At 33.7% G+C, this 144,179-nt stretch overlaps 3 protein-coding genes across 4 annotated transcripts in view; all 3 read right to left on the reverse strand.

Moving 5' to 3' along the window:
- Positions 1-3,580, reverse strand: part of LOC110099355 (zinc finger MYM-type protein 1-like) — a 7,462-nt gene extending 3,882 nt beyond the window's left edge. The window contains exons 1-2 of the mRNA XM_028697930.1: positions 3,514-3,580; positions 2,981-3,157 (exon numbers count right to left, since the gene is read on the reverse strand). Coding sequence (XP_028553763.1) covers positions 2,981-3,157; positions 3,514-3,580 — 244 coding nt within the window. The remainder of the gene's footprint in view (positions 1-2,980; positions 3,158-3,513) is intronic.
- Positions 3,581-45,113: 41,533 nt separating this feature from the next.
- Positions 45,114-66,224, reverse strand: LOC110099351 (putative axial regulator YABBY 2). 2 transcript variants are annotated; one of them, XM_020826470.2, is made up of 7 exons: positions 66,083-66,224; positions 65,614-65,738; positions 62,683-62,802; positions 61,274-61,379; positions 50,493-50,541; positions 50,302-50,377; positions 45,114-45,389 (listed from the first exon to the last, which is right to left on the reverse strand). In XM_020826470.2, the coding sequence occupies exons 2-7, from the start codon at positions 65,680-65,682 to the stop codon at positions 45,276-45,278; spliced, it is 534 nt and encodes a 177-aa protein (XP_020682129.1). In that variant the 5' UTR covers positions 65,683-65,738; positions 66,083-66,224; the 3' UTR covers positions 45,114-45,275. The 2 variants fall into 2 exon arrangements, with proteins under 2 accessions (XP_020682129.1, XP_028553776.1); XM_028697943.1 differs by having other exon boundaries at positions 65,614-65,720; positions 66,083-66,199.
- Positions 66,225-136,464: 70,240 nt separating this feature from the next.
- On the reverse strand, positions 136,465-144,109 carry LOC110099354 (ubiquitin carboxyl-terminal hydrolase 8). Its single transcript, XM_028697936.1, has 5 exons — positions 144,026-144,109; positions 143,765-143,911; positions 138,662-138,741; positions 138,246-138,519; positions 136,465-136,936 (listed from the first exon to the last, which is right to left on the reverse strand). The coding sequence occupies exons 1-5, from the start codon at positions 144,107-144,109 to the stop codon at positions 136,790-136,792; spliced, it is 732 nt and encodes a 243-aa protein (XP_028553769.1). The 3' UTR covers positions 136,465-136,789.
- Between the last annotated feature and the right edge of the window lie 70 nt (positions 144,110-144,179).

Consider the following 144,179-nt stretch of genomic DNA (forward strand, 5'->3'; position numbering starts at 1 on the left):
AATGAATATATCTATAACAGGAAACGAGTCGGGTCCGGGTTGAAAATTCTAACATGTTTATAAAAACAGTACTTAGGGTTCTGGTCGTGTCAAATAGTAGCATGTTAGAATCAAATTCGACCCAAACCCGACCCGCAACCCGATTTTGATACCCTCGTGTAAAAGAAATATAAATCGATGTATGTGAAGTTCTAAAAATTATGAAAATGTCTAAAAATTATGCATCAAATATTTTTAGAGTTATAAATGTTACTTTGTAAAATTATGGTTCTCATGATGCATGTCTTTTATTGAAGAAATTCTACAAAACATTCTTAGGCTTGTACACCATCAAAGAAGGTTCTGAGCATTCTTATTTAGATTTCAGAATTTTTAAAATCAATTTGTGTTAATATTATTATTCCAAGTGAGTTAGAAAAGCTTTATAATAATGTTAAAACAACTTTTATGTCTAATAGAAATATTATTTCACCCTCATTCTTTATGATCATAGTTCATCTACTCAGTCATTTAACAAAGGAAGTCAAATTAGATTATCCTATTAAATAAAGATAAATAAATCCATGTTAGAGGTAATATGTGATTTTTACCCTCTATAGCAGCACGCTCAAATTCATGGAAACTTATTAGGTCAGGACACTGGATGTAGAGATACGTCCGGTGTCCAATAAGATATTGACATGTGGAATGTATACGTGTCGCGGAATTTTAAATCAAGCATGTCAAAAGCGCAGGTAAAGTACAGGTAAAGCGCAGTCAAAGTACAGTTAAAACGCAATCAAAGCATAGTCAAAAAGTGCAGTCTGCATGACAAATTTTAATTGGATATATCCGGACATATTTTTAAGTCCGATGTCCAGATCTAATAATTTTCCCAAATTCATAGGAGGAGAATAAGTGCATTATCAGCCATCACATCATTTTGTTCATGAGCTAGCTCTAGGACCATATGCTGGCTTATGACTTATAAGTATTATTTTCTTCTTTTTTTAGAAATTTGTCTTACAATCTATTCCCTAGAAGTTCATTATAATAAATTACATTTTATTCAGATGAACAAAATGCATTTATAAAACATATGGGGCAGAGTGCATGCATTGATATATAAATAGAGTATGCCTCCAAGTACAGAGAAATTATCCTGTGTGGATGTCAGACGCAGCTCTATATTCAGAGACGAATTTGGTGCAGCCACGTCAGCGGTACCGAGCAGTACTGAGTCGCAGTACCAAACCAAGGGGTGACATGACGCATACTGATTGGTCTCTGGAAGACGTTCGGAGTCCACACAAAATATTTTTTCCCAAGTACCTAGGTGCATCTCAAAGTAAATGTCAAAGATGCCACCTAAAATATCTGTGTTCATTCTTTGGGATCATTTTGGGAGTTATTTCTAGACATTGTATTGGCACTTATTTGTTTCTTAGATCGGCAAAATAAGGGTATGAATTTTAATATTTATTTATTATTTATTAATAATCATTTAGTATGTTAAAATCGCAATCAAATTTTAAATTTCCTTGACATTTGTATCACTTTATTCCTTAATCTATTGGTGTTAAATGACGAAAATATATAAAAGGCTAATTTGAACTGAGCATTAAGAAAGTAGATCTATTGAGAAAATTATGAAGGCTGTCCTAGATAATATTGATGTGACATAACGATAGTGAGCCCACTAAAAAGACCAAGTTAGTACCTCTCTTGAATTTAATTCTTGGTTCTATAAAAAATAAAAGAATATTATAGTTAACTAAATACTAAATAAAAAAAAGTGGCGAGAAATACTATAAATGCAAATAAACAAATTTATCTTCATAAATTGACAGTGGCGGAGCCAGAAAATTTATTGAGGGGGGCCTAAATTATTTTATTAAAATCTCCCTCAACTTTTTTCATCCGGGCTTGGGACCGGCATTGGCAGTTTTAAAAATTTTGATTTAAAAGCAAACTACTAAACATAAAATGAAGTACACTTACAAGTTACAACTTATACCTTCTATTCTTCATATTTTGAAATAACTGAATAATAGTATCATTATCAATACAATCTAAAATTTCTTTTTCAATATAAGCGATTAAAGTATCGTTCATCCATTGATCTCCAATTCGATTGCGTAGCCGATTTTTTATGATTGCCATTGCAGAAAATGCTCTTTCAACTCATGCTGTTGCAACGGGTAGTACCAATGCCAACTTCAATAACCTAAAAATAAGAGGATATAGTATTTCCTTTCTGCTTTGAACCATTTTTTCAGCAAGACTTCCTATATCCTTTAATAGTGAAAATTGTACATCAAGCCGCATATCCATAATGTAAGTTTCTAGCTGATTATCAAGAATCATCAAATCAGAAGGAGTGAAATCACTTGGATATAAGTTTGCCATTTTAATCAACTTTTCTTTGTTGAATGCACAAAACAAATTTGATGGATTTAAACAAGCAATGCACACAAGTAATTCAGTATTAGCTTCTGTGAAACGATTATTCAACTTGATCCGATTGAAGATTCTCTAGATCTGTTACTGTGTTTTTTGATGATTCACCTTCAGCTCGAATTCTTTCTTTATTTTGTTCATCATCTTTAATTTCTGTACTCTCTATTGGTGTTGATACGGAGGATTTTGAGGACTTCTTAAAATATTTCTCCATAATTTTTGTACAAATCTAGATTTGTAAACTACATAAAACATAAAAAATATAATCTTATTATAAAAATAAAAACGAAGCACAAAACAAATCTAAATCAAATTCAGATTTTTTATTTAGGATTCCATGTTTTTTAAATTACCTATGACCACCAAACAAGTAAACAAATTCATATACTTTATTTTTTAAATCTTAAACAATACACTAAAACACTGACATCAATTTTCAGTAAATGAAATTATAAGTTTAGATATAAAAAAAAAACTTATAACCAAAATAAAAGGATAGAAAATAAAATAACAAAAAAAAAAAGTTAAGTTCCTTACCTACAGCCGGCCCGATCCAAGATGGAATAATGGAATGGAGAGCTCAGAGTAGCAGCCGCTGTGAGAGAAATGGGAAAGCGCGGACTCACCGGCACGGCGTATGCGAACGCGGACGCACCGACGGAAGGCAGACGGCGGACGGCGGGTACCTTGCACTGTGTACAGGTAAGGCCTGCATGCTCTGGTTTAGGGAATGCTAAAGATTTTGGTTCCGTGTCAAATTTTTTTTATTATTATTTTGAACCGTTGAAGGCAGCCTAATAGGCAATGAAATAATGTGTATTAAATGTCCAAATTTGCATCGCCAGTCCCCCCCAATCGCCAGATAGTAATAAAAAAAAAATTTCGGAGGGGATACGTGCCCCCGCAGGCCCCCTCCTCACTCCGCCGTTGACTGGCGGTGCAAATTTGGACATTTAATACACATTATTTCATTGCCTATTAGGCTGCCTTCAACGGTTCAAAATAATAATAAAAAAAGTTTGCCACGGAACCAAAATCTTTCGCATTCCCTAAACTAGAGCACGCAGGCCTTACCTGTGCACAATGCAAGGAACCCGCCGTCCGCCGTCCGCCTTCCGCCGGTGCGTCCGACGTTCTCCATACGCCAGTGTCGGTGAGTCCACGCTTTCCCATTTCTCTCACTGCGGCTGCTACTCTGAGCTCTCCATTCTATTATTCCATCTTGGATCGGGCCGGCTGCAGGTAAGGAACTTAACTTTTTTTTTTTGTTATTTTATTTTCTATCCTTTTATTTTGGTTATAAGTTTTTTTTTTTATATCTAAACTTATAATTTCATTTACTAAAAATTGATGTCAGTGTTTTAGTGTATTGTTTAAGATTTAAAAAATAAAGTATATGAATTTGTTTACTTGTTTGGTGGTCATAGGTAATTTAAAAAACATGGAATCCTAAATAAGAAATCTGAATTTGATTTAGATTTGTTTTGTGCTTCGTTTTTATTTTTATAATTAGATTATATTTTTTATGTTTTATGTAGTTTACAAATCTAGATTTGTACAAAGATTATGGAGAAATATTTTAAGAAGTCCTCAAAATCCTCCGTATCAACACCAATTGAGAGTACAGAAATTAAGGATGATGAACAAAATAAAAAAAGAATTCGAGCTGAAGGTTAATCATCAAAAAACACAGTAACAGATCTAGAGAATCTTCAATCGGATCCTGGAATACATATGCCTATTTCTGATTTCAGCTTTAACATGCGTGATCAAATTCGAAGATCATATTTACAAAAAGGGCCATGTCAGCCTCGCAATCATGACTTCCCTAAAAGTAAATTTGGGATGAAAGAACGACGTTTCAATCCGAGATGGTATGATAGATACTCTAGTTGGTTAAAGTATAATATTCTGAAGGATAAAGCATATTGTTTGTATTGTTATCTTTTTGGAGTAGAAGGAAGAGGAAAAGAAGAAGAGGATGCATTTCTGGTAGAATGGTTTCTCAAATTGGAAAAAACCTGATAGGTTTGATCTTATATTGGAGGACCTAATAATGCTCATAATAATGCACGGCAAATTGTGAGGATTTATATGAATACAAGATCAACATATAAACTTTGCCTTCCAGCTACAATCTGATCGAGCTACAAAAGCATATCGTGTCCGCTTGAATTCTTCTGTTGATTTGGCGTAAAATTCCTTTCTTCTACGACAAGTTTAGCATTTCGCGGGCATAATGAGGAGTTTTGATTCCAAAAACCAAGGAAATTTTCTTGAGTTATTGCAATTTTGCAGAACATAATGAAGATATAAGTAATGTTGTATTAAGAATGCGCTCCAGAGAATTTGAAATTAACTACACCTGATATTCAGAAAGATATTTGTAGAGCCATATCTATTGCAATTACAGACTACTAAAAGCAGAAGTTGGTGACAGTTTCTTCTCTATTCTCTTGATGAAGCTCGTTGATGTGTCAGGGAAAGAACAATGGCTGTCGTTAACGATATTGAATGAGAAAGGACTAATATTGAATGTTTTTTGGGTATTGACAGTTCCTCTGAACGTCAGCTTCGATGTCTCAAAAAGGAGTTGAACAAATCCTTTCAATTACAATTTGTCGCATTCTGAAATTCTTGGTCAAGGTTATGATGGTGCAAAGCACATTGAGTGAGGAATTTAATGGCCTAAAAGCACTTTTTCTGAATGATACTAACTCTGCATATTATTATCATTGCTTCTACACGCAGCTTCAGTTAGCGTTAGTGCAGTTGTGAAAAATCTTGTTCAGATTTGCACTATTATTACATAATTTCAAATTGTGATGAATATTGTGGGTGTCTCATGCAACGTCGTTAATCAACTAAGAGATAAACAACTCTATTGACATTAAGTGCATTACAAAAGGTGAGGTGTTCACTGGACGATGATTAAATAAGAAATATCTTTACGGCGTACTGTTGAAACCGATGGGGTTCTCATTATGAGTCACTAATCAGATTAATTACAATGTTCTCCTCAGTTGTTGATGTGCTTGAAATAGTTTTGGAGGATGGCATAAGTTCTAAAAAGAGAGGGGAAGCTTTTGCATTATTAGATTCAATACAATCTTTTGACTTTTATTTTTGTCTGCACTTAATGAAAGACATACTTGGAATCACTGCTGAACTCTCAGATGCTTTACAAAGGAAAGATCAGGACATCGTAAATGCTATGTCTTTAGTTCAAATATCAAAAATCAGATTACAAGATATGAGAGATAATAAGTGGGATGACTTCTTTAAAAAAGTGTCATTATTTTGTGTTGAACACAAAATTATCACTCCGAATCTAAATGATAAAAGGGTTGCCCGCGGACGATCACGACGTGGGCTTCAAGAAATGACAAATTTACATCATTACCCAGTTGATATATTCTACATAGTACTTGATATGCAACTACAAGAGTTGAATAATCGTTTCACAGAAGCTAATACTGAATTACTTTTGTGCATTGCTTGTTTAAATCCATCAAATTTGTTCTGTGCATTCAACAAAGAAAAGTTGATTAAAATGGCAAACTTATATCCAAGTGATTTCACTCCTTCTGATTTGATGATTCTTGATAATAAGCTAGAAACTTACATTATGGATATGCGGCTTGATGTACAATTTTCATTATTAAATGATATAGGAAGTCTTGCTGAAAAAATGGTTCAAAGCAGAAAGGAAATACTATATCCTCTTATTTTTAGGTTATTGAAGTTGGCATTGGTACTACCCGTTGCAACAGCAGGAGTTGAAAGAGCATTTTTTGCAATGGCAATCATAAAAAATTGGCTACGCAATCGAATTGGAGATTAATGGATGAATGATAATTTAATCGCTTATATTGAAAAAGAAATTTTAGATTATATTGATAATGATGCTATAATTCAGTTATTTCAAAATATGAAGAATAAAAGGTATAAGTTGTAACTTGTAAGTGTACTTCATTTTATGTTTACTAGTTTGCTTTTAAACCAAAAATTTTAAAACTGCCAATGCCGGTCCCAAGCCCGGATGAAAAAAAATTGAGGGAAGATTTTAATAAAATAATTTAGGCCCCCCCCCCCCTCTCAATAAATTTTCTGGCTCTGCCACTGTCTATATGTACATTAATCATCTTGCTCCTTCGAGCTATGGGAGTTTGTGTTAAATATACTTGGAAGATCAGCATGAAGATGAGAACATAATGATTTAAGAAGATAAAATGTTAAGGAAATTAATATATTCGTTAGAATTTCTGAAAATGCCATTTTTTCTTTTACATTATGTTACTTTAATTTATTCTTTAAACTAAAATGCTTGTATTTGTATCAATGTTGATATTTCAAATATTTTTTTTTTAAACTTCTGAACGAATTAACATAAATTTTTCTTGATGGAAAGTCTGAGAGTTTCCAAAGTTGAAAATGTTATATTGTTATCGAAACTAAAATTTTTGCTACTATAAACTAGATACTAAGTATCTATTTAATGAGTAACCTTAATCGAAAGTGCTCTCTTGTTATCTAGAGGGGTAATAACTATAGGAATTTTTATTAGATCCGGTGTCCTGACGTAGCTCTACATTCGGACTCCAGTAAAATGGTGTCACATGCTCTTACTCTTTACTGTGCGGCCCGACGATTGGACCCGGATCGGACCCGAGATTGTTATGTATTGGCTGATTTGTGCAGACCAGGGTATTGCTAGGTATTGCTCGATATTGTTCGGCAATAATGATAAATATTGTTCTATGAAGACCAATACCTAGCAATACCGAGCAAAACCCCAGTTTTGCTAGGTATTGCTCGGTATTGCTAGGTATTGCTCGATATTGCTCGATATTGGTCTTCATAGAGCAGTATTTATCATTATTGCCAAGCAATATCTAGCAATACCGAGCAATACCTAGCAATACCTAGCAATACGAGAACATAGTAATCCCGGGTTTCGGTCCAAATAGGGTCGTCGGGCCGCGCGGTAAAGTGTAAGAGCACATGGCGACATGTTATTGGTGTCCGAACATAGAGCTACGTCAGGATACAAGACCAAATAAAAATTTTAATTATAGGGGCTTGCATCTTTAGGAAACCAAAACTCGGATCTTAAAGTCCTCGCTAATAGGGTGAAATCTCTAGGTACTGTTCTATCTCTTTCTAATATGTCTTCCAAAAATTCCCCCAAAACTTTATCCATTAACTCTCCTCAAACTTTTGGAGCCCACAAATTTCTAGTGTCTCTGATGGAGATGGTTTCACTTTTCATCTTTGACTTGTCAAATGTTTGCATAGATGTAAAAAACCCATGGTGATTAAGGCGTGACACTTGGATTGTGTGTCTAGGAATTTCCTGCAAAAAGCTCCCAATGGAGAGAAAAGTAACCATTTATTATGATAATAAAGAAAAGAAGTAAATAAGCATCATATAGTGAACATTGACGTTTGACACTTGGACACTATGTCCAAGAATCCATCGTCGAGAGGTCCAGGCGAGAATGAAAGTAAGTTTGGAAACCAAAATCTCTAAAAAAAAATTATTCAGAAAAACAAGTGTGTAACAGAGGTGTATACTCCCAGAGATCTACCTCCAAAAAAGATTAATTTGGGGATTGAAGAGAATATTCATCCAACTTTCATCAGCACTCTCCTACTAGAAGATAAAATTAAAGAGATGAAAAAACTACTTTGTGAATTTAGGGAATGCTTCACCAAGATATATGCTAAAATGCTTAGTTTATCCCTTGATTATGGTAGTTCATAAATTAGTAATTAATCCAGACCCAACATCCACCAAATAAGCTCTAAAGTGAATGAGATTGGAGAATATGTTATTACAAAAATGAAAATGCTCATTAAAGCGGGCTTTATTCATGAAGAGATGTATATTGATTGGATAGCGAACATTATCCCCATGAAGAAAAACGATCATATTTGTATCTATATCAATTTTCGAGACCTTAATAGGGCATGTTCAAAAGATTACTTTCTACTTCCAGTGTTAGAACTATTCGTTAATAGCACGTCCAATTACAACATGCTATCTTTCATAGATGAATCATCGGACTATAATCAAATCAAGATGGTTCTTGAGGATAAGAAACATAAATCATTTCATACACCTATTAGTATATTCTACTACACAGTCATGCCCTTTGGCCTGAAGAATACTGGAGCTATATACCAAAGGGAAAAAGAAAGCATTTTTGATGATTTGATCCACCAGAAGGTGAAATGCTGTGTTGATGATCTCATTGTTTAAAGGATATATCATAAAGATCACCTTGATGATCTTATGATTGTGTTTAAAAGAATTAAGAAGTTTGATCTCAAAATGAAACCTCTCATATGTGATTTTAGAGCTTCCTATTGGAAATTTCATGGGTATGTTGTGTGCCATCGAGGAATTGAGATCGACCCCAATAAAATTAAAGTGATCATTCAAATGTCATCGCTAAAAATTATTTTCCATATTCATTCTTTATAAGGATAACTTGTGTTCATTTGGCATTTTAATTTAAACTTGCATGATAGTGTAGAGAGAGTTGCTATTTGCATGTTTCATATTCTTGCAACTTGTATTATTTCGATGATTCCAAATATTATTGTTTTTATATATCTCCTAACAATTTTTGGAAGTTTTATTTTTTTCTCTAGTGTGTACTAACATTTCAGGAAAATCAACTCCAAGCGATGAAGACTTCAAACCATTCATTTGTAAATCATATTTTTTTTACATGAAAGGGAGTAATTGTAAGTGAGTAAAAAAAATCACAACACACTCTTATGGAATTTTTGTGAATTGATCGTACGGGACGAACCATGTTCGTATGGGACGATCATGTCAATTAGCACCTCAGAAGAGCACTGATTCGAACGGGCGAGGAGAAAATTTTCTAAGTCCTAATCGTCCAACACGAATTTAATATTCGTCCCAGGACGAAACTCTCTGGATTCTCACTCGCAATGTTTGTTCAGACGAAAAATACGGTTCGTATCGGGACGAAACTCTCTGTATGAGTTCGTACCGTATGAAATTAATTTTTGTACCGGGACGAAACTCTCTGTATGAATTCTTACCATACGAAATTAGTTTTTGTACAGGGACGAAACTATCTGTATGAGATCGTACAGGACAAAATTTATTTTCGTCCCTGGACGAAACTCTCTGTTTACAATCGTCCCAGGATGAAACCTGTTCGTCCCAGGACGAACTGAACCGACTTAAGTTAGTTGGTTACGTCCTGAAGAATTTTTGGAAACCGACCTATGAAATAACTGTTTCGTACCGGACGAACATAGTTCGTACGGGACGATAAGCGTATACGAACACAGTTCGTACCAATTTATATTAGGTTCGTTTCCAGCACTTTAAGTAAAATCGTCCAGGACGATCCACGATCGTACGGGACGATCCACTGCGTACAGAATTGAAAACTTGCAGTTTTGGGCTGTTTTTCTTGTCTTTTGTATAAATAGTCCAAATTAGACTGCCACCCAATCTTTTTGCCATTTGATCTTCGTACCTATTGAAAGAAAAGTCAAGGATAGAGTGTGAGAGAGCATTCAAAGGAAGATTCCTACCACTGGAGCGTGAAGGCTTCACTTGTTGTTTAAAGGTAAGAATCTCTACTTGTGAATTGGGATTGCTTCACTCTTTTCTTCCTTCTTTCTAGATTTCTTGTGAGAAGATCTATCAAGGAGATCCGGTTCTCTGCCGACACTTGGAGAGTGTGAACAGTCGAAGGATTCTCTGCCCACACTTGAAGAGTGTGAACAGTAGAAGGGTTCTCTGCCCACACTAGGAGAGTGTGAAAGGACGAAGGGTTCTCTGCCCACACTAGGAGAGTGTGAAAGGAAGGACGGTTCTCTGCCAACACTGGGGATTGTGTAAAAGGATGACGGTTCTCTGCCGCACCGGGTAGTGGTGAAAAGAGTGTTTGTAAAGGCTTCTTCACCTTGCTGTGGGTGCAAAAGGAGAGTCACTATTGGTATTAGTGCAATACTCAGAGGGTGCCTCTAGGGAGTGGATGTAGGTCTAGTTTAGAATGAATCACTATAAATCTTGTGTTGTTTACTTTAATGCTTTTTATTTTTCGCATTTTACTTTTGTTTAATAAATTCTGTGTTTGAAAAATGTTTCTTAAATACAAATTTATTAAAAGTTAATTTCGTACTACTAAAATGTTAAAAAGAGGTTAAGTTTTAACTACCAATTCACCCCCCTTTTGTAGCCTTGGGACATTAACTTAGGTTTAACAACCTATTCACTAAGACTCAACAAGTGGTATCAAAGCTTTCGTTTCAAAATCATAAGTTTAAACTACTTTTTTGATTAACGTAGATGGCTAACATTTGGGAAACCGAAAAATCACTGAGGTTACTCTATTACTGACCTCCACTGTTTGAACAATATACCTTTGTGATTTTGGAAAACACGCATGTCTACTTTCTTACAGTCTTCTTGATTATCGTATGTGGATCCTTAGTCCAGGAAGGTTATACAAAACCAACTAGATTAGTTTGGAGTTAGGGTAGAAACACCTTTTGCAGATTGGACTATGAAGAACGTGACTTAGCTCAACTAAAATGCCAAATGTTTTAAATAGCTTCTTTTGTGCTTTAAAATCTGAAAGACTACATGCGGGTTTCCACTTGCAAAAGTGGAAAGGAATATGGGTAACTGACTTTAATATTAACTTATGAGGGGACAAAATAAGGTTAAACAATCAAGACTTAATATCTTGTTACATGATTATGAGTTGTTTCGCATGAAATCAATAATGAATTTTCTGAACATGTACACAAGATTCATACAAATTGTCACTATCTTTGCATGCATCTTGGTAGGGAATTAACTAATGCTGAATATGGTTAATAAGATTATTCGTTGTTTTACCTACTGCTTATGATGCTAAAATTACTGCAATTACAGAGTCTAAAAGATCTAAACTTTTATTCTAATTGATAATTCTTCTTGGTTCACTCATTGCTTACGAGCAAGGGGGTTAGTCAAAGAAAGATTGATGCAGGTGTAATGAAAAAGAAAGGAAGAATATAGCACTGAAAGTGGAGAGTCTGAGAGTGAACACTTAGAAGCACTGAGGATGAAGACGATTATTGCACTAATGATTAGCAATTCAGAACTTTCTGAAAGAGGAAGCAGAAGAGACGTCAGCAAATAAGGAACAGTAGGTAAGTTTAACAGAAATGTTAGGTTTCTAATGAAAGTAATTTGCTATGAATGTAGGAAATCAGGTCATATCAAGACGATGCCCAAAACTCAAAGCACTCCTAGCAAGGAGAAGGTAGAGGAGAAACCAATTATAAACAAGGGCAAGAAGAAGTTTCAAAGTAGCTTTTTGCGGCGGACTCAGCTTCAGATTCTCATGAGACTAAAAAGGAAGAAGAAGTCACTAATCTTTGCTTGATGGCAAGAGCGTAGTATCAATCATATCAAGAAGAGGATTGCTCTCACACAAGACCTTCGTGGGAGCATATGGTACCTTAGACAGTGGATGTTCAAAGCATATGATCTGGAGATAACTGCTCAATTCATAACGCTGGAACCAGAGTGGAGGCAAGGTTACACTTGGAACTGATAATACCACAAAAGAAAGTGGTTGGATCAGGTATGATTGGAATTTTTTGAAAAACTTTTTTATTGACAATGTGTTTATTTGTTGAAGGCTTAAACATATTTGTTAAGTATAAGTCAGCTATGTGATAAGGGCTATAGTGTGAAATTTTTACCTACTAGGCTGCATATTAATGCCTATAAGTGAAAGATGTTTTTAAATGAAAAAATGGGATAAACATGTTTACATGCTAGATTTATATTTGTATCATTCTCCTACTGCTTTTGTTTGAAAACTATTTTGATGATCATGACTTTGGCATAGGAGACTTTGTCATTCTAGCATGAAAAACCTTAAGAGAATTATCCAAAAGAACTTAGTGAGAGGTATCTTCCAAAACTAGACTTTATAAGGATCACCTTTGTGATGTCATGTCATTAGGAAACAGTGAAGTCCTCTTTTAAGTCCAATAAGGATCTTAGGACTGAGTTAAACAATTAAAATTTTTTTACACATGGATTTTTTTGAAACCAGTAGGAACTGTAAGTCTAGGAGGAAAGGTATATCGGATTTGTTATTGTGATGATTTCTCAAGATTCCCTTGGGTTAGATTTCTATTTCATAAGAGTGAATCATTTGAGGAATTTAGAAATTTTTTGACTTGGATTCAAAGGAAATTAGGGTGATGAAATAATTTATATACAAAGTGATCATGGAGGAGGAGAATTTGAAAATAAAAGATTTAAAAATTTTTTGTAAAGAAAAGGAATTGGCATAATTTTTCTGCACCTAAACCCCTCAATTAAAATGGGGTAGTCGAAAGGAAAAAATAAACATTAATAGAAGCCTGCTCGAGCAATGTTGGCAGAATACTCACTTCCTAGATATTTTTGGGCTGAGGCGATTAACCACGCATGTTATGTTTCTGATAGGGTGAATGTGAGATCGAATTTAAATAAAACATCTATGGTTGCTAAAAGGATAGAACTCCTAATTTGTCTCATTTGCATGTTTTTGGTTGCAGGTGTTCATTCATAATAATGGAAAATCTACCTTAGGAAAATTTGATCCGAAATCAGATAAAGGAATTTTTGTTGGATATTCAAGTGTTGAAAAAAATCTTATAGGGATTCACAAAAAGACTCTGGTCATTTTGAGAAACCAAACATGTTGTATTTTGATGATATCTGGAAATTTGGAAGAGTCAAATGTTGTTGAAGATGAGAATTGAGAAAACTCCAAAAAATTGAGATGAATAAATTGCGAAGAAAATTTAGGAATTAAAAAACCCTTGCCTAGAGATTAGATTTTCTAAAAAACCACCCAAGGGAATTGATTATAGGTGAACCTAGTGAGGGTGTTAGAACTAGGTGTGGATAAACAAAGAGATCAATCATATCAGCCTTTATTTCAACTATAGAAACCCACTAATATTGATCAAACACTTTCTGATGAATTTTGGATATTGGCCATGCAAGAAAGAGTTGAATCAATTTGTAAGAAATAAAGTTTGGGAATTAACTACAAGGCCAAAAGATCAAAAGTGTTGTTGGAACCAAGTGGGTGTTCAAAAATAAAATGAATGACTCAGGAGTAGTCATTAGAAATAAAGCCAGATTAGTTGCTAAGAAGTAATAATCAAATTGAGGAATTGATTTGAAGACTTTTGCCCCTGTAGCTAGACTTGAAGCAATTAGGGTTTTACTAGTCTTCCCTTTTTAAAAGGATTTAAATATTTCAAATGGATGTGAAAAGTGCCTTTTTAAATGGGGTAATTAAAGAAGATGTTTTTGTAGAACAACCTCCAGTTTTGAAAATTCAAAATACCCAAATCATGTTTTCAAGTTAAAAAAGGCATTATATGGATTGAAACAGGCTACCTAGGGCTTGGTATGAGAGGTTGAGCACATTCCTACCTTGAAAGATCTTTGAAAAAAGAAGTGTGGATATAACTCTCTTTAAAGAAATTTGGAAAGGATATACTCATTGTTAAAATTTATGTGATGATATCATTTTTGGGATCTTCAAATAAAAATCTTTGTGATGATTTTTCTAAAATAATGAGTAGTGAATTTGAAATGAGTCTAATGGGAGATTTAAATTACTTTTCTAGGTTTTAGCATTAAGCAACTTGAGGAAGATACATTTCTTAGTCAAACTAAATATGTTAAGGACATCCTCAAAAAATTTGAAATGGACAATGCTAAACCGTTTAGTATACCAATGAGTTCCTCAGTTCATTTGGATAAGGACCTTATAGGGAAAATCTGTTGATCAAAGAAATATATAGAGGGATTATTGGATCTTACTTTACTTGACTGCTAGCCGATCCAGATATTATGTTCAGTGTTTGCTCTATGTCTATTCTATACTTCAGTATCTTCTTGTGTTAGTGATTTCCTTTTATGTGTTATCTTTCATGTTTTAGTTGTGTATTATTGATATCATGAGTTTAAATTGTAATATTTTTATCGCGATATCAATATAAGTTTCAATGTTTTTGTTATTAAATTTTTAAGAAATATGTGTTATAGATTTTATGACATTCATTTTATTTTAATCTTAATATTGCTTTTTTTAACTTGTAAATTTAAATTAATTTCATTAGAAAATATGATTTTTCAAATTTAAGACATGCTTATAACTTGATATTCTTAAGATTTTTCAATTACATGTCTCTTATTTAGACTACATTATCTTGGTATTATTATTGCAATTTAGATGTTTTCTTATTTTGTATTTATTTCTTCAATTAATATTTATGCACTTAGAAAAATTAAAATTTTAGATTATTGATTTTGGAAAAGAATTCAAATACTCTTGAAAAATTGTACAAATGTACAAAAATTAAAAGAAGTGTGCAAAAAATTTGCAATAACAAAAAGAGGCACAAAATAAGCCAAATCAAAAGTGCACAAAAATTGCTGGTATAAAAGAAAAAGATGTGCAAAGCACACATGTGGTAATTACTTCTTTCCAAACATCTTTTAATCTCTTAATTCAAATTGATCTAATGTTCATCTTCATAATTTAATTAAAATTTGAAATATAAAATTTTTTATTCATCCTTAGTGCAATGATTCCTTTATCTTCATGTCTAAATTGGCACATTGCCCTTGAAAACACTCTTTTTACTTGTTAAGGTTATATAACTTCTTAAATTATATGAAATTTCATGTCTTTCTAATGTTTTTCAATTTTTATTTACATACATTATTTAATCACTTTCAAGATTAAAACATCAATGAATTTCATATTTCTGCTTATATTTCTAACATTCTTTTCTTCTTCACCTTTTGATGTTGTCAAAAGGGGGAAAATTGTTTGTTGATTTTTCGTAGTGTTTGATTTGTTTTCGTAGTGTTTGATTTTCGTATGTGTTGTATTTGTAGTATTTGATTGTTTTCATTGTAGTATTTGATTGTTTTCTTTATTTTATCTTTTGTGTTGTTTTGTGTTGTATAAATTTTTTTTTTTTGAAAAACAATTTTTTTTTTTTGAAAAACAATTTTTTTTTCAGTAATTCAAATGCCTCCTTATTTTCATAAGTTCATCAATTCAGGGGGAGTTTAGGAGATCTTAGAATTTGAAACCCTACAAACAATAATTATTTTGCCATCATCAAAAAGGGAGAGATTGTAGAGAGAGTTGCTATTTGTATGTTTCATATTCTTGCAACTTGTATTATTTTGATGATTTCAAATATTATTGTTTTTATATATCTCCTAACAATTTTTGAAAGTTTTATTTTTTTCCATAGTGTGTACTAACATTTCAGGAAAATCAACTCCAAGCGATGAAGACTTTAAACTATTCATTTGTAAATCATATTTTTTTACATGAAAGGGAGTAATTGTAATTGAGTAAAAAAATCACAACACACTCTTAGGGGACAATTTTTGTGAATTGATCGTACGGAACGAACCATGTTCGTACGGGACGATCATGTCAATTAGCCCCTCAGAAGAGCACTGATTCAAACGGGCGAGGAGAAAATTTTCTAAGTCCTAATCGTCTAGGACGAATTTAATATTCATCCCGGGATGAAATTCTCTGGATTCTCACTCGCAATGTTCGTCTAGACGAAAAATACGGTTCGTACCGGGACGAAACTCTCTGTAGGAGTCGTACCGTACGAAATTAATTTTTGTACCAGGACGAAACTATATGTATGAATTCATACCGTACGAAATGAATTTTTGTACCGGGACAAAGCTCTCTGTATGAGATCGTACAGGACGAAATTTATTTTTGTCCCTGGACAAAACTCTCTATTTACAATCGTCCCAGGACGAAACCTGTTCGTCCCAGGACGAACTGAATCGACTTAAGTCAGTTGGTTACGTCCTGAAGAATTTTTGGAAACCGACCTATGAAATAACTGTTTTGTACCGGACGAACATAGTTCGTACGTGATGATAAGCGTGTACGAACACAGTTCGTACCAATTTACATTAGGTACATTTCCAGCACTTTAAGTAAAATCGTCCAAGACGATCCACGATCGTTCGGGACGATCCACTGCGTACAGAATTGAAAACTTGCAGTTTTGGGCGGTTTTTCTTGTTATTTGTATAAATAGTCCAAATTAGACTGCCACCCAATCTTTTTTCCATTTGATCTTCGTGCCTACTGAAAGAAAATTCAAGGAGAGAGTGTGAGAGAGCATTTAAAGGAAGATTCCTACCACTGGAGCGTGAAGGCTTCACTTGTTGTTTAAAGGTAAGAATCTCTACTTGTGAATTGGGATTACTTCACTCTTTTCTTCCTTCTTTCTAGATTTATTGTGAGAAGATCTGTCAAGGAGATCCGGTTCTCTGCCGACACTTGGAGAGTGTGAATAGCCGAAGGGTTCTCTGCCCACAGTTGGAGAGTGTGAACAGCCGAAGGGTTCTCTGCCTATACTAGGAGAGTGTGAAAGGATGAAGCGTTCTCTGCCCACACTAGGAGAGTGTGAAAGGACGGACGGTTCTCTTCCAACACTGGGGATTGTGTATAAGGACGACGGTTCTCTGCCGCACCGGATAGTGGTGAAAAGAGTGTTTGTAAAGGCTTCTCCACCTTGCTGTGGTTGCAAAAGGAGTGACACTATTGGTATTAGTGCAATACTTAGAGGGTGCCTCTGGAGAGTGGATGTAGGTCTGGTTTAGACCGAACCACTATAAATCTTGTGTCGTTTACTTTACTTCTTTTTATTTACCGCATTTTTCTTATTTTAAAAATTTATTGTTGAAAAACATTTCTATAAAAAATTTCATTAAAAGTTTAATTTCGGTACTACTAAAATATAAAAAGAGGGTTAAGTTTTAAACTACCAATTCACCCCCCCTCTTGGTAGCCTTGGGACATTAACTTAGGTTTAATAACCTATTCACTAGACTCAATAGATAGATGCTAATTTGCAAGGCTGATGAAGAAGGATGTTCGCTTCTAATGAGATGATGAGTGTCAAGAAATGTTTGATTATATCAAAAAGTATATATTAAGCTTGTCTATTCTCACAACACCAATTTTGGAGAATCCTCTCATTATGTATACAACAACATTAGAAGAACCCCTCAAGGTGTTATTGGCACAACATAATGAAGAAGGCAAAGAGAATGCTCTCAACTATATTAGTAGAAGATTGATTAGAGAAAAGATGTGTTATTAATCTATTAAGAAGCATTATCTAGCTCTTATCTTTATAGCTCAAAAGCTCACTCTGATCTCAAAGATCAATCCACTAAATTTCTTAATGATAAGACTTTGGGCCCAAAAAAATTGAGCTTTAGGGCTCTTCCATTATATTTGGGGAGAATTTTAATGGACTAAATTTTGGGGAAAATTTTTAGAAGGCAGAATAGATAGAGATTAGACACACTATAGGAAAACTAATGATTTGCAATGGATTTGCAGTGAGCTTTGTGATAGAATAATTTTTAACAAAAGTGTGGCAAATATTTTTTGTCGCAGATTTTATGATGGAATTACAGCAGATTTGCAAGAAAAAATTAGTCACAAATTTGTATATATTTTTGATGAATTTTTTCACTACAAATATTTAATTTTCTTGTAGTGACATTACCCAAAGATCAAGGCTCTGAAAACCGGACCGGACAACAAACCAGAAGAAGGAGAGGTTCACGGTTCGACCGGTCTAACCGGGGTCGAACCGGATGACGTAATAAATAATAAATATTATTGAAATTAATAAATTAACATAATGGTAATGTTATCATTTAAAGTATAAGTCAAACAAATAAACTAAAAAAATATGATAATAAATAATTATCATTCACTTCAAAAATAATTAATCAAAAATCTATTTAAAAATAGATTTTATAGGCATTATATATGTTACGAACTCATACACACCTCAACCCTTTTCTTTAGTCCCACATCTCTTGGAAACACTTTCTTGTTATTATTTATATAACATTTTGAGTTTCCTTGAATGAAGACCTCACATGGAGTGGTGGGGCTATGTGAAGATTTGAGGGCAATTATTTGAATTAAGAAATGTGTTATAATTTAAATTAAATGTTTTAAATATATTTATATTTATTTAAAAAATATTTAAAATTTGTTGGATTTGAACCGGCCGATTCAAAAAAATTGAAGCCAGTTCACCGGTTCCCCGGTTGAACCTGCAGTCCTGACCGGTTCAGTCCGGTTCAATGCATAAGCAATTTTAAGAGTGAACCGAACCGATCTTGTGGCCGTTTCACGGTCGAACCTGTTGAACCTACCGGTCTAGTTCAATTTTTAAAGCATTGCCAAAGATTTCACCCTCTGTCTTTATGATATGAGCTATAGTTTCTTATAGGCACAAACCCCTATAATTAATTACCTATCTCGATAATAAGAGAGCACTTTAAATTAAGGTTTGTAATAAAGCAGATATGTAGTATCTAGTGTATAGTAGCAGCATATCTAAATATCTAAAATTAGAAATTTTATCATTTATCACTTAAAGCGAATAATATGAAAATGATGATGAACCCTATCAAAATCCCATGTTTTTGTCATCCTGGGTAATCATGGTCCATAGTCTGCTTAGTTAGAGGAGATAGTAGACCCAACCTAATCGAATAATTCTTATGAACAATCATGAGTTACTTTGTTCAAGGGTATCTTAAAGACATGGGGTGATTGTTTGTATAAGGGATGAATACAAGTCAACCTCAATTAACATAGGGCTTTGTTCCCTATTGATCATTCATTTTGATTCATTACTCAATACTAAATAGCCATTAAAACATATGAGCCTTTAACTATGACCATAATACAATTGAGTTATTCGACCAAACCATTAGGTTAGAGGGTCACGATCATATTACTAAACACATGGTGCCTATCTAGCCAAGCCATAGGTTCTTTGTGGAGCCATCTGGCCAAACCACTGATTAGAGCATCAATCATTACTATATCATGAGAGTCGTGTGGCAAAGATACTGGTTAAAGTGGAGCCATACTAGCCAAGCCACCGGTTAAAGGCCAAATGCACATAGTAGTTATATGTGTAGTTAAATCATAATGTGATATATATGTTATAATTCGAGATCTCGTACTTTTAATTTTGATGATAAAAAAGATTATTAATTAAATATTTATTTCTCATAAGATTTTCAATGTATATTTCAAGTACATCATACACCATTTAAGGTCATTCAGGGCTCAAATTTGATTGTTTATCTTATCAAACAAACATAAACGAGCTCTTATCGAGCCGAGCCACTAGCAGCTCAACGAACGCTCGGTTCATTTGTAGCCCTATATATAACTCATCTACCATTGTTTGACAATATATCTTTTGATTTTTGCAAAGTCTACATGTCTAGTTTTCTATAAGAAATTTATTTTTGCATGTCATATTTGATTCAAACTGGTTATTTTGTATCATCATGAATAGCTAATGGAGTAAAAACTGACATTTCTTTTACTTGATGGAGTATTGAGGATAGATATCTTATATAACTAAACTCTAAATGTTTAAACTATTTTTTATGTGCACTAAAATTTGAAGATTATATGCGAGTCTCTACATGACTACTGATAAAGAGATTTGTGATAGATTATACATCATGTATGAGGGTAGTAATGAAATGAAACAATATAAATTGAATATTTTACTGCATGATTATGAAGTCTTTCACATGAAACCTAATGAGACTACCCTAGACATATACACTAGGTTTTCCCATGTAGTAGCATCCCTGCATGCTCTAGGTAGAGAACTTTTAAACTCTGAGAAGTCAACAAAATTTTGTGATGTTTACTTAGTAATTATGATGCTAAGATTATTATTATATGTGAATCTAAAGACCTGAATGTTTATTCTATTGATAATTTGTTAGATTTGCTAATTGCTTATGAGTAATGTGTGAGTTAGAGATTGCTTGATGTAGGTGACAAGAAGAAGAATAGAGCAGTAGCATTAAAAGTCAATGACTCTGAAAGTGAGAGCTCTACAATTGAAGAAGATGACAATATAGCATTAATAACAAGGTAGTTCAAAAGCTTACTATAGAAGAAACAAAAGCTTCACTTTGAAAGGAGTAAAGGAAAAGGTTTTAAATCCAATAAACACTCATATAAAGTTATCTACTTTAAATGTAGGAAACCAATGCACTTGAGATCAGACAGCCCCAATATGAAAACTTACTTGGCCAAGGAGAAGGGTGAGGAAAGCATATCTTCAAAAAGTGGAAGCATATAACACAAAAATTGTTTGGACTCCACCTGAGAATCATTAGGATATAAAGCAGAGGAGGAGGTAACTAATTGGTGTCTAATAGATAATGATAGCTTGATCACTCTTATCAAGATTAGGTATGTGAACTCACCTATAATTTTTTTTTTCTATTTCTAAAACAATGCCTGAATCATTTAAGAATTAAACAATCTGCATGTTAATCTAAATTTGAAATGTTCTAATTTACAAAAAAGCATGATAGTCTTAGAATTAAGCATGTTTCTTTAGATAAAGAACATACTTCTTTACTTGATGGTTGTGATGCTCTAAAAAAGAAGCATCTTGAGTTAAATAAATTGCATAATTCCTTAAAATCTGAGCAAACTGAGTTAGAAGAATCATACAAATAATTAGAATACTATCATCTAAACTAGACCATAATGAGCATACATTTAAACTTGATGTTGATAGCTGTAGAAGTGCAAATGAATTTTTGAGAGAGAAAGTTTGGGCACTTCAAAATAATGAGCCACCACCTACACTAACAGAATGGTATAACCTCAAATCATAGCATGTATCACACATCCATAGAAGGAGGCAATACCATTCACATAGGTTAGTGAATCTATTTCTAGGTGTTAGGTGATATTGTTGTGGCATGTTAGGACACATAGCCTGCACTTGCACCATACACCGTAGAATGCATCTAGTGTGGAGGCCAAATTCAAGTGCATCACAACATAACATATATATCATTCATTCAAGTTAGCATAAGGAGGAGCCCAAACTCACTTGGGTTCTTAAATCTAACCCTTAATTGACATTTTAGGGGTGCTCATAAAAGGCCTAGTGAGAGCATGTGGTACTTGGACAGTAGATGCTCATGACACATGAATGAAGATATGAAGAAATTCATCATGTTGGAGGCTAGGGTAGGAGGCAAGATTACATTGGGAGATAACACCACCAGAAAAGTAGTGGGCTCAGGTATGATTGGCCATTTTGAAAAAAATATCATTGAGAATTTGTTATTTTAGTAGATGTTTTGAAACACAACCTACTTAATATTAGTCAATTATGTGATAAAGGATTTGATATCAAATTTTTTGCTAACAAAATATTTGATTAGTTTAAATGGTAAACTTATTTTAGAAAGAAAAATGATTAATAAAATTTAAATACTTGACTTAAACTATGTTGATTAACAAAACCTAAATGCTTTAAAAACTATTGTTGATGAATACTAGCTATGGCATATGTGACTATGTCATGCAAGCATGAACACACTTAGGAAGATCACCCAAAAAGACCTAGTTAAAGGCATACCTAAGTTAGATTTCTTTAAGGACTACCTTTGTCATGCTTGCCAACTAAAAAAATATGTCAAATCATCATTTCATTCCATTAAGGACATTACTATATCTAGGCCACTAGAAATCCTTTATATGGACTTATTTGTACCAGTTAGTACAACCATCCTAGGAGGAAAGACCTCTGGGTATGTGCTAATTGATGATTACTCTAATTTATGTGAGTTAGATTTTCATAAAAGAAAATAATTTAAGCAATTTAGGACATTCTCCAAAGGAATTTAGAAGAACTTAATATGTGAAATATCTACTATCCATAGAGACCATGGTATAGAATTTGAAAATTATATATTTGAATCATTTTTTAAGGTGTTAGGAATATAACATAATTTTTATGTCCCTAGAACTCCTCAGCATAATGAGGTAGTTTAAAGAAATAATAGAACATTAGTGGAAGATGTAGAGCCATGCTAGCTGAGTATTCACTCCCTATATATTTTTAGGTAGAAGTAGTGAACACAACTTCTTATATTCTAAGTAGGATAAAGGTTAGATCCAAACTTAAAAAGACATCCTATAAATTACTCAAAGGTAGGACACCCAATCTCTCTCACCTTCATGTCTTTGATGTAAGTGTTTCATTCTAACAAATGAAAAATATCCTCTAGAAAAATTAGACCCTAAATCTGATGAAGGTGTTTTCATAGGTTATTCTTGTGAAGGTAAAGCCTATAGAATTTTCAATAAGAATACCCTAGTGGTAGAAAAGACCACCAATATAGTATTTGATGAGTCAGATTGATCTGCTGAGCCTAGGTTAGAAGAAGAAGAAGAAGAGCTAGAAGTCACCCGAGGATAAAATCTATTGACCTAGAAAATAGAGTAGAGCCTCATGATCTATTACCTAAAGATTGAAACTATTCATTTAGTCATCATAGGGAAATCATCTTAAGATATCCATTTATAGGAGTTAAGACTAGATATGGACTTATGAAAGTGGTTAGTCATTCTAATTTTGTCTTTATTATAGAACCCAATAATATAGATGAAGCCATATCTAAAGAATTCTTGATCATAGTTATGTAAGCAGAATTGAATCAATTTGTTAAGAATAATGTTTAAGAATTGGTTAGTACACCAAAAGACTAGATTGTTGTAGGAAACAAGTGCATATTTAAGAATAAAATGAATGACACTAGAGTAGTAATGAGGAATAATGCCATGTAAGTAGCTAAGGGGTCAATTAGAGTGAAGGTAACATATAATTTTGAAGAAAACTTTTGCTAGTGAAGCTAGGTTAAAAGCCATTAGAGTTCTATTATCTTTTGCTTGCTTTAGAGGCTTCAAATTATATTAGATGGATTTTAAGAATGCCTTTCTGAATGTGCTTTTTAAGAAAAATGTTTATATAGAATAACCCCTTGGATTTGAAAATATAACTTTTCCTAATCATATTTATAAATTAAAAAGACATTACATGAATTGAAGCAAGCACCTAGAATTTGGTATGAGAGGCTTAGCACATTTCTCCTTGATAGATTCTTCATTAAGAGTAGTGTAGATACAGTCTTATTTCTAAAGAAAATAGGAAATGAATTACTCATTCTTCAAATTTATGTTGATGATATTCTTTTTGGATTAACATTAAAAAAAATTTTGATGAAATTTTAAAATAATGAGTGAGGAATTTGAGATGAATATAATGGGAGAGCTTACTTACTTTCTTGTATTTAGTGTGAAATAAATAGATGATAGAACTTTTCTTATTTAAAGTAAATATATCAATGATATTATAAGGAAATATGAGATAAAGAATGCAAAGGCAATAAATACACACACGAGCTCCACCATTCAATTAGGTAAGAATTCAAATGAAAAATTAAATGATCAGAAGAAGAATAGAGCGATAATACGATCACTTCTATATTTGAGTGCTAGTAGACCTGATATAATATTTAGTGTATATCTCTATGTTAGATTTCAAGCTGTTCTTAAGGAATCCATATGATTGCAATTAAGAGAATTCTTAGATACGTTCTAGGAAACCAAAATGTAAGTATATGGTATCATATACATAACTCTTCCTTTTGAAATCATTTTATATTTAATCTCTAACTTTGCATGATGTAGGGTAGATAGAAAAAATACCTCAGGAACCTATCAATTCATAGGGTAATCATTAGTGTCTTGGTCTAATAGGAAGCAAAATTTAGTAGCCTTATCCACCATAGAGGTAGAATATATAGTTGTAGGAAGCTATATTGCTCAAGTCTTATGGCTGAAGTAATAGATCTTGGATTATTTATTGGCACCATTCTTATCATGTGTGACAACATTAGTGCCATTTACATCTTTAAATTCTAAATTCAATACTCCCGAACTAAGCATATAGATATTATGTAGCATTTCATTAGAGATCAGGTAGCCAAGGGAGATATAGAATTACATCATATAGCTACTAAAGTTCAATTAGCAAAGATTTTCAAAAAACCCTTAAACTATGACACCTTTAGCACCTTGAAGACTAGACTAGGTGTTATTGATATTCATACTTGATTTAGAGTGAAAGTAAGATCATTAATTATTTATAATCATTTACATTTTGTGTGTACTTAAATACTTGTTATATTTTATAATTTATGTTCATATGCTGTTTATTTTTACTTTGTTCATTTTCATTTATTTTTAGTATGTAATTATTCCCAGTCATCACACATCACCCACCTTTAAAAAGAAATAGAAAATTAAAAATTTGTTCACATCGTACTATAGGATCCACTATTCATACTGTATAATCCACATGTTGATAGCCATTGAATAAATTCAAATTGATCGATATGATAATAATTGCACTATCATACTATGTAAACATCTATTCATATAGGATGATCCACTAGTGAAAAAGTCATCCAGATGACTCCTCAGAATGACTGCTTTTTCAAATATCATCCAGTACATTCATGATCGTATTGTATGATTTGAACACCATTTTTTGTTAATCATCCAGATGATTTAAATTTGCGTGATCATGTTGTATAATCTATATCATAAAATACAATATGCTAAAACCTTTATAAATTAGAAGGGATTCTAAGGTTTCACTCATACAGTCCTTCTATTCCTTCTTTCGTTTAGACTTATTCTTCATTCTTCAATGCCTAGAGGAAAGTGCTCTAGGGCTATAATAGATAGTTCTTCTAGATGTCTAATAAACACTCAATTTTACAAAGCAACCAATGAAGATGCTTACCACTAATACAAGGCTGCCAAGATAACACCATCCAAATTCATCAATCAAGATGTCCTTAATTTTTAGGTCATCAATCTATTTATTGGCACTACACTCAACTTAATTCTCACCTTAGAATTTCCCTTCAATGCCGAACTACTTTTGAATTCTTCGCTAGTCTGAGAGTCAATGGTGAAGGGACATCCCTTCAATCTTTTATTTGTAGGAGACCTATAGAAATCATTTGTGAGATTTTGACTAATTCCTATATTTCTCCACTACTTGTCTCAAAGCACACTCCATAGATTTTCTTCCTGAAAATTAAGTTGGTCATCTCTATTCATATAGTAGAGGCAGTTAAAAAACTAGACTCATCTAGTCTGATACAAACAGTCATTCAGACAAACTGTTTAAATTTTGCAAACATATCATACAGTATGATTGTGAGGTCAACTAGTATGATTTGTTTAATTTCTATGTATTTGTACAAGATTTTTTGTAGGATGATTAAAGATTATCTCTGTCAATCATCTTTATCCTGTTCTCATCACACAGTACAGTCAGTTAATTTCAAGTTGCTCGTCTAGTATGATGTTAACATTGTACATTGGGATTAGTTCAAAAATCATAAATTCGTTTGGTACGATATATGGGATGCCCAAATTTCATTTTTTCAATCGTACAGTACGATCTAGATCATACAGTATAATTATCCATCTATAATTAAATCATGATTTGATTAACTAACTATGAGGGATAATTTAAATAAAATTTGAAAATATCATAAGTATGATTAATTCAAAAATTATTTTTTGAATTGCATACTTAATTTATTTGGTGTTTAGTTCAAAACAAATCGTACATTATGATAAGTATCATACAGTTTGATTAGTTTATGAAAAGTAATGATTCAATTATTTGTTAAAGATCATTTTCCACATAACCAATCATACACTACGATTGTAAGCCAAACAGCATTATTATTCCCAAAAAAAAGTTTATCTTAGATTTTTCTCATTCCCACTATGTGTGTGTATATGGTCAGCAAATGAAAAAACTCTTATATGACCATGCTCAAGAAATAAAAATTATAAGAATGTTAAAATTACAGACTATTTAACCTGACATCTTATTCTACCCAAGCTTGAGTCTTTAGTGGTCTTGAGTGCTGTATGTTTTTTCTTGAACCATTAGTAAGCACATACAAAAAATAATATCTAATATTCATGCTAAGAGAAATAAAAACTCATTGAATAATATTTGTTATCAACAAAATCACAAGTTAGGGATCCTAGATTACAACAGTGGAAGCACAGACAGTGTTGTAGCATTGTCAATGCTAAATTCTCTATTTTTAATATTATGGTGCCATAATTTCTTACTCCTTGGCATTATTTTTGTACTTCGAGTACCACACCGCTCTAATGTCTTAAAGTCATGGCATTAAAATTTTAACATCCAAGGGACACATTTTATTAGTGAAGAGATGTGACTGTTCAATAAATAACTTATTCACATCAATAAGTGCTACGGTGATGCAAAAGCTTCAGTGCTGAGGCACTAGTTTACTTTAGGGGTGTTGTAGTGCCATTATTTTCAAGTTCCATAGCACTAGTTGCCATTTTTATATTTTTTTCATAAATAGATATTGTGTTATGTTCGTAAGGGAGTTCTATCTGCCACCAGTTACACTACCACTTCTAATGGCGGATATAATTCCACCAGAAATTCCGTCGATATACCAAGGATCTCCTGTAGTGGTACATGTGTGGATTATATTAAAAGAAAATTTATAAAATACATAATTAAGAAAAAATCCATAAGAAGAACACAACTATTAGAGATTATACACACTACTATATATGGACCTTTTGATACTTTATCTTTTCATAAAGAAAACTATTTTATTACCTTTATTAATGATTTTTCTTACAATGGTTTTTTCTACTTGTTGCATGAAAAATCCAAACCAGTAAATGCCATAAAGGTATTTATTAATGAGCTTGAAAGATAATTAAATAAAAAAAATGAAAATTATTAGATCTGATAGAGGTAGTGAATATTATGAAAGATATAATGAATATAGATAATTACTTGTTCCATTTGTTAAATTTTTAGAAAAACATGGTATATATGCTCAATATATAATGTCAGGCACACCATAAAAAAATGGTGTTGTAGAAAGGTGCAATTGTACTTTGATAGATATGGTTAAAAGTATGTTATGTTATTCTTCTTTACCCCTATCATTGTGGATGTATGCATTAAAAACTACTATGTATTTATTAAACAAAATTCCTAGTAAGAAAGTTTACGAAAATCCTTTTGAACTATGGATAGGAAGTAAACCTAGTTTAAGGAACCTACATGTTTGGGGTTGCCCAACATATTTAGATTAAAGAATAATCAATTGATTTTTCATTAGTTATCTAGAAAAATTTAAAGGGTATAAATTTTATTATCTTAAGCATAATATGAAAATTATTGAAACTAAAAATGCTAAATTTATTAAAAATGGTGATAATAGTGGACGTTCAAAATCATGAAATATAAAAATTCAAGAAGTTGGGGTAAAAATTAGTTTACTAATAACTTCTTATAAAATTGTTCTTGCTATAATTATTGAATAATTTGATAATATGCAAGAACAACAAATGAATGAATAGTCTTATCATATTGAAACTATTACTAATGAACCTATTATTGATGAACCCTGAGAAATACCATTAAGCCGTTCTCAAAGAAAAATAAAATATGCTCTTTCAGATGATTATGTTTTTTATTTATAAGAGTCTGAATATAAATTAGGAATTAATAATGATCCAGTTTCATTTTCACATGTCATAGAAAGTTTTAATTTTGAAAAATGGTTAGTTTCTATGAAAGAAGAGTTAAAATCAATGGATCATAATAAAGTCTAGGATCTTATTGAATTACCTGAATGTTCTAAAAATTTTTGATGTAAATGGGTCATTAAGATTAAACATGACTCTAATGGTAATAAAGAACGATATAAAGTCAAACTTGTTGCTAAAGGTTGTACTCATAACTATGATATTGACTATAAAGAGATATTTTCTCCTACTTCTAAAAAGGCTCATTCAAAATAATTATGGCATTATTGGGTCAATATGATTTAGAGTTATATCAAATGGATTTGAAAACTATCTTTCTAAATGAAGATTTATATGAAAAAGTTTATATGGATCAATGTGAATATTTTCTAACTAATAGAAAGGAACACATGATGAGTAAACTTAAAAAAATAATATACGGACTTAAACAAGCCTCTCGATACTGGTATCTTAAGTTTAATGATATGGTTACTAACTTTGGATTTATGAAAAATACTATTGATCGATGTATATATCTAAAGATCACAAGGATCAAGTTTATATTTTTTATTCTATATGTTAATAATATCTTGCTTTCCATTAATGATCTTAGTTTATTTATGAAACTAAGAAATTTTTCTCTATTAATTTTGAAATGAAAGAAATGGGTGTGGCATCCTATCTGATAGGAATTGAAATATTTCTTAATAAATTACAAGGATTGTCTCAGAAAACATATATAAATAAAATTTTAAGAGAGATTTAATATGGAAAAGTGTTCTGCAAGTAGAGTTCCAATTCAAAAAGAAGATAAATTGAGCCTTTCACAATGCCCAAATAATGAATTGGAACATAAACAACTGGAATGATTCCTTATGCATCTATTATTGGGAGCCTGACGTATGCTTAGACTTGTATTATGCTAGATGTCAATTTTGTTGTGAGAATGTTAGATAGATATCAAAGTAATTCAGGAATTAATTATTGGAAGGATGCAAATAATGAGTTGTTATATTTGCAAGGAATAAAAGAACATATTCTTATTTATGAAAAATCTAATCATTTTGAGGTGATTAGATATTTAGATTCAGATTTTACTGGATGTTTGGATAGTAGAAAATTCACATTTGGCCATTTGTTCCTATTAGCTGGATGAGCTAACTCATGAAAAAGTGGAAACTAGACTATCATTACTACATTCACTATGAAAGATAAATTTGTAGCATATTTCGAAGCCAAAATTCAAGGATTATGGCTGAGAAATTTTATTTCAGGACTTGGAGTTGTCGACAATGTTGCCAAGCCATTTTTTTTCTAAAAATGATAAGTATTCAAAGGGTGCTAAACATATGGAATTGAAATACTTTGTTGTTAAAAAAGAAGTTCAAAAATAAAGAGTGTTAATTGAGCACATTAGCACCAATCTTATGATTGTGGATCGATTACCTAAAGGGTTGGCTCCCAAGACATTTAAAGAACATATTAAGAGGAAGGGTGTTATTGGAAAACATTATTGATTTTATATTATGTTTATGATATTATATATTTAGCTTTTCTGAGCTCTTTAATGTGCTATTTATGAAACATATTTTTATCCTGTTATATTGATATGCATATACATGAAATAATTATTTTAATGATAGCAGAATTGTCTTTAATAAAGACATTAATGTTAGACCATTATGAGTTTCTCTCATTATAGATTATTTTATTTGTAAAATTAATATTGTGATGCATGGAAGAAAATATGTAGCATTAATAATGTATAAATAACTATCATGATCCTTATTAGTTTTTACAGAATAATGAATTATAATTCGTCCAAATTAAAAAAAGTTTGATATGTAATGCTCTTTATGTTTATATTTATAAATGTATAAATTGAATAATATCAAATGAACCAAGTGGGAGAATGTAAGAATTAATTAAAATAAAGTAATATATAATGTGGCTCATATTAATGATTATTCAATTAATCATTTGATAATTAATCCTATTGGTATAGGGTTTTGATCAATCAATTTATAGATTGTTTGATCAAGTGGAGCATCTTTTTTAAGCATCTCTTTGTGAATGTAACCATGGGTCCTCTTCCTACCTCTTAAATGTTGTTATTATCTCTCCATATGAATAGTTAACATAAGATAAAAGAAAGTGAGGTAAAGGAAGAGAACACCTAGTTTCTCAAATTCAAAGAAATCCATAGAAATATCTACGTTGAATCAATGTATGCTGATATATTTTAAATACAAATTTGTGAAAATCATATTGTTTAAGCTTTTGGGATTAAATGTTTATACAATTATGTTGTTTATATGATAAAGAAAAATATTTTCAATGAATCTGAAAATTTCTTACATTCATCAGCTCCATATACTCGGCAAGCAATGTTTAAAAATTATTAATAAAAACATATTTTGATTATCTCAATAGAAGCTCTCAAGCAACACACTCTCAAGTTCTTGTCTGCAAGCTTTCTATAAGGAGGCCATGGCCTCTCGTGTTCCTCTTTGGGAGAATTTTGAATGATAACTTTAATGGTATTGAATACTCAAACATGTTATAATAAAGGGAAGAAAGATGTAACATAACATTAAAACATTAAAAAAATCAACCATACATTGCAACCAACGTATTAATTCTCCACAACAAAGGACGTCAATTCCTAGCATTATATATTCTCAATTATTTTATGTCTTTTTAATTCTCCTTCTCGGTTCATTCACAATTATAAGTATAATTGTTGGGACTTGGATGATAGTTACTGATAATTATAAACACAACTTATGTTATTCCCTTCTTTGCATACATAAATTTCTCTAAGAGTTTATTGTTTTCCAAACATTTGTCCTTTTTTTCTTAGCATATATAATTTCTTAGGTCATGTACGTTAGGTATATGTACTAGTTATAGATACGCAGTTCTTCTTGATATGTTGATTGAGAGCTTTAGCTACTAACAAAGAGGTTTTGGATTTAAAAGTTGTGTATGTGATGTGTGTGTGTGTTTTCCTTAATTGGCCTAAATGTCCAAAAAATGTTGAGTATAGGTCATAGGATCGAACCACTTTAGATGTTGATTGATATATATTATTTTTAATATATTTATAATATATTTACCTCATCGTGGAATATTTCAGGTGTAATTTTTTCAACTCTAATATTCAAGTTATTAACACTGGATGTCTAAGTTGAAAGAAATTAAGATTAAGTTGTTGATATCGAACAATGCAATGAAATTGTAGCAACAAGTGAAGATTGAACAACAAGTGATAGCTGAAGTCAAAAAGCTGATCGAAGCCGAATTCATCCGAGAATAGAAATATCCTTCTTGGTTAGCCAGCGTGGTTCTTGTCAAAACGAAGAACGGTGGCCAGCAAATACAATTTAGACTAAAAGTGGTAGTATCCTCCAATAAATGTAGATACCGGTATAGGGACAATGTCAAACCCTGGATTCTTCTTCTCTATAAGTATCATGTACTCTTATAGCCCGTTGTAATCAAGCAACTTCTGGGACTAATGCCATCAATTACAAGCAGCTGACCCTCAGCGGGGACAAGCATCAATTTCCAAGCTTTTGAGTATAGAATACTAATTGTGTGTATATCCTTCTGTTAACTACCAGGTGGCTAGTAGGAGCAATGTAGAAGGGCTTTGGTTATATAATAAACTGATTGAAGTAAGTATCTTATTTAGTCAGGAATTCCTTGTTGGAATTTTATGATGCCGGATATCCTAGCTGGTACTTAATTACTTATATGGGCCTCTGGGTAGGCTTGGGAGGACGAGGAGAAGCAACAAGGGCCGAGGGTGGCCCCTAAAGAGGTACAGATAATCTCTAATATGTTGCAAGTGAAAGCCGTCCTTTCATAAAGGCTTTCCATTAGCCCCTACGCATATCAAATAAGAATCAGTTCCAGTTGTCCTATCCATTCCTACGGTAGAAGTCAACCCTGGCATAGACTCAACCACTATATATATTTATGACTATTAGAAGAAGAGGTAGCTATACACTAGGGCTTATACCTATCACTGGTAGGCCTTGACTTTGAGATTTAGAAAGAGTCTGGATTCATCTGTACTTCTATTTGGCTTATAGCTTTCCTTCTGGCGTACCAGGGAGGAAAAGAGTTTATGGAATACTTTCTTTGTGCTTATTGAATTAATCCTATTGAAAGCTTTTGGTTGCATCTGCCCTGGGTGGGTTCCTCTTTGCCTTCACGAATTGGTTCTATCGATCAAACACCTAGGGGCTTAGAGGGCAATTGTCTTTATGTTGTAATCAATTATGTTTATCAATGATTTGTAATACTACCCCTCGGTACCCACTTAGCTGGGCATAGGCCCTCAGGACTGATTTGGTAATTGTGAAGCACTTTGTACAATTGCTGTTCTATGTATGAGAACAGGGTACCCTCCCCCCCTTGTGGTTGATGTATTCCATTGGAAATGCCAAATGGATACTATGCAGCACTATTTACTGGTCTAGGATAGGTTATGAATGTGGAAGGATGGATTATCTGGGGATCTGCCTGTATTACTAATAAATAGATTTACCTTCTGATTCCAAAGATTGTACTGTTGAATTCCCCCCTATATATCTGAGGGGTGTTGGTCTGCTTGTAATTACAATGAAAAATTTCATTAATAAAGTGTATGCCTCTCTCTGAGTCAATTGCTCCCCAGGGGATTCTTGGTTTATTTGTCTTTAGTCATCCCTACTTCCAATTTAGCCCCCTGGGGCCTTACCTGTGGTTGTATATCTGATTATATTTCAATTGTTATACAAACCTCTTTATGTACTTTATATTCCTAGGGTTGGCGTCCGCTTTGGGTTTATGGGGTCTAGTGTTCTTTACATCCCAGCAATGACTGCTTTAATAGATGAATGCCTAATTGTATTCCTAATTGTGTGTCAAACGATGTTTGGATGTGGGGTTTTATACAGGTATAGCCATATGATATCTTATGGAGTATATCTTTGCTGGGCCTCCTCTTCATCGAATTGACTAATCTTCTAACCGATTCTTTAGATATTGGGTTTAAAGTAAAATTTCAAGTCAAGGTATAAACCTCAAGTAGAGGAATTGCCAGTAGTAATCAGTGGAAGGAAGAAAAAGTTTCTATTTATTATCTGGCTTTGATTTAGAAAATGGTATTGCTTATTATTGTAATTGCTTATTATACTTTGCCTTGAATCTCTAGACTTCTTCCTGTTGCTTCTACTTGTATTCTTCTATCCATTTTCTCCCAAAGGAATCCTCCATTGTTCAAAGGTGGAAGGCAGAGCTTCTCTTCCTAGGTATCCATACTCCAAACTTGGTAGACGAGGAACGTAGCTTCCGTAGCCCTGTAGTATTGCCCCCCCTCTAGTAGTGGGTCCGATCAAGTATAATTAGCGGGTAGACCCAACCCCAGATTTATTCCTCCCCTTGGCCCAAGCCAATTTAACTAGGAGTATATCATCTGTGTAGGTGTCAATACTTTTGTATTATATACTTATCACTCAATATCCAGGTAGTATCTATGTACTGCTACATACCCTATACTGTGCTGGTTAATAACTATTACCTAAGGTACATCCCAACTTTACAAATGAAGTATAAACCGGTAACCCCTACACAAACTCCCCACTAATGCCTAAATTCAATTGCAAATTTTGTGTTTATTGAATTCCCCGATGTAGCCTTGGGGAATTGGCCCATGTTAGTTTTTGTGTTTCACTCTATGTTCCAACTGGCCCACCGGGAAGGCTCTTATAAATTCTCATCTACTGTTCTTTCAAATGATGTCCAGCCTTAGATTCTGCTCTCCATGTACTACCTGGAGCCTAGGAGCATCCCTGTAGAGGGGGGGGATCGGGAAAGCTCAATAGGCTTATTTAATCATTAACCTGGCCGATAATAGCAGATCAATCCAGATATTAGTACCAACTAGATAACCTCTATTTAAGAATTAATCCTCAGCCCAATTGTACATTCTAACAGATTACAAAAGACAAACTAACAGATTGAATACCCTTGTACTGGCACTAACTGCCCTCTCTACCTTGGCTTATAAACAGATGCCTAATCCTACTGGTAATTTCCACCATACTCACCTCTGAGACCAGTAACTTATACTAGTACGAAATTCATTTTAATATCCAGGTTTTCACTCCTTATCTCGGCTAAGTTGATTGCTGACTTCTCTGGATTGTGGTGGGGTATAAATTATTGCCTATTTCCTATAATGAATTATGAAGGCTAGTAGAAGGGACATTGTCTAACTTAGATATAATTATAAAAACAGTTTATCTAGAAGGTATGAGATAAGCCTAACCCATTGAAGGCAACATCGAGAGACCCTGCTAGAAGTTAGTAATAGCTTGGGTAGACTATTCTTTGTGTAGTTCTCACTTGCCCCAAGATTATCCCATAAAGATACATTGTAATTGAAAGAGGTTAACACACAGCCCCTCTTTAGGTACTCCATTGGTAGGCTTTGACTAATAGAACTAATTACGTATTTCCTCGACCTAACTACCGAGATCTCTGGTATTTTCGTAAGCTAGTCAAAGATGTTCTAATTCTTGACATTTGTAATACTCTCTCAGGCTAAAGTAATCCCTCTATGCACTTTCAAACTAAGTGTACGAACCTTGACAACCTAACAAGGTGATAATGGCAATGTCCCAATTATTGGAGTAATTGTTACTATTCGCCAAAGGAATTATCAGGGTAAGTCCCTCTGGGAAGTTATAGTCTATTCTATAGGATTCAATTGATGAGCTTACCTTTCCCGGAGAACACTTAGCTCAGGTGGCCCTAGAGATACTTTGGGTTTGATACTAGCCCGCCAATTGGAGGTAGGTCTGGCAACAATTTTCACCTGCTAGTAGCTACTTGTAGTATTGGCATTGTCCTCGTCGGCAAGGCCCCCAATCCAATGGATTGGGCCAATGGCCACTCGGAGATTGGATTGGTGGAGGCCTGGGACCTTTTGTATAGTTTGTGTAAACCACCTCCCCCGAGGGATTCCAGGATGGCTTTGTTGAATTCACTCAAGATTACAATTTATGGTAGGGTAGCCTTGTGTGTGGCTAATACTCCTTAGATCCCCCTCCTCAGTAATTGCCGATCGGAGATCCTGTCCTAAGGCCATTTCCAGGAACAACAAAAGACACCTAGATTATACCCCATAAGCTGTGTACCAGGGTACCAGTGAGAAGAACCCTAGCCCACCTACAGGTGTTTTCGTGCCAAAGAGGCCCTAGGACAGGTAGAGTAAGTGAAAGATTTCTACCTAGAGCTACCAGACTTTCGGAATACCGCCTAGGCGCAAACTAATTATGAATTAGAGAAGTCCTAACATTTTACGTAAAAGCTTGTGTAGGAGTAGCCATAAAAGGTAATTCGTAATACTAATGAAACAGTTCTTTTTAAGAAACAAGTAACTCAAGAATTAGACCACTAATTCTTTTCATTGGGCTCCTATCCTTATTAAGTCTCCGAGCATCTAGCCCTTGTGCGAGGACTCGAAGTATCCCGCTTTATCGGCACTGATTATCAATATAATGCTTACTTTCTATACCTAGAGGTGCTATACCTACTCATCTAGTGCCCTGGGTTGCCATGTCAATTCTAAAGTACTAAAGGGGCCAATCCACTAGAATTTGTTCTAGGTAATAGCCACAAGTTAACCATGAATCGCAATATCGATCAGCTTTCGCCTTGTCTATGGCCGCTGCAGAGGATCTGGACGTTCAAGGACATACAATTGTGGCATTGGCTTCTCTTATCCTTCTTAATTGGTCCATAACTAATTCTATATCTATGGGGTGAGAACATACTTTGGGTAGTACTTCTACTCTCAATTTGTAATTGCGGGATTGTTCATAGAGGCACTAGATACCTACATGTCAATGAGGGCCCGAATCGTCCTGTATACCCCTGGGTAAGCTCCAAAGAGCGGGCGCCCAAACAGGGCTTTTAATAATTTTGATTTAGTGGCCACACCTATTGGGCAGCTTACAATGCCTTGGCCAGGGGAAACCTCTTCCTAACTCTTAGCCAATCTTTATTGCAACCTAATCTTCCCCTAGGAACCTCCCAGAGGACGGCCCGGTGGAATCAATTAGATTCAAGGATCCATAAAAGCTTCAAAGCAATTCGGCCCCGGGGTAGGCCTCATTCAAGTACAAATTAAGAACAAAGAGAAGGACAAATATCGGAGCTATACTAGTGAAATGCCTTCCGGTGGGTGTACTAATTGCGGTACAACTTCATGTGCCAGCTCTGGATGGAGTATAAGATGCCCTTGCACCTGCCCGGGGTGAGTCCCTCGGGGATGTACTAACATTTACAAGTTCTAATGGTCAATTACTTCTAATGAATTAGTCTTAGCAGGAGGATGTTTATTTCTATGTATTAACTTGGGGTATGCCTTGAGGTATTAGAATGTGGCAAATAGTATTTAGATCCGCCTTAGGATATTTATAATTGTGGTCAGCTGTATTAGTGTTATATTGGTGGATACAGGAATACATTGGTTGTCTACCCGATATTACAAATTAAGTATGTAGCCAGTGGTTAGCCCCTAACTGTAAATGGAGCCCTTGTAATAGATATGATAAGTCCAGAGGCTTTATACCTGTATATCTAGCTAATCTAGGTGGGATTAGCCACGTGCTGTCCTGCTAAGTGTGTATCCAAAGGGCACTGACCTAGGTTATATGCCAAAGGCTAGTAATTTGTATACTGAAGACTGATATGGCCTAAAGTAGCTTACTGTAGAGAGGCATCCCTCATGATTATGATAGGCCCACAATTCAAGAGAAGCCCATCGACAAATAGTTACATTGAAACCTCACAGGGGCAGATATCCTAAGAAGACTGGAAAGATTTGATAAAAGCCAGTACAGGAAGAAACACCATGCCGGGTCTATATAGGGTGTCTCAGGATTTGCCTAGTAAGAGTAATATCCAGATCTTGTCAGTCCTCTATAGATAACCTGGGGCCAATACTTGTATTAGCTGAACTTCAATTAGGTATCCTAAGGACTCTAAGTACTTAACGATAACCATAGGTACTGGATGATCCTTTATCGCCAATGGCTAGCTGCCTTCCCAATAGAACATTAGATAGAGAAGTTACAATAGAGTAAAGTCATTTGTAGAGTATTGCCCCTTGAGGCAATTGCATGGGTGTAATGATTGCCTTGGGTCCTGTAATTAACTTTAGATAAATCTGTAGTACGCCCTGTTACAAAGTGTATTTAAGAATGTTGTGTACTAAAGTAATAGATTAGTCGTGTTATAGTAGGGGATAGATGTTATAAGCAGTTATAAAGCAATAGACAAGATCCTAGGGAATGAACCTTGATAAATTGTATATACACCTAGCCCTCTTGTACTGGGATGCAAGGGTTGAAACCTGTAGTACAAATTGTTGTGGCTGTCCTAGCCAACTGTTATACGTATGCTGGATACTGTGAAGCAATGCCTATCCTTGGGCTGCTTGATTGTATTACATGAAGTAGCTTTAAGTTGCTGGGTTAGAGTAATGCTGTACTTGCTCTGTGTCCCACCTTCTATATAATCCGGTGATTAGAAAGTCATAGGAGTATTAGAATCTATCCTTAGTAATGGTTTCTGTTGGTTCCAAGCCCACTGGAACACATCGTAGACAAGGGCGCCCGGATCGATGGATCCTATCCACAAGAGTATTGATTAGAGTCCTTTGAATGGACTGATTTAGCAAGAGTCCACTTGGCTGTAAGCGATAGTAACTGTGAGGTCAACAGCCAGTAGTGAAGCTCTTTTAGAGTAAGAAAGGAATTGTTAGGGAACCATAGGTTCCCCGGTAAGAGAACCTGCTCTACGGAGCTCCCCGCCAAGAATCTAGCGAGGACATCTAGCCACCAGGGTGGGCTGCAATGGAAGAGTGTACCATAGGTACTTGTACTTCACGGAATAAATAGCTTTGGGAATGATCTTCTACCTAGTAAGTAATAGTAAGGGTTCTAGTGTGGCTAGTAGATTGTCCTCCCATATTGAGTTTATAGATAAAGTACAAGTGTTACCTATGGGTCTTTTAGGTTGTGATTAGTAAAAGCCTTACGGTATGTGCCATAGTATCAACAAAACCTCCCTAAATAGGGATTCAACAAAGTAATAATTGGATACCCAAGTAATAATCCCTGGCTTAAGAGAGTGAAAACAATGATGGGCCCGTTCTGGTCCCCCCGGGTCCGGGCTAGAAGAATCTGCAAGCCCCATGGTAGGAATCAAGTAATGCCCTCCAAGGGTACAGGAGTTAATGACTTAGATCAGTTCTAGGCTGGATCCCCGATCCAATGGATAAAGAATTCCTAGGCCCCCTTCTAGTGGGTGCCTGCCCGTGGGAGATAAATTCCTGATGTAGGAATACTAAGAAGCTACCTGGGCCAAATAAGCAAGAAAGTACCTACATTATAACTAGGGCCAAATGAGTAAGGAATCCCCGGGATACCAATCTAGGAGTTACAACCAACTCTAGGATGAGGAACCTAAGTAGGGATACGCAATAGAACCTACTAGGAATAGGATGGATATAATGTATTAGCAATAAATCCCTGGTCTATTTAAGTAATAATAAGTAACCGCAGCATTTACTTTAAGTTTGTAATCTCTAATTTATCTTTGAAGTATCCATATTGGTTCCCAATCCATCACGTAGGCTTATGCGAAGTATCTTTTATGTCTATTAGAAATTCCAGTTGTATCTGGACCGTCCTTATGTAAACTATTACTCCAAAGAGTTCTATACAGAACCTGCAAACTACATCTGGTGTATTTAGATCTATTAGTTAGAATAAACACTAGGGGAGCTTCTACAACTTATAGGATAAATTTTAAGTACCCCCCCACTAGTATGTCCTTGCTGGGCAAGCTAGCTTAGGATATAGTCTCCCTATACCATTAGTCCAGGTACTTATGAACTATACATCCTTCTATGAAGATGCGGCTATCTATGACATATTGTCAATCACTACCCTGTGACACCAAGGTATCAGTTCCTAAAGTCTCCATATCTTGAAAAGATCCAGTGGTCTGTTGTAATTACCCGTTTAGAAAGCTCCTTAGAGCTAGTCCAAGCCCATTATGGGTGCTTGTATTCTATACTTCTGGCTGAAGTCTGCGTTAGCCGAGCTAACTTCGTAGAGTACCAACGGTATATTGGTACACTCTACCATTTGCCACTATTACAACTGTGGCTCTCAAATTATTCCTCTGGTGGAATGAGGGACGCCCGGTAAACCATTACATCTTTTTAGCCCCGGTGGAACCCGGCCAGTTCAGGCAGCCCTCACTCAAGGTACCTATGGCTTCAAATAACGACTCCGTAGAGTTCTACTGTGGTCTTCCAATAGAAAAGATCTGTATTGACTTCTAAGTACCTCCTAAAGGGATTCTAAGTCATTGTAGCTCTGATGGTTGCCTGCCCAGGGGAAGTCCCTCGGGGTAGTCTTGACCCTTTGCATGTACCAGGTGCACTGAGGGATTATAGATGGGCAGAGGAATCTTTATATTGCCTAGGGGTGGATAGTATCTTACTATACTGAATCTGGGAGTAGATTGGCCGATGCCTGATCCTACATGGTACTGTAATGTGATGTAGCTCTAGCCTAAACTTATGGAAAGTCTGCATTGAGGAGATCCAAGGGTGATACCTTACCGGCAGGGTGGCAGGGACAGGGGCCGTAATTAGATTACAAGTAAGGAATAATACTACTTTGTTATAGGCTAGACTGTCATGCCTTTTGTAGATAACCTTTTACCATTGAAATAGCTGAATGTAGAGAGTATGTATGATTATGATAAGATAGGAATATAGGTTTCAATTTAAGGCTGTTTATCTAAAGTTGAAATACCGTATCACCCAAATGGTTAGCTTTACGAATCAACGGACCTTTATCAGTAGCAATTGGTTAGTAATAACTTCAGAGGTGCCCTGGGGGGGGACTTTGATAATTGAAGGCTTCTGTAGATAAGTATAGGAATGTTCTGCACTAATACTAAAGAAGATTAACTAAAGGATATCCATAACTGGCCCGAGGGAGGTAAATATGCAATATAGTATAGTCAGTGGAGGTACTGGAAAGGGTATTTATAAAGCCTAGTCCTCTGGACTTATAGGGACCAGGTTATTTGTAAGATGGCTTGAATGGATCCTCTAGAGATGGAGACTGGCAACTATTATCCTTTAGTAAGTATTATCCTTAGAAGCTATTTGGCTGAGAATTCCATAGCTATTATTAATAGGTCTTTCCCCCTAGGGGCCCGTAAACCCTATAGGGTTTTTTTTAGCAAAGGTCTAAGGAGAGTATTGAATGTTATCTTTCCTGGCCCTTCTCCAGAGGTTATAAATAGAATAGGGGTAATACAGAATGTTCAGGATCTTTTTCAAAGTTTACCGGCTCATTTATTGATAGGCTGGGTCTAGTTCCTTTATGGTATGAGTCTAAGTTTCAAATTACTAGATTGTAGTCTGATTACAGTAGCTTGCTATCAGGTAGTATTGGCTATCCGGCAATTTTTGATATTCTGAATGGCTCTTCTATTAGGCTTGCTCAGATTTGCACTCAATTATGTTCCTAGACTTCTTAGAACCCTAATATCCTAGGGCTTTTCACCAATCTTCTAAAATGGAACCGGCCCACCAGGATATACCCATTACTTATCTGACTTGGATTTCTTAGCCTTGATATCATGAGTTGTACACTTCAATCGAAATGTACTTCAGCCTTGATTGATAATGATTGATTATAAAGGGCCTAAATAGGGTAATTCCATAATTTGGTGTCCAGGATTAGCCATTGCCTAGGATAAGATAATAGTATTAGGCATAGGGTAAGCCACTAGAACCAATGAGGATTAGCTTGTAAGAATTTACCATGATTAGTACCGTGATGTCTAGCCGTACTCTTATCAAACGACTTAACTAGCGCACTTCTGCGAGCTACCAAGAGGTATGCAGGGATAAGATAGTGGAAGTATTTGTTATAAGGCAGATTACTTTATTAGAGACCTATAAATCCTTGATACCTCTAATCCCCCCCATGTATAGTATAAAGTATAGTCTAAGGAGATTTAGCCAAAGCTCTCCTCAAGGATCTTTGAAGATTGGTAACTCTTAATTGCTTATAGGTCATCTTCACTTTATTAAACCCTGTTATATTGCGGACTTTAGAATCGCTAAGGTCTAGGGTGTTTTATAAGACGTTGCCAGAGGCCTTAGATGGTAAATTACAAACCATCTATCTAGGAATCCCTAATTAGGATTAGCCAAAAGAGCGTATAGATATTGAAAAGGTACTGCTACACAGCATCAGGGCATCCTGATAGTAAGAAGACGATTAGTCTCATTGGACTTACCTTAGAGAGCTTATTAGGGCGTACATTTGATGGAAAGGACCCCCCCTGAGGGTGCCTGATCCTTTGAAAGAGAATTAGATGTCAGTGTCTCAATATCACTAGGAAGCTACAGAAGGGTTGAGTATGAGGTATACCCTTAAAAGGATGACCAGAATGAAGATAACTTATGGTAGCCCGTGTAGTAGCCATTACTGAGCATTCCTAGAATCTAGAGGCCCCTACCGATGCTTAGCTACCAGTTGATAAGCCTTTACTATTTATCTATAGCCTACTGTTAGCCAATAAAACCTGTAGGGCTAGGGTTTACACAAAGAAAGCTTTTATGATTCACTTTATTAACTTAATTCACTTTTCAATACAGCTGTTGAAGGGCCCCTCTGACTAGGGCCATTAGCTTTTTATAAAGGCTGACCTAGGGATTTCATTAACTTAGAAAGTAGTTTTAGTCTACTAGAGGGAAGTATACCTGGGTTGGATGTGTCTAAATGTGCCTTCTACCTGCTTAATGTAATGATTCTAGTTTAAATTAATACTTATAGGCTCTACGCATCCCTGGGATGTGCCTTGGGAAATACTTGTTCTTCAATGTGTGCCAGGGGATTGTGTATCTCTTTACCCTAGATCTGGTTCCTAATACTTGTGTCGCCCTAAGGGTAAAGTGGGTGCCTAAGGATTTATTTGACAATTGGATTTGTGTTGGTGGTCTCCATTGCCTTTTGTACTGGGATTGTTTTCCTGGGAGAACTGATGTTACATTGGATGGCCTGTGTTATATACCTTCCTAGAATGAGGTAGAATTCTTGGTTTGGAGGTTTGCTAAGAGTCTTCAATTGCCTAGGGCTCTGGTGTCCAACTGTTCTAGGTATCTATGTTCTAATAACTTGTCCTAATACAGGGCCGATTCGGGCCTGGAGGCCCTCATTGAAGTTTTCATTGACCTTCCTCCTGCCTGTACAACTCCTGTATGCTGCTCCTTGTCTATCCATGAAGGTGTCGATGTGGCCTGCCCTGTACCTCACCAGCTAGCCGTACATTTGAATGGGTTTCAAGAATACCAGGAGGTACCGTACGTTTCTTTGGAAGTGTGCCCTGGGTGTAGTTCTTTGTATCCTTGAAGTTGATAGATGTTGTGTGTCGATCTACTATCTATCCCAGTAATTTCTATTAATTGGTCGACATATGTACTATTCTATTTGTCCTAGTCTATCCTAGTAATTAATATTAATTGAATGTGGGTACCTGTATATCTAAATGGAGTCAAATAGATATTTCATTATTTTATTAAATTTTTTATAATAATAACATTATTTATTATGTCATCCGGTTCGACTCTGATTCGACTGGTTGAACCGTGAACCTCTCTTTCTTCTGGTTCATCATCCTATCCGATTTTCAGAACCTCGATATTTTTACCCGAAAAAAAAAATATTTCTCATATAAAAAAGACGACACGAGATTCCGTGCAGGAGCCCGCAATTCCGCAAGCGAAAACCTGAAAGCATTCCTTCCGCAGCTCATTAAAACAAAGCTTGTCCTCTTGCGGTCTGCAGCGGCCCCACCGCCCCAATGCAGTCAATGTCGATGTTGACATTTCATTCTATCGTCTTTCTCTCTCAAGCTTTTTCTTTCATGATAATTTTTAAATTGCATTAATTATACAAAATTATTATATTACATGCATGCATGCATGTATGTGAACGGATCAACCCATCATAAACCATGAAACCACCATGAGGGATGACCACCATCTGCCATAGCAGCCAGGGTCTATATCACTAAGCTTATAGCTTAGATTGGTCCTACATATGTGTCCTTTCTAAGGTGGTTGGTTGGATATATTAGAGTTTTTATTTCTTCCTCTTCAAATATGTAAATTTGGGGTTATAATATACTGTTTCAGATGAAAAAAGTTATTTCTACATGATCAGAAAGTTTTTCAGATGGGCAGGAGGTATAAATGAGTTGACTTGAGCTCGAGTCAGGCCTAGGCTCAAACCTCTAAGCTTCTAATAAATTACTATTTCATAGAGACGGTGACATAGAAGAGGATAAACAATTCGATACAAAAAATAATGAACAATATTCTTTAATATCATTAAGTCACATACTTTATAATTTCTAGTTTGATATTCTCAGAAGAAATCCTTAATGATAAGTATATGAAATGATTTTTTGAATTGTTAAGTGGAATATTGATTATTATAGTCATTTCATGAAATTTGGAAGCAATAGATGTTTAGAACAGACAAATGAGGGATAAGTACCACATAATATTTAAATTTTTTTATTACCTAATTATATTGAATAGATATTTATTAATATATTCTTGATATTAAATTATATTTGTAGTAAATATTAAATTCATGATCTTCCAACAAATTGAGTTTATTTATGTGCCCCCTTTCTGAAAAATTCTTCACTCCATCTCCCATTGAAGAAGCAAATTAAAGCTAATTATTCATTCAATGTTTCTTATATTATTTCTCTTTTCTTAAGGATAAAATCCTATCTATCATATACATATATCATTAAATGATTCAAGGCAGTTATTACATTTTAAGAAGAATAAAAAAGAAGATAAATTTAATACAAGAGCCACATAAAAATGCATCCCTAATATTAATTTGCTTTTGCTTCTTGCATTATTCCTATTAGTAACGTCATTGTTACTGAGGCTACGACTCTTTTGTTGAGTCTCCGTCAAAATTTGTATGGATCATAATATTCATAATATTTGGATTAAATCAGATTCTTTGATGTTGGTTAACTTAGTGTTAGCTAACAATTTCATCAATGATAATCTCTTTTATTTACTCAAGAAAATCAAGTCTCTTCTTCTTCTATTTGTTTATGATATGTTTCATATTTGGCGTGAGGTGAATATAAGTGCTAATTGGCTTGCTAAAAAAGGAATTGGTAGTTCTACTACTGAATTTTTCTATAATGTTTATTTGGATTTTGCTGTGCTGTTTTTGTTGCTTGAGAGGTGTAGTTTTCATCTTATTTTTGATCGATTCTCTTCGTTATTGGTGCTACTTAGTGCTTTGTGGTGTTCTTCTAGTGCAGTTCTAGCTTTTGTTGCTTCAGTTGGGCTGCTTTGATTCCAAGATATCCTTTATTTGCATTTACTATTTTTTGCTTTGAGCCTGTTGCTTGTGGTTTCTTCTATTTTGCAGGCACTGATTTTTGCAGGGATCTTCACATTCTGTACATGCTATCTTATTTGATAAAGATTTTTTATTTTTTTGGATGAAGGCTCCTTGCCTTTCATAGATGTTTATTTTTCTAGATATCTGATGCTTGTAATTAGATGGGATCTTAGGCTCATAAGATTATTTATTTATTTTTTTATGGATTGTAGCTCTTTGGAGCACTAGTGAGCTTTTAATCCCTTTTAAGGATTTTTAATTCTATTTTATATTAACGTGTATGCCCGATATTGCATTTTAAAGATGCAGCCACATTTTTAAATGTTCTACCTAAATTTTAATAATTTGTAATATTTTATTTTAAAAGAGTGCACTAACCTAACTTTGAGAAAAATGCTGACATTTAAAAATGCTGACATTTTTCTCAAATTTAAACTCACATATTTGTTCATATAATGACTACAACTAATATTTTAGGTACATTTAAAAATGCATTAAACAAATTAACCAAATTAATTATACTATGAAACACATTACAATCTTTATTAAGAGCATCATAATCATTTTCAAACACATTGATTTCTGCTTCATAAAATTCAATTTAAAGTAGCTAAGAAGGAGATTTATTTTAACATCAACTCAAATAATCCATGATTGATCAGTAGTAACCTTGAGAATTCTGAACTCCGTGAGCAGGAATGGCATCATCAATCTTCACCTGACTGTTTCCATCATGGTTAAGACCGAAATGGATATTTGGAAAATGTGCCCACTGCAATCAAAATGATCACAATAAATCACTTCTATAGTTATTATACTAATTAGATAATAATCCTGATCACTAAAATTTTGTTTGGGACGGCTTTCTTACTGCTTCATAAAGCAACTTTCTCGTACAAAAGTTTGCTTTAAGAAGCAGTAAGAAAGCCGCCCCAAATTAACGAAGCCTAAATCCATTTGGATGTGAAGGTTGTTGATTGCACTCTACGCAATCACTAGGCGAATGTAGGATCATATGAAAGAATGTATATATTTTTTTTAAATAAAATATATTTAATTAATTAAAATAAAATTACAAGCCAACAGAGATCCCCCTCAAAAAGATCTAAACAATTATAGATTCTTGCTATAAATGAGAAATAAAGTCAAAAATCATCACTAGAAAACTCAAGAAGTACAGAAAAACTCAAGAATCCATTGATGAAAGAAAGCAGCCATCAGCAATTAATCCCAACTGATACAACATATAGGCAAAAAATATTGAAGGTCTTACAACAGCAAAATGCCAGCTGAAGTAATGAAGAGGAAGACAAAAAACCCAAATATTAATGATGCAGTTCTAATAATAAAAAACGTAAACTAATAGTTAAAACATCGCATAATCTCTTCATATGCCATTTTAATATCCATCACAATTAACATTATTTTAGTTGAATAAATCATGAGACATGAACCTCACAAATTTTTAACTTAGGCTTCGTTTGAGACAACTTTTTTATTATTTTTTAAAGCAATTTTTTAGTTCAAATAATTTTTAATAAAAGTTATTTTAAAAAATAAAAAAAAACCCTCCCAGACATAGCCTCAGTTTAATTGGTGATATCATTAATATAAAGAATGCAATCGTTTTTTCATTGACAACTCTCACAAAGTTCTAACTTACTTAATTTTCTCAAATGTTGATGAAGTTTAAAATAGTCTTTTGATGGATAACCATGAATACAACAATCTGATAAAAGGAGAAAACTTTACAAAATTTTTCTTTTTGAAATATGCTGCCATTTTATGAAATCAACTAGACTTCTTTTCGCATAGCTAGAATAAATCCTCTATTCCGTTAAGAGTACTAACTCTAAAAGTTTCATAAATTGAGGTAGTGTTTGAATCAAGTTTCATAGCCAAGCAATTAAGTGTTATGTGAATTATAAATTAAACATATAAACGAGGAATATAAATTTAGATGGATATGATGAGAGATTCTTCTTGAATGTTTGATAAAATGACGATTAGCATCTAATATGAAGATCTTCCAAACCAAAATTTGCCCTAAAAAAGGGTAAAAAGCATGACCGATCGAAGCACTAATTTCAATGTATGAATAGATAATATTATTTTTAATTTTGAGAATGGACAACAATTTGATTACAAATGTTGGAGAATTCATAAAAGAGTTACAAAGAATCGTATGTTAGGTGAAGGATCACAACTAGGATGAAATTTATCTTTATATAAGAACACATTGATGGGAATCTAGATCATGAGGCTTGAGAGAGAAGAAGATACTGATGGAGCTCCAACATGGTAAGGGGACTTGCAAATAAGAAAAGGAGATAAACCCTTATGGTAACCCAATTATATTGAGCGAGAACCAACAATTCATAAGGGCGGAAAGAGGGGACACCAATAAGATGCATCAATTTCAAAGGAAGTACAACTACATATAAATGAATGCTAGGGGAATCGAATCCCAAGTGGGAAGATCTAATTAAGGTTTTTACTATCATCCATACTTATAACTTCTCTTATACCCACATTTGTCACCAAAGCTACTCCTTATTCTTGATTTAGGGAGAAAATGCTGACCACGACATCATTCACTTATTGGATGACTCTAATTATTAGTTTCAATAGGAGCTAAAACATAAGATGTAAGAGCTGGTCTTAAATCACTACCCTCTCCTTTTAATTTATAAAATTTAGAGTTAGTATATAGATATATAATATTAAAGTTTAGTTTGTGTGTTCATTAATATATATGATGTCAAGATGCGATGTGCTTTTGAATTTTATTATAGGCAAGGTATGTCGCTTTCCCCTATGGGAAATTTAATTAGTTACCCATGAATTATATATTTATTTGTGAATAAAGAATGTGTTTCTTTTTATCCCATAATTTTAATTATATTATGGATTATGAAGTTATCATTTTCATTCTCTACCAATCCATTTCCTACTTGTCTAGGCTTGGTCTCTACTTTTATTCCACCATGACTAGGACCCACTCCTAGAATGTCTTTCAACTACATGATTGCACACCACCACCTTCTAACCCATATCATTATCATATTAGAGCCAAATAAAAAGACCAATCTCATTGGGCATTATAATAGCTTTGTGGTCTCCTTCTCTCTCAGAATAATTATTTCTTATTTTAATTTTGACTCATCATTGGATTTTTTTTATCTTTAGTTATAATTTTTTTTTATCTCCTCTTGAAGTAGTTAAGGACTTGATAGTTTCTTGTGTTAATTGGTCTGAAAATTTAACTAACATTTTTTAAATTATTTTCTTTGGTGGCTTCTTTTTTTTCGTGAGGGGGGTGGGGAGTTGTATTTTGTACCATCGAAATAAAAGGTTATACAATCCTTAAAAGGGATCGAAAGCTTGACGAATGCTCAAAGAGCTACAGTAAATAAAAATAAAAAAATAAAAACAAAAACTTAAAAGTGCCTAAGATCCCTTACTAGCTACAAAAAGAAATTAAAGGCGGTCGACAATGAGGCATAACCCGAAAAAGATCCAATAAGATCAGCATTATGTTATTACTCCTTTCTTTGGTGATCTAGACAAACCCTATTTGAAAGGTTATGAGATTAAAATTATTTTTTTTTCTTTTGATTGAAAATAAGTATCCACCCCATTTTAGATTTTTTTTAGTTACAATCTACTTTTCTAGATAATTATTTTTCTTTTAATAAAATAAATCATGATTCTTTGGTGATCACTAAATTATTTAATTATCTATGAACAACATCAATCCACCATCAAATTTTTTATTCTCATGGAAAATTTTTTTGAAGAAGGGGAGAGCTCATATGGAATAAGGTTGCATGTTTCAAGGAATCCTACTATGAAGATAAGGACTAATAGCTTTCCTTATTCCAAGTGCTTAAGATAAGGTTTAAAATTACTTTTAGTAGGTTGGATTATGATCAAGAAATAATATAGTTATCTTCTTTTAAGTAGGGTTGGATTAATAAGTAGTTAATCTATAGTTATCTTCTTTAAAATTACTTTTAGTAGGTTGGATTAATAAGTAGTTAATTGCCCTACATTCTATCCCTTCCAACTCTATCTTTCTCCCCCTTATCACTCATTGCCCTCTTTTTATAAAAACCAAGTAAAAGAGGAGCTTCACCATCCATCATATTTCTAAAGTATGTTCTTTGTTTGCTATAGATTCTAAATCTCTTGTATAAAATTTCATGCACTTCTAATTTTTATTTTATATGACATTTATACACTTTATCATCTATTCTCTTAGATGTCTTAACACCTTAGAGATCTCATTATACTAATCATGATGGATTATCTTCCTTACGAACAATCCTAAATGCCTCGCATCGTAATATTAATCATGAATCTATAGTTATTCCATTATTTATTAAATCATTATTGTATTTGAGGTTGAAATATTTTGCATTTTGTTGAGAGTTCTATATTTGTTCTATACTCTATTACAATGTGCCTCCCTATTTAGATCTTATTTTCTTCAAAATTATGTTATAATATAATCATTGATGATAGCTATGATTATTATATGAAGCATCATCTCAAAAACTTTAAAGTAGAAATTAATCTTGATGGTGTTACTTGTATCCTTGACCTATTTAATTCTTATCAATATATTTGGGCCATTGAGTCATTCCTCCATATTCTTAGTTAGATTGAAGTCTATATATACCATCCATCATCAGATCATTCTATCATAAGAACACATCACTAACCTTAATAATTTTTCTCTTGAAGGTTATTACATCTAATATATCTTGTGACACTCTATCTCATATAAGGCAAGAGATTCTAGTAAGTTTAACTCAAATCTCTCACGTGTAAACTATCACATGATTTACAAAACTACATTTGATGTAGTAAGGCAAATAATTTCTATTTTGCAAAGATTTCTTAAGTTACAAAATTTTTCTTACAATTGGTCACATAAGATCCACTAAATAATTTTATTTTAATATTCAAGTATCTTGATATAAATATCCATGACTACCCTATTGATCACTATCCAAGACCATTTACTTGCATGGATTTCCTTTTTTGAGGGTGGCTCTTTGCCTACCTTTAGTTTCTTCCTGTTTATCTTGTATCTTAGTAGGGATTATTGGCTCCTTAGTTTTCTTTTTTGCTTTTTTGTGTAGCTCTTTGAGCACTAGTAAGCATTTGATTTCCTTAAGGACTTCTAATAATTTTATTAAATTAACATGAAAGCCCATTGTGAGTTTTATATTGTAAATTTTGCTAGAAATGCATTTATTTGCTTGTTTTATAAGCTCAACAAATCTATATATATAGTGCTTTTGCATTATTAACATCTTATTTATTTGAAAGTTTTACTCTCAATCTCTACTATGATACCAAATAGAAAAAAAAAAAGTGTAAGGTTTATGTTTGATGCATGAAAAAAAATCGACAAATATTAGCTAGCTTAAATTTGACTTGGAAAAATAAAATGCTTTAAGAAAATTAAAATTAGGACAATAAGTAGTTAATTGCCCTACATTCTTCATAAAAAAGGGGATAATAAATACAAACAATTCATCCATATTTAGCTTGCAGAATATCTTATTAGAGAACAAATTTTAGTTGCTAAGTTAGGTTAGTAATTATGGTCACTGTTGAAGTGCAGCATGTATGCCTCAAGCAAAAGTTTCATATAAATATATAACACTTACATTCTTTGCGGCAGCACTGAAGGCTTCTCTATGACTTATATCTGGATTTGTTGCCTTTAGCCTACGTATCTCCTCCCTTTTACAAATGCAAGAAAATATGATTTCTTAATAAGGTAAAAAGAGTGTGGCATTTGCAATCTATATCTACCTTTCAGCTGGAGAAAATTGAAGTTATATATGTTGTAACTCACTTGATAAATCTGTTATATGCAGAAGGAACACGCTGTCTCTTCTCCTGTGCTGTTTATTTAGAACATAAGAATAAAGATCAAAGAAGTGGTTGATAAGAATTAAAAAAATTTCTATCCACTACAAAATTTAATTCAACTTTCGTTTAATTCCTTACGTGACTTGGGCATATTTATGATAATAAAAATGATTAAAAAATGTCCTCACTAGCTTAGAATTCAAGGCGAAGACCTTGAAAGTTCTTAGAAATTATCACTAATCAACTTTTGATCAAATGCCATGCTGAAGAACTTTAAGGCCCGTAATATTGCAAGAACATAAATCAGTTATAGAAGTGGCTATTAATACACGTTAAGGTGAAATAGAGCAGAATTTATCTTATTAGCATTACATTTTAGCTCTAATATTGGCATGGAACATTGCAGATGGAATTGAATAAATAATTAAGGGGTTTCATTTTAGACGGCTTTCTTACTGCTTCTTAAAGCATCTTTCTAGTTTAAGAAGCAGTAAGAAAGCCGTCCCAAACGAAGCCTAAGACATATAGAATAACTGTGTCGACAATAATGCCTTTTGTAAGTAGAACTTCAATTTACACTTTAGTGTTAGAATATATAATTTTTTTAAGTAAATCATATAATATTCATTGATATTCATAAGTTTAAGACACATACAAAGCATACCCAATTTAAAAACAAGGAAATTAAAATAATTTTCCACTATCAAGTGAAATAAATTAACCAAAATAACAAGCACCAACAGTTGCTCAAGAGGTGAAAAATCCTTATGCAACATTCTAATAAGGTGGCCAGAATGAAAAAAAAAAAGTAGATAGTTTGGATAACAAAAAACCAGAAAACTGATCAACTCAAAATGCTCAAGTAAATGATAGGTTATGTATACAAATCTTGAATCACAATCATAGAATAGTCATTATTGTTGTCCTCTCTTCTGCTTAATGGTGTAATCACCTTTAATGCTTAACTGTTTCATCTCAAGCCTTAGTTATACTTTATGTATTGTTATTTTATGCATTTATATATTGTACTTTGTTAAAAGAAAAAGTAGAGAAGGTAATACAATTTTAGTCCTCTTTTACTCTCTCAGTTTTCCTTCTACCGAATGCAGTAAATCCTAAATTTCTACAAGGTATTAGAGAGCGGGTTGGTAAAAACTGTATATTCTCTTTATAAATTTTTTCGTAAGCTTTCTTTTTCGATATGGCTCAGTCTTCTTCTTCTGCTACGTACTTAATTCAATATCTTTTCCACTTTGTTTCCCATCAAGACTTGTAATTTTCCCTTATATCAACGCGTTGGCCCCTCTGTGGGTTTTAACTAAAAAAAAAAAGAGGAGATGTTACCATTCCTCAGTTAGTTTCTTATGACAAATGTTAAATTAGTTATCAAAATTCAACTCTCTGCTGAAAATTATCCAATGCGGAGCTCTCAGATTTTAAAATTGTTTACTGCCAACATATTTAATTTGATGGGTTTCTATGGATGGTTCAATGCCAAAGCCACCTAAGCAGCTTCTTACCGATAATGACAAAGTTCTTCCAAATCCTCATTTTCCTACTTGGATTTTAATTGATCTAAACCTTTTTACGGTCCTCTATTCAACAATTTCCCTAACCTTTCTTTTATATCTTCTTAATCTGGACACATGTACGGACATTTGGCACATTGTTAGAAAATGTCTTCAATCAACCAACCGTTCATGCATTCTTCAACTTAAAAATGAGTTACATCACCTCTCAATGCTGGATAAATTCATGATGCAGCTCTTGTCTGAAATTAATTAAAAGCAAGGTTGATGCTATTGGCTCCTCTAGAATCCCTTCACCTGCTGAAGAAATTATCCTATACACATTAAATGGCCTTTCTAGTTCTTATCATCAAGCATTCAAAATGGCAATTCACACTAATCCTCAACCATTTAGTGTTGATGATATTTTTACATTGCTTTGTAGTGAAAATTTAACTTAGTAGTTGAGCTTGCTCGTGATGTTCTTGTGCCCACTCATTCCAATTAACCTACATCTTGCTTATTTCACTGTTCGTGGTGGTAGTCATGGTCGTCCCTTGAGAGGTTGTTTTTCTTACTCAAGTCCTACTTGTGGAATGCCATTTCCATCACACATCTCATGCAATGTTTCTACTCCGATTGACTATCAAATTTATGGGAAGTTTGGTCACACTACTCTCAAGTGCTAGCATCGAGGTGATTTTAGCTTTCTTCCCAAGCCTTATTTATCGAGACTGCTAATTCTGGAGATTGGATACTTGATTATGGGTCAACATCTTATCTTACTTCAAAACCTAGTCAAATGATCAACCCCAAACCATATAATGGTACACAATAAGTGCTGGTAGGCAATGGTGAGCTTCTTCCAATCACTCACACTGGACAGGGGCTATTACCAACACCTTCCCATAAGCTTTGTTTAAAATCTCTTCATCTTATTCCCCAATTATCTCATACATTCTCTCACAATTAATCATTCATCTCCTTTCCAGCTGATATACAAATAGATTTCTTCTTACACGCGTCTTAAGATTTTTGTTTGTTTATGTTTTCCCTTCCTACATGCTTATCCAAAGCATAAATTTCAATGAAAATCTCTTCCTTTTTCTTTTGTTGGATATGTTCCACACACAAAAGGTTACAAATAATGCTTTCACATTGAAAGTGGTAATTAAGACCTTTGTCTCTTGGCATGTGTATTTTGTTGAGACAATTTTCCATTTTTCACAAACTTATTTATAATAGAATACTCCTAAAGTTCCACCATATATTCCACCCTCTTTATTTATCCTAATTACGTCTCTTTCCAAATCATCTACCTTCTCTCTATCTATTATTCCAATCTCAACTACTCTTCCTCCTTCCAGTCAACATACTCAAACTCCACCTTTTCCTATATTTCCATCACCTAACTACTATTGGTTTTGTTTTATCTCAAAAACGCCCTCTGTCGTCTCACTGTATTCCTTCCTATCTCCTGATTCACCCATTATGCATCCAGGACATCCAATGTTTACTCAATCCAAAACCTGGGATCTTAAACCAAAACATATTTAAGCAAGCTTCATTCTAGTCTTCCAGCCGACCCAACCTGTTTTACTCAAGCTGTCAAGAGTGAATCATAAAGAAATGCTATGTTAGCTAAATTTGAGGCTCTTCAAGCTCAAGAAACTTGTAAATTGGCCCCTCATGACTCCGCACAGAACATCTTAGGATCCAAATGAATTTTAAAAATTAAAATTCATTAGGATGACACTATTGTAAGACACAAAGCTATCAAGAGTATGTCTTGGTCAATCTTGAAACATTTAGTCCAGTAGCTAAATTTCCCGCCATCCACATTCTTCTTACAATTGTTGTTTTCGTCATTGGAAAATTTTATAATTTGATGTGTCCAATGCTTTGCTTCATGGAAAGCTAAGTGATATAGTTTAGGTGGCTCAACCCCCCAGTTTTCAAGATCCTTTTTTTCCTGATCATGTTTGTTTGCTTCAAAAGTCCATTATGACTTAAAGCAATCTCCTCGTCAATGGTTTGAGACTTTTTTTACATACTTGATGAAATCTAGTTTTCAACACAATAGAGCTGGTCCTTCTCTTCTTTTTTACATGAAAGGCTCTTTTATCATATATATATTTTTGTTTATGTAGATGGAATTCCTCTTATTAGCAACAATGAACTTCAGTTGTAAAATCTTACTTTCATTTTGTCCAACAATTTTCATATGAAGAACCTTAGTTCTATATATACATTTTTGGGAGTGCAAGTTTCTTCTATGGCTATAAGTTTGCACTTGTCTTAATCTAGTTATGCGGCAGATTTGCTTCATGGAGTTGGCATGTCAGAATGCAAGCTTATTTTCTCTCCCATACCTTCCAAAATTATCTCTAGATAGTTCTCCTACTTTACTACCAATAGAAGCTGAATGTTTCAAACACATTATGTGATCCTTATAATATTTGACTATCACAAGGCCAAACATTGCTTAAACTTTAAATAAATTATGCTAGCATATGCATCAACCACTAGAAGGAGATTATAAACTGTTAAAATATCTATTGAGATACAATAAATGTACTTTGCTAGCTATTTGGATTGCAGATACTACATGGTGATCTTACTTTATCTTCCTATACTAGCTCTGATTGGGTTGGAGATATTATTGATCATAAGTCTATGACGAGGTTTTGGAGGCAGATCCAAGGATATATTGCTTCAACAATTGGAGATCGAAGCTAGTGCTAGCCCGATCATACTCATTTGATTCTTACCATCACTATATAGAAATGGCGCTCTTAGATAGTTCCTTCGTGCACCGATTCCATGTTGATTGAAGCTAATTCACATCTGAATCCTTGTGGTGCTAAATTGATCCGTAATGTTCCTCCTGTCGATCATGCATTGATGACTTCTTCCAGTGTTGAAGTTCCTATGGCCATTGTAAGTAGGCTGAATGACATGCTTTGCTAAGGTGCTCTTAATTCCGTGGTTCATGGTACAATTGATGGGGTTATTTTTATTGGAATGTTGAAGTTGAGTACTATCATGAAGTTAGATGTTGATTCTAAGTTTAGAGAAGGTATGTTAATCCAGTATATACAGCCAATAATGATACTCCTAATTCAACAAGCTCCACTTCTGATGTTTGTACACATGCCCCTTTTAATGCTACTTGAAGGAATGATTTATTTGTTTATTTTCAACTATCATTCAAGTAGCATAATGCTGCCAATCCTTCTCCAAAACTTCCCATTACATGGAACAGATCAGAAGTATTCAAGATTGATTATGTTTGCAAGTCAGGTGTTATGTCAAAATATGGTAGTTTAGTGACTTTGAACATGAATTCTATTCATGCCAACTTAGCTAGACTTAAAAGAGAGTTTATTGGCAAGTTTTTTTGGGATGTGGTTGCCTTATTTTTTGTTTAGCAATAAGTTACAACTAAAATGATCAGTTTTAAGAGATTTTAAGTCCTCACCATCTCTCTGAATTATTTCATTTTCCTCTTTGATAGTGTTGATGATTTGGTATGTTGGTTTCCATCCTTTTCCCCAATCGATGGTTGGCCTCTTCTCCAGTATGGATCTGCTTTCCACTTTTGCCATTAATGTAGTGGAACAACACAAATTTAATCGGATAGCCTCCTTTTTTGGTCAACCACTCTTGGTAGATGCCCATACTAACACTTGGGGAAGGAATTCATTTGTTCATGTATGTGTTTGGATGGATCTTGATGCCAAGCACCTTTCTTGAGTTTGGGTCTCAGAGCTGCATAGCAATATCTTCCAAAAAGTCAAAAATGAGGAGATCTCCCAACTTTATTTCCAATGTGTCCATGTTGTGCACAAAATAAGTCAATGTCCTAATATCCCTCTATCCTCCAAGCAACCCAACCTACAAACCTAAGAAGTTCTACTGAAATGCAAGCAAATCAGCCTAAATTCATCCCTCAGCCTCCTATTTTGCTCAAAAGCAGCATCTCCTCTTCTAATGTCTCATATGTCACTGATTGTAGCTCTCTCTGAAGGTAACTACTGACCCATATTCTTCTTCCATGATCCAATTGGAGCCTATGCACTCTCAACTTCAACAATTTATAAACAACCAGCATGAGAAAGAACCTATTATGTTTTCTCACCTTGGTGGTGGGGAGGATAATATAGAAAGGTACGAGACTTGGTTTTTAGTAACTAGAAGAAGAACTAGAAAGAAAAAGAAGAACATTCCCAATGATGGTATAAAAGATATAAAGGCTTACTCCTTTTTTTGCAAGCATCTAGCACTAATTGAGAAGTTGATGTACCATCCAAGCTAGTAACACCTTTCATAGACATTGATGAGCTTTGCCAAATTTTACTTTCAAGATGTCTTTAGCTTCATGCCTATTGATCTTAAAGAGGATTTATGCATCTTCTGCTTTCCTATAGGCATTTTTTAAGGTTTTTGCTTCGGTCTTTTCATTTTCTGCATTACTTTTTGAAATTTGATGGGATCCTTTGCTCATGAAGTTTCATTTTCTCTTTTTGACGTGCTCTTTGAGGATTTAGGGATTTTTGGATCCTTCTTTAGGTCTTTGTACTCACTTTTTTATGATATAAAACTCCATAAAAATTAAACTAAAAGTAAAAAAAAAAAAAGAGTTGGTTTTAATCTTTATTTTATATTATCACTATGATTAAGAAGAGTAGTAATAGGGGTCACTTGGATTTGTTAAAGAGATGAGGACAAAAGGAGAATAACTTCTAGAGTAATATTTTTAACTAAAGAATACTTTGTTTTTAGGAGATGAAGGTCGGTTTATTCAAGCTTGGGCTGATTTTTTTGGATTTTTGTTGATTTTCTTCCCTTTCTTTTGCTTTTTTCTCGTAATTAGATTGGGATCATTAACTATTTAGATTTGTTCACCTTTGTTTGTAGCTCTTGGAGCATTTAGTGAGTTTTGAATCCCTCTAAGGATCACCCACTAAATAAGATACATATCAATTACGAAATTCCCATCGCCCACTTTAATCTTATTTAGGCAAAAAAATTTTCATTAGGTCCACGAGGTTCTTGGATCTTAACCTTTTAGGAAGATATACTATTTTAAGGTATTTAGCTCCATTAAATTTTCATGATTTTGAGTTTTTAATGCAAATGATAGTGATATAAAGTTGATTATCTAAATCACCCACTGCTATAGATATATTCTCCTTATTGGTGTTCCTTATATGAGGATGGAGTTTAAAATGTTCATTAAAAGGTAACCATTAATATGACTTCATGAGAGAAAGGATGGAAATTTTTTCATATTACAATTTTTTGAAATAATTATAAGTTTATATCCAATTACCCAAACTTCTTTCTTATAGGGACAATATATATTCATGAAATATGCCAAAATTTTAGAAATAAACACCATAGAGAGCAAGGCAATTGCTAAGTTCATTTTAGGAGGCAACTTTAAATTTAAGATAATGAGAAAAGGATATTGTTGTTCATAAAGTGAACTTGAAAAGGGAAGGGGATCTAAATGGATATAAAAGGATAATCTTCTTTATTATTTTAAAAAAAAACTAATAGTAATTAATTAAAAAATCTCATTACAAATATTAACATAATTGATTCTTCTTGTGAAGATCTTACTATAATAATCTCTATTTTAGAGCCCAACTAACAAGAACATGTATATAATCAAAAAGTTCAACAAAGAAATAATATTTTAGGTATAACCTAATATAAAGAAAAGATGTAGTATCTCTATAAACTGTATTTTAATTTAAAATTTTCTAACTATAGTATGTTTAAATAGACAAGCTTATGAATTAATTTCCTCATTCAAGTAATTAATGGAATTGTTAATTTATAATATAGTGTGAATTTCAATAGTTGGATAATCTCTTGATTGAGCCAATATAGAGTCTCCTTTGAAAAAAAAAAAAGAACCTATAAATGAGAAAAATGTGGCCAATAAGAGGATTTTATCCATGAACTACCATGATATACTAGATTCTTAAATATAGATGTCAGCAGAAGGAAAAGAGCTAACTTGGATTGTGAAAGATAAGGGGTGTTGATGATAAAAGGCATAGCCACGAAAATGATAACGCAACACTTGAACAATAGGAGGAAATAGTGGAGAAGTAGAACAAATTTTCTAGGAAGTAAACCACATAAGAAAATTATATGTTTAATCTCTTTTAGGATTATTTAAAGAAGTTATTTGTTATCACTAACCTTAATAATTTTTTAGCAGGGTTCTGGGTTTCGTTGGTCCTACATTGTTCTCACTGGTGATCTTTAACCTTCTGTGTTATCATGTAGTTTGCATTTGATCATTTTAATCATGCTTTATTATCCATATGTTGGTATTTTTGCTTGTGGTTTATTTGTTGTTCAAGATGATTTGCCTCGCTTGCTTTGCTTCGCTTTTTATGGGTTGTTGTTATTTTTTATTCATGTCTTTGTGGATCTCTTGGGGAATAGGATTTATGTTCATGTTGTTGTTGCTTTCTAATGATTCCTTAATTTTCTACTGCATGTTTGGATGTTGGAATAATATCTTTGAGAATTGGATTCATATTCTTGTAATTTTTACTGCTTCTGGTTTTGACTTTTTTCTGGATTTCCTGACTGTGGTGTTCTACTTTTTTGCCGTGTGATAGATTCCTTTCATTTGTCTATGGTAGTATGTTTAATTGAGAATGTGGTTCTTGAATTCTCTCTTGGTTTGTTTGAGAGTAATATTGTTTCGAGTTTTTTGTGCTTTTTCCTATTGGGTTTCTTCAACTAATCTGTTTTTATTTGCCGACTTCAATGCTTTGTAGGACTCTTGGTTACTTTGCTTCTTTCTGCCTTTGATTCTCTAAGCAAATTTGCCGACTTCAATTTTGTTGCTTCTAAACTTTTCTTACGGCCTCAAGTTTTTTCTTTTATTTTCTTCATGCTGATTTGTATGGGGTTGTGTACAAATTTTGGCTAGATGCTCGAATGCTAATTTGTGGAGGTTTTCCTCTTCCTTTGTCATATTTTCCCTCCAGCTGGCCTTTATTGAATATTTAGGCCTAGGCTCTTTTTTGGGTTGTGGCCCCTTACTACCTCATGGGTTTTCTTTGTTTCTCTTTTCTTGTAAGTTAGTAGAGGGATCTTAAGCTAATGGTATTTTTTTTTTTATGTAGCTCTCTGAGCATTAGTGGCTTTAGATCCCTTTAAGTACTTATAATCATTTTTTTTAATTAATGCTTAGACCCCTCTATGAATTTTAAAGAAAAAAACAAAGAAAGATGCATGTAGAGGTTATCCTTAGTACTATATTATGGAACTGTTATGTGATCTTTTTTAAATAGTCCTGAAAGGAGATCGATGGAATCTTATATAAATATGTTGTCTTCATCAATATCAAATTGGCTTCATTACAAGTTGAATTGCCACCTTATTATAAATGACAATTATCATTTGAACTTCTTGAGTATTTTATAGTTCTTATAACAATTTTCTTAGCCATATCGAATTCATAGTGTTTAATGTTGCTATTATTGTATAATTTTTTTAATTATGGGATAATATAAAAATTTCTTTCATCTTCGAAGACCAATAAAAATGAGTAGTTTTTAGATGGAAGACATAACTTCTAATTCTCTAATTATGCACTTTATTATTACCTATCTAATCACTATTTGAATAACTGAATAACATTGTTCCTTAACCTTAAAAATAGTGTAGGTTAAGTTCTCTCACACCTAAGTAGGGACTGCATTAAGTTAACATCATATGAGCCAAACTCAACATGAACATAGAAATTTCAATTTTGAATTGAGATATTTTTAATTTTAGCCAGAAATAAAGATAAAATTTAAGCAACTATTTTATCTAATTTAAGAAACTCTTAACTCTAAAACTGCTTTTTTTTTTAATTTTATATTTATAAGTGTGTATGCATGTGAAGAAATAAGCCAAAGTGTTTTATCTTAAGTAATTTGCTGCTTTGTTCCCATAGTAAAGGGTATAGATTTCAATACTACCAACAAACTTTGTTTGAAACTAAATATTCATGAGCTCCTTATGTAAAATTAATCTATAACTAGCTATGTGGCATCCTTAATAATAAGTAGCCTCATTCCTACAAATTTATAATTAGTCTTATATCATGTTTTATAAGCAAAAGAGGAATTTATTTATTTTTGTTAATAAGATGAAAATATAAAGAATGGGAAGAAAAATAAATGAAAGTAATATAAAAGCTAAATAAAGGAAACTAAAGACCTGAACCAAACACCTACCTAAACACAAAATGAAAATGTCCATACTTAGCTTCTAACTCTAAGTAACCACTACATTATAAGAAGTTAACAAAAGCTCTAATGAAATATGGGCTCTCTTATCATTAAGTTTCTTTTTGCCTCTGCCTCACCATTTCAGAGATGGTTCATTAAACTATAGGATTTAGGTGGTAATCCATTTCATATATGGTTTATTCTTAGATAAAACTTTCTATTGCATATAAGGTAAGTAAGCTCCGATGGCAATTGTTGCATATTTGCTCTCCTGCTTAATTTCCAGCGTTGTCAACGAGACTATTGCGGCCCTCACTTGTTGCCCGGTGGCTTCAGCGGTGGGACTGTACCTCTTCTATTTATGATAAATTAGAGGCTGAAGAGTCTACTGTTGGAGAGATTATTCTGTGCGGATGCCGAATGGAGCTCAACATTCGGATACCAATCATAATAAGTCACGTCAATTATACCGAGCAGCGGTACCGAGTGGTACCAAGCCACAGGCTTAGGCATTCGAACGGATTCGCTTCCACACAGAATAAGTTTTCCTAGCTACCTACCGTTGGTTGTTTATATCTTTGTGTTTGTAGTTTTTGTATACCGATTTTAGTTTATGTTTGTGTTTTGAAGTGCGTTGGATCTTATTGTTGTAACAACATCATCATTAAGATCTTTTATTTTAAAAGATTTTTTTTTAATCTTTTAAAATTTTTTATTTTATTTATCAAATTTTATATGATTTTATGAGTATATAAATTGATTTTCAGGATAATTTTAAATTTAATATACAAGTATAATATTGTTTTTTAGATTAATAAAAGCACAACAGCAACAGAAAAATTACCAAGTAGCTAACTGTTATAATGAACTTCAAAATTTTGTTAAAAAAATTAAAATGTCTTGCTGGAAGTACGATATGATTTCTTAAGTACATAAAGTTTTCACAAGTCAAAATTGTACAAGGAAAATATGGCAACTTTGCAGAACTGTGATAAACTTACGATGTATTGGAGGCATATCCAGCTGATTACTGCCAACGGCATTGAACAGTGAAATCCTGTTACAATTTGAAGATGATTCGCAGTTCCAACGTAAGAGCTGAGCGCCCTGCAATTTCTTACAATAAATAAATAAATAAATAAAAACAGTTCTTTGAATGGGGAATCTTGCTTTTGTTCATGGCGTGCCAGACTGTAGACTGAACCAGGTAGTAGTCATCTCATAAAACGTCAAAAAAGAAGAAAGCTTCCTTTAAACTACAATAAGCTTTACAGAAGAAAAATGACTCTTTAACTTCTCCATATTGGGAAATTCTTGTATTTTTATGATGAAGAGCTTTTATTTATTTATAGAAAAAGAGTTGCTGGTTGTTTTGAAAGTTGGTTTAAGATTATTATGCTTTTCAAATCAAGCGAAAAGCTTTTACAGCTTAATCATAGCGAAGCGTCAAATTCTGTAAATAATATTTTTGATAATGATCATACCAGACAGTGAAGATCAAAGAGAAGTTATGTAATTTGCTTAATTGAACAATGGTTTAATAGAATATTTTGCAACAGAAAAGCTTTAATAGAATATTTTGCAATAACCTCTAAATTCACATCTTCATCATTGTCCCCTTAATGGAGAAAATTTTCTAGAGAAATTCTATACGAATTCCATGCACCACATTAACACACATAAGCGATAGCTAGCTAGCCGCTCCAACGTTTCTTAAGCTGCGAGTGGGTAAATTAAGTGAACATTGGATTGTTTCATCATGGAAACCTTAGAGCAGAATCTATGAATCTGATATACTAGTTTAACAAAATTATTGCTATGATATGATTTGTTAAAGAGTTGAGATAAAGGCTTCGCTTAGGGTGGTTTTTTTGCTGCTTCTTAAAATAATTTTATAATAAAAAAAGTTTAATTTTTATATAAAAAATCATTTTAAAAAACAATAAGAAATTCATTACAACTGAGGCCAAAGTGTGTTTGATCAATGACGAACAATTAAGCTCAGCTTATATTCTCATTTCAAACAACACACAAAACTACTGCTTGAAACAAGACAAAGCAACAATAAGTCAGATGATTGACACATATATGTTGCTATGATATGATTAAGCTAATGCTTGTTTTTTTGAAGATAGAGATTTAGGCTTCATTTGAATGACTTTCTTACTATTTTTTAAATCAGTTTTTTTTTTTAAAGTAACAAATTTTGTATTAAAACTGCCGTCCCAAATTAAATCTTAATCTAAAGGCGTTTAATGCAACGTTTAAATCTTTATAAGCAATTTTAGTTGTCACCGACGATGCGCAACGCAACAATCCTTCTCAAGTCATAAGAGTTTTGATTTCATCAAGCTAGAGAAAAAGTCAAGCAACTAAATATAATGAGTGCTACGAAGAAGCGAGGCTGAACCTGAAGATCTTGAAATGGCATTGACTGAGGAGGAACTCCCATATTCACAGACAGCAAATTCCCACAATGTCCGCATCTTACTGTCACAGTCGCGGACAAATTGCTGCCTGGAACACTTACCTGCAACGTTCAAAGAAAAAAAAAAACTATTATTATTATTATTATTTTTGGGACATTTGAGCCCAAGGTAAACTCAGACATATGCTAAAGCTTCAACCAAACTGATCATGATGAGGTGCATAAAATATATAAATTTTCATTTAAATGAAATAGATAGCAAGTAATGCATTTTGTTATTAATTCTACAGAGCAAAAAAAAAAAAAAAATCCTTCTTAGCATTTCAACTTTTAGCTTGGATTTTCTGCGGACCTAAATCTAAGTTTCTTACTGCTCGATAGAAATCTGTAGAGAGAGAGACTCTGCTTACATAAGTTTATTTTTTTGAAATGCAGCAGGCTGTAACATTTGACTATGACTGTCAAGAGTAACATGTGGCATTAAACCTCTCTGAACTATCCTGATGATAAGTTGATAACCAGCATGCACCAGCATCGATTCTTTCAGGAATCTCTTCACATATAAAGCTGAGTACTATTATATAGAAAGAGAAGTTAAAACCAGAAGAGAGAGAGAGAGAGGAATATGGGGGAGGTTTGAATTTTAATCAAGGACGCCATTGTTTTATGAACTTCAAAAGAAAAGAACAGGAGAAATAAGATTGTATAGAGCAAGAAGTGATTGTGACACTTTCAATGAAGAATATCTATTTATAAGGAGTTACAACATTAATTCGAGAGGAATAATATATTTTTTCATGCAATGTGATTAGTAGGTGGAGAGAGAGAGAGAGAGAGAGAGAAAGTGAGAGAGAGAGAGAATGGATAGGGAAAACAGAGCTTGAATGGTATTCTAGGAGATATCGCAATTGGAAGTTGAGATTACGCAAGAGTTATTCACTTAATTTATGTAAAAGGATTGTCTCAAGTTCATCAAATACATAATCTATCATTTTCTTAATTTTTTTTGTGATTGCTTTTACTGTTTTAAAACCTGAAGGACCTTCACACAGATCTTCTCTCTTCTGTGGAAAAGAGAAGACCACTCACATGAGTAGGGCTTAAATTCCAAAGCATTAAAGGTAAAAGATTCATGCAATTAATTTACCCCCCTCTTTTTCTGCGCACACACCCTCCTGACCACTTCTGCTCCAAAATAAATGAAAGTAAGCGCAGATAAAACCAATGCGAAGAAAGAGAGTGGAAAATGATGTGACAGAAGAGCCATTACCTCTCTATCTCTATCTCTTCCTCTCTCTCTTTATCTAGTGCACATGATGAACAGCAATTCAAAGGCGAAATGCGCACAGCAACAGTAAAAATCGCATGAAAGCTAGGATTTGTTAGTAAATGATTTCTTCCCAGAATTTGTCGGGATGTTCACCAAATAGTCTCGCAGAAATTATGACAGGGTCATTTGTTCGCTTGAATGTCGAAATATATTTCACCAAATGATGAAAAATTCTTAAACAGAAAGATTTTATTTATGTAAATTAACCCTCCTTTATTTTTACATATAAAAAAAGAAAAAATTATTTCTCTATAAAAAATATTCTCTATTAAGAACGAAAAAAATAAGCTCATAAGAATGCAATGCAAAAGAAAAGGTGGAAGACACAGTTGAAATTGAAAATTAAAATTAATTTAAAATGTTAGAGTTAAATTTAGCTTAGGTTGACAGATACTTTTGATGTTTAAGATTATCCTTCATATTTTTTAAATTAATTTTTGGACAGAAAATAAGTATCTTGTTTAATTATCATCTAACATGAAAAATAAATGTTTTGCAATATAATTAAAATATATCATTTTTTTAACAAAAAATGCTTACATTTTAACCTTTTTTATTTATTTTGTTTAGTCCACGGAGATGCCAAGTTACTTTGCAAGTCTAATACGTTATTTTCTTTTTATTTTGCATTGTTAGCCCCTAGAAACCCTAATTAGAGTGAGCTTCTCTACAGTCCATAATCGTAGTATATATTTTTATTAAATAGTTTTAACAAGCGGACTGCAACAGAAGTCTTTCAGATTTACTAAGAAAGCATTAGGAACTACTAAAACTTTAAAATAAAAAAAATAATGCGAAATATAATTATCATAAATTTAGTTACTTTAATCATTTCTTTCAGGAAAAGAAAACTATATGGGCAAATCCTCTTTTATATAGAGGAATTAGTCGGTGCACATTCAGAGAAAGTACAGTAAAAGATGCTGAACTTAATAAAAATGAGATAGGAAAATGTTCATCACACACACACACACAGAGAGAGAGAGAGAGAGAGAGAGAGAGAGAGTAGTGATCTCTGTAGTGAACTTAATAAAAAGAGATATGAAGATGTTCATCACACAGAGGGAGAAGAGAGAAGAGAGAGAGTAATCTTTGTTCAAATCTGAAACATCTAAAAGGCAAATTTATTCCTCAGAAAGATGATACCCTAAAGAAACTGGAAAAACCTAAAACAGAAATATTCTTCTTCCATTTTGTAACAAAGAAGCCAAACAGATGCAAGCACCAATAGGTGCAGCAGATGAAAGAATGACTACTTAATTCCTAAAGCATGAGCCACAGAGATGCTCTTCTTTACCTAAACCCTTGCGCCACTAACTGTTAGTGTTAGCGATATCATATCACTTGATCTCGTCTACTAAGGCCAACCTAGCAATTTCTTCACCTATGCCTACACTTTTAAGATCTCCATAGTTCTTTAACAATTTTTTATTAAGAGAAAAAAAAAAAAATTAAAGAACTACAAAAGAGGAAGCTCGGCCATCTTATATTCTTTCCCTTTCAAAAAATGAACAAAAATGCATTTCTAACCAAATTATCATCTAGGAAATTATATAAAGATATGTCGTGATTAGCATGAATACCACAAGGATGGTATTGCAGAAGTTGCAGTGAACATAGCAAACATGGTCTGGAACAGCAGGAGCAGACATTCTTCAATGGGTAACAAATCTCCTTTCAGGCCTCAGATCTATATGAATAAAACAACCTGAGAAGATAAAAAAGCAATAGAAGATGATTTGAAGAGCTCCAGCTTGCAATTGTTGGTATTATATATCAACATATGATGTGGGTGGGGAAAAAGAGTTAGGTTTGGTTTTAACTTTTCTCTTTTCTTTTTTTAAAACACCAAAAACTAAAGCTATGTGGGGTAACGATATGCAGGTAATATTGTGTGGTAGTTTTTGGAAGAGGAAATGTGGGGGAAGATATAATAGATGTCACTTGTGATAGTTTGGGGTGGTGGGGAGCAAGAAGGTAATGATTGAATGAATGAGTGCGTTTGTAAGCCTGTTGTCCCCTATTTCTCTCTCTTATCTTCTCTTTTCTTACCTTACATCTCGATCTCTGTTTCTCCATCCTCCAACCCGTTGGTTAAAAAGGTGATTTCAAACTAAGGTTATTAAGGAGCTTCATGGCAAAAGGAAAGGAGAGAGATGAGGGAGAGACGCCGAGGTCAAATTATCCTTTTAGATTATAGCACTAGCTAGGAACAAAATTAAGGAGCTAATAAATGTTGGAGGTTTCAGAGATATATAGAATTTTACAATATGGTCAAGCGTTGCTTAGAAATGTGGATCATTAATAATTTTTAATCAAGTTTATTATTAAAAATATGATAATAACGTATTTAGTTAGATATTTGACCTTATAGTGTAAATACGTTATTATCATATTTAGCAGTATAAAAGTACTTTTGAAATTATCATATTTTTAATAATAAATACGTTATTATCATATTTAGCAGTATATCATTTATGATAACGCATTTAAATGAGTTTCAGAAAATGAGTGGGCTTTCGATTAACTAGAATAAAAGTACTTTTATTGTATCTAATTATGCTAATCAAGGTAGAATTAATGATATTAAAAGGATTTGTGAGTTTAATTGTTCCTCTTTGCCTATTAAATACTTGGGTACCCCTATTTTCAAGGGGAGAAAAAAAAAAGCATGATCTTTGAGGATATGGTCACGATTTTTCAAAGCAAAATTATCAATTGGTCTACTAATTTCCTTTCTTTCGGTGGCAGACTTGTGCTTATTAAACATGTTTTAAATTCTATCACTATTTTCATTTTTCATACTCTTAACCCTGCTCCTTCTATTTGCCTTAGATTGGAAAGGATGATCAACAAGTTTTTTTGGGGAGCTAAGAATAATAGGTCTTCTATTCTTTGGTCTTCCTGGTTTAAAATATGTGACCCTTTTTTTAATGAGGGTGGTTTAGGTTGTAAGAGTATTTTGCACATGGTTAGGGCTTTCTCTTATAAACTTTGATTTTTCTTTAGATCTAAAGTTAGTTTATGGGCTAATTTCATGCATGCTAAGTACTGTAAAGAGGTGCATCCTACTTTATGTATTTTAAAAAAATCTGATTCTTTTGTTTGGAAACGATTAGGTAAGATTAGCTGGGAAGCGGATCCATTTATTCAATGGCGTTTGGGTAAAGGGGATGTCTTTTCTGACAAGACAATTGGTTAGGTACAGGTACGATTGACAATATGCTATCCTCTCATACTCTCCTTTATACTAAGGTTGGCTACTATATTGATAATGCTAATTGGAATGTTAATAAGCTTAGACATATTTTACTTGAGGAGATTTTGAATCATGTTATGAGCATCCCTTTGAATATTATTGAGCCTGATCGTATTCCTTTTAACAGCTCTACCAATGGTCTTTTTAAAATTAAAAATATGTGGGAGGTGTTTAGAATCAATAATGATATTTCTAATATTTATGGTTCTATTTGGCACAACAATATTCCTTTATCTTACTCTATTTTTTGCTTGGAGATGTATCAAAGGTTTTTGCCGGTGGATGCTCGTCTTGGGAATAAAGGTTTTTATCTTCCTTCTAAATTCCATTGCTGTTCTAATATTGAAAGTATTAATCATGTTTTCCTCAATGGTAATATTGCTCAAAAAGTGTAGAGTTATTATGCTATGATTGTTAACAAACTTATTCATGTTATAGACTTTATATATGTTAATAGTGTTTAGTCCTTCTTGACTGATTGGATGTCCATGGTTAAAGGTCATGTGCTTAACTTGTTACCTATTCTTATTTTGTGGTTCCTTTGGAAAGCTCATAATGAAGCTAAGAATAATGGGGTTAAGAAGGAGGATAAGGTTATTATCTCCAATATTAATCATAAATTGCTTCAATTATTTTCTGTCAAGCTTATTTCGAGAAAAAATTTCATACATTGTGATGCTTTGTGTGTGAACCTGGGTATCACTATTCATACTGAGGAGCTGATTAGAAGTGAAAGAGTTAATTGTTAGATGGTTAAAATCGATGTTTCCTTATATGAAGCTTAATACTGATGGTTCTGTTGATCGGTCTTTTGCTGGTTTTGGGGGTGTTATTCGTGACAATATTGGTAAAGTGATTATGGCTTATGCGGGCCCTTTATCTCCGTGTAAGGTCATTTTTGCTGAGCTGATGGGCTTATTTAAAGGTCTTTATATTTGTAACAATAGAGGTTTTTTTAACATTGAGATTGAGGTGAATGCTTTAAATTTAATTCAAAGTATTAAAAATGTTGATGTTTATTGTCCTCAGTTCTTTTGCATTATCAGGAAAATTCGTATGGCCCTCCTACTCTTAATTATACGATTAAGCATGTTTTAAGAGAGGGAAATGCGTGTGCTGATTTTCTGGCTAAACTTGGGAGTAGATTTGAGGAGGATAGGGAATTTGATGTTGATTATTTGCCTCATATTTTGAAAGGTTTGGTTAATCTGGATAAGATTGGTCTGCCTTATATTAGACCTAGATGACTTTTTGTTGTTGGTGCTTATGGTTTTCGTGTTTGTTGCCATTATTTCTTTTGTGGTGTTTGGTCTGTTGTTCTTCGGGGGTTTTCTTTTCTTTGGTTTCTTTTCTGGGCTTCCTGGGAGTTGGAAATGTTTTTTTCTTCATCTGGGTTAGTTTTTATGTCTTTTTTTGTATCATTAATTTATTTGTTATATGGATATTAGTTTACCTATTCTACTGAGGTTTTCTTTGATTATTGTCGGGTGGATGCTGCATTTTGTTTTCTGATTAATTATTGGTGGAATTGGAGTTTGGCGGGTATCATGGGTATGCCCTCTCTCCAGATATGGTTTATCACTTTATTTTGCATTCATATTTGAAATTTTGTTCTGCTTTGGTGGAGGAGGGTGGATGTTATGTGGTTGCTTATTAATGCTCAAAAGAGTTTTGGTGATTGCTGGAGGTGGAATAGTGATTCGATTCCTTATTTCTGTAAGAATTGGCCCAATTTAGTGGTTATGAGGAAGGAGACTAATCAGATTTTCAATTGGTCTGGTTGGAGTAATCTGGGGCTATTTTCTCACTACAACTTTAAGAGTTATTATATATTCGATCAGTTTTATTTACTATATGTCTAATATTTCTTTTTGGAGAGTGCCTTGCAGGGATAAATTATATTTTTATTTTGGGAGCTTCAATGAGTGCAAGGTACTCCCTTTTTGGTGTCTTTATTTGATGTTCTATTTTCTTCAACATTTTTGCAGGAAGATGGTGCTGAACAAGATTATTCTGATATTCCTTTTTTGGGTGTTGTCTGCTCACAGCCCGAGTTATTTTTTATGTCTTTCTTGTAATCTTATGAAAAGGAACCACTGGCTCGTAGGTTTTCTTTGATCTACTTTTTTTATTTTTTATGATTCTAAAAGGATAGAAAACACACCAATTTACCATAATATTTTTGATTAATTAATGATTTTTTAGACTAAATCATCAAATTTAATGATTTAATAACAAAATTATGTTGAATATTATTCTCAAAAAAGAGGAGTGTGGGCTCCGAAAATTCGGCCCCAGCCTCCCCCACTGTTTTTCCGAGGGAGTTTTAATATATTAAGTTACATGATAAATTTTAGGAAGACATATAAGTTTGTAGATAAGACACTACCCAGAGATATCATCCTCATTTTTCGAGGACTTTATGATCTGAGTTCTCGTTTCTTATAGGCGCAAGCCACTATAGTTAATTACCTATCTCAATAATGAGAGATAGCTTTTGATTAATGTTACTCATCAATTAGATACATAAGAATACGTATTATCTGGCATATAGTAGCAGTATAAACATTTGAAATTTTAAATATTTGATATTTATAATTAAAAATTTCACAATCTTGCACTTAAAGTGGATGGTAGGGGAATAGATGATGAACTCGATAAAGATCCCATGGTTCTGTCATCCCAGGCCATTGTGGTCCCTAGTCTACTTAGTCAGACGAGGTAGTCAACCCAACCCAACCTGACAGAAGGATCCTTGTCGACAACCATGGGTTGCTTTGTCCAAGGATACCTTATAGACCTGAGATGAATATTTTTGCCTAAGGGAAAAAAGTTGAATCCACCTTAGCTGATAGAGGGCATTGTGCCTTATCGATTATATTGATTTATATCTCAAGAATTTGATATCACTTAGAAACTTATTGCCTTTGGTCATAACCGTAATTTAGTGATACCATTTGGTGGAAAATCCACTTAGTTTATAGGGCCTAGGGTCATAATGGTTTATCCTGCGGTGCTATTTGGTTAGAGGACGTGTATTATATCTTTACTAGCAAGAGATTATTTGAGAATACATCATAGTGATATTTTTGACTAGGCATTAGCTCTATGTGAGTTAGAGTAAATTCTAATTTGTCTACCCAGCAAACTATTGTGGAGGGTGGATGAATTTTGTTTTAAGTATTTTATGGTTAGATTTTAGATTTAAATATCTCAGAATTCATGATGTTTGGGATTTTCTTAAGCTTTTGTGGGCATTTGGGAGGTATATAAAATATTTTAAATTAACCCCTTCGATTAAGATCTACATTCAATACGACTATCATCGGGGTACTTTTAGATATTTTTATGTATGGATTGAACATTGTCAACTGTACCTACCCATTGACAGTTGATTGGATTTTTAGGCTTTATATTTTTATTGATGGATTTCTTTTGTCATCGACCTTGAACACCTTATTTGAATGTATAAAATAAATATTCTAGTTGATGCCTTGATAATATGTCTGTTTGATAATTTGAGCATATTGACTCCTATCTATCATTATAGAAGGATAGGGCTTAAATTATAGTTCATTTATTAACTCATACAATATCCCTAGATGTCACATGTGTACATATAATACATCAGCCTGCTCATGTAAGCTACGCTTTACTTTGGTGCTCTGGGCGACTCTCGAGCGATCTAGGGTTTCTGTCGGCGACCTCTTCTTGGGGGCTTCTCCTATGTTTTATGGTGGATTTTTTTTCGGTGGATCTATTTTTCCTTCCGCCTGTGTGCCCTTCTTTGCTATTTTTATTTTCTTCATTGATTTTCTTTTTGTTTTTCGATTGTTTGGGGGATGAAGACTCCGTCGTCATTTTCCCCACCGTCTGCTGTGGTTCAAAATGGTAAGACTAGTTCATTTAAGGATATTCTTGGGGGATCATCCTCTGGTTCTCCTCAACTTAAATTTGTCCAAACTTCGTTTAAAGGTTGTCCTGCTCTTATGTTCGATGACTTTGTTATTTCTATGCTTGCCGCTCCTTTTGCTCTTACGTTGGTTGGAAAATTTTCTCTTAGATGTCCTAACCTTGATACCATCCAAAATTTTTTTGTGAATTTGAAGCTTTCGGGCTCCTTCCACATTAGTTTGCTTGATCCGAGGCATGTGGCCATTCAGATGAGTAACGATTTAGATTACAGCCGGATCTTCTCGAGGAGATCTTACTACATCCAGGCTTGTCAAATGCTTCTCCTAAAAAGGACACATGAGTTTGATGTCAGGGAAGAATCGCCTATTGCTCCGGTTTGGGTTTCTTTTCCCAATTTAAGGTTTTATTTTTTTAACTAGCAAATACTTTTTGGCATGACTTCTCTTCTTGGTAGGCCTTTGCAAACTAATCAGGCAATTACTTCTATTTCCCGTCCCTCTGTAGCGTGGGTCTGGTGGAACTTGATATTTCTAAAAAGCATCCTTCTGAAATTTGGTTAGGTTCTGAATTGAATGGGTATTTTTAGAAAATTGATTTTGAAAACTTGCCTATTTTTTTAACCATTGTAGGATGCATGGTTATAATATGTCTGAGTGTTTTAAGCTTCACCCGAATATGAAGAAAGAAAAATTTAAGCTGAAAGAGGATTCTGTCCCAAGCTTGAGCGTTAATCCTATGATTGAGACCTTTGAGGAGCAAAATTTGAGCAAGGAAATAGTTAATGGCCAGCCTGTTTGTGCCCAGGCTGATCATGTGGTTACTAATGATCTCCAACAAACTGTGGAGCATTTCTCAAAAATTTTGACTAAACCAGTTGGGGAGATGCAATCTGATAGTATCATTATCTCTCCTTTAACTTCTATTCTCTGTAACTCTAAAGAAAATTTAGTTTATAATATTCCTATTGTTACTAATGAGTTTAATTTGCTTATCTCTAATTATTCTTCAAAGGAGCAGGATAATGAGATTATGATGGATAGCAATGGGTCTATTAGTCTAGAGGTTGTTTTACACATTGAGAAGCTGTCAGAAATGCAAACCGAGACTCTGCCTTCTATCCTGGTGGAAGATTATGTTTTTGGGGAAGCTAAGTTGTCTCTTGGTAAGAAGCAATCAGGTATGATGAATGATAATAATTTTTATTCCAATGATTCTTATCTCAGTGATGATTATACTAATACAGATGAGGTTCAAATGATGGCTAAATATTTTTCTAGAGATGATAATGATTTAAGTTTCTCTAAGAGTCATGGTAAGAAAGGTAGAAAATCGAAGCATGTTATTTTATATTCGCTTAGAAACACTCGTTCGCATACTTCTCATTAATCATTGTTTGTTATGTTTAATGCCATTGTTTGTAATGTGAGGGGGTGGGTTGCCCCTCTACTAAGGTTAGAGTTAAAAATTTATGTCGCATTCATAATATTGCTATCCTTGTGTTATTGGAGCCTCTGATTTTTAGGGATAAACTGCTTACTACTGCTAAATTTCTGGGATTTAAACATGTTGTTTCTAATGTTGCTAATAAAATTTGGGTTTTTTGGAAAGATTTTATTAAAATTGATGTGATTGGGGACTTTACCCAAGTCCTCCATTGCAATATTGAAAGTTCTACTTTCCATTGCTTTGTTTCGTTTGTGTACGCTGCCTCCTCTAGTTATACTAGAAAATTGTTATGGGAACAAATTTCACAGTTTCATAATAATTGTAATCTCCTTGGATGGTGGGAGGGGATTTCAATACTATTTCTAACCCTACTGAATGGGTCGAGGGTTCTCTTCCTATTTTTCAATCCATGGATGATTTCAATGGTATGATTATGGATTGCAATCTGATTGATATTAGATTCAATGTTAATAATTTCATGTGGAATCATGGGCACTTATGACAAATATTGGATAGAGTTTTATTTAATAATGCTTGGCTTAATGCTTTTGAGTTTACTCATGTGATCATTTGAGCAGGACTCTCTCAGATCATGCCCCGCTTTTGATTAAAATTAATTTTAGACATATTAATTCTCCTTCTCAGCTCAGATTTCAAAATATTTGGTTGCTTCATGATTCCTTTTTGGATGTGGTTAAGACTAATTGGCAAGCTCCTGTTATGCCGGATAATTCTATTAATGGTATGAATAGACTGTGGTTGAAACTTAAAAGACTGAAGCAAGTCTTAAATTGGTGGAATCATCATATCTTTAAGAATCTATTTTCTAACATTCTTCGTGAGGAGAATAGAGTGAAGTTTTGGGAAAAGCAAGTTCAATTGTGTCCTTCTGATCCTAATGTTTCGATGCTTCAGGAAGCTAAGAGTGTTCTTTTTGGTTTGCAATTGCAAGAGGAAACTTTTTAGAAATAAAAAGCGGCTTTAAACATTTGGTGGACGGGGATAACAATACTAAATATTTTCATGCTTTAGTTAAGAAGAAACGTGCTAAGAATACTATTTTTAAGATTCATAGAGATGATGGTTCTATTTTTGAAGATTATGATGAGATTGCTGCTCTAGCTGTTAACCATTTTAAAAACCATCTCAATAAAGTCTTTACTCCCTCTTCTATTATCAATCCTCATATTATTCCTTAGCTTATCTCGAATGAGGATAATAAGGGGTTGAAGATTCCTCCCTCTCTTGAAGAGGTTAAGGATACTATGTTTGGGATTGAATGGTGATTCGGTCGCTGGTTCAGATGGATTCACCACCAAGTTCTTTCATAAGAGTTAGTCTATTATTTATGAGGACATTTTTGCTGTGGTTACTGAATTTTTTAATGGTGGGTCTATTCCTAAATTCTTTTCTGCTACTTCTATTGTGTTGATTCCCAAAAATAACTCGGTTGCTTCTTGGAATGATTTTAGACCTATTAGTTTGTGTTCTTTCTTTTATGAACTTATTTCTAAACTTTTGATGAATAGTTTATCTATGCATTTTTCTAGAATTATTTCGCCTTTTCAAATGGGTTTTGTGAAAGCTCGTGATATTGTGGATAATATTTTGTTAGCCCAAAAATTCTGTCAGGATTTGGATGCTAAAGTTAGAGGTGGCAATATGATTCTCAAGTTGGATATTGCCAAAGCATATGATAATATCAATTGGGATTTCATCTATAACATTTTAAGCTTATTTTGCTTTGATTTCAATTTTATAAAACTTATTAAAAACTGCATTGAAAGTCCTTATTTTTATGTTATGGTGAATGGTAAGAGCCATGGATTTTTTAAGGCTTCTTATGGTCTTAGGCAGGGGGATCCTATTTCCCATGCTCTTTTTATTATTGCTGCGGATTATCTATCTAGAGGCCTTGAGGACCTCTTTACTAAATACCCGGGTCTTTATTTTCGTACTCTTGGTGGTTTTAAAATTTCGCACTTATATTTTGCTGATGATTCCATTGTGTTTACTAATGCTTCTTTGAGTAAGATTAACAAGCTTGTGGAAATTTTTAACCAATTTGAGTTGATTAGTGGTTTGGCTTTGAACAAACATAAGTGTTGCTTTAATGTTGCTAAGAAAGTTATTCCTGCTCGTGTTATGGATATTAAGAATATCATTGGTTTTAGTATTGGTACTTTACCCTTCAAGTATTTGGGTATTCCTCTTTATAAGGAGAGGAAAAAGTCTTTCTTGTTTGATGATTTAATTTATGTGATTCTTAATAGGCTCTCCTCTTGGGAGGCTAATTTCTTAAGCTTTGGGGGTCATCTTACTCTTATTAAGAGTGTTCTTTGTTCTATCCCTATCTATAATTTTCAAACTTTATTTCCCACTAAGACTGTGTGTAAGAGGATTGATAGAATAATTAATAAATTTTTTTGGAAAGGTACGGGTAACAGTTCTAAAATTCATTGGTCTTCTTGGTCTAAGTGTTGTGGGACGTTGAAATAAGGGGGTCTGGGATGTAAATCTCTATTAGATTTAACCACGGCTTTTTGTTTTAAATAATGGTACAATTTTCGTGGCCAGGAATCTCTTTGGGCTAAATTTATGGCTGCTAAGTATTGTGGTGAGAAACATCCCACCTTGTGTGTTTTCAATAATGGTAACTCTATTGTTTGGAAGCGCCTTTGCTCGGTAAAGTGGCGGGTGGAACCTCTTATAGTGTGGAGCCTAGGAAAGGGTAATATATTCTTTTGGCAAGATCGTTGGTTGGATGGACAATCGATTGATTCCTTTATTAATTCCTGCTCTAATGAGATGGTGAAGGTGAATCATTTTTTTTCTAGAAATGATTGGAATTTAGAGAAACTCTCTAGTGTGTTGCCTAATATTTTAATCTAGCGTATTTTAAAGATTCCTCTTAATTGCAATATTAATGATGTTCAACTGCGCACTCTTTCTAATGATGGTGCTTTTAGAATTTCTGATGCTTGGCATTCTGTTAGAGAGAAGCATGATCCTTTTAGGTTGTTTTATTTAAATTGGCATAAAAGTATCCTGTATACCGTTTCCACTTTTTTGTGGAGAATGCTTCATAAGTTTATTCCTACTGATGATAACTTGTCTAGAAGAGGTTTTATTTTTCCCTCTAAATGTCAATGTTGCTACCATGTGAAAAATATGCATCATGTTTTCATTTCTAGTCCGATTGCTGTTAAACTGTGGTCCTTTTTTGAGGATATCTTTCATTTGAGTTTTTTTAATGGTAGATCTTCTATTAACTCTACCCTTAATTTTTGGTTTATTAATAGTAAAGGCCATATTCGTAATGTGATCCCTTCTCTTATCCTTTGGTACATTTGGTTGGAGAGAAATAATTCTCATTTTAATGGTATTGGTATGAACGCTCAGAGAGTTATCTATAACATTAAAGACAAAGTAGTGTCCCTTTATTTGCGAATTTACTATCTTTCAAAAGTTTTAAGAACTACACTTTTATTGCTTCAAATTTTGGCATTAACTTGGATATGAGTGATTTGAAAATATCCCCAGATGTATTTATTGGACCCGGCCTTCAGCCAATTTTTTGAAGTTGAATGTGGATTGTATCAAGAGGGATTCTTGGTTTACTTGTGCTGGTGTGCTTAGGGATCATCATGGTAACTATTTTTCTATTTTGTGGGGCATGCTAATATTGCGGATAAGAACTTTGCCACTACCTATGCCATATACTATGGTTTAAATATTTGTTATATGCTTAATAGGTTTGATGTGGTGGTCGAGGTGGCTTCTCATTTTGCTTTTAAGTCTCTGGATTTTAGGGAAGACAAAAGCTGTGTTTCTTCCCTCTTTTATCTTAGGCATGATATTACCAATTTAAGAAAGAAATTGAACTATTCTTTTTCAGTGATTGAGGCTAAGGGTAATGTTATTGCCCAGGCTTTGGCCATGTGGGGTGGTAATTTGGATATTATGACTGACATATCTATATTTCTTTTACCTAGTTATGTTAAGGGTCTCTTGAGATTGGATAAAACTAATGTCCCTTATGTTAATTCTTAGTTTGTTTATGGTGGGTTTTCTGGTGATTGTTTCGATGTTATCAATTTCTCTGCTGGTTGCGCATTCTTCTGCTTCTTATTTGCTTTCATTTCATACTATTATGTCTTCATTTTTTTTTGCTGGACTTCTTACAGCTTGAGGCTGTGACCTTTGGGTTTGAGGATTGTTTGATTATATGGAGGAGGAATGGTTGACAGATGGTTGTTCTGCTTCCTGCTATTTTCGTGATTGAGTTCCATAAAATTGCTTTAATTTTTCTCCTTTTATTACTCATGTGGTATCAGATTATTGGTGGTTGGGGATTTTGGGTGGTGATTTGGTTGGGGATGTTTTTGGTTTATGCTGTAATCTCTTCTATTTGGTGGATGGCACTACTCTGTTCTGGTTGGTTAACGGGTTTGGGGATCATTGGATTTTCCTTTTTGGTGGTGACTACTTGCATCTCATTCTTTTTGGTAGAAGGTGTTTTTTGAATGCTGTTACCTTTTTTTGGTGGTTCCTTTTTGGTAACCAATGGATTGGTTGGGTGTTCGCCAGGTTTGTATTAGTTTTTGGTCAACATACTATTTTTATAACAAAGTTAACAAGTGGTATCCCTGGGTTTACAATTTTTTCTATTATGTATTTATTTTTGCTTTTTGTTGTGGTCCGTGCAGGAGTTTTTTTGCAGGTTCTGAGGAGGATGGATTTTTTGCTGGGGAGCAGAGTGTTCAAGATCATTTTATTTTTCCTCCCTTTTTTTGGGTTCTTGTTCTCAAGCACCGTAGAATGTACCTAAGTGTTATTGTATGTTTGTGTTGTAAGGACCTTGTGCTCTTAGGATTTTTTTGCTTTTTATATTGTAGCTCTTTGGAGCATTAGTGAGCGCGAGAACCTTTTTAAGGACTTTGTAATATTTTCCTTTAATTAACGCGTAGGCCCCACTGTGGGTTTTCCCAAAAAAAAAAAAAAACATGTGTACATATAATACGCTCACCAGAGCCCATGCGAGTTGTGTGATTGCACATGATCTTTTGTGTACTTATATGCATACATATTATAGTGCATGTGTGGGAACATTTATAATATTTGGCGGGTCTTCTACGATAGCTCGTAGGATCTTGTCTTTGTCATATCATTTCAATATTAGTCTATGAATAACATGTAGGATGCATAACCGCTGTTCATCAAGGAATTTGCAAGCTTCAACAATCTTATCTAATTCAATGTTCAGAATTTGGTTGAACAAAAACTCATTCACTCCATTCCTTAGAATAATGATTTGATATGGCTTTTTTTTTTCAGAGCGCGTATAGGAATTCATAAGCAACTCCCTAATTATACTATCATCATCTTTTTATATTGTTTGCTTAAATAGAGAACCAATCACTTTAACATTGGATGATTGCATCCTTATTAATGCTTTGTACTTCATAATATGTGACCACTACCTTTAACTAACAATTGCAGCAACTGAAGACACATCCGACTGTTCAAAAGAACCATATGAGACATTCGTTCCTTAAATGATTGTTGCAGCCCTTTTTTAGGATGATTGGAATAACATATTTATTTTCTATTTATCATTGTGAGTTTTGGCCTCCAAACTTTATATTAACCTTTAACAACATATTTGTCAAATATTGATCATTAATTACTCTAGTGGGCATAACACATAGTGTGTCAATGTTCACTTAGATGCATCTGGGTGTATCAGATCATTATATCCACTGCATGTAAAATCCTTCTGGTTAAAACTGACATGTTGAAGGTGGAATGGGTATTTTGTAGTAACTCATGATCATTTGCATCTACAGTGTATCATCCATTTTGACTTGCAGATAGATTGTTGTACCCATATTAAGGAATGATCACTTTTATTTCCTACCAATATTCATCATTTACTACGAGCAGGCCAATGAGCTTGTTTTTAAACTAATTGATGTTAGTAAAAAACTAACCGTCATTAACTACAAGACAACTTACATCAACCCTATTCCTTGCAATCCTGATAATATTTTCTGCCAGTAGATTACTATCTTCTCCTTACGGTTGGTACAAATATCATAGTCGATCGGTATCGTTCTTGTATGATTTACAATCTTTGTTCATGTCTTTGCTTGCAATTTATTCAAATGCTCTTTTAGAACATGATATATTTATTTGAACATAAGTGCTACATCTGTTGTACCTTCTCATGATTAATGTACATCGCGCTCATCTTGTCCCCACAAATATCTGTAGTGATTTATGGAAGATTTATGTCCATCTTCATAATTATGTGTGGGTTATTTTCCTTTGCATGCAATAATTTTCCTATTTACTCTTTGTTATTTATCTGAAAGTCTAGAACTTGTCACTTAGGACCTTACATCTCCGCACCTTTGTATGACCATCAATCTAGGGATAAAAAATCCTATCATGTGAGTTAAAGTTCAAGCTCCATTTTATTTCTTTTTAATTATCCAAGCTTTGAGTCATTTATTATTCATGAATGGGCACCCATATTATTGCTTAGAAGCAAGTGACATTGGGCTTTTAGTTAAATGATAGTCACTCAAATACTTCATATTATCATTTAAGACTTTACACCTTAATTTCAATATGTGTTTATTGCATTGAAGTTTAGTTCCCTGTTGTCCAAATCAAGTTCAAGTTTGAGCTCACAAATCTTCTGTGCAATTCAAGCTCTAAATTTAGATCATCATCATTTGATTCAAGTCTTGGTCTTCTGTAAGTGTTCAAATCTTCTTGGCATTTTGTTTAGTTCAAGTTTGAATCAAATTTTTCTCCATTGAGTTTGATTTAAATGTTTTTGCACATTTATTCAAGTTTGAATTTAGTTCATTTGATGCTCAAATAAATGACCAAATAAATTCCCCCGTTCTTCTTTTTTGTCCAATTAATCTTGAGCACTTTATGTTCAAATTTTGATAGCCTCCCGGGGTCTCCCTTTTTAAGATAAAAGTACAGGAGCAGGCCTTTCCATCATGCTAATAAAAGAGTATATAGTTGGTATCCTTAGACACCACAGCCATGTCTTCATTTCCACCACGCTAATAAAAGCTTGTATGAGATCTTTTAGGGTACCTATTTGAAAGCACAACTATTTCCCCACATATGAGAACTTATAAGTAATCCCGCCTCATCGTAGGTGCTAGATCGGGTTCCCATCCTACCACATTAATAAAATCATGTATAGATAATTTAACTATAAATAATTATAATTAAATATAACTAATATTTAATTATAATAAAAGAAATTATTTAATTAATTATAATTAATTAGTTAATAATAAAATAATTTAATAATGATAATAATAATAATAATAATAATCCCCCCTTTTCCCCTATTTGTTGTTTACGAGAATTGGCACAAAAACATGTGGAATGGAGAAAGTTACCTTCACAACTAGCGAGCCCCCTTCGTTTCTTCTGATCAAAATGTTGTAACTTTCAATCCTATAGAAAGGGAATGTCATCGAAGGATCAAAGCCGACCAGTAATGAAGGAGTTGAAGAAATTAGCGATAGAGAGAAAGTTACCTTCATAGCTAGTGAGCCCCCTTCATTTCTTTCGATCATAATGTTATAAATTTTGATCCCACAAGAATGGAATGTTGCTAAAGCGAAGCCTACCAACAACAAAGGAGGCGAAGAAGTAGGGGTGTCAATATTAGACACGACCCAAAAACCCGACCTGAACAAGACATGGAAATTTGGGGTTCGAGTTGACCTGAATCTGAACCGGGTTGGGTTCAGGTTAGAGTTTTTGGCCCGTTTCAGAAATCGGGTCAGGTTCGGGTTGACCCATAAAATTGAAAATGCCCAGATTGACCCACTGACCAAGGTGCCCGGGTGACCACCGCTGCCCATGGCTAATCCAGCATAGCCGCGTGACCCCCCTGGCGCTTGCCCGCTGACCGAGCTACCGCCTCCACGTGACTGAGGCCTGCCCACCACTACCCTGTTGTGGCACTATGTCCTTAGGTCTGCCATCTGCATGACCACGTGGCACTGTGTACCGAGGTCCGCCGTCCATGTGATCGTGTCCAGACATGCATGCGGGCTAGCCCAACTAGTAGCTTGTCGCGTCCAGCCACAGGTCCGTGCCCAGCCATCCAGTCCGCGTGCCCGCATCCTCGCGTCCAGCCATCCAGGTTTGTGTGCTAGTGTCCAGCCATCCAGGTCTAAACCGCGTGCCCGCGCCCATGTCTGGCACCTAGTTTCGAGTCATGTCGGGTTGACCCGAACCCGAAGCGGTTTGGGTTTGGGTTTGGGTCCTGAAAAATAACCCGTTTATAAAAACTAGTCAAATTTGGGTTGACCCGGATAGATCGGGTCATTTTTGGGTTCAACCCGAACCTGACCCATGACCCAAAATTGATCACACCCCTATGAAGAAGCGAGAGGAGGTTTATGGGTTTTTGGTGGTTAACAAGGTCGGGATGCTTGACTGCAGGCTATTAGAGGTTTCAGTGGATGTGAGGGAGACGAGCGGCTAGGGCAGGTCGTGGGATCCTCTCGGCAGCGTACAGAATATGGAGACTATGGAGTTTAGTAGAGAAAAGGAGAAAGTACGTCGGGTTAGAGGTCGAAATTGGGATGGAGTTCATCTTCTGTGAACTAGATAAGGCCGTGGGTTGTGTCTCTTGTGAGGAAGAATAAATTAAGGGCTTTCGACTACTAGAGTTTCACGTAGTAGGAGAGGAAACTGTAGGCTTCAGCTCATCTCATTTTAATGGCTAAGATGGATGAAGACTCGAGGAGAGCTCGACATGTGGATATGGATCTCTAACAGTGGTGTCGTTTATAGATTGGGGACGTAATTGTAGCAATATGATTCGACATAGATTTTCGGTATGGGCTTCGTCAAGCTCTGAGGTAAGGCGATGATTTGGCCCAAAATTGTTTTTTTTTTAATTCTACTGTAGGGGTCAACAAGGAGATAATTCCTAACTATTTGTAAAAAGGCACAAAATTAGTGTTACGACTAAGTTACAAAAAATGTTACAATAAGCTACTCTTCTTTAAACCCCAAATGCCTCTCAATTCTTATCTTGCATTTAGGCGTTCACATCATTGTAGCACATTAATTAGCATAATAACTCCAAATGTAGCATTAGTCCTATAATAGCTAAGAATTTAGTCACATTAGATGAACTTGATATTGAGAAAATAAGATAATGATGCGAGGGGTGTCATTCTTTATAGGAGACTCCATAGGAAGAGATAAGAAAAGAGGTCTAATGTGTTAGGTCCAATAAATCTTATCTAAACCCATATAAAATACTCTCAATAAGTCTATCATCAATATAAAGTCAAATCAAATTAAGAGAACATGGGTTACTCAATGTCCCAAATAGGTTATGCTCCCTAAGGTTAATTATGCTCATGAACACTTCCAAGGGTAGCTCTCCATGTTTCATTTAAGTTTACTATCAAAAAAATCCTTATGACTCAAATGAGTGTAGACCTAATAATGCAATCTATACGTAAAGATAGATCAATTTGTAAAGCAGAGAGTGAATCGCAATAACTAAGTAAGATAGTAATCATTTCATATATAAAGTTTATATAATTAGAACCACTGAATTAACAAAGACTTGACAAAAAGAGTATAATAGGCTCAAGTGGGCAATGTGTGAGAAGTAAAAAATTTAGGAAAAAGGAAAATAACCTTAGTCAATACTTTTGATTGATCATTCAAAAGCCATCAAGCATCAAATCATTTAGCTATGTAGGTAGTAGACTCAATCCAATCATGAAATGCATTGTTAGCAACCGTAAAGTGTATTATGCAGAGCTAGCCTCATAATCTCAAATCATCTCAAAATTCTTAGCCAGCCTAATTATTAGAAGTAAATATAAAAAGATGTAGGACTTACAATTTCTAGCAATATGGAGAGTTACCTACATAAATAAATATATAAAAAAACCTAATTATATGCAACCAAAGTTATTCAATTAGATCAAGTCTAATTAGCAAACCCTGTAAGAAAACTACTTTGCTAGGGTTTCTCCCTAGCCGCCTTGTTTCATGCAAGTAATCCTTTGTCCTTTGGTTTTCATTTCTCGCATGACCGTGAGCTCAGGGAAGCATCCTTTAACTACTATTCTCTTTTTTTTTTCTCCCTTACTTTTTTTTTTTCATTTTTTGTTGTCCTAGGCCAGATAGGTTTCCCATGCTTCTTTTAGTTTTTATTGTTTCAATTTTGATTTTTTTTGGTGATCTTCTTATGTTTTCTAGCTTAATGTCCAGTAAGCTTCTTGATCCAGGAAGATTTTACCAAGGTTAATAAAAAGAAAAATAAAAATGGTAAAGCTTCTTTACCTGACACGCCTCGTTCTACTAGGGCTCAAACTACTTCTAAAATTTCCAATGATTAATGCCCTTATTTGGAATATGAGGGGTATTGGAGGGTCTGATTCTAAGACCCGGGTTAGTAATTTATGTCGTGTGCATAACATTCAATTGTTAGTTTTACTCGAACCTTTTATTTATGCTGATAAAATTACCAGTACTACTTCTAATTTGGGCTTTAACAAGAGCTTTACTAATTGCTCTCTTTTTCTGTCATAAAAATTTTCCAATGCTCGTTTTATCGGTGAAAAAATTTATGCTGGAGATTCGCCAGAAAATAAATAAATTTTCACCAAAAAATCCGCCTGTAATACTTAGTTTTATTATAGTTGATATTCATTTGATATTTTAAAATATTTCATGTATACCACTTGAAAAGGTTAAAGATCAATATAATGGCCATATGTCTAAATATCACCTATAAAATAGATATTTCTATCATACTTTTTTTAAAAAAAAATTTGACCTATGCATTTATAAGGAAAAATGGTTACAAGTCCTTAGAGGGGTTGATAGCTTGCTAAAACTCAAAGAGATACAATCCAAAAATTTAAAAAAAAATCCTAAGAGCCAAACATCCCTATCTACGTACATATAGTAAAATAAGTTAAACCAAGAGAAATGTAGAAGGAAGGTCGGCAAGAAGCCAAACTCCAAAGAAGCCCAAAGCTTAGGTAATCATTTAGCACAACAAAAAGACCTTCATAATTGATCCACAACCCATCTTCATGCCAAAAAGATCAATGCCCCAATACCATCCAATCAAGCCAAAGCCCCTGCCAAAAAATTTTAAAGAACGGGCAATAATAGGACCCGAGGAGAAATATATAAAATCTATGTGAATGAGTCCAAAATAGAATCCCAAAATCAAACAAAGAATAACTATTAAATCTAAGAACATATAAATATATACACCGGCACCATCGATAATAGAGCCCCCGAGAATAGATTTGAGCAGAAATAAACTAGAGAAAATATAAACCAAAACTAATTAATAAAGACATTAAAATTGGGAACACCAAGCTTATCCTAGGATCAAACATTCCCCAAGATGCCAAATAAATACTATTAAAGCAAGGACCATAGATAACCATGCACCAATACCATAGAAATAGAGCCTAAAAGGATAGTTTCGAGCAGAATAGCTCTAAAGAAAATAAAAACCAAAGCCCTTTTGACATTTGACAAATGAGAGAACCAAGCTTATCCATTCTCGCCAAACATTTTAACATATGTAAATTTGAGAGGGAAGTATAAATCTCCTTGCTTTGAAGAGAAACACCTTTTCTAGCCAATATTAGCACATGAGTTGCCTCTTTGGGAAATATGGGTGATAGAAAAGTCAGACTGATTCAAGAGATTCATAATACTTCTAAAAACATAAAACAAAGAAGTATTGTTATAGACCTTACTTTTAATGAGATTAACCAAAATTAAGGAATCAAACTCAATCCAAAGATTTCAAATTCCGAATTGAAAGCAAAGGTTAAGGCCAATAAGAAGGATTGCTGCTTCATTAAAAATAAAATTACCATTATAAACTTTATCAGAAAATGCAAAAATCATATCACCCTTAAAATCTCTAAGAATACCACCATATCCTCCGCCAACCTTAGATAGAAAACCATCAACATTAAGTTTGAACTGATTAACAATTTGTTTAATCCTATACACCACACTAAAAAGATTTCTAATGTTGTCCTTCTAAAAAGAAATCTGAAAAAAAATTGTCCAAGCTATCATATCTTTAAAATGCTTAGGCTTCAAAAGATTCGCAGTAACCATTTGATGGATTTTCACCTTTAGGCACATAATGGTTCTATCACAATGCATTTTGACACCCTTATGTTTACTATTATTTCTATCCACCCATAAAAGCAAAAAATAATCATAGGGATAAGGATAATAATATGACCAGCATGATGTTTGAAATAACAACACTCTAAGAAGGAGAAGAAATTAATCATATTAGTGTCAAAGGTACAACCCAAAGCACTGTTTAATATGTTCCAGACTTCAAAACAAAACTCGTCCTCGAAAACCTTAAGCACCGCCTTAGGTGATTTTCGGTTTCCCTCTAGCCTCCGTTGATTTCCCCACTTTTCTTCCACTCTCCCCGCAGGTGATCCTTGGTTTTTCTCCTACCTTGGACTGTTGGTGTTCCTCTAGCCGTCTAGCCCTATTTGGGCTCGACATTATCGATGGGGGATCCGTCATCTACACCATGGGGTACTGTTGCCTCCAAAGCTCAAGATCCGAACAAAGGTTTCTTTAGCTTGGACTCAAGAGCTCCCTCGCATCTGAAGTCTCATTCATTTAAGGAAGTTCTTTCTGGATCCAGCGCAGGTGATACCCTTCCTTCGTTAACTCAGTCTACTTTTAATGGAGTTCCGGCTATTTCGCTGTCGGATGAAGAAGTCTTAAAACTTACTTTCCCTTTTCAATTTACTCTGGTTGGAAAATTTGGCCTTCGTAGACCAAATATGGATTCTATTTGTGTTTTTTTGGTAGCTTAAACCTTTCGGGTTTTTACTCTATTTGCCTTTTGGATTCAAAACATGTTGTGATTCAACTCTCAAATGATCTTGATTACAATCATGTTTTTGCTTGCATATCATATTTTATCTTGAGCTGTCAAATGCGTGTTTTGAAATGAACACCCTTTTTTGGTGTGAGGGAAGAATCCCCCATTATGCCTATTTGGATTTCTTTTCCTAATCTTAGGCTTCATTTCTTTAATGCTAAAGTTTTACATGCACTTGGCTCTGTTTTTGGCCATCCCTTGCAAACTGATCAGGCGACCGCTTCAAGAACCCTATCCTATGTGGCTAGGGTTTTAGTTGAAGTGGATATTACCAAGAAACATGCTAAGGAAGTTTGGGTTGGTTCAAAAGCTTTTGGTTACCTACAAAGAGTGGAATTTGAAAAAGTTTCATACTTTTGTAATCATTGTAAAACTCATGGTCATGCTGCATCTGAATGCTTTAAACTCCACCCGGACCTTAAAAAAAGTTCTAGCAACTCGATGGGGAAAACGGTTGATAAATCTATATATGCTAATGAGGTGATTGTGGAAAACCTGATTCATTTGTATCAGGCTGAGCCCGATTCCCCACCTGAGATGGCTGGCAATAATGTTCGTATTGAGACCCATTCTCCACCTTAGATGGCTGGGACCCATTCCACACCCAAAATGGCCGATCATGTAATGCATATTAAACCTGGAACCCAATCTTTAAATGAGACTGCGAGTATTGAAATTCCTAAGGAAATGGATTTGAATGATAGCACAAATGCTTCATCTGAAAAATGTACTCGTAAGGAGAGAAGTAATACTGATGGTAATGAATTTCCAACCTTTTTTATTACTATTGATTATATGTTTCAAAATAAAGATAAGAGTGTGGTTGGTGTTGAAAATGAAACTGTCGAGGAATGCGAAGAAGGGGAAATTGAGGGTGATAGCTCTTTATATCCCTTTAACAATGATGAGGAAAGAAATGATCCTTTATCCTCATCAGTTTCGGCTCCAGGTGATAGTGGCTCTAAACCGATTGTTGAGGAAGATTTTTCGAAGGTTAATAAAAAGAAAAAGAAAAATGGTAAAGCTTCTTTACCTGACATGCCTCGTTCTACTAGGGCTCAAACTACTTCTAAAATTTCCAATGATTAATGCCCTTATTTGGAATATGAGGGGTATTGGAGGGTCTGATTCTAAGACCCCGGTTAGAAATTTATGTCGTGTGCATAACATTCAATTGCTAGTTTTACTCGAACCTTTTATTTCTGCTGATAAAATTACCAGTGCTACTTCTAATTTGGGCTTTAACAAGAGCTTTACTAATTGCTATAATAAAATTTGAATTTTTTGGAGTAATATTTTTAATGTCATTATTATTTTTGATTTTCCCAACTTGTTAATGTGCAAATTTCTTATTCTAATGTCAATTACAATGCTTCTTTTGTGTATGCTGCCTGTACTAGAATGGGAAGACTTCCTCTTTGGAGTATTCTTTCTGATTTTTCTCTTAGCTCTACTGGTCCTTGGTGTGTGGGTGGGAATTTAAATATTCTTTCTAATACTAATGAAAGATTAGGGGGTAATCCTCCTAATATTAATGCTATGGATGATTTCAATAACATAATTTTCAATTGCAATTTAAACGATATAGTTTTACTGGTGGTACTTTTACTTGGAGTAGAACCTCTATGTGGAAAAGACTTGATATGATTCTCTTTAATAATGACTGGTTAAGAGATTTCCCTATGACTCATGTTCAGCATTTGAGTATAACTTTATCTGATCATTCCCCTTTACTTTTATCTATTGCTGCGAATAAAATATATACTCCCTCTGCTTTTAGATTTCAAAATATATGGCTTATTCATTCTGATTTTATTAATGTTGTTTCCACTAATTGGCATGCCACCATTTCTCCTGATAATAGCATAAAAGGCATGCATCGGTTGTGGGCTAAATTGAGTAGACTAAAGCAAGTTCTTAGATGGTGGAAAAAAATGTTTTCAAAAATCTTTTTTCTAATATTAAGGTTGGGGAGGACAAAGTTTTGGCTTTAGATGAGGTGTTTCTTCAAAATCCCATTAGTGATAACCTTACTATGTTGGATCAAGCTAAACTTGACCTTTTTCATTTACAAAATCAAGAAGAAATTTTTTGGAAACAAAAAGCTTTGGCTAAGTGGGTTTTGGAGGGTGATAGAAACACCTCCTTTTTTCATGCTCTGGCCAATAGGAATAAAACTAAGAGTCATATCCAAAGGATGTGTTTTTGATACTGATGAATTAATTTCCATTTATGGTGTTGACCATTTTAAAAAGATTTTTAATAACATCAATGGTGCTTAATTCCCCTATTTCCGATCCCAATGTTATTCCTTGTTTGGTTAATGAGGAAGACAATACTTTGCTTACCAAAGTCCCTACGGATGAGGAAATTTGGAATACTTTGAATAATATGAATGGGGATTCGGTTGTCGGTCCTGATGGCTTCACTACTAATTTTTTTATTAAAACCTGGGATATTATCAAATGTGATGTGGTGGAGGCTGTGATTAACTTTTTCTATGGATCCTAAATTTTTTCCTCCACTAATATTGTGGTTATTCCTAAGAGAGAATCTATCACTAACTGGAATGATTTTAGAACTATTAGTCTTTGCCATTTTTTTAACAAACTAGTTTCTAAAATAATTTCTTCCAGGGTAATGAACATTCTACAGAGAATCATCTCTTTTAACCAAACTGGGTTTGTGAAAGGTAGGAGTATTTTGGCTCAAGAGATGGTTCATGATATTAATGCTAAAATTTCTGGTGGTAATCTCATTTTTAAGCTTGACATTACTGAGGCTTATGACAACTTGAATTGGCACTTTCTTTACAAAGTTCTTTCTCTTTTTGGTTTTAAGCAACCCTTTATAAGGCTTATTAAGAATAATATTGAAAATTATTATTTCTTTGTAATCATCAATGGTTGTAATCATGGTTTCTTTAAATCTGAGCATGGCTTGAGACAAGGAGACCCTCTTTCTCCTATTCTCTTTATTATTGCTATGGAATACCTCTCCAGAGGCTTGGAAGATCTCTTTACTAGGCATCCCACACTCTTTTTCCGTAATACTACTGGTTTTCTTATCACCCATCTTAGTTTTGCTGATGATTTCATTATTTTCTCAAATGCTTCTATTAAGAATGTCAAAGTGTTAATCCAGTTTCTTGCTAAATTCCAAAACATGAGTGTCTTGTCTATTAATAACAATAAAAGTAATTTTATTGTTAGTAAATCTGTGAATAAAAATAGAAGTAATGTGATTAAAAGAGTGTGTGGTTTTAATTCTACTTCTTTTTCTGATTAAGTATTTAGGCACTCCTCTTTATAGAGGTAAGAAAAAAAAATCAATTATTCGACAATATTTTTACTATGCTCCAAAAGAGAATTCTTAACTGGTCCTCTAATTTCCTCTCTTTTGGAGGTAGATTGGTTTTGATTAAAAGTATACTGAATTTTATTCCTATTTTTATATTTTACACTCTGCAATCTTCCTCCACAATTTGTATGGAACACATGCTTAATAAGTTCTTTTGGGGTTCCAAAAATATTAAGTCTTGCATTAATTGGGCTACTTGGAACAAAGTCTGTGGTGTTTTTAATGAAGGTTCTTTGGGTTGTAAAAACTTTTTTGATACTGTGCAAGCTTTTTCTCATAAAATATGGTTTGCTTTTCGTTCTAACAATAGTTTATGGGCTAAATTTATGATTGCCAAATACTGTAAAGATCTTAATCCTCTGGTTTGTCACTATAAAAATTTGGATTCTAATGTTTGGAAGATGTTGTGTAAAATTAAATGGGAGGCAGAATAGTATATTCATTGGGGTCTGGGAAAGGTGACTTATCTTTTTGGCAGGACAACTGATTGGGTACTTCTTCGATTGATAAACTTCTTAATACCCATACTATGGCCAATATTAAAGTTAATTCTTTTATTCACAATGGTGAATGGAATGTCAGCAAACTTTTACAAACTCTTCCCTCTGAAGTGGTGGATACTATTACTCAAATTCCTTTATAATTGCAGTGTAAGGACAAAATTCTCTTTACTCTATCTTCTAATGGTGACTTTAGCCTAAAAAAGGTGTGGGATGCTATTAGATATAAAGGTGATGTTTCTAAAATCTTTTCTTCTATTTGGCATTATAACATCCCTTTATCTTATTCTATTTTAACTTGGAGATGTTTAAAAGGATACTTTCCTGTGGAGAAAAGGGTTTAGTTTTCCTTCTAAGTGTCAATGTTGCTCTAGTAGTGAAACTATTAGGCATGTTTTCATAAATGGGGTGATAGCTCAAAAAGTTTGACACTATTTTCTTAATATTGCTGATAAAGATACTAGCTTCACTAATTGTGATGTTGGGGGAATACTTAATCTTTGGAACATGAAAAACAAAGGTCACATATATAACCTTCTCCCTATCCTGATTATGTGGTACCTTTGGAAAGCCATAAATGATTCTAAACATAATGAGATAAAGATGGATGCTAACCAAGTCATTTCTAACGTTAGAAATAAAATTCTTCAACTTCAATCTGCCAATATTCTTACTGTTAAGAACTTTAAAAATTATCGTAATATTGCTGAACATTTTGGCCTTCCCTTTGATGGTGTTTCACCTGTGAAAATTGAGCGTATTGTGAGGTGTCTTAAGCCTTCCTCTCCCTATGTTAAACTCAACACTGATGGGTCGGTTGGTACTCATGTTGCTGGCATGGGGGGTATTATTATAAATCATCAAGAGGGGGTTATTGCTGCCTATGCGGGTCCTCTTAATTTATGCTCGGTCATATCTATTGAGCTTATGGGTTTATTAAATGGTCTCAATTTGTGTTAAAGATTAGGCATGGGTCAAGTGGATATTCAAGTCGATGCTAAAATGTTACTTTACATCATTCAGAAGGAGGGGGAAGGCAACCCTCGTGACTTTTATACCATTAGAAAAATTAGTTATATCCTATCTATATGAACTACTCGTTATCTCATATTTACCGTGAGGGAAATGCCTGTGCGGATTGGTTGGCTAATTATGGTTGTAACATTGATTCTATGCAGGAATTTAATAGATCTAATATCCCATCTTTGCTAAGAGGCTTGATCAATCTGGATAAATGCGGCTTACCTTATATTCGAGATCGTTGACCCTAGTTTCCTTGTGGGTTCTGAACCCGTTTGGTCTTAGTAATTGGTTTTTCCTGGGTTGTTTTTGGAGTTGTGTTGCAACTCTGTTTTTGGATTTCTGGAACTGTCACCTACTGAACCCTCATGCTAGTTACCCGTGTTACTAGTTTTTGATTTTTATGAAGCAGATTTTCTTATTTCATACTAATGACTGGATCATCAAGCATACTTTTATTCTGCTTTGGTTTCTGCAATTTGTGTCGGGCTATACTACTAGTATTTGTCATTTTCTAGTGTGGGTTGTTTCGGGGGTCTTGTTGATTTGCGGGTTACTATGGTCTGTGATCAGTTGGTTGTCTTATATGCTGCAGTTTTGTATTCCTATTGTTAGGTGGGTGAGTCTTTTTGTGTTTACATCTATGACATCATCCAAGTTTGTGCTATCGATATTATCTAGGAGACTGCCATTGAGTTATTCTATGATTTGAGTATTTATGGGTTAACAAAGAGAATTACGGCCTATAATATGGGTGTCAATTTATTTCATGTCAGCTGCTCCTGTAATCTGCTTTGTCTTTGCCATTGTGTGCTGGGCTATATTATTGTTATTCCTCATTTGCTGGTGTGGGTTGCTACGAGGGTCATTTTGAATTGCAGGTTAGTGTGGCCTGTAATCTTTTGCCTTTCTTATATACTGCTGTGTTGTTTTTATTTTGGTCAGTGGGTGAGTACTTTGGAGTTGCATATCCCGTATATCACTAAGGTTGGGGCTACTTATATCATTTGGAGGGTTGCCATTGAGTTTATCTATGATTTGAGTTTTTGTGGCTTAACTAAAAGAATTAAAGCCCATAATATGGGGGTTCTGAGGGAGAATTTCTATCAGGTTATCAACTACATTGTTTAAGGCAAGTCTTTTGTTACTTCTATTTGGAATAACATGAAGGGGCTTATATCAGTTTATGGAGACATGTCTTTCAATAGTTTTCATATTGACTGGTCTAAATTTTGCATTAACTACTACTACTCTAACATTTATTTTGGAGTGTTCCTTGTAGGAAAATTTTCACGTCAGTGTTATGGAGCTTCAATGACTGCAAGGTTCGCTCTTTTTTTATTTCTCATAAGCTATCAATTATTTATTACCTTTTTTGCAGAAAGATTAATGTGCTGAACGGTATTGATATGCGCTTCCTTTTTTGGGTGTTGTCTCCTTCCAGCCCGAGCTTTTATTTATGTTCCTTTAATTTGTAATCTTAGAAAAAGGATCTACCGGCTCTTAGGGTTTATTTTGATTTCTTTTGTAGCTCTTTTGAGCAGTAGCGAGCTAGAGGATCCTTCTAAGGACCTTATAACCATTTTTTTGAAATTAACGCGTAGGCCCCTCTGAGGGTTTTAACTAATAAAAAAAAATGTTCCAGACTTTGTAGGCAATAAACCCAGTCAGAAAAATATGTTTAATAGTTTCAACCTGGAAGCAACATTGACATCTAGAAACAATATTGAAATCTTTAGATAGAAGTCTCTGGTCAACCGGAAAGAAATCGTTAAGAAGTTGCCAAGTGAAAACCGAATAGAAAGTGGGAGTATTAATACTCCAAATTTTAATTACCAAATATCATGGAGTTATCAAATTTAACTCTTATGGTGTTCCAAACATCTTAGAGAAAAAAATCACCGTCTTTAGAATTCTTGAAAATCATAATGTCAAGGATATTTATCTCCAAAGGTATCTTCAATCATACTTATAGTTTAATGAAGCAGCTAAACAATCAAACACAAGTTAGATGCATCATTTGAATATCTTTTAAAGTATTAAGTATATATTTTGCACAAAAATTGGTGAAAAAGTAGAAAAAAATCAATATATAAAATTTAACGGTATTTAATGGTCATCATTAAGGCTTACGGGTCTTTGCAAACTTCACGGATCTACACAAACCCATTCAATAACTTTATACATTGGCTAAGGCTATGTACTATGAATCTTAATTATTAGCATGCCTCTATAAATTAATGGTTTAAGAGTCTACGCAAAGACATTTGCCTACCCTCTCAATATTTATCACGACCCACCAAATATCAAAAGTTTTAATTAAATGCATTGAATCCATTTGATGGCTAATTTTTTGCAAATCTAGATTAACTTATTCATCAAGATAAATCTAAATTAATAGAAAATAATTCAAAATCTTATCTTATTTACTTCTCTAATTAAAAAGTTTAACTTATCCGGCTAATTTTTTTGCAAAAAATAAGATTATTGTAGCACATTTTTCGACTTATCCCGGTTGTTGATAAGCCGATGCGAAACCTTTGTTTGGCATCAGTTTTCAAACCGCCCTTAATAAAAATTATATTTTTTTTTAGTAGAGATGGTCATGCATTATTAACTACCATGCATATCATATGGATATCATATTAAAAAATCATAAATAGAATTGACTGTTTTTATTTTTAATTTATTTAGTTTTTGCACGCTATATCTTGTGCATGATGGCTTGCAAGCACTCTTTTTGCAGTAGTCTTTGTCTAAGCACACCATGAGCGCAAAGATAGGCAAGCAACAGTCTGATGGGATGATGTGAGCATGCTAAAATCTATGTGGTGTCATGTTGATGGGATGGTTTAAATCCATACAGTTTTACAAATTATTGATGAGAGAATACAGAACTGGCATGTAGGTTTAACGGCTCTCTCTATCTTAACGTGACGCATAAAAGACAATCATGTTACAGCCACAAATAAATAAATAATATTAAGGCATGTGACAATTAACAATATAATATTAGTGGAGAATAAGCTGTCATATGAATGTACGTTTTTACATAAATATATGTAATTATTATTGTAATGAAAAAATCATAATGATTATGATAGGCTGATTTTTTTTCTTTTTTAATTTATTTTATTTTATTTTTTATTTCTCTACATAAATATATGTGGGACCGTCTTAGAATGTTTATAGGTTTTTCACATATAAGGTTCAGATGAGAGCAAGACTATCATGGGAAAATGAGATGCTAGTGATAATAACAAGTATTTTGTAGATTACAATGAGCGATCACAGGCACTAGTGAGAGTGGTCCATTTAAAATTCATGAGAAATTATGAAATGATGTCAAAACACAGCTTAATCAGTATTTTTGCCTATAAAAGTATAAAATATTATTCAAATAGAAGAAAACAGAAATGGGGAGTAGTTGATGGAATGGTCATTATAACTAATAGAAGGATTGGGTACATCTCCCTTTTTTTTAAAGAAATATTCTTATTTTTACTATATCCCATCGTGCAACGCCTTATCTTTCACACTTAATCAAGTTTGTTTATCAAACATTTTTTCATCTCTTAGATCGGAAAAGATCCTATAAAATGATCTAATTTATTCAACTTGATCACCACTTAGGTCAAACGCATCAAACATTGGTCTTCCACCCATTTTATAATCTATCTATATATGCTAGTCTCCTATCAATCCATGTTTGATTTATCTAGTAGCAACTAATTTTGACATGATAGGATGGTTCTCCTTCCATGGCCTCCACTCTATAATATCTAGGATAATCAAAACTCGTTGGGCATATCAACCACTAAGCACATTAGTGTGAATGTTTTAAGAGCCCTATACAAAGCTAGAGGTAGAGCAGTTGTAAGGATTAATTCCTTCTTTTCTAATTTTGAAGTTTAAAATGGACTAGTACAATTCTTAAGTGGATAGAGGCATCCTCTTCATAAAATCATTACACTCTCGCTTTGCTAGGGCTTTGCTCTAGAATACCCTCATTGGAATCAGTTCTTGGCCCTCGTTGCTTGCTTCGATTTCAGGGAAGTTCTCTCTTTACTTGATGGTCTTTTTTTCTCTCCTTCACGGTTCCAATTTTGCATTTTTCTCATATAGTTTTGTTTCTTTTCCACTTATTGTTCCACCTTCGACTTTTCTTATGGTTTGAATGGTGGTTAATCGATTGAACAATCTTAGTTTTTTAATTGATCAAAAGAATTCTTGATCTTTTATAAATGCCTTTTGGGGGTCTCCCCTTCGGTGGCTTTTTCTAATATAAAAAATGTAGCCCATCGTGGGATCTTTTAAGATTCTTTTGCTTGCGTCCCCTTTTCAAATTCACATTGATTGGTAAATTCCCTAGTCACAAACTTGTTCTCAACTCGATAATTTTTTTTTTAATCTCAAGCTTATCGGTGATTTCTCGGTTCCCTCCTATTTGTGAACATTACAAATCCTTGAAACATTTTAAAAATGATTGCTTTATCATTCACCCTCATTTAGAAAAACTTTAAATGAATATTCATGAATAAGTGATTGTTGTCGATATGGAAACCAATAGGTTAGCTCCTAATGTTATTTATGATGCTTTAATACTATGGAAGCTAATATGATTTTGGCTTCTATTGTTGATACTTATGATAATATTCAAACTTAAAGCATCAGGTCAATGATAACATGTTAATTATGGCTTCTAGTTTCGATCCTAAATATGAGACAAATGGTATTTCTATTCCTATGGATGTTCCTAATGGTTTGGATATTTCTAATAGGGTGCCTATAATTAACATATCTTTCTCTCCTATTTCTAATGAAGCATTACTAAACTATGGCTTGACAAAATAATAATTTGAATTACATTCTAATGAGAATCTTGTTAATCATTCTGACTAGTTGATCCCTTGTGATTCATTAACTAATTGGGGTGTTGGGGAGGTTACTGATAGTCTTGGCAATGGCTCTTAGGAGGTTTATTATTTGAATGTGGTGCAAGTTGGTAGTGTTGGTTTCTCCAATGTTATAGGAAAGAAAAATAAGAAATAAAAATTTAGTTCAGATTTTCAAGTACTATGATGGTAGACCTACTAGATCTAAAGTTTCTAATGTTTAGTTTTGTTGGTGTTGAGTTGTCTTGGTGCTGGGGTTCTTACTCGATGTTTTTTGGCTTTGGTTATTGCTAGTTGGTTTTGTTCTAGTTGCCCGGGTTCTTTGTTCTACGTGTCATATCTGGGTCATTTGGTTGTTGTAGATTTATATTTCCATTTCTAGGTTTGTTCTTACTGGTTGTTATTTTTGGGGATGGTTAGTTGGTGGTTTTGCTATAGGTTCTTGGTATTTTTTTGTGTATTTATGTTGTGTTTGGCTACTTCTACAGCCTTGTTGTGTGGGGCTGGTTGTTGGTTAGGTGGTTCTTTGGTTGTTGGTGTTTGGTTTAGTGGTGTTTTTATTTATTTATTCTAGTTAGGCTTATTTGGTTTTCTTTAGAGTTTTATCTTATCCTACAGGTTTGGAATAAAGATCCTGCCTTTAGTGTTGGGATGGCTTGGTTGCTACTTTTATGGTGCTGCCGATAGTGCTTGATGATTCAAATGTCTCGTTTATATTCTTCAGTTCTCATGCTCCGTTCTCTTATGTTGATCTCATTTAAGCCTTTTTTGGGTTTGGCTTTCTGCCATCCTTTCTATTTTTTGTATGTGATTAATAAGGGATCTTAGACTCAATAGTTCTTTTTGTTGTAGCTCCATGAATATTTACTAAGTTTTTTATCCCTTTTAAGGACCTTGTAACTTAATTTTTATAATTAACACGTAAGCCCTCTGTGAGTTTTATCCAAAAAAGTGGATAGAGGAAAATATCATCAAAACACTCATATATTATTCTTCTTCTTGGTTTCTGTATGTTATTTATTTTTGAATGCCCATCTCCATTGACCCAGTTTATATAAGCTAGGGACTCATTTAAATCTTATTTACCTCAATTGCAAACAATAGTGATTCAAGATTGAATAATTCTTGAGCTCATGCTAATAAATTTTCCTCTTTTTTTTTGTACTCTCATTAAGATATTTAGGTTAGTCCAAAATTTTAATGTATGATTGTCAATATCATATGGATCTATCACCCACTATCACTTTGTTGTTTACCTTTAAAGACTACAAAAAAGGCTATCTTCATAGCCTATTTTAATGTTGTTCATGATGCATTTCTAAACCTTATTTGAAAAAATAAATGCCTTGTTCAATATGACATTATGGAAGCCAACACATGTAGACACCCTCAAAGACAAAAGGATAATAAATCATTCACTTCCAAATATCATCCTTGAGGATATATACTTGATTATCTCAGTGATACCAATAAAAATTATAGTAATAGTAGCCCAAAAAGTCAACCCATACAAGAATAATCTTATTTGATAGCTTCTCATGAGAACTATCTAGAGTATAAGATGTATGACCCATTCTTGAAAAAAATAATAATTATGAATCTCACTAGCCAAGCCAAAAATCCATCAATTGGATCGTTTAAGGGGCTAAAATTGCCAGTAAAGCATCATAGTTATTTTAATAATGGCATAATAATAATTTGCATCTATGGAAACCTATTTTTCAATGGGACCATATTAAAGGATGTTGCATGAATGTGGGTTAATAAGCTTCTACCTAGTATTATAACCTCATATAGTTGGCTATGCTAAAATTTTGTGGTTAATTTTTCACTTCAAAATAGCCTTTAAAAAAAACTTAGTCTTTTTTGCATGTTAGGAGGGAGGAGAGGGAATCCCTCTAAGACTAAATGTAAAGGTTCACCTAAGCCTCATGAAAGGTCACAAGCTTACAACACCTATATTGGCCTTCATGTTGGTTCCCCACAAATCCCCCTTCAAACACTCCTTGGTTAAAAAGAATTGAAACATAGTGGAGATATTAAATGAGATTCCAAATTCAGTTATGTAGATAATTAATTAGTTCTTATTCAATATAATGGGGGTGGTTAAGTTGGATTAATGCAATCTCTCTCTCTCTCTCATATAGAAGCAACATGGATCATCATTATGGCTAACCTAATGTGGCATGACTTGAGGCATCCATTGGTCACCAACAAACTAGGGTGTGATATTTGAATAAATATGGCTTATCCAAAGGAGGGAAAGTTTTCATTTAGTTGATTCTTAGGGTCCTAAAACATCCCTTATTAGAATTGATCACCATGAGGGTAGATGAGCTAATCATAGCCATATAATTGAATGAATTCTCCGCTAATTAGTTCCCCTCTATATTAATATAAATTCCTAAGATAGTAAATAAAAAACTATATCCCATTAATGAGAAAGGCCATAAAACCTTATAAATTTAAATACTCATGGCTATGCATGAGAAGCTCGTAGAGAAGGGCCACCTAAAATAACTTCTTAGTAGACAAATGTTATTACCTGCTGCCAATGCAAAATAAAGATAAATACATAAGGATATGTACATCTATGATCATCATTACAAATTAATAGGCATAATAATGGCATATTATGTGTCATTAAGGTTTTAGATGATATCATAATATGTACCAATTACCTTTAAGCCTCTTAAAATAAGAGCCTTTAATTGTTAAATTCTAAAATAAAGTCCATTATTCGATATCTTTCTCATCTTATCTCCTTTTTAAAATGATAGAACTAGCTGAAAGATATGAAAAAATGCAATAACATCCAATACAATCAAAGCACAAAAGAAGCTTGGGAGATACTTATGTCCCTCAATAGAATTCTAATGTATACATTTAAGATCAATGACACTTATGAGGGTACTTACCTCAAATAAGTAGCCAATCTATTAAGAGCAAACAATAATGTATTATCTTGGGAGCCCTCTGAGATACCAAGAGTAGACCTAGTAATGGAATCTCAAAGATATATCCAACTTAAGGAATTTTTCTTAACTAAATATTAGGCTTACATGTAAATTTAAAAAAGGATTACAAGTCCTTAAAGGATCAATAACTCACTACTTCTCATAGAACTACAATCAAGATGCAAATTAAAAAAAAATCTAAGAATTAAAGATCCCTGCCTAATTATAAAAATGATTGAAAAAATATAAAAAAAAAATGCAAGATATGAAAAGTGCCAAAACCCACAAAGATCAAAGTGGCCCGAAGCTGAGATAGACATTAAGCTCAATGGAATAGGAGTAGGTGGCAGCAAAGTGTATTTGCTGGAGCATCAGGAAGCACACCTATAAAGCAAACTAAATATAGAAAGAAAAAATAGACACCCATATCAGAGCAAACATAGGTGCACAATTCAACAAGTGGCAGCAAAGATGATATCCAAGTCCCAAGGTGCATAACACAGTAGAATGGTCTAAAACCAAACAATAGTGAATGAAAGATAGATCAAGACCAAATGGAAGCAACCATTTCATTAAATCTCAAAAACCTAAAGCCAAATTAAAGCAAAATCAATATGAATCCAATTCTCCATGTAAACCATACAACAAGAAACAACATGAATCCCATTCAACATTGATCCAAACAACACGAATCCTATTATGACAAAAATAAGCTAAAGAAATGTGAATCTTAGAAAACCAAAGCAACTGCAGACTACACCAATAAGCAGGGAAGCACCATCCAACATGAATATAGAATAATAAACTTCCACTCAAAAGATCAGCATGGAAAAGGAAATCATCCAAATGACAAATAATAAATAGTAAAACAATGCCAAAGTTGGGATAGAAAAAAAACCAAAACAATGATCTATCACCACCATATAGTAGTTTAAATGTTCACAACATACCATGATTATAATATAAGAATAAAAAGCCACATGATCAAATACCACATAAATACCAATATTCTAGGATAGAACATTTATATAGAAAGAGATAAAGTATAAAAGTGGGTAAAGAGCACATAAAGATGAGTAGTAGATATAATAAATACTAGAACCCTGCAAAGAGAAAAATATAAAAAATTAGCAGATAAAAGATAAGATAGAAAGGAACAGACTATTTTCTGATGTTAGGAATAACTATCTTATCAATTCTTATCATACCTTTGAGGATAGTAGAATAAGAATCTTTGTGAAACCAGATTGTATTGGATATTTTAGAGCCTTTCTTAGCCAACCAGTTAGCACAAATATTGCCTTCTCTCCAAATATGAGTAATTCTATAATTAATTTTATTAAGCAATGATAAAGCCTTGTTTGAAGAGGCAGAACAAATTAACATTAAGACATTTTTTAGAAAAAAAAAACTAATGAAAACCAATCATTTAGAATCTAAATTAATTTAGACTAGACATTACTAATATTGAGGTCAATACAAAGCCTGGACCCCTTGTAAAGAGCCCATAATTTAGCAAAAAGAGTGTTACCATTGGTAATATTAGAAGCAAAGGTAAGAAGGAGATCACATTGATGATCCTTAATGAGGCCACCATAACCAATACCATATTTATTAATAGAGCCATCAATATTAAACTTGCATTCTTGGGTATGTGGCTTAATCCATTTAACAATTTTTGGATAATATGTTCTCCCATTAATATATAAGTTAATATTGAAAAAGTAAGACCATAAAATGTTGCCTTTAAAATGCTTAGGTTTAAGGATGTTAACAGTAAAGAGTTGCTGAACTTTAGATATCAGATAATTGATGATCCTTTTATCACTTATTTTACTGTTGTTATGCTTACAATTGTTCCTCTCTATTCATAGAAACCAAAATGCAAGCATGGGAATAATGGTAAGAATATGACCTTTAGCTTCATCATGGAACCAACCAGCCAAAAAAATGAAAAAAGTTATTAAAATTATGGAGCACTTTGTGTGCTTCGAAAATTTGACCCCGGCCTCCGCTCGCTATATGCTTACTTTATTTTTTGGCGAGGGAGTTTTAACAGATTAAAGTTCCAGGGTACATTTTGGAAGGCAGATGAGTTTGTAGATAAGACACTACCCAGAGATTTCGCCCTCATTTTATGAGGACTTTATGATCTTAGTTTTAATTTCCTATAGGCGCAAACCCCTATAGTTAATTACCCCTCCCGGTAATGAGAGATAACTTTTGATTAAGACTAGTCATCAATCAAATACATTTTATCCATATATAAATAGTATCAGGCGTATAGTAGTAGCATGGGCATGATGTTTGAAAAGGTTGAAGATTGATATTTAAAATTTGAAATTGCACCATCTTTCACTTAAAGCGAATGGTGGGGGAATGGATGATGGATCTGATCAAGATGGTTCTGTCATCTCGGGCCATTGTGGTCCCTGGTCTACTTAGTTAGAGGAGGTAGTTGACCCAACTTAATAGAAGGGTCCTTATCGACAACAATGGGTTACTTTGTCCAAGGTGACCTTGTAGACCTGGGGTGAGTGTTTATCTAAGGGGACAAATTTGAATCCACATTAGCTAATAAAGGGCTTTATGCCCTATCGATCATATCCTATTAATTTATATCTCAAAGATTTGATGCCACTAAAGAACGTATTGGCTATGGTCATATAACCGATATTTCATGGTGCCATTTGGTTGAAAAACCACATGGTTCAGAGGGCCCTGGGTCATAACCATTTATCCTGCTGTACCATTTGGTGGCAAAATTGTCAGTTAGAGGACACATACCATATCTTTATTAGTAGGAGATTATTTGATAATGGATCCTAGTGATATTTTCAACTAGGCATTAGCTCTTTGTGAGCTAAAGTAAATTTTAATTTTTTACCCTGATAAATTATTACGGAGGGTGGATGCATTTTATTTTAAGTGTTTGATGGTTGGATTTCAATTTTAAATATATGAATTTTTGGGATTTTGAATTTTAGACTTTTGTGGAATTTTAAATTTTGATGGACATTTGAAGTATTTGGAATTGACCCCTTCGGTTGAGATTTTTGTTCAACGTGGCCATCATCAGGGTGAAGGAGGTCATTTCCATTTGATTAAACCTTGCCGACCCTATCAACTTGATAATAGGGGATTGAGTTTCATAGGATTTGTGCCTTTATTAGTGATTTTATATTGTTATAGGCCTTGAAGGTCTAATATGAATGTATTAAAATAAATATATCAGTTATCAAAATCATGTATTTGTTTGATGGTCCGAACCCTGTTGACTACTATTGATCCATATAGAAGGATCAGGTTTGAACTTGAATTCACTTATTGAGCCGCACAACATCCTTAGATGTCACTATGTATCAATAATATGCTCGCCGGGACCCATGCAAGTATTTGGGGCCATTTTGTAATTATTTTCTAAACCTTATCGATTCGTATTTACTTACTTAGGAGGATCAGGTTCAAATTTATTAACCTGTGTAGCATCCCTAGACGTCACATGTGTATCAATAACATGCTCGTCGGGGCCCATGCAGGTTTTATGATTGCACTTACCCCTTTCATGTAGCTATGTGTATACAAATTATGCTTCTATCTGCTTATACGAGGGGTGCAAATCCAGTGATGTGGCATTATAGATCGTAGACGCCTTCTATCTGCTTGTATAAGTGTTACAGATCTGGTGGCATGGTATTATAGATTGTAGACACCTTCTGTCTTCTTATATAAATGTTGTAGATCTGATGGCATGTTGTAGCTGCTTCTGAATAGAATTATTTGTTGCTTTATATAAGTAGACTATTGTGCACTACTTACTTTATGCAGGTAGATTGTAGTACACTAACAAATCTCTTACTTTTGGATATAGGTGATTTGTAGCAATATCACTTGAATCTTGTAAAATATCTCATTATTATGATACAGATTCCCTTTTCTCATTCATCAGGAGGGGTCCTTTATGGACTTTGAAATTAAAGATCGTTGCTTTGGAAATAACTCATTTCAGGATCTTTAGTGTAATAGACTTATTATTTATGGTGTTTGTGGATACCAGGACTATTTTCTTCCTAAGTATAAGACCAAGAAGAAACTTTGGAATACCAGGAAGTTTAGTTCTAATTTATTCAAACATCTCTTTCCTTGTACCAGGGGGTATCCTTTTTTGTACATTGAGTTGACTTCTTACCTGACATAATTTGCAGCATCTCAATCATCACTATTGTGGGTGACATCTATAGTTGTACCCACAATGATTCGTTATACATATGATATATCCACTATTATTATCCACAAGCGGCTCGTGTATATTTGTGGGGGACCATTATATCCACTACGACCTCCTAAAAATATTTGTAGAAGAGCCATTGTTTATACATCATATCCACCTTTCACCAATCTAAGGTGATTAATTGATGTATTTGTTTGCAAGGACGGGTCTTCTTCTATCAATTGATAATATTACCATTTCATTCTTGTAGGGATTTTCATAGGAGTCTATTATATCTGCATTATGTCCACCTTCGTCGCTTGATAGGTCCTCTGCTATTGATCTCTAGTGTCACCTTCTTCAACCAACAAGCAATGTTGCTAATGTTGGAGGTTTCAATAGCGCATATAGGACACATATATGCATTCTACAACCACTTCTTATTCTTGCAAGTACGATGCACCTGATCTCACATATATTATTGTAAGAGTCAACTACATTCTTTATTTGTATGTATCGAGGTCTTATATCGTACTTTGAGTCACTATTGACTGTATAATTATTCTTATAGTTTGAGTTCCCTTGTATATGATTTAAGCTTTATTCTTTGTATATGTTTGAGTCTAAGTTCAGTTTCATTTTGACTCGAGTTCATCGAGTTTACAACTCCCACTTAATGTTGTATAGTATGAATTCAAGTGCGAGTTCAAGTTCTTATTCAAGTCCAGTTCGTGCTTAGATTCCTTGTGGTCTTCTTGAGTTCAGATTCCATTCAAGTTGAAGTCTTATTATCCAAATCAATTCCTTGCTTCACTACAGGAAAAACCCTTATTACCGGTGGACAAAATCCGCCGGCAAAATTAGATATCCAACGGATAATATAGTTTCCGCCGCATGTTCCGGCGTATATTTGTCCGCCGGTTTGAGTCGTGTCGATAATTTCTTTCTGGCGAATAATTTGCGCCGGAAAGTTCTCCGGCGCTGTTTCCAACGCATTACCATCGAAAAAACGGATAGTTGTTGACGTCAAAAAACATCTTAATTCCGGCGCCATATGTGCCGGTACTTAGCGTCGCATTATGCGCCGGACCTTACCGGCGGATGAAACGCCTCAAAGTGTGACATAGAAACACATAATTTTCGCTTGCGACGCAAAGTATACGCCGGTAAATACCGGCGCATACCGCGCCGGTACATTCCGACAGAACAAAGACGTCGGTACGTACGATATAATTCTAGGTCCTCTGCTATTGATCTCAAGTGTCGCCTTCTTCAACCAACAAACAATTTTGCTAATGTCTGAGGTTTCAATAGCGAATACAAGACACGCATATGCATTCTGCAACCACTTGTTCTTCTTGCAGGTACGATGCACTTGATCTCGTAGAGACTGTTGTAAGAGTCCACTACATTCTTTGTTTATATGCATCGAGGTCTTGTATCGTACTTTGAGTCACTATTGACCGTGCAAATGTTCTTGTAGTTTGAGTTCCCTTGTATACGATTCAAGCTTTGTTCTTTGTATATGTTTGAGTCTAAATTCAGTTTCATTTAGACTCGAGTTCACTGAGTCTACAACTCCCACTTAATGTTGTAAAGTATGAGTTCAAGTGTGAGTTCAAGTTCTTATTCAAGTCCAGTTCGTGTTTGGATTCCTTGTGGTCTTCTTGAGTTCAGACTCCATTCGAGTTCAAGTCTTATTATCTAAATCAAGTCCTTGCTTGAGTTCAAGTAGCAAGTTCAAATTCACTGTCATTTCTTTAATGTTCACTTGATTAAGTTTTGATTTTAAACTTGATTTTGTCTTGAATTGTGCCCGAGTAAAATTCAATTATCTTTGTCTAACTCTCCTGTGAGTGTTTAAGTTCAAGTTCAAAGGTTCACAAGTTTGAGTACGAGTCCTTTTTAAGTTCAAACAGGTCCGAGCGCAGTCATATATTCATCCAAAATTTCGGTAGCCTTCAGGCGTCTCCCCTGTTTAGGGGAAAACTATGGAAAATAGGGCCTCCCGCCAAACTAGAGAAAAGCTTGTATGATAGGTGCCCTCATACGAGGAGACCATGGTCGTGAAATCTTTGTCCCCACCACACCAGGGAAAGGCGTGTATGGGTCTTTGGTATCTATTACAAGAAAAGCAGTTATTTCCCCGTAGGTATAGAGATGCGTATGGGTACTTAAGGTTATCCCGGTCACACTAAGAAAAGTGTGCATCAAGCATAACTGCCTCATCATAGGCATCACACCGGGTTCCCTTCCCACCATACTAGAGAAAATCATGTATGAGCGATTTGCCAACTCAACACGAATGTTGAGAACATGATTTTGGAGCCGAGGGATCGCTCACCTACCTCGTCATAGGTGTCACACCGAATTTCCTTCCCACCATGCTAGAGAAAAGCGTGTATGGGTGGTTTTCTGGCTTGACACGCACATCAAGGTAAGTGAGGGTTTAAGTTCTAGAAATTATACCTTTGGCGGCCGACAAACCAGATTGCAGCAGAAGCGATCGGAAGGGAGAAGGTTCCTTCACAGCTGCGAGCTCACATCGTTGTTTCCGATCGAAATGTCATAACATCTGACCAGACTGGAAGAAAGTCATCGAATGGTGAAGTCGAACAGTATGAAGGAATCAGGGAAGTAACGCGAAGGGGAGAGAGATCGTGAGAGAGAGTGAGCTGGAACGAGAGAGAGTGGGAGAGGAGGCCGAAGGCCTCATTTTGTTGCCTTTTTATCGACGCGAGCAGGTCGTGCGAAGAAGCAACATCGGCGTGGCCTCGACGTGCAGTATGGCTTCGGTAGAGAGCAGGTGAGTGATTTATTTATTGTTAGACAGGTCAACACACTTGAATCCCTAACCCTTTCTCCAAATCAAAACACACTTTATATGTATTAGAGCCATTTAAGAAAATATGATTAAGGAATTCAATATGACAAAAATATTGACATTTTAAAACTAAGTGGATACCTTTACCTTGTAATTTGCATTCAATAGGAATAAAACTATTTAAAATTCTCCTTGTCAAAAAAGAAACATAAGTAAGAGTAGAAGATTTCTAAAATTTATCAAATATATTAGAAAACTCCATGAAGACTAAAGGCACCATTTTATGATATTTTAAAAAATGGGTTCATCATTAGAAGAAATATCAATAAGGATATCACAAATATAATCAACAATGTATTGAGGCACATGATGCAATAAAAGATTGAGACACCAATTACCATCCTTAATGAAATTAACCATCTTAAGGAAGGAAGTAGAATGGGTGTTAAAGTGAGAGTCAGGAGACCCACATCAAGTCTAATCATCCTACCAAAAATAATATGAGTCGTTCCTTACACCCCATTGAATAGATGATTCCCCCATCCATCTAAAATTGCATAATCTCTTCCAATTTGTGAATTAACCTTTTTTTTTAAATAATATAGAGTAGGATGAATATAATATTTCATATTCATAAATTTAGCCCATAATGATTCACTAGTTTTGAAGTTTCACTAGAGCTTGAAAGAAAAACTTTTGACAATATGAGAAATAGATTTGCAACCCAAGCCCCTCCTTAATAGAACCAGTGCAAGAAGTCTATTTAGACTAATGAATCTTCTTGAGAGTAGAGGAAAAACCTCAAAAAAAAATTATTTATCATCGTATCCAGTCTATTGCAAACTTCCACCATGTGATTAATTGCTTAAAACAAGTAAATGGGCACGGACAACATGACACTCTTAATAAGCATGAGCCTAGCCCCGATATAAAGAAGTTCAAACTCCCAACCATAAAGTTTGTTAGATATAGTGAAAAATATTTTATCAAACATTTAGGACTTCTATACCCTTTATAAAGAGGAGTACCAAGATAATATAAATGAAGAGATTGCTTTTAAAGCCTATAATTCTAGAAATATTATTGCATTGTTCATTAGGCATACCTTTTTCAAAGTATTTTTATAAGTATTGAATTTGAGTACACTTTCATTTCAAAAATGTTGAACCACTTGCTAATTTTCTTAATACCACTAGATGAACCATTGCAAAATAAAATAATTTCATATGCAAAACATAGATGGAAAACGTAACAACCACTAGTGCTTCTATAGGAAATACTTTTATAAAAGAAAAAAGATGAAGTAAGCCTCTAGATAAATTCACAACAATAATGATTTAGATAGTAGAAGATAGAGGATCCCTCGGCTGACACCCTTAAGAGTTACCCATTTTATTTGAGTATAACCAATCTTTAGAGATTTCTATAGTCCTATAAGAGGTACAAAAACTTCTCACTAGTCACTTCTTCAAAGAAAATATATATCTAGAATGGTTATCTAATGTGTTGAAGTTAAGAAGGTGATTAAAAACTGGCAAATGGGTGCCAACTTGAAAAAATGAATTATTGCGACACTACAGGAAAATCAACGATTATCGATGGTAATTCCAACGGTCAAATAACCGCCAAAATTGTGGCGGTTTAACTGACTGTCTGACCGTCGGTATTAACCATCGATTTACCTGGCAGTGTTTAATAATAAACTGCTAGAAATACTTGTGAAACCCTTAAACTTTTAAGTTATTTTTGTAGAAACTTTTTTTTGTGCAGTTAGTCTGTACGAACTAAAGAAGGTGCAGGTTCATCTGTATGAACATCAGTTCATCTGTATGAACTGAACAAATTTTTTTTATTGAGCCCATCGTCCTGGGATGAAAATTAAATATCATCCGTACGAATGTGGTCTGAGGACATGACGGAGTCGATCATCTCAGGACGAATGTAAATTTTCATCCGGACAATTGTAAATATCTTTTAAAGCACGGTTTGATTCATTTTGAAGAGAGAGAAAGAGGAGAGCGAAAGAGAAGGAAAGATGAGAGAGAAAGAGAAAGAAAGAGGAAGAAAAGCCAAGAATTGGGCATCTCGGTCCATTTTCGTTCGTCACCACAGTTGGGAAAGCTGATCGACTCGAGGTAAGGCACATTATGCCTATCTCAATTTTCAGAAATGTGTGTTTTGACAAATATTTTGATTAAAGTTTTGTTTTTGTTAGCGAAAAATAGGTATAACTTTGCATTGGTAAAAATTTTAACGTGTAACTTTTGGTATGTCATAAAGATTATGATTTTGCATGTTTTGAGTATTTTCTGGAAATTTTGCATTGGGTATTTTGAAATTTGAGAGGTTTTTATCGAATAGAAAATTATCTGAATATCAAAAAATATTGTTTCAGTATAATAAAAGCTTTGAAATGTTGTTTTATATGATCACGAGTAATTTGGTAATTTTTTAAAATTATGCATTTTTGATTCATTGGCTTTCTATTATCTGTCGCTATACGAAAAAGGTGAAATTTTGATATGTGCTCAATTTCTCTATATTTGTTATGATGTGATATTTTATAAGCAAATATGATTTGAATGATATCTGTTGAGAGTTATAAAGGGTCCAGAATCCTTTGAGATTCTATCTGTGTCAGGGAATAAAGGGAGGCATAAAGGGCTAAAATCCTTTGAGATTCTGTTTAGGTCGAGGAAATGAACTCCGATCTGAGTAATTCTGATACCTGATATGTTCTGGTACTGTAAACACAAAAGGGAGGTATAAGGGGCTAGAATTCTTTGAGATTCTATCTATGTCATGAAAATTTAGAAATGAGGCATAAGGGGCTAGAATCCTTTGAGATTCTGTCTGTGTCAGGAAAAATTTGAATAACTCTGAAATGTGATTTGAAATATGATCTAAAATATGATTTGTATAATTCTGTGATATGAATTTTATTCAATTCTTTTGTATCTATAATTTGATTTTGTATGATTATCTTTTCTATATGATTATATGAATTATATCTGATTGTCTAATTTTTGTTATGATTATCCAAATTTTATGTGCTTATCTAGATTTCTAATGAATATCTGAATTCTGTATGGCTATCTAAATAGTGAATGAATTGCTACGTATTTCTATTTCATGAGTTTTAGTTCAGTGATTTATTTGATATGCAAATCATTATTTTTAAATCTTCTATAAAGTATTTTGAAATGAGAGTGTCTAGAATCAGCTAGTGTAATCTTGCTGAGCTGTTAGCTCACTGTGGTTTTTTTCATAGTTTTTAGGATCCGGGAAAGGGAATGAAGTTGTGGATTAGCCGTTCAGGATCTGATATGAAGTTGTAGGTATTTTTGTAATTTTGATTTTTGTATAGTCATAACTAGTTTACTTTTCTGTTTTGTACTTTCTGTCTGTAACCATGCACTGTAATGTATATGATTATTTTGATGAATGAAAGAAATATATTTTGGTGGATGAGTTCTTCTGTATTGGAAAGTTTTTAGTGGCTATGTGGTTAAATTTATAATGTATATTGAAAGAAAGTCTGAAAATAAATTCCAAAACTAGATTATGGGGTTCGCCCATCGCAGCTCAACACGATAGAATCCGTCCTGGCCGGGTTGGGTTGTGACAATATTGATGATAAAATAACTCTCGTGTAGGCCATCAATTTTCTATTTTCACATCGTCACACTCTGCTAGCCAAAATTTCTTGCTCTGTCCGCCAACGCCCTCGATCACTCCTACTAAGCCAAATACCCCAAAGGTTTGCATTTACTTTTTTTGTTTCTTTAGTCATGAATGGTTATTTAGAGAGTATTTTCATATTTCATCTTGATTACATCGAGGTTATGGAGCATAGTCTGTGGTGTAATACTAATGTTTCTCAAAATTAATTTGGATTCATGCAAGATAGGTCTACTATGGCATACATTTATTGAGAGGTTTGATGGAGAAATATATAGGGAATAACAAGGATCTACATATGATATTTATTGATTTAGATAAAGCATATGATAAAGTAATTGGAAATTTTCGATACCGGGTGGCTTATTTTAACCGCCAAAATTTTAATATAGGCGCAGGTTAATACTAGCAGTTTATCGGCGGTCAACTGGCGGCTGGGCCGCCAGTAATTAACTGGCGATCGCCGACACTATGACCTCCGAAATTTATCTCTGTGTTGGCCGCCAAAAAGCCATCAAAAGATTTTTTCCACCACAATTTGTTTCCTATGCTATTTATACCGGTGATTTACAAACCACTGGAAAATTGCCAGTAGTTTTCAAAACCGTCGAAAATTTTATACTAACTGCTGGAAAAAATTGCTAGTAATTGACAATTTTCCTGTAGTGTGATATTTACTAGACAAACTTTTCATAATTATACATATGTATGCAACATCAAAAGGTCGAAACACATACTTATGATTATGAGTTCAAAAGGTAAATACAATTTTATGATTTTTGTTACTAGCTCATGCGTATGGAATAATATACTATTTTGAAAGTAAAAGGTAAAATTTTACGAGAGGGTGCTCAAAAGGAAAAATACTTATAATTTTGAATCAAGGTTTTTTTTTCTTAGAGACCTTCACTTATATAATATGATGAATCAAATGAGATTTATTTCAGTCTTAAGAAAAAGTTCCTCTAATGAATAATCCCTTAATGATTAAATGGACACAGCCTAGAGTTTTATAGGTGTGGCCTTGAGTTATACCATGAGGGATTATTATATTGGCCTTTATAGGCTTATAAATATAAATAATGATGCACAATCCTTAATAAAAGTTTTAAAAATTGAGTGCTTTTAATCTTATGTATGAAAAGTAACGCTTAATGCACGACTATACTGGAATATAGTCCAAATTTTCTCACTTAGATTTTTAGGCTTTTGCCTAAAATCTAAGTGAGAAAATTTGACTATAGTTCCATATAGTCGTGCATCAAACTTACAAAAAGTTTGGTGGTGGAATTCCCTAAATGTGCAAGAAAAAAATTAAAATTAAGAAGCTTTGTTATAAAAATTGGTTTAAATTTTAAAATTCTAATAAATGTGGGAAATATATAAAGTGGCTCGTAAGGATGCTAAGAAACTATATGCGATGCAAGGCATTAAGCTTTTAGGTGATTTATATATATAGATTAGATACTAAAGAGGGAGAAAAATATTTGTATAAGTTAAGCCAAACAAAGAGATATGAGTAGTAGAAAATTAGTTCAAGTGAAGTGTATTAAAGATGGAAGTCAAAAATACTTTTCTTAGAAGATGTATATCAACAAAGATGGATGATATATTTTTGCTAACTTTTTGATGAATATTGTGAAAAATAAGATTGACTAATAAGTGACCTTAGCACCTAAATGAAAATGAAAGATTATTGTTTTTATAGGCGTATTAGTAAAAACTGAAGTTAGAGAGGCTTTAAGAAATGAAGGGTGGAAAAGCTGTTGGACCTGATGATATCCAATAGAGGTGTGGAAAGCTATAGGAGATCAAGGAATTCATGGCTTAACTAAACTTTTTAATACTAATTTTGAAGACTAAAAGATGCAGATGGTGGAGAATGATGTGTTAATTCTATTTTTAAGAATAAAGGTGATTGTACAAGATTGTGCGAATTAAGAGGTATTAAGTTAATGTGTTCCATACTTTAAACTATGGGAGCGAGTATGGACATAGGTTGCGGCGTGATACTAATGTTTCTCAAATCAAAATTGGATTCATGCCGTTAGGTCGAACTTGGAAGCCATACATTTAGAGTTTGCTAGGAGAAATATAGAGAAAATAAGGAGATCTACATAGCCTTTATTTATTGATTTACGAAAGCTGATGATAAGTTCAAGAGAAGTGCTATGGAGAGTTCTTGAAAAGGAAGGAGTCAATAAGGCTATTCAAATCATCTAAAGATATGTATGCAAAAGCTATACTTTGTGTTCAAACAACAAGGTGGATTGCCCAAGTATTTTTCCCTATTTTGGTTGGGTTACATCAAAGGACAGCTAAAGCCCATATCTTTTTTGCTTTAGTAATGATTGTTCTCACTGACATTTGCAAGAGGATGTAACCGCCTGGTGTACCTGCTTTTGGGCTGATGAATTACGATTTCTTCTTGTTGATAAGACTAGAGAAAGGAGATTGAAGGTTGAAGCGGAATTAATAGGAGGTCGAGAGCGCGAGTCTAAAGGTTTTCGCTTTGAGTAGACTCACAAACGGAATATATGGAGTATAATTTTAGTAGTAATAGACTGTGAACGGATTGTGACTTTGGGCGATTTCAAGTCCATTTAATAGAGTAACATGTTTTTAGATATCCTTGGAATCTATTGTTCGGAGTGATGGTGAAATAGATGGGGATATATCAGCAGAATTTCAAGTTGGATGGTTGAAAGTGAGGAATTGCATCGGGCTTTGTTTTTGATAGAAATGTACGCCTCACTTAAGGGAAAATTCTAATAGATGGTAAACTGACGCCTGCAATCCCTTTATAAGGTGTTCGAATGTTTGGCCAGTAAAAGAGAAGATAATACAGTTAAGCGTGGGCAGAGATGAGGATGCTCAGGTGGATGAGTGGGCTTTACCCTTAGAGAATAGGATACGAAATGAGCATATGGTGAAAAGGTTGAAGTAGCTCTAGTAGAAGATAAGAATTAGAGAAAGTCGCCTTAGTGGTTTGGTCACAAAAACGGCGGCCCTTGCAGATGACCCGGTGGAGAGTAAAGGTATATATTTGACTTTGTTAAGAAAGGTAGGGGTAGACCTAAAAGACTGGTTAGAAAATAATTAGGAAATGAACCTTTCTTTATTAGATTTAAAAACAAGAATGTGACTTAATAGGACAACAATGGAGAAAAAGGATTCATAGCTGACCCCACGTAGTGGGATAAAGGCCTTGTTGTTGTTTTTATTTGTTGTAATTTTAGGCTTTAGGGTTTCCAATGTGGGGAACTCCAAGACTTGAAACCCTGAAGATGCAAGAAGGAGAAGTCTAGATAAATGCATTTTTCTAATTTTCTAATGCATGCTTGTGTGTCAAAAAGAGGACTAAGTAAACCAAACCAAAGTAGGTCAATTTGGAAGCAATCTTGGACAAGACACTATAGGAAGTCAATAATCTGACGAGAGCGAGTGGAAAATTTTCTCCAAATTTGATGATTCTGCTATAGAAGTATCTATATTTTTGTGATGGATTGGTGACCAAGAAAAATCTGTCGCGAAATGCACAAGATTTTCCTGCTATAAGAATCCAGCGACATTAGTTCATCCAAATCTGTCGCAAATTTGATGCAAAAATTCCTAGTCTAAAATCACTATTAACTAACCATTTCTTTCACTTGGTTCATCTATTTCTCGCAAGCTATCGCATTGCACTTCCTTACTTCGTTTTGACAGCTATTCCCTGGACAGTCGACCGTCTTCGAAGATGTTCTTTCATCGTTTCTTATAACTTCGCATTAGGCAGTAAGTCATAGCACCTTCTCTTGTCCATTCTTACGATCATAGAATCACACATTCCCGAGGTCATTGTGGAGTTTCTTTAGCCTCCTTTTGATGAGTGTTTTCTCCTTTCCACCTCCTTCCGAATGATGTTTCTTCTGCGCTTCACCTCGTTTCAATGTCTTCCTTCGTCTTTCAGTTCCTTCCTATCGACATACAAAGTTCTCACGTTCTTTTTCCATCATTCCTCGACATCCCCTCACCTATACTTCCGTCACCTTTGGACCTGGCAAACTTGCCTGCGACTCCTTCTTGACGTTCCTCCTACTCAAGTATGATCGAAGAAGTGGCTCGTTGATAGAAGGTATCCAACTTTCTCCTTAAGTTGTAATGAGTCTATTGTTCATAGGTGATGGTGTAATAATGAAGATCAGTTAATTAGTACCACTGCAATGTGAAGATAGTTGAATGGGGAAGCCATTGGGGCATCATTGGTGGATCAGATAAGTCCCTCTCAAACTTAAGGGAAAAACTCTAAAAGAATGTGGGTGAGACCTAACCAATGCCTTTTGTGAAGAAGTTAAGCCTTTAAATAGTACAGGAAGCATAATTATTAAGTATTAGTTGTGTTACAGAGATAGGATACCTAGGTGGGATGAGTGCTTTACTCTTAGATGTCCCTAAATTATTATGGTGGAAAATGGGTGGTAATGGCTGATGGAAGATATTTTAATAGCCAAGAATTCAGTGTAGGGTTTTAAATATAGGAATGCAATTGGGTCATATTATGTGATTGAAATTAAGTTCCCCTAAACCTTAATGGAAAATTCTAAAATGGTGGTTAGACTCTGGAAATGCTTTAATGGTGTTAGAACTGTTGGCTCAAATTAAAAGAGAAGCATAATAATTAGTGTTGTAGAGATTGAGGAGCTTAGGTGGATAAAGTGGCTTAATTCCTAGAAGGTCTATTGGTTCATGGATGTATGGTGTAATGAATGGAGATATTTTATCATAATTATGTTGGTGGGTTGAATAGGAGAAGCATTGGGCATATTATGAGTGATAAGTTCACCTCATACTTAAGAAAAAAATAGATAAAGTGGTGAGACCTTTAATTTTGTTGTTGTTTAGAATGTTGACCATTAGAAAAAAGCAAATTAAGTTAAGTGTTTATGAGAATAGAGGATGTCTTAGTGGATGAGTGGTTACTCTTAGAAGACAAGATACGAAATGAGGCATATACATGAAAAGGTTGGAGTAGCTTCAGTGGAAGATAAGATTAGATAGAGTCAACTTAGATTGTTTGGTCATATAAAATGGTAACCTTCTGATGACTCGGTTGCGAAACTAAATGTATTAGTGTATTTCACCAATACACACACACTATTCTATTGCCCAATATATAATGAGTGCATGATATAGGCACACGTCCATCCATACAAACTCCTAAGATCGTCAATATTACACATATTATTTATTCTTTTTAAATTAATACAAATCTCATTATTTGGCTATAGGAATTTATATTCCAAGTGTGTTATAGGTATTAAAAAATGTAGAAGTTTGGTGTATAATTGAATATTACCAAGACGCAAAATATTAATAGATAAATTTCTAAACTAAGTGAATTATTTTATTAATCAAGAAGGCTGTCAATTACCTTCATTTATACCTAGCCTAGCCCCTCTTTACATACACTTTTTGGAGGGAGTCCTTCATTTTACTCTATAGACCCCTACTTTCTATCACCAAACCCTATGCAAATGGCTCCCTTTTACCTATACCATCCCCACCATCTTCTCAAGGATTCCATGTTAATTGTCCCTATCCACCATATATTTCACCATTTTACTACCCACCACCCCTCAGCCCTATACAGCTAGACCTTCCACCCTGATGGTAGCTAGACATTCCACACAGGCTATCGAAGCACCGACTATAGATGAGCACATGCTAATTCAGCTATTGTAACTCTAGAATCCAACTTGAGAATGTGTTTTTTTATGATAAAAATATTATTATTCTATTATTTTATCATTTCTCTTAGCATGTATTGGACATTTTTTGTTTGTTGCTTGTGTGTACTAATATTTCAAGAAAATCATATTCAAGACTGCTGAAGACTTCAATAAAAAATAGATTAGGGTTTCATGTAATAAAGTCTATAAAATTTTATTTTTATTTTCCTTGAATTTGAGAGAGTGTGATTGTAAATGGGTAACCGTGCATATAAATACTGGGGGAGAGAGTTAAAACTTAAAAATTTAAAACTAATCATACTGTACGATTTACCATCGTACTAGATAATTTATTACATTTTTTCTCCAAAATGAAGTTAATCAAATCATGTCTCATATTTTTACACTGTTCGTACTGTACGATATCAATTCTTACAGATGACAGACCGACTATGAAATAGGTTGCACATCAGTTTCTCCCAAATAAATTCATTTATTTTTATACGGTTCATATTGTACGATGTAAATTCATGTAGATGACTGACAGAGTACAAAATGGGGTCGTCCACATCCGTATCAAATGAAACATGATTTGTGAATTGTTTATACTATTGGATGTCCGTTTGTATAGACGACTGATAGAGTACAAAATAAGGTTCATACAGTATCATCCAAAACAAATATATTTAGTTTTAAACTATTTGTACAGTACAATATCATATCATACAGATGACTAATAGAGTATAAAATAAGGTTCTTACAAGATCGTACCAAATGAATAGATTTAGTTTTGAAATGTTTGTACAATACAATGTCAGTTCGTACAAATAATTGATAGAGTATGAAATAAGATTTATATAGGATAATATATGGATTTTTGAACTATTCATACAAATGATCCTCAATCAAACTGTATGATCTTAAGTCAGTTTACATGTAATTTTCAATTTTTTGGACGATTTTTCTTATATTTTCTATATAACAGTCCTAAAAACTAACACTCAATATCTTTGTTGAGATTTTCCCTTGAGAGAGGCCATTGAGTGTGAGTGTTTAAGAGAGATTGTGAGAGTAAAGAGAGAGAGATCAAGTGAGGGCATTGTGAGGGATTCACAAGGTTGCCCAAAGTAAGGATCTCTTTTTCTTCTTCAAATTTATTCTCATTTCCTCTGGAGCCTTTTGAGAGAAGATCTTCAACATTGTATCATGGTACTTTACCATTACCAAGAGGGTGAAAAAGGATGAAGGTTCTCTGCTATCACTAATAGGGTGAGAAAAGAAATCGGTACTCTACCATCATTAGGATAGTGAGAAAAAATGAAGATTTTATGCCATCACAAGGTGGGTGAGAAAGGACATCGGTACTCTACCGCATAGGATTGATGGAAGAGAGTTTGTAAGGGCTTCTCTGCCTTGATATGGGAGCAAAAGGAGAGTCACTTTGATTTAGTGCAATACATAGAGGAGTCTCCATGGAGTGGACGTAGGTCTAGTTTGGATCGAACCATTAGAAATTTCGTGTTCTTCTATTCACTTTACTTTTTTAATATCTTTATTTTTTTGCACTTTAAAATTTTGTGGTTAAAAAAATTATTGTGATAATCATTTTATTACACAACTGCATATTTCAATATTATTATTTAAACTTTCTAAAATGGATTTTCAAAATCTAAGAACTTTTTAAAATAACCAATTCACCCCCGCCTCTTAATTAGCATTTGGACAATTCAATAAGGTCTAAGAACCTTTTAACTTTCATCAGCCTTAGGTGACATGTACATAAATGTGAATGTTTTATATTACATATATATATTTAAGAATAACATTCTTCAATTAAATTTTTTTAATAGGTTTTATTCATCAAAGCAACCCCTACACAAGATACATGATATCATACGGAGCAAGTTTGATGATCTATATGGCTCTCAAAAGAAAATCTCAAAGGAAGTGCGCGACAAGTAGTTCAGGGAATTTAAAGTTAGTAAGTTGCAATATTATTAAAATATCTTCATATTTTATTACATTAATAAAGAATAATATTTTTTTAATTTATTGTACACATTGAGATTTATATTGGTTGCCTAAGCATGGTACTTGAATAAGAATAAATTTTGAGAAATGTAGAGTAACTCGCCTGCGAGACATGTTCACTTACATTAGGAGGACAAGTGGGCAACTACTTTAGATAGAGAGGGTGTATAAGTAGAGTACAATAGTGGTAAGTGTAGCCTAGATTTTATAGTGAGGAGCAAGTAGAGTAGAAAAAATTGAGCTTCTGATGTCAGGGGCCTAGGTAGCTCCCTCCATACTACACTACAGGAAATTATCAATTACTGACAGTTTGGACCGGCAGTTCTATAACTGCCGGTGATAATGGTTGCTTAATCGGCGATCTGACCTCCATCCACCCTGATAGTAGATAGACCTTCCATACCGGCTATATATCGAATCACCGATCAGCTATTGCAACGTAGGAATCCAACTTGAGAATGTGTTTTTTATGATAAAAATATTATTATTCTATTATTTTATCATTTCTCTTAGCATGTATTGGACATTTTTTAATTGTTGTTTGTGTGAACTAACATTTTAAGAAAATCATATTTCAGAATTTTGAAGACTTCAAAACAAAATAGATTAGGGTTTCATATAATAAAGTTTATAATTTTTTTTCCTTTGAGTTTGAGAGAGTGTGATTGTAATTGGATAACCGTACACATACACACTGGGGAAGAGAATTAAAACTTAAAAAATTAAAATTAATTATGTTGTACGATTTACCATCGTACTAGATAATTTGTTACATTATTTTCTCCAAAATGAAGTTAATCAAATCATGTCTTGTATTTTTACACTGTTCATACTATATGATATCAGTTCGTACAGATGATATATAGAGTATGAAATAGGTTGCATATCAATTTGTCCCAAATAAATTCATTTATTTTTAGACGGATCGTATTGTACGATGTAAATTCATGTAGATGACTAACATAGTATAAAATAGGGTCGACCACATTCATAGAAAATGAAACATAATTTGTGAACTGTTCGTACTATACGATGTCCATTTGTATAGACGACTGATACAGTACAAAATAAGATTTGTACAATATCATACCAAATAAATATATTTAGTTTTAAACTATTTGTACAGTACGATGTCAGTTCGTACAGATGACTAACATAGTATAAAATAAGATTCTTACAAGATCGTACCAAATGAATAGTTTCAGTTTTGAACTATTCATACAGTACAATGCCAGTTCGTACAAACAATTGATAGAGTATGAAATAAGATTCATATATGATCATATATGGATTTTTGAACTATTCGTACAGATGATCCTCGATCAAACTGTTCGATCTTAAGTCAGTTTACTTGTAATTTTTAGTTTTTTAGATGGTTTTTCTTATATTTTCTATATAACTGTCCTAAAAACTAACACTCAATATCTTTGTTGGGATATTCTCTTGAGAGTGGCCATTGAGTGTGAGTGTTTTGGAGAGATTGTGAGAGTAAAGAGTGAGAGATCAAGTGAGGGGAGTTGTGAGTGATTCACAAGGTTGCCCAAAGTAAGGATCTCTTTTTCTTCTTCAAATTTATTCCCATCTCCTCAAGAGGATTTTGAGAGAAGATCTTAAACATTGTATCATGGTATTTTACCACCACTAGGAGGGTGAAAAATGATGAAGGTTCTCTTCCATCACCAATAGGGTGAGAAAAGAAGTTGGTACTCTATCGTCACTAGGATAGTGTGAAAAAATGATGGTTTTTTGCCATCATAAGGAGGATGAGAAAGGACATCAGTACTTTACCGCATCAGGTTGATGGAAGAGAGTTTGTAAGGGCTTCTCTGCCTTGATATGGGGGAAAAAGGAGAGTCGCTTTGATTTAGTGCAATACATAGAGAAGGAGTCTCCATGGAGTGGACATAGGTCTAGTTACTAGAAATTTGGTGTTCTTTTATTTACTTTACTTTTTTAATATTTTTATTTTTCTGCACTTTAAAATTTTGTGGTTGAAAAATTTATTGTGATAATCATTTTATTACACAACTACATATTTCAGCATTATTATTTAAACTTTCTAAAAATGGATTTTCAAAATCTAAGAACTTTTTAAAATAACCAATTCATCCCCCCTCTTAGTTAGCCTTTGGATAGTTTAATAAGGTCTAAGAACCTATTCAAACTTTCATCAGCCTGAGGTGACACGTACATAAATGTGAATGTTTTATATTTTATATATATTTGAGAATAATATTCTTCAATTAAATTTTTTGTATATGTTTTATTCATCAAAGCAACCCATACACAAGATATAGGATATCATACAGAGCAAGTTTGATGCTCATATGTCTCTCAAAAGAAAATCTCAAAGGAAGTGCAACACAAGCAGTTTAGGGAGTTTAAGGTTAGTAAGTTGCAATATTATTAAAATCTATTCATATTTTATTAATTAATAAAGAATAATATTTTTTTAATTTATTATATACATTGAGATTTCTATTGGTTTCCTAAGCATGGTACTTGAATCAAAATAAATTTTGAGAAATGTAGAGTAACTCGCCTGCGAGACATGTTCAGTTACATTAGGAGGACAAGTGGGCAACTACTTTGGATTGAAGAGGGTGTATAAGTATAGAACAATAGTGGTAAGTGTAGCCTAGATTTTATAGCCAGGAGGAAGTAGAATAGATAAAATTGAGCTTCTGATGTAGGGGGGCTGGGTAGCTCCCTCCATACAGCTAAGGGCTCAACTCCAAAAAATGAGCATAAATTATGATTGATAAGAATTTTAATATATTTTAATAAATTCTTTATTTATACATACTAATCTAAATATATTACAGAAGAGATGGCTTGGTATAGAACCTACTATAATTGCATTACATAGTCACACTCATAAGTACTAAGAGGACTAGCAGTGGGTGAATGAATGAGCTAGGAAGGCATAAGTAAGTATATAAGGATATTATACTTATAATAAATTATAATTATAAGATGATTAATATTATGTTATGTTTTGTAGGATGAGTATACACGACTTCGAGAGAGTTAGGCTACAGTAAGTAAGAATTCCTCTAAGGGATCTATAGATATTTTTTACTACCGCACTTAGTCGCAAGTAATAGGTGGAATACAAAAGGAACATGTTTATAGATTAGGCTCACAAGCATACACATATGAGGGACAATCCTCTTTTGCTACCAACAACTCTACATGAAGCCATGAGAGTTTATATAGTCAACAAGTGGCTAACTTAATAGTGGAGTTTGAAAATGTCCAAAAAATATATACAGACATGAACATTCATATACTATATGAGTGTAGAAGATGTTGCAACTTAGTTTTCAAATATATGCCTTTATATTATGTGAGTTTTTTATGATACCAAAATATTATTGTGTTAATTACTGTTTCTTCTAACACATATTTAAAAAATTATGCTTATGTTGTTTGTGTGTACTAATTAACATTTCAGGAAAATCATACTCTAGACTGCTGAAGACTTCAATACATATTATATTAGGGTTTCTTGTAATTAAAGTCTATACCTTTTTCTATTTTTCTTGAGGCTAAGAGAATGTGTGATTGTAATTGGATAACCGTACACACACACACTGGGGGAGTGAGTCAAAACTTGTATTTTTAAAATTAATTGTATTGTACGATTAAGGAATCATACTAGACGATTTGACCTAAGTATTCCTCCAGAAAAAAGTTAATTGAATCATGCTTTTAAAATTTTTTATTGAACTGTTCATACTTTACAAACTTAGATTCGTACAAATAGTGTCTAGAGTATAAAATGGATATATACCACTTCATCCTGAATGAACTCACAATTTTTTAAACTAATCATACTGTACAAAATTAGTTTTATATAGATAACATCCAGAGTAAGAAATTGGTGCGTACCAGTTCGTCCATACGAACAAGTAAATGTTTTTTGAACATTCGTTCTATACGAAATTAGTTTCATACAATTAACATCCATAGTATAAAATGGGCTCGTCTATGTTTGTACCATACAAAGCCTAATTTGATTTAATTAGTTCATATTGTATGATGTAGGTTTTGTATAGACGATGACTAGAGTATAAATTGGTTCGTACATTATTGTACTAGATAAACCTATTCATTTTTTGAACTATTCATACAGTATGATGTTAGTTCGTACATTCAACTACTAGAGTACAAAATCATTTCATAAAGGATCATACAAGGATTTTTTTGAATCACTCATACATATGAAGTGCGATCATATTGTACGATCCAAGCACATTCAACTTGAAATTTTTAGTTTTTTGGATGATTTTTCTGGTCTTTCATATATAAGAGTATTTTAAACTGATTGTCCAAATACTTCTGCGAATTTTTTCTTAGTAGTGAGAGTGAGAGTGTTTTAGTAGAGTGATTGGGAGTGAGAATTAATAGATCTTGTAAGTGGAATTTTTGAAGGGTTCACAAGGTTGTCCAAATGTTAAGATCTCTTTATATGTTCTTCTAATGTCTACCCTACTTCCTTGAAGACTCTTAAGAGAAGATCTTTGGAGAAGATCCAGTACTCTGTCATCTTTAGGAGGGTGGAAAGGGCATTAGTACTCTACCATCACCAGGAGGGTGAAAAAGAGTGTTGGTACTCTGTCGTCACCAAGAGGGTTAGAAAGGACGTCGGTATTCTTCCTACACCAGGAGCGTGAGTAAGGATGCTGATACTCTACTATCACTAGGAGGGTAAGAAAGGATGTCAATTCTCTTCCATCACCATGAGGGTGAGAAAGGATGATGGTACTCTGTCGCACCAAAGTTTGGTGAAAGAGAGGTTATTGTAAGGGCTTCTCCACCATGAGAGTCACTTTGGTATAGTGCAATACCTGAAGAGGGAGTCTTCAAGGAGAGGATGTAGGTCTAGTTAGACCAAATCACTATAAAATTTGGTGTTTCCTTGTCTTTACTTTTTACTATTTTTTAATTTTTTGCACATTTACTTTTTCTGGTTGAAAATTTTAATTTGAGAAAATTTATCATTATGCATAAAATATTAAATCAGTTTTCTAAATTATCAATTCACCCTCCTCTTGGTTAGCCTTGGAGAAATTATATTAGGTCCAATAACCTATTCAAACTTTCAAAAGATGAGAGAGCATATTGGCAGAAATCATCCTACACCTACATCGAACGAGCATGAGAGGGAGGATGTAGATTCTACCTAAAATATCTGAAATTCTTTACGTATTTTATTTCTTTTGATGTATAAAAAATATTAAACCTTTAACAATGTTATAATAATTGTATAATTTTATAGAATGTAGTTGTTTATTTGAGTTATTGGAATGTTATTATTAGGTTATTATTGGTTTTTATTATTGAATTTGATCATTGCTTTTAAATTATTTGGATTTATACTATTATAAAGCTCAACGGGATATACAAGGAGCTTTTTTATTTATGCTACAGCTTTTTGATGTATTTAAGATGGAATTTTCATCTCAAATGTTGATACGATGATCTAGTATCGTTGTTTGAGATGAAAATATCCATCACAAATGATGGAGGCTTTGCGTCATATTTTTCTATCACATTGTACAACATATATTCTATCACAATTTACGGTTGTGTTCCATTGTATATCTGCCATAAATCTGCAGCAAAATATTCGTGACTGATCTATTCCATCGCAAATAATTTTGCGATGTGGATTTTAATGGTGGAATCAATTCCATCACAAATCCACTACAAACTAGGATTTTTGATAGATTTCTCTTACTTTTTGGTGGATTATTCTGCCGTAAAAAGCTAAATTTCATGTGTTGAGAGCCCTTAATGACTTTTTTTATTTTTATGGCGAAGTGGATGGATAATGGCTATGGGAGTGTGAGGGATTAGTGTAAAAGAATTATAGGAAAATATTAAATGTATTTAAGGAGATAAATTACTTACTACTTACCAAAGTAGTAAAAATTGAAGAGATCACCAAATCCCTTAATGTGTGGGAATAACCACCAAGGCCCCTCTCCTTACAAGAAACTCCAAGCTTTACAACACAGCTAAAGATCTTTCATTCTTCATTCAATTAGATTTTAAAAGGTTTACATCACATCTGAATTGCATAAAGGGAGTAAAATGGAGTGGGGGCAGTTTACCTATAATATAGAGGGGAGAAAAGGTAACTACCAAAGTAACTACCCCACCTTTTTCATTTGGCCATCCAACCATGCTTGGGCCCATGTTTATTTGAATTATAAAATTCAAAATAAACATTTACTCATTAAAAAAAAAAAATCATATTCCCTAAAATTTAAAAATTTTAACATTAAAATTTCAAAATACAAATTTAAAAAAGTTTTAATTTTACATTTTTCAAATTAAAATTACAACCACAATTAAAAATCACAATTATATAGTCTTTAATAAAAACTAGTGCACTTAAGAAATATAAATATTTAATAAAAGTCTTCAATTGGATTCCTATCCTAGCCCCTTATATGTTAGCAACTATCTTCTTGCTTTACGCTCCAGTAATTAATAGATGCACTTTACCACATAAATTCCCCTAGACCTCAAAGCACTCTTCTTTGAAGAGTTAACTAGACATGTCCAATTAAGACTTCAATGGTGGTGGAGTATTTATAGATATAGGAATAACAATATGTTGTACTTGTAAAAGAGATCCTTTACTTCCTACTAATAGTTTAGCTAAAAAGTTTTTTTTTTGTTTTTCAAAAACTATTATTATAATAATAAAATAACCATATATAAAGCTATTAAATATAATTGAGAAAGATAGAGGGTTTAAATTCATGGAAACTATTTCAACTTGAATAGGGTATTCATGAATTATTTCTTATGGTTTAAAATTTGTATCGTTTTGAATTGGATCACAAAGAATGCTACTTTTCATTTGGCTACTGAATTTTCAATAAATTCCTAATTTCTTTTATTTTCTTATCAAAATTGATTTTGTGAAATATTCATTTCTTTTGTGTCATTCTTCAAATTATTCACAATATAATTTAATGATGATAACATATTAGTAAATTGAGATACTATGAATTAAAATGCTGAAATAAGTTAGGGATAATTTAAATGGATAAATGAAATATGAAAATCTAGTAATGATGATTTTACAAATGATCTTACTGATTCATCAATCCTTCCAATGCTCCTTCTCCAAACCTAAGCTTTGATACCAACTTTGGTGTGACCTAGAGTTATAACACTATAGAGTTATTGAGTTTAGGTTTATTCTTAAGAATTTATGTATAGATAAGTAATACACATTGCCCATAATCCAGACATTTATCGACTAATTATTGAATTTCAAATAGATTAGTAGTTTTGAGTGATATTATAACAAATGAAATATTTAGTGATTAAGGAATTGAGTCGAGAAAGTGGAATCCAGAAATTTGAAATTTTCCCTCTACAAGCACAGCAATGTCGGGATTATGACACTCAACATTGTGCTCTCAAGAAAATGGGAAATAATTTATTTTGAAGGAGCGTTGTGAAGCCAAGTAGCATCACTGTGGCGCTAGGGATTAAACCTATGATATTTTAGGAGAATATGGAAGATTCTTTAGGGGCACAAAGATGCCATAGTTCAGAGTGCTATAGTTCTATGTCAAATTAATACTTTTTAAATATATAAATATCCAAAACCATTATCTAAATCCATTTGCATGTTAGCTTGGCAAGGAAAGAAGAAAAAAAAAGGGAATGAGAGAGATAAGAAAAGAGTGGTTTTGGAGTAGGAGATAAAAAAATTATCCATCCAACTAGTTAGGAAGGTTATCGAGCTCGAGGTAAGAAATCTGTACCCTATTTCTGATTTCAATTCCAAAGGGTATAATAAAGGATATATTTTTAAAAGTGTTTTTACTGACTTCTGAAAAGGTTTCATAGTGTAACTTTTAGTATGTTGTTATTTTCTATATTATGGACAAATTGACTATAAGAATGTAAACCTTTACTAGTTGATTTGCTTTGTATGAATTTTTGCCTATTCTTGAATGTGGTGACATTTCTAAACCTTAGTATAGTTAGTAAACTTTGTTAATTTAGTATTTTACACAATCTTCATAAATTTGATAAAATTTTGAACACCTTGTGTAGGCAACAAAAATGTGGGGTTTTTTTTATAAAAGTTGGATGTAGTTTCTATTTATTTTAAGCTTTTAGTTATAAGCTACATTTGCATCATCATGCATTTTATTACATTCTAGAGTTCTGATTTGAAAGAAAATATATTTTGAAATTCTCTACTTAGGATGAAGGTAAAAAAATTTATGTATTAGATTACTTTATTTTGGTTTTGAGTTGGCTCTATATTGTAATTTTGTTATGCTCTGTTCTTGCTATGCTCTGCATCCATCTTGAATTGGTGGGAGCTCTGCATCCATCTTGAATAGGTGGGAGCTAAAAATTTGAGTGTTATAAGGGGCATTAATACACTTGTTTTTCTGCATCCATATGTGAATTAGTGTACATAGAATTATAAGTTAAATAATTCATTTATGATTTGTTTTATTTACATTTTTTATTATGAATTGAACTCTATTATGGGGAAATTGGGATTGGCCTATTGAGTTTTAAACTCATCTTGTTGTTTATAACATTTCAGGTGAGGGTAAAAGTTCTACAGAGTAGGGTGAGTTTGGTAGGCAACATAAAGCTTGGTTTTGAAAGGTACCAATGATTTTATAGTTCAAATTGTATATAGATTTCTCTCAAAATATTTAAATCTAAACTATTATAATCAATCATTTTGGTAGAAATCTCTATATGAGCACTCTAAGTGTTTATTTATATTTTATTAGATGATTAGCAAGCTCTGATGGAATAACTAATTAATTTATATTTAGCATGTATTTTAAAAAAAAAAGTTGATTTATATTCCTCTTTTAGGTCTTGAGGCATTACAAGATATGACATTCATAGCACCACCCCCATTAATAACCAACTTGAATCTTTTTCCTTACACATAATATACATAAAGAATAAGTTTTCTTATTCTCCAATATTCATCCCTAATCATTATCATGCACCTCATAGCACTCACTTGGTCTTCTAAAGGTTCATATATTCTTCATTAAACAAAAGGGTGCCATCATGGATCTCTTCTACTTCATCCTCCATTTTTTGATCTTCTTTCTCATTTAAGAACATATTTTTTCTTAACACTAATTTTGCATGTTCCCCTTTTGGTTGCATTTAAATGAATCCACTTTTATATTCTTAGAAGTGGATTCATTGGTTATCTTCTTAGGGTAATTAGTCCTAGCCTTAGCATCATCAAATATATTTATATTTTCCTTAACCTGCATGTTCCCTTGCCTTAATGTCTTTAGCTATTCATACAAATTCTTCTCATAGTTTCTATCCCTCAACATTTTTTTCATCTTTATCCAAGCAAGAACTATTATACTTAGTCATTCCTTCTTTTTAAGATATAATTCTAATAATTATAATGAGAAAGTTAATTATTAATAAAGTTAATTATTATAATAAAAATTTAAAAATAAGAGAAAAAAACTTATTACGAATTTCAATTCACCAATTTCAAGTGATTTTTCATGTATCCAATCCTCATAGTTGTGAAGTTTCTGAAGCTCCTCTAACCTAAGCTCTAATATCAACTTTTGTTTGGCCTAAAGTTAGACCATGGAGGGGTTACTTATTTTTTTTCCTTGATAGGCTTTTAAACTATGTTATAATGATTTAAAATCCTTAGGAAATTTTGAATATGAGTGGTGTTCGACTTTCATTCAAAGGAAGTAGAATATGTAAGGTGTATGGAATCTAGCTGAATTTTCTCGCTTGGACTTTAGGCATTTAGTTTTCAAAATATAGAAAATCTATATAAATTGATCAAACGGGTTTTAATGGAATAGTGGTGTGTCTATATAAATTTTTTAAATTTTTATAATTGTCTAATGTGTTTTAATGGGTCAAAACTTGTCTTTAATTAATAGGTCAAATTGAAGCAGGATTTAGTTAAGACCCCTTAATGGTTTTTTGGGAAGCTTTTTTTGTGGGGAATTGGGTGGAAAATGTCTATGTGATTGTAAAGAGATAATTCTACAAGAAGTATTAATGAAAGTATTAAACTAATTTATGGTGAAAGAGCACTTATATCTTATAAAAGTAGAAAGGTTTGAAGAGATCACTCCCCTGATCTCTTCTTATAAAATCTCCCACATAAGAAGAAAACCCTCATATCACCACCCTTTTTCCCTCAACATCCTCTTAGTGATCTCCACAACATGCATGGTAGGTCAAGAAATTTATATGTAAGAGATTGCTCTCATATTATCCCTAGGGTAGCTTAGGCCTTCTTTAATTTGGATTGTCATATATTTTATAAACACATCATATGGTTATTATTGGCCATCATATTTAATCATATGGTTAGGGATATCATATTTCATTACATTATTAACCTCTCAGGGGATTGGATCATGTCATAATTTTTTAGGTCTTATTATGCTTAGGTAAATCATATTTATTTGGGTCATCTTTAATTTAGGGGGCCTATGTCTTGCTAAGTTATTATTTACCTTCTTAGGTTGACATATGACTAGCTTCATAATTTAAAATTTCTTAGGTGATCTATATAATGTTTGATAGCTTCCTTAATTTATATGAGATGATAATACCAGTCTACATACTTTGACTTTTGTATCAAATTTCTTTATCATTCTCCATCTGTAGTCATCCTCTAATATTCTAAGAGGGTAAGACATATACTCTTTGTGGATGTAATTTCTTAACTTGTCCCTTGAAAATCATTCTATAAGAATCATTCATACTTTCTCTTTTTATTAGTTTTATAGGTCCCTCTCTCACTTTTCTATTTTCATCCACACATCCTCTTCATCTTTTACTTTCTCTTCCTCTCTCCCATGAATGAGGAGAGTGAATTATAAGGAAGAATTTGGATGATGATGACGTGTAATATTTGAAAAGAGGATGAGAGAGATAGAGAGAGAGAGAGAGAGAGAGAGAGAGGGATGGAGGGGGGGAGGGGGAGGGGGAGAGAGAGAGAGAGAGAGAAACCTATCCCACAAGCTTTTTTATTCTTAAACTAACAATAGTTAAAAATATCCCATAACCAAGAAAGGATTATTCAAATAATCACAAATATTAACTAGAAAGTGCCAAAGAGGAGACCTATTAGCATAGGAGTTGGTGTGTGTATATCAGTGAATAAAAAAAATAGAAATCCCACAAACAAGAGTCAAATGAATTAGCTAATTAGTATCATGCCTTGGAACGAAGGAGACCTTAACTTTATTCCATTTACACTAAATACAATCAAAATTAAAGAGAGAAATTTTGTTTTTGAAGGGAAAGCTAGTAGGAGCTAGCAAAAAATGTCAAGGAGATTGGTTGGTTTACTTCTACTTTCTATAATACATATAAGGTCATAAGAGTTAGAAGCAATGGCTCTTTAGAGAGAAATAATTCATGCATATAATGAAAACCTTTAACATTCCAAGCAACTAAGGTCAAGAAACATATGAAGAAGTAGAGGTTTGGGTGGTGGGTGGTAGTCTTTAGGCATTTATATTGTCTTAGGATTAGAGAAGTACTTTTTATTAATAATTCATGTTTGTAAGAGTCAGGAATTTAGAAGCATCAAGGAAGTTGAGGTTGGGAATGGGATAATAACATTATGTGGTGGTAGTGGCGGAGGATAATACACATAAGGTGGTAATGAAACTTATTTAGTGGGGAAAATTAACTAACATTATGAGAGTTTGGGGGCCAAAGAAATGACTTGGGGGGGGGGGGGGGGGGGATTTGTAGCTTCTTCTATATGCCTCTTAAAGGACGAATAGAACATTAGGGGTAGGATGAGGGTAATAATGTAGAGGTGAGATGAGTGGGAAAAAAGGTAATAGCCAACACAATACTTTTTTCTTCAATCGTATATAAATTTAAGTTTCAACTAATGATAAATTTTCAAGAGAATGAGAACCATTAGTAATTTTAATGCAAACACAAGTAAATGTAAGTTTAGATCTATTGATTGTTATGGCATCTATGGCCAAAGGGGTACTAATTTTACTTTGTGAATTTAAATTTACCAAAAGAGTTCTAGTAATAAAGAGGCACATCCATGATTTTCATTTAAAGAGAAATTGAGGAGAAGTCTTCTCTAGCTTAGATTAGAGTCGAACAATTACTTTTGCATGATGAAGGGCTTCCATAAGAGGAATTATGAACCGGTACTGTCATAGTCTTCTTGATAAGAGAACTTTAAAATAAAGAAACTATCGTTGAGAGAGAGAGGAGTTAAAAGGCATCTTTAAGAGTCAAAATTTTCTTAATAAAGTATAGAAAGCACCATTAAACGGTCATTTTCCCAAGTAATAACCAACCAATGATCCAATCTTTAAAGCCAACAATAAGATCCTCACTATATAAGATAACACATTCATAGACACTATCAATAAAAATAAAAAGATGATGGATGTAGGTGTTTTTGCACTATGAGAATGCCCTTTCAATTGAAACATCTTGCTTTTGAAGACAAAGTAGTAGAAAGGTTAGTATAATGAGGAGTATGTGTACGAGTGCTAAAGATGAGCGACCAAAAGTCATGATGAAAAAGTAAGCATTCAATTATGCGTGGAGAGATGTGGAATGCATGTCATCTACATGTCCAGATCTATCATTAAATGGATTAGAGAGTAAATACTTGTGAAGCAAAAAGACTTGTAATTTGTCAAATATGCTTTATAAAGAGAGAGGAAGAGGGGATGTCTTTATCAGTAAAAGGTCCACAAACCTAAGCCAGAGATGGAGGGGCCTTATAATGTGAGGATAGGTGGATGTGGTCAATGTGGGAGAAACCAAGAGAGGGGAAGGTAGAGGAGATTCAGGAAGGAAGAGAGATAAAAGGATAAAAACTCTAGTGCTAGCACTAGGGCTGTAAACTTGAATCATGTTTTTTAAGTCAGTTATTTCATAAAGAAGAATTTGATAAATGAAAGCATAATAAGTTTAGTAATACTTAATTATACGAGGTACAAAGCATGTGTTCAAGGTGTAATATTTGGTGTGTATGAATGTGAGTAGTGTTTTGTCATTCATCTTACTAAATAATAATAAAAAAAAAATTATAAGAAAATTTTGACTTTACATGCCTCATAATAATAAAATTTTGAAATATATGCCCGTCATTTATTTTCATGAAGAATTATGCATAAAAGCTCATTTTAAACCCAAATATCTCCTTTAAACTACTTATTGAAGTCTTTTGCGAATGAATTTTATTTGAACTAGTTCAAATACGAAACTGATTCAATTATTTGTTTGAACTCAATTTGAAACACAAATTCAAACCTGGTTCAAATTAAATTAAGTCACTGGAAATCATATATTCAAATCAAGTTTGAACTTGTACCCTAAAATTGAATCAAGCGATGAATGCTTGTGATCGTCACCGTTTACGATGGATATGGTGTCACTATTTGTGATAAGGAAGGTAACTTCGTGTTCTTGAATTTCATCATTCTCGATTAGGGAAGCTAGACAAGAGAATATTTGGTGAAGGCATCGACATGAGCAACCACATGTGATGGGATTGGCGACGTATTTAGGAGGGGATCTTTGCATCAAAAGCTCATTGGAGTAGTTGTCGATGAGATCAGATGTATATGAAGGAGAGAGTTCTCATGACGTAAGCTTGTTGGGGAAGCTTTCGTCCATAGCACAAAGTGTGAAGGAGATGAAGGGTTTGCGATCACAATCTCCAACCCAGATCGAACAAGGTTCGAATTATGTTAGAATCAAGTTCAAATGAACATTATTTGAATTTATCTTGAATTTGGGTTTAAAATTTGATTTGTGTTATGTTTGAATTCCAATATATTCGAACTCATTTTAGATACTTCAATTTTATAAGTAACATGTGAACATAAGAGGTTATTTCTCATTATCGATAATTTAGTTCAAAGCAAAAGTTTACAAATATTACCTACTAAAAATAAAAAACAGATATATTTCCCTAATATTTCACACTTATATGTAGATGCATATAAAATCAAATGTCTCAACTAAAAAGGAAAATGGTGCTATTTTTTATTTATTTATTTTCTTTTTTGAGCACTGATTCTACATGGACATTAAACCTTTTGCTGCTTGTACTGTTGTCAAAATTCAGAACAGACAAGTAAAATGTCCGTCCATGAAAATTTTGTCAAACATTTTAACTAGTCCTTCATGTTGATTAATCACAAGTTTATCCATACGCCATGGTGACTGCCGGAACTTTTTCCTTTCTTTTTCATATTGTTAATAGAGAGAGAAGAAAATCTTGAGCTACAAAATTTTTTAAAAAAATTTATATATCTCAAGGTATTATGTAAATGTAAATAAGATATTTTTTACCAATAAACTTATATTGATATAAGTTGCCAAAAATCCCAAAAAATGGATAAATTTATTGAGACTACTAAAGCTAAAAGATCTAATAATTGTATCAAAATCAAAATAAAATTTAAATTTTATAATCATGATGAACATTGAACACTACTGGTAATTACCGGCGGTTGTCCGACAGTCTGACCGTTGAAAGAACGACAGTTTAAACGCCGGTAACTGCCGATGGTTTCCTTGAGGTCTACACGTCGGTAATTTCCAGCGGCTATAACTGCCGGAAATTAGAGCCGCTAGAAAAGAGTCGTCAGTTTCAGTTTAATTCCTACGCAGTTTTTTCTGGCGGGATTAGCTGCATGAAATTTTAATAACCGTTGGAAAATCGCTTTTCTGCCGAAAAAATTCTTCGGTATTGGACGATTTTCCTGTAGTAGAAAAAACATATATTATTGCCAATCTTCATGAAGTTAATTTAGAGAATCCAAACTTGAGAACAAATTCCATGTTGTAGATTTCTCACAAATCTCTCTGAGCATTGTTTGGACAAGCCTAGATCCATGAGTATGCAATGCTTGGCTTAATAAAATCATATAAATACCAAGATCAACATGCAATAACCAAAAAAAAAGTACGCAGCTCATCTTTATCTGATGGTCTGGTCGGAAGCTTTGGCTCCATCTATAAGCTGAAAGATTTTTGGTCTAACATACGTGAATATATACATGCATGAATTTACGATTAAATTTGCTGAAAAAGAAAGAAAGCATTCCTAACAAAATTCATAAACAATCAAGAATTGATAGGAATGAAACTCTAAAATGACTTGACAACTAAAAAGGGTACCAGGGAGTTATAGTGGGCAAGGCCCTTGTCACTTTCAAAAAGATAAGGTCAAATCCTCTTCTCACCAAAAGCAAATATAGAACCAAACCCATTCGATTAACAGATATCTTATTAGGATAAGGTGAAAGGGTGTTGCAAGCTGTCTCATTGCCTGCTGCCTGTTTGCTGATTTATTATTATGTGTGGAGTCCAGAGGGCGTCTTGAGACCAATAAAAATATGACACGTCACCTCAAAAATGTATCACCGCTCGGTACCGGACGGTCCACATAGAATAACAGCTCCTGTTTGCTGAAGCCTGCGCTTCTGCATCACATGGATCAACCACAGCAGCAGGTTTGCTCTCACTTTCTTTCATCAATCGATCTTCACCTACCATTTCTGTTTGTTTATCCCATTTCTTAGGAGTAATCAATTCAGAAATATGGAAGAAATTTGCTTTGAATGAATATTATGGTTGTCCAAATTTCAAAACTGTTAGAATCGTCATATTGGTTGGTTTCATCTTCTATAATCACTGAATCCTTCCGGAGCTCTTCAATCAGTCTTTTATGGAGTTTTGATCACGGAGATGTTAAGTTTGAACTGATACTTGTGGCCATTCACTTAACTAACTTAATAAAATACTGCTTGCACTGCCTAAAATTACTTCCAGAGAAAATATAATAGCCAGAGCTTGTTTTTTTACAGGAAAATTTACAAAATGTACTGAGATAAAAACATAACAATACATGTCAGATCCTTTTTCTGATGCTTCTTCTATCGACCAGCATCAGCGGGGGATGAGGCGACAGTTTCTCGGATTTTAAAGACGTGTAAAAACCCGGTTCAAATGTTCTTAAACGTGGTACTTTTTCAGCCACTAGCCCCAAACGAGCCAATAAGTTAATTTGAGATAGCTTTTATTTGGCTTGCCTCGTCATTAAAAAGAAATTAAATTAGAAAACTTTTTTAATTACTAAAATTCATCACCATCATAAACTTTATCTTATCTTAATTATTTAGAATTAATTTTTTTTCATTTTTATTAAATATTGTATGATTAATATCATGATTAATTGACAAGTTGTAGGCTGGTTGTTTACTATCTAATGCAACCCTCTATTTTTCTCACTCAGGAGTTGGCACCTCGTAACGACAATGCAGGGTACTAACACTATCTCCTATTCTCTTGGTTATTCTGTCCTCATGGCTTCTTTACTAGTTCAAATTTGCTTGGCATTAACTCGGGTTTAGGTTTGTGTTCAATAATTTAATCAAATCAAGCTAAAATCTAAGTTGAATTAAGCTCAATAAGACTCATTTGGACTCTATTAGCATAAATGGCTATAGTTAAGAAAGCAAGCACAAATCATGGACAAATGCATTGCTATGAACAGCACCCATCTATTGGGCGTAGCAGGCATCCAATTGTACAATTGTGTCCTCTATGGTTGCATAACTTGTTGCATTCTATCTACCTCCATCCCATCCGCTTCCAAGCCACTGTTCCCTATGCTCAAATCCTGACCGACCCAACCGATCTCAACCACAAGCCAAACCCGACCTCCTCCATGACGACTTCCCTCCAACCAATTGCGAACCCGACGCAGCCCTAGCTTCCGCGACTTCCGTGCATGACTCCGACCCATTCCCATCAGATCCTCCTCCCTCTCTCTGCTATATATATATATAGCGGAGAAGATTAAAGATATACCGGGGTCGATTCACTCCCCCAAAGCCCTCGGCCTTCGATTTGATCCGGCCTAGTGGATTAAAAGGAAAGTGCCCTCCCCAACCTCTCCTTATGGGGAGGGAGCGTCGAAAGGCTGCTGGATTTTCAGGGAAAATGCCAAATTTTAAAATTCATTTAACAGGTACCTGGACCGCTAAATGAGACCACCCAAAGATCAATTTTGGGGTTACCCAGAAGACCTTGGCAGTCGAATCCTATTTGGATGGGCGGATTTGAAAGGTGAAGTGCATCTACCTTCATGTGGAGGGGACACTGAAAGGCTACAGGATTTTCAAGGGAGATAAAAATAAATAAAATAAATTAAATAACTTCATTAATAGGTCACGTGCAATTGAGGACACAAAGATCAATATTGGGGATGATTCGCTCCCACGAAGTCCTCGGTCATTGATTTGATCCAGCCGAGCGGATCCGAAAGGGCAAGTGCCCTCCCAACCTCCCCTTGCAGGAGGGCACACCACGAGGAGGCCAAAATTTTAAACAATTAAAATACCACCACATAATTGATTAAAAATAAAATTTAATGAATTTTTAATTATTTTTAAATAAGGCAAAAATGAATTGACTCGAATTGAAATTGACTTGATATATGGTGCATAAAAATCTAGCTTCTCACCAAGATCTCACACTCAAGAAGATAGCAAAATTATTTGACATACTATCAAATCATGAATGATACTAATTACATAAGTAAACCATACACAATAATCAAGTGTTAGACAACTTGATTAAAACATTTTTTGAAATTATAATTTATGAACATGGAAACATCTCTCAGGTGTCACTTGATGTGAAGTTCTGATATATGATACTTCATATAATAGAAATTTTTTCTAACTCACCAACTCACTCCTTTGAGTGTGTTGGTGGAAACATCTCTTAGGGTTTTCTATTTCAAAATGTTTGTGTAGAGTTAAATGCTCACTTCTATAACATTCTATTTTCCAATTAAACACACCCATATGTGCTCGATCGTCACATTTGATTCCTAAATCCAACTGTCTGAGAAATTTGTGCAAGTCAAATATTCAAGTATCGTCCTCTTTGAAGGGATGGAGTCGACCTGACTTGAATTATAAGATGTTTCCTAAATTTATACAAAAATATAAATATTTTTCAAAAGATAATTATATCACTACCCCGATGATAGTCGTGCTGATAGAAAATCTCAATTAGAGGGGAACCCAAGCTTTTAAAAATGCCTCCCAATTTTTTACAAAAATACAAGTAAATGTGTAATCACCCTGGTGATGATCATGTCGGCAGTATATTTCGACCGGAGGGGGCAATTCTCAAAAGCCTATAAAAACTTCAAAATCTAACCATCAAAACTTGAAACTAAGCATATACCTATCTCATTACGGAGACTGCAAATAGTAGTTTAAACGATGAACGCTGCATAAAAACTTCGGACAATTAGCTGCTTCCATTAAGAAGCAATCTTTCAATACTTAACGCATAACTAAATATGCAGATTATGTAGACATTGCAGTGCAGCAATCCTGCTCTGATTGGGGAGTTTTATTGTATTTGTTTTCATTCAGTAATGTAAAAATTAACTTGCTGTGATGATTTAAAGATATATTTATCATCTGAAAGAATTTATCCTTCTATTCAATAGGTCGTCATTTCTCTAGAAACCTTTTATGGTAATATTATACTTAATTTTTCAAAACCTGATTGCTCAGCATGACCTGTTGGTTAATAATAAATCCGCTGAACTCAAGTCACCTTTAACTTGAGTTTAATTAATTTAATCAAATTCAAACTTAAGCTTATTTCTACAAATTCAAAGTGACTAATTTGTAATGAAAGAAAAAAATATATTATTTCAACAATTATTATAATAAAATTATAAAAAAAATAAAATAAAATGTTAATGATAAAAAATCACTTGATATAAAAAATGAAATAATTTTTAAATATTTTAATAACTTTATATTTGAACTCTTGAATTCTAATATATTTTAACCGTATTTTATAATAATATAGTTTAAAAAAGCCTAGTCCCAAGTTAATGAGATAAGAACTAGTTCGAGTTTGACTCATTAGCTCATCAATATCAGCCCGATAAGTAGTCCATAAGCCAAATTCGAGCCGACTCACGAGTCATGAAGAACACCAATATTATGATCGAAGTGTCATATACCAAGCAAAATAAGCAAAGGTTCATGCAATTATATCAATGTGTTTTCTTTAACTAGCATGTTGAAGAAATGTATGCTTGAAGTACCGGCACAATGACAAGTAGGAGCAGGATGATAAAGACATAAACAACTCACTTGCATTCTCAAAAAAGTAGCCATAAAAATGAGATTATTCTGTGCGTATATTGGACACAGCTTATCATCCAGAGACGAATCAGGTGCAGTCATTTCACCCAGTACCGAGCTCAGTACCGAACAAGACTGAGTAGGGGGTGACGTGACACATTTTCATTGGGCTCTGTATGATGTATGGCATCCACACAGAATAATTCCCAGTAAGAATGTCCCCTATGAATCATTAAAATGGGTTTCACAAGATGCAGTTGAAAGCTCAGTAAACAATTTTAATTCGGTATAGAATTTGTTAAAGTTAGGCGGAAGGCCATGAAATTCCAAAAAAAAAAAAAAATCTAACAATGAATATAATATTGGGTGATGAAACACCCCATCAATGAATATTGCCATCTGATTATAAAGAAAGAAAATTACAACAGCTTATAAAAATTAAAATCATATCAGCTCTCAAAAAGCTTTTCTGATGAACAGCAATTTATACACAAAATGCTTGCACACGGACTGCTAGCACATGAAGTGCTGCCAAGAATCTCAACACTAACAAAACCTCAATGGGATCGATAATGATCCAATGACCCAATCCATGTTTATTTTACAGACCTAGTTGACCTAACAGGTAACCACGGAAAGGCTAGCTTGTCATTAAGATGTATTTACTCCTACAAAAATGTTTTGTCCCCCGCCCTCCGAATAACTGGGCAATGTTGAAGTCAATCAAGATAAAAGTGCTGAAGTGTATTGAGAGCTACTGTGTTGATTCTGTAACTGAGCAAGTGGTGGCATGAACCCTCTTGTAGAAGAGAACATAAGCAGCTGAAGACTTTATGCTGTCGAGGGATACATGAGAAACATGTCGGTCATCGAAGTCGTACCACTTGTCCTCTGAATCGTGCTGCAATATTACCATAGCTATCATTACGAGAATCGTACATAGATAATTAGCACAATTCAGCAAGCTATTAAGTTCATTACTGGCGTTACATGATACTTTTCTCTTCTCCAAATAAAGAATGCAAGGTAATCATTGCTTGAAAGGCGTGTGTTGTATTTGTATTTGTGGGTAGGGTTGCTGAGGACTGATAACGTTCATAAATTAAAGATTCCCCCGATGAAAATTTCCTTTAATAATGCTGACAAACCTAGTAAACTATTTGACCCATCCCAGGAGGTGACATATTGTTAGACCGGTCCAACGGGACCGGCTTACGCAAACAGAGGCAAACATTTCCGCCTCCTGTATGCGCCGAACACATGTCAAGGCATGCGTGAGCTGTTTAGGAAGGATTTTTTAGGGAGTTAGGAGAGCAATTTGAATGTAGGGACTGTTTAGGGATTTCCTTTTGATTTGTATGCATTAAATAATTTGTTTTTCTAGGGTTAGGGCATCATGAATTTGGTTGAATTTGAGATCTCTAGGTTTTTAGTGGCATATAGCAATTTGGGAGAGATAGATCCTCCTCTCTAATAGAGGATCTATTGTATCGTGTTATTTTCTTCCATTATATTTGATTCTTGCAATAAAATTAATGTTTTTCAGGTATTCTTTTGAAGTTTGGAAGAGTTTTTCTTGCTGTTTTTTTTTTTTCTGAAATTGATAGGATTTACTTGAAATCTTCAAGTGTTTCCTATCAGATAAATCAGCAAATAATTTGTTGACCCATCCCCAGCTCAGATACCCTTGCAAATAATTTGCTGGTAACCTTAGGAGGTGTTGCAACAACAAAGCTTCTTATAACGTTCTTACTATAAGAGATGAGCTATGCTATAGGTGGCCTAATGGTTAAGCAATTACAAAGCATAAATGAAGTCCAGATTTCAGAGTCTAATTGCCATGAGGATGATCTTCACAATGAGCTATTCATCTTTTAAATAAAATGATGAATGCACTTTGCACTTATGTTCTAGGTTGGTCATATCTATACAAAGAAGCTTCAAACCGTATTGATTGATTATCGATTCTCTATCTTTATTTCTTCTTAGCCGATAAAAGAAATTGCAAACCCATTGGTATTACATGTCCATGAGATATCCATCCATTCACAAAATTTTAAGATGGGCAAGTTTCAAGAATATGTGAATTTCTCCTATTTAAAAAAAACCATATAACATCTGCAAAAGACTTAATTATATAAAAGTAATTTTTGAAAAAAATTCTGCGAAGGAAATAGATCTCATGAAAAGGGCATAAAAAAGCAACTTACATAAACATAAGCAGTATAGTGACCCCCTCCCATGTTCCCGTAGTGGTTGCTAATAGCGTATAACTCATATTGGTTTCTTGGTTCTTGGGTCCTGTAGACAATATAATTTGACAGATCCAATCCCTTGATGGGAAAGTCAACGAGTGTCTCCAGCTTGTTTTTTGTGTACCGGTTATAAGAAAATCTTTTTAGATGAATAACAAGAACATCTGGCAGCCGCCAGAGATCAAGTTTTTTGCTGGCCTGCTGATGCTTCTTGCAACTAGGGCAGTACCTTCAAAATCAAAAATATGTCATTGCCCCTCCAAAAAAAAAATTGGAATAGAAGACTACCTAGCTGTTAGGTCAAGTTTTAAAGTTTTCAAGAACCATTATTATCTCATATTAATCTGCTCATGAAAAAAAAAAAAGCCAACTTCCACAAGTAGTTATCACCATCATCAAGATGCACAATGAACATCAGAAGCATATGAAGTATTTGAAAGAAGAATGTTACCTGCACATTGAACGAAGCTTCTAATAAAAAAAAGTTTCAGTATCCATACATAAGAGTTGGAATAAGCATCAGCAAACTACTCATTGTGAGCTTGGAGAAATTCTAATAAATGAAGTGAGAGCGCAAGAGTTTCAACATTCATAGTTCAGGAATTTCGAACATAAACGATAAACACAGGAATTTTAATATGGAAAATCCTAGAAAAGAAAAATCATGGGCCTTTAATAAGATGTACCCTTAGTTGAATAAATAAATATAGAGATTGTCACGTCAATTCGAATGATTAAGGAATGTAAGTACAATGTTGCCATCAAGGTAGTCAAAATAATGATTGCAAACATCCAACAGTGATGGTGATCACGAATATCATCTTCAAGTGCAATACAAATATATAGCATCGAAGGTGAAAGTGAGCTTTAGGATCGAATGATTGTGGAAACTCCACCAAGAGTAACTCTAACAAAGAAATGAAGGGCCAACCAAGTGAGATATGGAGCAAGGATGTGACAAGCCCATAGGCTGTGAAAACAAATGATGAAGACAAGCAAGGAGGCCTCTCATAAGATTAATTTCAAAGGCTCATTATCATTATAGTTAATTATAAATTGTTTTTTTTTTAACCTCTTTAAGAAATAAAGGGCAAACCAAGTGAGATATGGAGAGAACATTCTAATGTAAAAAATCTATATTTGAAATCATATAAATCAACCAAATTAAGAATTTAAAATAAGCCATCAAATATTTAATTGAATCATTTATATTTGAGTGATACTTATTTTTCCAAATGGGAATATACCTTGAGGTGGTTACCATTATGATCCATGGATGAATTTTGGAAGCTTTTGGTGTATTTTCGAGTTTTTCTCCTTGTTTATAGTACTTTCTGTACTATGTATACCTCATTGATTCAATGAAAAATAACTTTGATCACAAGTAAAAACTTGTGTCTACAAGGAAGTGGTACTACCAATTTTTAGATTGATTTATGAATTAATCACAGTTAAGATTTATGACCCCACTCGTATCACGTCTGATGTCATTGCAACATCGACGTCCAACTCCATCACAACATCAATGTTTCAAAACCATCTAAAAATCAAAGTTCGACGCTAGCAATTTTTATCCCACAATCATACCACCTCGTCGTCCTGACACCCCATCATTGACCAACATCATCATCAAAGACGAATGACATTACGCCATCTTTGTTTTAGCCATGCGCGATTTAGAAAAAGATAGTTCACTATTGACACTCGATACCCGACTCTTGATAGCATTGTCGTCTCCCCTCTCGATGCTTAAAATACGACATCAACGTTCAACTCTCGATATCCTAATATTAATCATTTTAAATATAAATCCTAATTAAATGATTTATTATTTTTCAATTGTTCTTAATATTATGCTTTCTCAATTTCTATACACTATTTTTTAAGATATAAAAATTATAATACCGTATCCAACCCATGTTTATGTCCTATATTTTTAATAATTGACATGTCCCGCGTTCATGTCGTGTATGTGTCACTGATTCCGTGTATGTCCATCATAGACCTAAAGGCAATGGAATTGAAAAGAAAAAGTGTGATGGCCAAGATTTTGAAAACCAGACTGGACATAGAACTGGAAAAGGAGAGGTAAAGGGTTCAATGGTAGAACCAGATGACATAATAAATATGAAAATTATTTAAATAAAATTTATATCTATAAATTATATATTAAAGTCATATTATAAATTTACATTTATAAATTATTAAGGTTAGATCATTTATTATTAATAAATTATTAATTAATTAATTTTATAGTGCATAAATAATAAATGAAGTATAAAATTTATTTAATATTATTAATTAAAAAATAAATGCTATTTCTATCATAAAAATTTTATTTAGTACACACTATAGCACTATAGTAGCCTCACACATTGACGTTCTCAAGAAAAATGTTTATGTGAACTACTAGTGAATAGGGAGGGAGCATTTGACCAAATCAAAAAGCTTATGACTTCTTCCACAGTATTAACACTATCTGGTTTCATTACAGCCTTTTGAGGTTACTTGTGATACCACAAGGGTAGGTATTAGAATACTTAGCCAAAAAAATCATCATATAGCCTACTTTAGTGAAAAACTAAATGATCCTAAGCAAAGCTATTCTAAATATGATAAAGAGTTATATACTATCATTCAATCTCTCAAGTAGTAGAGATATTTTTTATTACAAAGAGACTTCATATTATAAAATAATCAGCATGCCCTTAGGTTTATCATGGATAGAGTTTTCATAGGACTACTCTTTTGTTCCCCAAAAAAAAACCAGGTGTTCAGAATAGACGTGCATATGCACTATATAGGGTTAAATTAGTCATTACTTTTTTAGAGCTTTAGGTTCCAAGATTTGATAGACTTAGGGAAGCTTATGCTACTTGTCCAGACTTTCCTTTAATCTACCATGAACATAAAATAAGTCAATAGCTTTTATGAGTCACTCTGTAGTCTCAGATGAATATTTGTTTAGATAGACATATATTCCTAGGACCTCCACAAGAGATTATTCGTTATTAGAGCAACAATATTGAGTAATAGTAGGGCATGTAAGTAGGGAGAAGACTATTAGTTTTGTAGAGAGTAGATTTTATTGATCTACATTGAAAAGGGATGTGTATAGAATTGTCATCTCATGTAATACATGAAACTAGGCAAAAGCAGCAAAGAAAAAGTCAGAAAGATATACTACTCAACCTATCTGTAATAAACCTTGGGAGGACCTATCTAGGGGTTTAAGTGAGTCGAGTCGGCTCGAGTTTCAACTCGTTAACGAGCTCGCGAACCGAGCTTATCGAGCAGCGAGCTCGAGCTTGAGCTTGATGAGGCTCGGCTCATGAACTTGTGAGCTCGCGAGCAGCCTCGAATCTCTATTTATATTTAAATAACTATTCTTTTCTTAAATTTAAAAACCTACACGTTTGAAAAAACCTACACATTTTCTTAAACTTAAAAACTGGCTTGTGAACCGCACATAATAAAGATTATATATATATAATATTAATTTGATGTTTTCAAAACTGCAGTAGGTTTTATTTGAAAAAATCTTCATGCTTTAAAAAAAACAGCAATAAAAAAATCTGTAAAGATAATTTGATGCCTTCATTCATCCTACAGCATCCACACGATTTTCAAAAAACATTAATAAAAAGTTGTAAATGTTAAAAACATTAAAGCGGAAACCATTTCTTCTTCTTCGGCCAAGCAAGCTTCTTCTTCCAGAGTGATGGAGGCGAACGACTCGCTCGAACTCAAACAATGCGGACAACCGCAGAGGCTCGCGAGCCGACTCAAGCTCGTTTACAGTGGGACGAGCTCGAATTGGAGCTCGCTTTCCGACTAACGAGCTGAGCTCAATAGTGTCAAAACCTTGGGAGGACCTATCTAAGGATTTTTTTAAGGAGCTTGTTAGACTACATGGGATGCCTAAGAAAATAATTTCTAATAGGGATGAGATATTTATTTCATATTTTTAGAAAATCAAATGATAATTAATGGGCATCTCACTTATATTATTTTTAACTTTCACCCACAAATACATGAACAAATATAAGTTCTTAAGATCTTCAGTGGGGAAGAACCTTTGATAATGGGCATTTACATTCAACGTTTTAAAAGGCGAAATCGAAAATCGAGGTGTTTTGGCTAAGCGAGGTGAGTCGTAAGCCTCGAGGCGGATCGAGGCGTAAGCCTCAAAAATTATAAAAATAAAGCAATATAAAATTATGAATAATGACAAAAATGTCAAAAAATAATAAAATATTACGTCAATTGTGAATTTGATGATTTGTTCTAAGACAACATTAGTATATTACTGGAAAAGAAGATTTAAAATAAACTCATTTAAAAATAAAACATCCATTTAGGATCAAGACCCAATACAGGCACATCATCACTTTGATTTTCTTAAGAAGAATCTTCATAATTAATGTCAAAGTCATCCTCAAACTCTTTTTCATCTATAATATTTTTTCCTTTATCATCTATATCAGTTAATATTTCGTTAGCTCTAGAATGAAACAATAATAGCATAAAAAAATAATTCATTATATTTAAAAATACATTTGAATTTTTTGAAGCTCCAATCTCACTTTGTTTCTTTCTTTTATATGCATGAGTAGTTACTTCACTATCTTCATTGACTTGAGTTTCTCCTTCTACTTCAACTTCAGAAACATCAACATTCTTAGGAGTAACTCATTCATCAACATATTGTAAATCATCAACAAGTAAAGGGTCAATTTCATTATCAATGCTTCATTGCTTCTGTAATTTGAGATGTCTATCTTTCAGTTTTTTGTTAAACATAACATAAACAAGTTTGTTCATTCGATCTGTGGCCAATTGATTTCTTCTCTTAGTATGAATTTGATTGAAGATGCTCCAATTACGCTCGCATGCAGAAGCCGAACAAGTTAGGCTAAGAACTTTAACTGCAAAAGCTTTCAATTTAGGAACATCATCTCGGGGTCAAAGCCCGGTCAGGTCGTGGGGTCAAGGGGCAGTGCCCCTGCGGGGCTGCCCCCGGAACAAAATTTTATTATAAGAGTAATTTTGAAATTTTGCTTGTTGTAAATGCTCAGTACCGAGCAGTATATGCTCAATACCGAGCATGTACCGCTCAGTACCGAGCATGTACTGCTCCGTCATGAGCATGTACCGCTCAGTACCGAGCATATACTGCTCGATACCGAGCGTGTACCTAGTGGTACCGAGCGTGTACCGCTCAATACCGAGCATATACTTGCTCGGTACCAAGCGGTGCTGGCTCAGTACCGAGTATGTACCTAGCAGTACCGAGCATGTACTGAGCAGTACCGAGCATGTACTGAGCAGTACCGAGCATGTACTGAGCGGTACCGAGCTTGTACTTGCTCAGTACCGTGCATTACTGAGCGGACGAATGAAAGAAAGTTGAATCAGGAGTTATTCAAGCTTTCGTTACTGCACCTCAAAGTCAATGCCACAACACCGCTCACCTGCTCTTCCGACCTAACCGAGGCCTGAACGTTTCCTGCACTCACAACTTCGGCTTCGTTTCCTGCTTTAGAAATTGTTATGGCTTTTGGATTCGTTTCCTGCGTCGTCTCCTTCTGACTTCGTCTCCTGCACTCACGGCTTCGCCTCTAGTTCACCTTTCAATTCTCACAGGAAGCCCTAATCCTATATGCAAATACACAAACACGAATCGGCTGCGTCGTATTTACATATATACCGAAGAAAAAATTTCGAGGCGGTACCTCATACTGCTTCGATGCGTACGCCTTGTGCGAAAAAATCGTAGGCTTCGCTGGATGGTTCGAAGCGTAAGCCCTGATACGCATGACTTCTGCCTCGACTTAAGGCGCGACTCAATGCGGACGCCTCGTCCGCTTTTTTAATGGTTGATAAATA

Source organism: Dendrobium catenatum, unplaced genomic scaffold (genome assembly GCF_001605985.2).
Source record: "Dendrobium catenatum unplaced genomic scaffold, ASM160598v2 fragScaff_scaffold_119, whole genome shotgun sequence".
NCBI lineage: Eukaryota > Viridiplantae > Streptophyta > Magnoliopsida > Asparagales > Orchidaceae > Dendrobium > Dendrobium catenatum.

Excerpts from the sequence above, each read along its gene's own strand:
- LOC110099351 (XM_020826470.2), bottom strand. The coding sequence starts at position 65,682 with ATGTCTGCTCCTGCTGTTCCAGACCATGTTTGCTATGTTCACTGCAAC. Across the intron at positions 50,542-61,273 it reads GGATATGCCTCCAATACATC|CACAGGAGAAGAGACAGCGT; the intron begins GTAAGTTTATCA and ends CTAAATAAACAG. Across the intron at positions 50,378-50,492 it reads GCATATAACAGATTTATCAA|GGAGGAGATACGTAGGCTAA; the intron begins GTGAGTTACAAC and ends CATTTGTAAAAG.
- LOC110099354 (XM_028697936.1), bottom strand. The coding sequence starts at position 144,109 with ATGCGTATCAGGGCTTACGCTTCGAACCATCCAGCGAAGCCTACGATT. Across the intron at positions 138,520-138,661 it reads GGTGATAACTACTTGTGGAA|GTACTGCCCTAGTTGCAAGA; the intron begins GTTGGCTTTTTT and ends TTGATTTTGAAG. Across the intron at positions 136,937-138,245 it reads ACTATACTGCTTATGTTTAT|CACGATTCAGAGGACAAGTG; the intron begins GTAAGTTGCTTT and ends GTAATATTGCAG.